Genomic DNA, 121,202 nt, shown 5'->3' with positions numbered 1-121,202 from the left:
AAGACGTTCAACTGAGAGAGTGGTTAATGTAAGTAATGTCAGTAGTATGTCGAAAGCAAATAAGGAAGAGTAATCACAACATGTTAATGAGCTTGTGTATTCCAGTGTCTTACAGCGTGGATGACAAATGTAAGAGGGGAATCTGTACTTAGGCTACATTTTGAAAGTCACTGTCCCAATTCTGTCTACCTGTCTGGCAGAAGGAAATTCACCACGGCTGATGATTGTATTCACGCTCATTCTAAGGTTTAAGGCAACACTCCTCTGCATGTGGCCGCTATCTTGTCTCAGACATGACAGTCATGCTTTGAGGACGGAGGCTTTTGGAGAAGATGATGCAAGCAAAGACCTCTCCAAGGAAATCAAATCTCAAGAGAAACGTCAAGCACTGTTTTCTTTTGGGGGGGGGGGGTAAAAATATAATTTCCCTATGGGGATCAATAAAGTGTCACAATAATTACATTATTACTTGGAAGCAGATGGCGTGGTGGAGTCTGGGAGTCTGGAAGCGTATCGTAGATTCAAGGCAGCATTCTAGATAAATGTTGACTAATAGAGCTGTCAGAAATAAATATGAGTTGAACAGTCCAACAGATTAATAAATATGACAGGCTAAGAACATTTTCTCTGACACCAGAATAAGATGTTAAGCTCAGAGAGGCAGAGAGCATGGAAGACACAATTGATTGATATGTTATTTCGTTGGTATGTTATTGGGTATTTTGTGTATATAATTAGTATTGTTCTGTGTTCCTGTTTTCACTTAACTTTTAGTTGGTATGAGCTTTTGCTTTTATTAATCCATTAAATATAAATTACATGCCTGATGCAAATTTTCTCTTCATTGTAATTTCAATATATTTCTCTGCAGCTCTGTGCCACTTGGTTTCTAAAATAAAACAACAGCTACCAAAACACCAACAGGGGCCATTTTGTTGAGATCACACTAGCTAAATCTGTGTGGTCTTTTTTTTATTTATTTTTTATAAAATTGTTTTCAGTAGGTTATTAATTATTTGTTCTTTTTCATTATCAACTGATTTATTGTTGACTATTCTTTATGTAATCTGCTGTTTGATGTATTGTCCTAAAGCGCTTTGTAATCTGTTTTTACAAGATCCTATAAAAAACCAAAACACTTGAATGCGCGACAAGTTACGACTTCCGAACTTGGCAATAGGACTTTACGAGGAACACTTGAAGGCAGCACTGAAACCAGTGTCATCGAGCTATCGAGCTTCTTGAGCCATGCACCCCATTCCTGCCCTGTCACTTCATTCATTAGTGCTGCTGAATGAGGCGTGCCGACGGGTAAGCACGAGATGTCGCCTAGCATCTACCTTAGTTATCCATTTTTGTGCATTATTTTTAGCATTATAACGCGTTTTTCCTCAGTTGTATGCGTATGCTGCATATTGTTACCGCATCGATTGTTTTTTTTCCATTGTGGAAAATACAAGAACTGTCAACAGCCGCCACGATGATTAGCTGTCAATCATGATCACATTTAGCTAGCTATCAGAAGCTAGCAGGTAGCAGGTAGCAGTGTTACAGTTACAGCAATGAACTAACAGAGAAAGTCTTTGGCTTGTGTGATGATAGCAAGCAAGCTAACATTGGTTGAGTGGAAAGAGTAGTGAAATATCCTGCTCAAGTTAAAGTACTGTTACTTTTCTGGAATTTTACTCAAGTAGAAGTACTGGTGTGAAAATCTACTGAAGTAAAAGTAAAAAGACATCATGTAACGTAACGTTACCTAGAGTACAAGTTACCGAGTTACTTTTTATTTTGTTTTACAAAGCAGAACGCCTGATTACCTGATGACCTTTATCATGTAACGTCAATGTAAAAAGGAAGAGAGTGCAGAGTAAAAAGTAGGTTCTTTACAAAATAAAGTGCATCAACAAAGTAAAGTCACTCTTCTTTTATCTGCTGATTGACCTATTGATGGCTCTGCATTTGCATTTCTGACCCAGTACTTAGGGAGAGCCTACAAAATGTGTACTTAATAACGGCTGCGATATGAAATGTCGCGAAATACAATGCAGTCAAAACGTACTAAAAGTAAAATGACTCATCCACAGGCCTACAGTAATTGTGCAGTAGTTGTCACGCCAGCCCCCTCGGTCAAAAAGCTAAAGATGACATGTGGATACCTTACAGTTATAACAAGTCAGTTTATCACTAACTTTAACACTTTCCGCAAAGCATGGCAAGCTGTCACCTAACCCACACTGCAAATAAATACATTTCACCCAGACTTGAGAATATGTTTAGAGAGAAGTTCCAAAACATACAAAAAATGTATTTGTACATGTCGATGACAATCATTCATTTTGGACAATGGAAAAACACTGTTGACAACCTCTCCGAAATATATCTTGGCCACTCATAATGTATTTTGAATGAATGCCATCTACAGTACATTACAGTACAGTGATACATTATAAAGTCTCACTGCAGTTTAAACAAACGTTATATGTTAATTGAGGAATTGTCACTCAACATCACTGGTGTCAGGAGTCTTGGCTCTCTGTCTTATAGCAGTAGGAAACCCATATGAAAAAGAACTATATTAATCCTGTAACACATTTTAGAATACTATACAAATATCACAGCGAAACTATTAAGTCCCTATAGGAATACTATAGTTTTACCATAGGAGATTAAAAAAATACCATTAAGTACAATAACTACATTATAATCTCACTTTGTAGTACCACAGACACTCTAAGACCCTGTAGGAATTTTATAGTAATACTATAGGAAAAGAAAGTACAATAAGGTTGCTATAAACTCACTATTGAGTCCCTAAAGGAATATTATTATGATATTTTTATTCATGAAGAATTCTTTATGTTCACAAATATCAATTGATCTCTTCAAGATCAGAGGAATAACACATTTGAATTCTACTATCTACTTAAGAGCCTTTAGTAAGAAACTTTGTTTATTTCACTCAGTGCACTTACATCAAATCCTCCAAATGTATTTATATTACAGGGAACACAATGCCTCAGACTGCCATGAACCCCCTGGGCAGAAGAAGAAGAAGAATACCGCAGCATAACAGCAGCAGCCAGGTGAACGGTCTGGTGGACGGTCATGCCCTGGGCGCAGGTCTGGTTAATGGAGCCGTTGACTACAAAGACTGTCCAGTTGCTGTCAGTGGAGCTAGTGACAGCTCACCAGTCGGCACAGTGAACGGTACCAAACCCTGTAGCACGGTCAATGGTGCCATGCCAGCGTTGATCAAGAGAAAAAGTGCAGTGCCGTCAAAGACTCTCAGGAAACAAGGGGGCACCATTCCAGGTGGCACTGATGCCTCGGTGAATGGTTCCACCAGTCCAGACACAGTGGGTTTGCCCAATAGTTCTGACCAGGTGGCACCGGCGAAGAACTGGAGGCAAAGGAACAACTTCAGGCGTAAGAAGAGGTGTGCCACCTACCTTACATCTACTTTAAAGGAATAGTTCACCCCAAAATGAAAATTCAGTTATTATCTACTCACCCCTATGTCAGTCAAAACTGCTTTAAAGTTGGTAGGACCAGCAAACACACAGCGAGTTAACCCCCATAGTTCCATATCCGTCTCCCAAACTATTGAAGTAAACAGCCATCTTTTTTATATTTTCCTATATTATCCTCACTGACAATGCTCTGGTCGCCTTTGAATTCACCACTTGCATCTACAGCTCTGCTTGCTACTGTAGGACGCACGCCCGACTATTTTTGCTGTCCGGAGTGAAGCATTGTCAGTGAGGAAATGTAGGGAAAAATTGGACTTTTGGACGCACAGTGTAATCGTTTGGCTACAAAACACTTGGATTATGCTGCACAAGCTGTTTGGAGAACTTGGATGGACATTTCATGCTTTTATGGAGCTGTGTAGCTTGGGAGAAGGCTGAGATGGAGCTACGGGGGTTAACTCGCTGTGTGTTTGCTGGTCCCGCAAACTTCAATAGAGCTTCAGAGATGAGTAGATAATGACTGAATTTTCATTCTGCGGTGAGCCATTCCTTTGAGTTGTGCAATTCAAATCACTGTGGTCTCAGTAGTTCCCGCTGCTTCCTGACTGAATATTCAATAAGCAAATATTGCCAGGAAACATTGGCTAGCCGATTCTTGCTTAGCAACAAAGTGTCACTCTAGAAGGTAGAAACTTTACACATCACTGGATGGTTAAATGAGTTCCAGACGCCTCAATCTCACAGCTTTTATAGAGGCAAGAGTTTATCCCCCGCGCTGCCCCCCATGGCCCCACTGCTGCCCCCTCTACAGGAGGAGGACTGGGAGGACGAGATCCAGGAGGTCACGGTCGCTGACTGGGGACAGATGACTTTTGGGATCCAACCCTATGGTAAAGAAAAATATGTATACAGTGTAATATCACAACTTCTTCCTACGCAATATTGTATCGATACGCTGATGTCAAGAACGTTTCAAAGGCCCTGGAATTCATATAGTAATTGTTTTTTGTTCAGTATAAACTGTATAATTTAAGATTGGTATTTAATTTGTAATATGGATAATAATTGAGCTTTCTACTGCAGTCAAATGAAGAAAATTGTAAGAATATATGCAATACATAAGAATAATTCCCTCATCACATGTCCAGAGGATGCTCTTTGTCTACTGGAGGTTGACGTTTGTGCCTCAACCTGATGGAACCCAACCGGACCTACCAGAGTGGGCCAAATTTCTCACATAACGGCTTGAATTTGGGCTCAAAAATACCATCAATATTAGACAATCTCAACCTTTTGTTAAGTTGTAGCTGTCAAAATGCCATTTCCCCGTTGGCTCAGGTTGGGTTTGGACGCTGGTTCCAGGGTTGGGGTCAGGTCAAACACAAAGCTTTGCTCTGCGCCTCCCCCAGGTCCAGAAGACGTGCTGGCTTTTGCCTTTCGGGATTTGGCACTTAAGCGAACGGACACCGCCATCCCGCCGTTGACAGCCAATTACAGCCCAGCCGTACACCACCCACGCCCTGTCAAGTGGTCCTGCTACAGCATTCCCACTGAGGCGGACCAGTTCACAGACGCAGAGTAAGGGGAGTAAGCTAGACACATGAAGTTGCCTTTGAGAAAGGGTATAAATTGATGTTCGTATAGCAAAATGATCGGAGTGGTTTGCCCTTTAAGGCATTGTGATTTTCTGCTTGTGTGACCTAATCACGGATCCTAGATCAGTACTCTTATGCTTAGAAAATTTCCTTAATATGAGATGAGGTCCTAGCTTTTTACCTAAGTTAAAGCATTAGTGGGGGAAATCAGAATCTATGGATAGTCTCACTTAAATCCAAATGGGTTCACATCATCATAGGTAGGTCAAAGGTCATAGGGCATAGTCTAGGTTGTAATCAGGTTTTGTGTTTTTTTATGAGGTTATATTTTATACTTTATATTAAGATTTTATATTTGTTGTTTGCTGTAAAAAGTGCTATGTAAATAAGTTATGCTTTTGAGAGCTCAAAGAATGATTTTAGTTGGCTACTTTCCATCCTTTACTCTTCTACCGCTTCAGTGCCTGTTGCTACTGATAATGGTCATGCATTTGCTGTTGCAGTTCATAACTTCATAATTTCATCAATATGATTTCAATTCTAATAGTCCAAGAAGAACTGAAATAATTGCTTTTATCTGAAGGCTTTTTGTTTTTAAAATGACTGAAACAGGATCAGTGCCTTCATATTAAGTTGCTCTCTTGATCTATAAGGTCAATTTTATTTTTTAAAAATACGTAGAGGTTTACAATAAGGACATGAAGTGATTATGTTGTTGATATGATTGGATACTCACTGGACAGCCAACCCTATCCAACAAATGACAGTTGGTCATATAGCAATAACAAATTGTTACTTTGCTGTCCAAAGTTTGGTTTTCATATTCACAACTACAATAAATCAACATTTCAACAAACTTTGCCGATCAAACTTTGTATGATTATCCATCAGTCACAATCCCAATGAAAACGAGGTTCACCTGTGCAGCAGGTCGATCCAGGAAGAGGAGGCCCACCTCTGCCTGAGTCATCTGTCACTCCCATTTTTCCCCGTCAACCAATGATCTGCTTATAAAACCTGGCTGAAATGCTTTTGACTGTTGTCACTGGAGAGGAATCTGAAGAGGTGATGACAGCTTTAGGCCACTAGGTGGGGGAGTTGGTGTAACATTTTATTCTCCACCTCTAAGTTGAGTTCTTTCCACACACCTTTGGGAGTTCAATGGGTTCATTCCCAAGGACTCGGGAGATGCATGCACTCACTTGCACGCCGTTAAACCCCGTTTCTCCCCAGAGTTTCATTTAGAGGGCCACTAAAGACGAAGCCGCAGCCAACTTTTACCGCGCTGATTAATGTCGTCTAATAATACTAAATCATTCATGTCCGCAGACACCTTGTCAATAATAGATTGAGGTCATAATCTCTGGTAAAATTCACAGCCGTGGGCTCTGATGAGACTTTGTAGTCGAATTTTAAGTAGAGCGCTGAGTTTTTTAGAGCGAAATTATTTACCATCAGATCAATCACTATCAAAGAGATGCAGTGGCTTTTGATGTTCCTCTGCCTTCTGTGACAATTCCAGTTTTGATGCAAGGGCAAATGCGAGTGGAAGAGTGGCGATGGTAGAGAAAGATGATAATATTATCATACTTCTGAGTGTTGAGAGACACTTCAGATGGGGACGGAGCGGTCAGCATTCCCACTGAAAGCCTTCATAGAGAATATCTTTGGGATTGGGCAGTTATGAATAAGACTAGACATGACATGAAGTTGCCTAAGACCGTAGGGATCGTTCCGTCTGAGTCTATGTGTTAATTTTAACCATTGTTTGTCTTTGTCTTTTTTTAAACATTAGTTTCCAGGAAACTGACCCATACTGACCGCCAATGTTAATTTACTCTAGAGATGATCGTCCCTTGGGAACTTGGTTTTGCTCGAAAGTAAAAAAAAATCTGCCCTCGAGCAGAATTCACATATGTTATTGGTTTGATCTTAGACAGTTTAATAAATATTTGTGAACATGAACAACTGTCTCCCCAAATCCAGAAACCAGAACACCCAGGCTCAAATCTGTGCTGTCATCAGGAGACAAATTGTGTAGCTGCTCCGTTGAATGTGAGTGTTGCATAGCCATGACTTTTTATGCTTTTACATCCAATTGAGCTCTATTTTATTCTAGTGCTAATTTTTATGAGATATTAAAAAAAAAATTGCCTATTTCCTCATTTAAAGTCCAACTCAACACTGTCCACAGTCTGTTCACAAAGCCCATCTGTTATTCATTGTCAATGGAGCAGCTCTCGTCACATATTTGTCCCGTGCTTGACTCTGTTGTGTAGCTCCGGGAGAGACTGCTTCATGTCGACAAATCTTAAATAAACTAGCATTCAAAATCATAAGAATAATCTGTTTTGCGGTGGATTTCCCCTCGAATGCTGCAGTAGGTCTAATAGTCTTGCATTAGCATTTTGCGTGGGTGGTATCAACATGACATTGTTAAGAAATGATGTGTCTTTTAGCTGTTGAAATCCTGGTGAGTGATTAATGCCCCTATGGTCCAGTGGACCCTTCCACCACATCCTGTGTTTGGACAAATGTGTAGACATGCTGTAGGTTTCGTACTGACAAGCCCTACTGCACTCCTCCATACTGTATCTGTGGTATAGGTCACATTCATCTCAGGACTTGACAAACATTGATTGGATACACATTTTTGCAGAAGTGAGGCCAGTCACAATGACATTGCAAGCAAATATTATTGCCAGTCCACTGATCCATGATGTATCATCTAAATCGGCGAAGTATCCAGAGCCGGATACGGTTTGCTTATAACAGAACTTGGATCTTCCCAGCGCTGAGGCGGCTTTGTGGAGTCGGCACCGGGCCTTTAGTGCCGCGTTCCTCCATCGTGAATCACCGCCGGTCATTTCATCTCTGCCCAGTGCGTCCGGTCATTTAGCACTCAGCCTCTTTATTGATCTGGTAAAATAATGGTTTGTTAGCCCGGCACAGGAAGAGACCCGGGAGGAGACAGGAAGAGGAGTGCGGTCAGCTCCAGCCCGGCCGCAGCTAACCAGAACAGAGGAAGCAGAGTGCGGGAGCGGAGAGACCTTTGTCAACAGATTCACCATTAATCTAACTGGGCATTTGTGCATCCTAAACTGGCAACCCTTCCTGTTGACCGCACGGAAGCTGTACCCAGTACCCAGCTGAGTTGGTGATGCAAGTGGTAAATTCAGGCTTGTCTAATGATTTCCAACATTATGAGTTTACACATGGCTAAAATATGCTTCTTTTAACATCATGTGCTTGAAACGCTCCCCTTGTATTCATTAGTAGGGGGATAAATTAGCGCAGTTAAGTTTAACATGAGCACCTGAATGCACCAACAGTCTACTCAAAATTATGAGCATTTCAGAAAATGGCCAGTAATCCTCTGGTCAGCGATCCTGGATCAGCACTCCTAATCCAAAAGGCTTTTACTGACACACAGAAGGCAGCAGAGTGCGATTTGTTCAAATTTAGGGCAAGCGAAATTCTTCTATTCCCCGACGCTCTCCCATATAAGCAGCATGTAATAATTAGTGCAGTATCAATAGGCCCGCGTCCGCTTTCATCCCCCTTCAAACGACCCCCCGCAGAGCCTGATAAATTCTACACCCAGCTCGCTCAGCTCGCTCCACATTTCTCCTCTGTGACTCACCTCCAGTCACGGCCTTTTCATCCCTTCTTCAGCGTGTCCGGTCATTTGCTGTGGATTCTCTTGATTGATCTGGCAATGGTACGCTGGCGAGTACAGGAAGACGCCTGCGGTTAGCTAACCATAGCCAGTACAAAAAAATAAATTGGCCGTTTGGGGAGTCGAGATTCCGGTAAATTTAATGACAGGACGATTATCTGCAGTCCACTGTCGAAAATTGGTAAAAGATGGTTAACGTGGCTACAAGGCCTTTGGAAAATTTGCCTCAGTCAGGTCAGATCCATGCCAGTGTTGTTATTTAATTTTGATTTTTGGCAGCATTAAACTTAACGACTCCTTGGCACTTTGAATTCTCTAAAACTTTCTAAAAATGGCGGGTAGTCTGTAATAGCTTGTTTTAGCCTGTTAATGTCTGCACACGTTGGTTTCTCTATGGATCCGTTAAGCCAATTGTATCGCTCCCAAAGAAGAAGATTTGTGGTTTCCTCTCACTGTGACTTGACCCAATAGGAAGACAGCCAGAGTGTAGAGTTCTGGGTGACAGGCTACTGACAGAAAATACAGCTAGCCTGTGGTAATAGCTGGCAGTACAGGCCAACAACAGCCTGATGACCAAACACACTGTTTCTTAACTCGGTCATGAAACAAAGAGGCCTTACTGCTGCAGATTGCAGTCCAACCAGCTTACCTTGGTTCCTATTTGAATCATCTTTAGGCCTCAACCCTGAGCCACATAATAGTGTCTTTGGGCGGATGTCCTGAAAGAAAAGGTTGTCACATCTGGCGAACAGAGGAAGTGGAACAGATTTTGCTGAGTCAGTGTGATTGGAATCAGAAGGCGTTCGCCTCGAGTCAAATCTTCACCATATGGTGAAACTAGAGCACTGTATTTGTGCTACAAGCCTGGCTCTGGTAAATTCACTTCCTGAGTGTCTGACATACTGTAATGCTATTCTAGGTACTGGGACATTCAAACAGGATGCTTTTATTACGGCTTGACGCATCACAGTAGAGGAAATGCATTTGTTTTAAAAGGAATTGCCTTTGAATTGAATTTGAGCAATTAAATATATTACTGCTGTTCCCAATGCATTAGAAAACATTCACATCTGTCTCCCATAGCCGGACATGATAGAAGAGATTGTGTTGCCCTTTAGTGTTTGACATAACACTGATGTATTAATTTCTACAGAGAATGAATAGGAAAGATGGACAAGATGACTGACAGTACACAGAATGTTTTTCATGCGTTACAAGTACATTTTATGAGTGGCAGTTTATAGCTATTATATTGGGAAATCATGTGGATACAAAATTGAAAACAAACATCCGTTATGTCCACAAAGTCTCCCATTACCAACAAAGCAGCTTTGGGCTGTAGAGCCTGAGATTGGAGTGCTTGCTGTGTGGTTTCCAGATTTTAGTCGTTCATGTTCACAAACATTGATTGGACTGCTCTACAACAAAGGAATACCAAGTACTTCTTAAATTGATTGCTCTTCCTCTTAAAGTTCCTATTAGATGATTCATTACGTTTGAAAGCTCATTTAGCCACTGCGGCTGGGGTCAATTCACATTCCATTCAGTCTGTTCAGGGAGAGATTTCCTTCAGAATTCAAAAACTGGAATCTATCAAGTGGTTATTGAGAATTAAGGCTATGTCATCCTTATGTAAGTGAAAGTTTCAATTTATACCCTTTCAGTTTACAACCCCGAATTGACACCTATGTTTGATATATCTGTCCCTTTTCTTGCAATATCTTTATCCCAAAAGCCTTACTCAGAATCTGTCTGGCTTTCATCCTGGCTCCCAGAATGGGAAAACTCAGTCCCTCATTCGAGTGTTGAGCTGAAACAGAGGGGGGTTGAGGTCATTGCGTGCCTGCGGTACCCGGCCAGGCCCAGAAGGAGGCAGTGTTTGTCAGCCGTGCGGCTACCGGCTGCCCTCTGGCCTGTTGGGATGCAGGGCTCGTAGCTCGGCTGGCTGCTGCGCACTGGCCTGTGACGACCCGCTTGTCTGGCTGCTCTACCTGCCTGTCTGCCTCCTGCCTGCCTGCCTGGCCGCTTGTCCCCGTCCCTGTCTCCGTCTGCGTCTGTCTCTGCCTACCTGTGTGGCGGTCTCTCACCGACCGCCCCTCTTCCCGCCTTGTCTGGCTGTCTCGCTATCTGCCTGCCGTCCGGCTGTCTTTTTGCCTTTTCGTGTTTCCCTTTCTCTCCCCTCCCCGCCCGGCTGTCGCTCTGCCTCTCCCTCTCCGGCCGCCTTTCGGATGCCTGTCCGTCTCGTCCGCCCGGTCGCCCGTCTGCTTCGTCTGGCTCCCCAGCCGTGGGATGTCTGGGTAGGCGCTGGATAACAAGCACCCTGCAGACCCACCACTCACACATTCGAACAGAAGGAGGGAGGGTGAGGGAGGAAGGGAGGGAGGAGGTGGAGGAGGCAGTGACGGATGAAAGGAGAGATAAATGGAGAGAAAGGAGGAAGAGGAATAGGGAAGGAGCACATAAGAGAGGAGGTGGAGATAAAGAGAAAGGGTGGTGGGGAAGTGGGGAAGGAGCGAGCGCGGGGAGATACAGACGCGCATTAAAGAGGAACAGAGGGAGGCAGACAGCGAGGGAGGATGAAGCTGATGGATAGGCGGGGGGAGAGGGAGAGGAAGGTAGAGCGGAATGAGTGAAGGAGGTAGAGGGAAAGAGAGAGAGAGAGAGAGAGAGAGAGGTTGATGGGGAGACGGAGAGATGAGGCACACTGCTTATTAAGAGGCTTACACTCCGCCGTTGTTGCTTTATTGAATTAACACACAGACGTACTGTTAGTCTGAGGAGCAGAGCTGTGACTCTACAGGGACTATACACACACACACACACACACACAAAAAAACACATGCACAATGGCAGACACACGCGCGCGCTCACACACACCTCTCTGTCTCTCTCATACACACACACACACACACGCGCGCCCAGGCAATCATCTAGTGTCTGACTCCTGGGTGTCTGCACACAGTCATCGTGATGAGACCCGCATTTGAATTACAGATGAGACCGTCGAGTGTAAAGCGCCGTAGTCGGAGTTCCAAATTTACAATTCATTTGTATAATCCATAACTTCTGACTAGTTAATCACGCCAGGCAACGTGGGCCGACATCCTCTGCTTCTGTGGCCACACACTGCGCTCTGACCCCATTTGAAATAAACAGGGAATTAAGTTATGAATTGATCCTGTGCAGTCCCGTGTGTGAGATGCGGCTCATTGACTATTAGTATACTATTGACATTGACACTCCTTAGAGGCTCATGCGCAAAAACAGGTGGTACTCTTCATGAAAAAAATAAGATAGCCAACTCGCATATTTAGCCGTCACTCCCTAAGCTTCCCCATTCATTGTCGAGTGACTGCTCATAGCATTAGCCTACATGCTATTTGCTGAGCTTGTAATTCAGTGTGTGTGTGTGTGTGTGTGTGTGCATCCGCGTGTGTGTGTGTGTGAAAGAGATTGAGAGGGAGGTTGTATCTGCCTCCCCGTGTCTTTGATCAGCAGGGCTGAACCCAGAATCCTCATTCTCCACATTGCTCTGTGGAGCGATAAGAGGAGTTGTAGCTAGCTAGCTTTCACCTCCCACGCCCAGTGCTACAACACACACACACACACACACTCACACACACACACACACTGCGCACATACATCACCCTGGAATGTGCCCTTTCAAAGATGAATTACATTCACTTTTCTCTCTCTTTCGGTCTCTCTCACTCTGTCTTACACACACGCTCAGTCTACAAACCGAACACGCGCTAATACACGTCCAAGTCCAAGGTTCCTCGCTCCTGTCATCCATTCAGAGAAACCTAACCTCCCTCCTTCCCTCCCTCCTTCCTCCCTCGTCTGCCTCAGCCCCATGTGTTGTCTTTCCATGCCTTTTGTAGCTGTGGTCAGTGGAGCCATCTTTGCAGCTGTATCCACAGTCCTCGCTAACTTTCCATAGGGGGAAGGCCCGTCCGACAGCACATAACAATGGAATGTGACCTGGCTGTCACAGCTGATAGAGATATCTGCGGCCTCGTGTGTTAATCTGCAGCCTGGCGGTAGCTGCTGGGGATTTCAGCTGTTTCCTCCTTCATTACGGCGACGGGTAATCGTCCCGCAACACGAGACGGACTTAGTATTAAGTCAGTTGTCAACAGTGTCAGCAGAAACCCTTTATCTCCGGTGTTGCCGCGGTAATTGTCGGCCGACATCGTCTTCCCACGAGCACAGTGGAAAACACTCCGTGACCCCCGGGGACCAAAGAAAGCAATCGACAAGGTGGTTCTGTTCCTGAAAAGCCGACTTTTTTTCTGAGGCGCGAAGCCGCAGCTCTCCATTTAGCAATGTCACGCTGAATCCTTACATCCCAATATGCATGAGGCCATCTGCTTTCCTGGGCTCCTGCCAAGATTGGGTAGTGACACTCTCTCCTAAAGGAAAGCTGTCATCTTCTCCACATAAATTGGAATCGGGCGGCAGTTGGCGCAGCGTGCGTGTCAGTGACGGCGAGTCTGACTCCCTTTTAGGAGTCGCTTCTTTCAAACTGGCTCAGTGTTAAGAACGATTCGCTAATTGGATTCATTTCGTTGGATTTATCTTGTTCACTTTTGTTTCAGGACCATCATTCCCAGATGGTTCACAGCAGATTTTTAGTCATGGGTGAACACTAATCAAATGAGTACTTGGTTCTACTTGGTCATCATTCATTGCAAGTGACTCGGTGTAAGTAATTTGAAGCTAATGATTTCCTGTATGGCGGCCTCAAGTGATGCTTAATATACATGACGTCATGCGCAACTCTCTTAAGGACTGGCTCTATCCCCATTTGCTCTCCCGAGTCACTTTGGCAAACGCCCAATTCACTCAAAACACCCATTCATAATGAATAAATCTCTTTCTAGGAGTACATCACTAATGCATAGGAAGAGGAAACAGATCCCCCCCCCTCCCCGCGCACGCTAATTAACCTTTTGCGTTTTCTCGTCGCCGTCCCCGTCGACGACCCCTCTCTGAAGACAATACATCGACGTAGCCGGTGAATTTTCTCTGGCGCAGTACGGGCATCTGGTGGCACGGCACCTCTGCGTTCGCGGCGGTGCAACTTGGCACGGGCTGCGGAGGGGGGCGCGGCGGCGTGGCAGACGAGCGGCGGGAGCGGGGCGCCGTATCCAGGACGAGCAAGGTCGCCGGCAGGTTGATTGAGTGCTCGTAGGTGTGGGTGACCTCCTTCGCTTTCTCCTCGGCAGCAACAGAGAGAGACGAGGGGAGGATGGAGGGAGAGGGGAGAGGAGAGGAGAGGAGGGAGGGCAGAGCTCGTATCACTGCTATCTGTCCCACTTTCTCCCTCCCCTCTCTCTCTCTCTCTCTCTCTCTCTTTCTCTCTCCATCTCTGTCCCTGTGGTATAGTCGCACACTCGTTCTCCATTCCCATACACTCGCAGTACTGAATAGACTTTTTAGACACACACACACGCATAGTATGACACTGCACAGTTGAATTCACCCTCCTCCTATTAAACTACACTCTCACTGTACTTGTCGAGTGTACTTTGGTGTGCCTAGACACCACATATAAACACACTGGACCTTGGCCATGTACATTACGCAGCAGCAAAGCAACGCCCTACAACGCAGGGCCTACATTATGTTAATCTGCGACTTTCTTTTTTATCTCAGCCACCCATTCAGCCCTGCCAGCCCCTTTTGTCTAGGCCCTATTATGTACATTAGCACAACCACGGTGTGCCGCGCAGCATTGATCACACTAAAGCGCCGTGACAGACCCGGACCAGACCGGCGAGGCGGTGGGCGTGCGTGTCCGCGCGTGTCAGCGGGGCCGCCGGTGAAAATGTAACAGGCAGGCTCGAAAAACCCCCGGCCGTCGTGCGCGAGTGTGAGAAGGACAGCAGGGCTTATCAGTGGAGGACAGAGAGGAGGAGGAGGAGGAGGAGGAGGAGGAGGAGGAGGAGGAGGAGGGAGGTGCAGACTTGCACTGCTGCCAAAGGTGGGCATGTGTGTTTTTCTTTCCTCCTTACCTTGAGTTTTGTTAGTCTCTCTCTCTCTCTCTCTCTCTCTCTCTCTCTCTCTGACCCAAAACCTTTGATTGCCTCTTCTTCCTCTCTCCTTGTTCTTCAAGCATTCGCTCTTGTTGCTCCGTCGTCTGTCTTTTTCTCTCAATCTCACCAATCTCTCTCTCTCTCTCTCTCTCTCTCTCTCTCGTTTCTCTACCTTTAGGCCTTGGAACCAGTGCAAAACTCCCACACTCACACTCCTGCTGGCCTCTATTACTGTGGGGTTTTTTTTTTGTTTTGTTTTTCTGTTTTATCTTCACATATATACGCAGACACCGTTGCAAAATGGTGTGCAGAAATCCATCATCTGCTCATAATGGAGTTGAGGAACATTCCTGCTCCTTCCTCCTCCCTCACACACACACACCAACACCTATCTCCAGGCTGTGTATTTAGTGCTACAATAGGGATACATGCTTTTGTCTGGTATCTGGCCTTCCGGATGCTTCCAACAGGTGCCCTTTGACACCCTGTATCTATGTCTGCGGAGATATGTGTCCCGGATAGTGTGTGTATGTGTGTGTGTGTGTGTGTGTGTGTGCTGGCAGTGACTCCTCTACATCCTCTGTGGGGTCAGTGGGGGCACTCACTGTAAACAGATCTTCGTGGGCATCAGCAAATCCCCTGGCTGGAGCTTGTGCTCTTTACCATTCTATCATTTTCTCCCTCTCACACACACACACACAGGCACACAAACAAACACTCTCCCACTCATGCACTCACTTATTAGTCTGTATGCCTTATCCACTGAGCAGAAGTTTCAGTCTGTCTCTGTCTGTGTGTGTGTGTGTGTGTGTGTGTGTGTTTCTCTCCGCACTCGGTCACACAGTCTCTCTGCGCCCCCTCTCCCTGACCAAGGGGCCTCCCGCTTGCTTTACTGTTTCCAGGAAGCGGGTAAAACCAGTCTTGAGTTTCCCTCCCCTCCGCTCCGAGCTTCCAGGTGGAGAAAATAGACTCTGCTGTCGCCCTTGTCCAAATCTGTCCCCACGCTGGACTGGAAAACAAACAGTGGAGCTGCCCGGCTGACAGGCCCGGGGGGGACGTGCGGACCTGCCGAGTGTTTGAACGGCGCCCAAGATGAGAAACGGAGCGCCGTGCTTCGAAGCGTCCCGCTGCTCCTGCTGCTGCCGTCCCCCCCCCCCCCACCTCCTCCCCCCCCCCCCCCCCCCCCGTTCCCTTTTTCTCCTGTCATGTCATTCATTTGTCATTTTGTTCCATCTTCTACTGATTGCCAGACAAGCAGGGCAATAAGTCTGTCACCGCGACTGCAGCTCTCTCTTACATCACAGCCCGCTATTATACATCATTTGGGGCTCGGCTTTCATAAATCGTCACCGGCTCTCCCGGCTGGAACGTGGATGCAGTCAAATCCTTTACGGTTGCTCTCAAGGAAGGTAAAAGTCCTTTTTTTTTTTTTTATTTACTTGCGCAAGTCAATCTTACTTTTCATGTCGAAACTATTCTAAATTAAGCGTCGATTCCTAGAAGGAGGCCGATGCTCAGGCGCTTCTTGGAAACCACCGTCAATCATCTGACATCATTGTCTATTTCCCCTTCGGAGTAGCACCTAGCGCCACCAGGTCCCGCCTCTTTCCACATCAGGCCACCACCATGTCAGCACAGCATGATACAAACTGGGATGCTGCCAGGAATTGCCGGCTGCATGTAAATTACATATTTTAGTGACACATTATGCATCGTAAGTGTCGTGTTATTACCCCCAGAGCCCTTAAAGGGTGTAATTCGTCTTCGTGGGACTATTTATGTTTGAGAATTGGTCATCGCTTTTGGGTTACTCCTAAATTGAAGGTACAACTGGATGCACAGGAGACTTTACACTAGTCTTTGTCACTGTGCTGCCTCCTCATGCACTTCTTTTTTTGTTTCTTTCTGGCAAAAGTCGTTTTTGTCAAGCGGCCAGATCGCGAAATCTCTTCAGCAAAGATTTTACTACCCAGAGATTCCGTGTCCCTCGAAACTTCTCACAGGACGGCCCCGTATCGCTTCGACAGGTCTCTCAGTGAAGCTATGAAAAGCGCTGTTTTGGCATGTCTCCCCTTATGCGTCTGATCGCTGTTTGCTGAGTTTCAGGAAGGCGGACTTTGCCAGCGGGCCTGAAACAATAGAGCACGGTTTGCTCAGCTTGTTGCCTGTTGCTGCTCGGCGTAAAGCCTTTCGCCTGCGAGAGAGAGAGCGAGAGAGGGGAACTCCGGTCTTGCCTCCTCCCGCTTCTCCTCCTCCTCCTCCCCCTCACCCTTTACTCCTCCTATTCCTCCTCCTCCTCCTCCTCCTCCTCCTCCTCCTCCCCCCTCTCTTTCTCTCTCTGATGACTCAGAGAAATGTGCTTGGCTCGGCTCCCCCCCCTCTGCCAGAGCGCAAAAAAAAAATTTAAAAAAAGACGACGACGAGGCCCGATGAAAACGGAGCGAAATTGACAGAAGATTCCTTTAGAAGAGTCTGGCTGGATTAAGGCCTTAAGCTTTTTCAGATGCACCGAGTTCAATAAGTACAACAAAAGGGAAAGATGTGTAGCCGAGACGGGCCTTGTGGGTTCATTTCTTTTAACTTATGCATACAAGTTTATGTGCTGTGCAGTCTCGCTGGACAGGTGCCAGTCGAGCTGCTGTCCAAAACATCACAGCACTGTTTTAAGGCTACATGCTGTTGATAATTCTTGGGGGTTTTTTTTCGCTGCGTGCTTCTCTCTGAGCCGCTGAACTGCATGGCAGAGATTCTACAGACTTGGCCTGCTGAGGTTTAACTCATAATAGGCACGGTTAACACTTTTCTTTACCATTGTTTCAGCCCGGCCGCTTGGCATTTTCACGCAGGTCTTGTGTATCACCATGGCTAATCCTAAAATGCCCGCCTTGGCATTTCTGCCCAGCTGGCCGTCCAACTTGGCTTTTCCCTCGCGAAGGAGCTCCAAGGAGCCCAGCGGCAGCATTCGGGACTGTGCGCCATCGGTGGTGTGTAGGTGTGCGTGTGTACACGTGAGGGTGTGTGCTTGTTTGTCTGCAGTTGTGTGTGTGTGTGTGTGTGTGTGTGTGCGCACATGTGAGGCCTTGACTCATGTCACCAATCCCTGTCCCACCCATCCCCACTGTCGCCCAATTACTCTGCTGCTCCGTCCACTGCACACCTCCACCTCTGGCTCCTCTCATTGTCCATCATTGTATCTCTCTCTCTCTCTCTCTCTCTCTCTCTCTCTCTCTCTCTCTCTCTCTCTCTCTCTCTCTCTCTCTTTCTTTCTTTCTCTCTCTCTCTCTCTCTCTCTCCCCTTCTCCCTCCCAACTGTCGATCGTCTGTAAAGTCAGCCCGCACTCTATCTCTCCCTATCTCTGAACTAATAGTACTTTGTAATAGATCTACTATGATCTTAGACTCTTCCTCTATTTATTTTTTAATTCCGCTTCATAATTCCCTTTCTTTACTTCTCCCTCGCCCACCTCTATATACTAGGGATTCCACCCAACTTAACCAAAAGCTCATGATAGTTCCTTCTGTCAAAAAAAAAAGAAAAGAAAAGCAGCTTCTTGTCACATTCTGTCCCCTCGGGAGGGCATAAGATTTTTCAACTTTGTGAATAAGAAATTTGGACTAATCCCCAAATCCCTTAGATAAAATATCAGAACACGCTGCACGCAGATGGTCTAAATGTGCCGATAATGGTGCAGCAGACTTTCTTGGCAGCGCCTCGTAATGTATTAGGTTTAACTGTTGGCTGTAATATAGTTTGGCCAACCACCACAGCTCCTCCAAAGCTAGCATTGTGGAGGGGTCCCCCAGGGCTCGTATCTTGGCCCCGCGCAGTTTCTTCACTGGAATAGCATCTGCTTTGTTCTCCGCTGCGACGTATCATCCTTCAGATCACGTCTCCAACCACTATGCTGATCTCAATAGGCTGAGCCTACAGGCCCACTCACACACACGCACATACACACACGTACATACGCAGAGGCAAACACCAACAGAGACACAAGCGCACAGTCGCTCGCTCTCTTTCTCCCATATACACACACACACACACACACACACAGTCACGCACACAGCTCATCGAATGGCTTGTGCAACACTGGTGATAAATCTGCATAAGGAAACGACCTACTCTCTGTAAAGGAAAGAGCAAGATCAGGCCAAGACATCCCCCTGCTACCCCGGGTGTTGTGAGTGTGTGTACGTGAGAGACAGAATGTACTTGTTCCGTTATCTATTTATCCTTTGACTTAGTAGCCTACTGTTGCGTGTCTGTGTATGTGATTCCACGCAATTGTTGCATGCATACTGTAAGTGTGTGTGTGTGTGTGTGTGTAAGCACTTGTCAATGTTTGCATCTATGTTTGTTCCACAGGAAACTCCCTCCACATTGACTGATTTGACGTCTAGGTGCTTTTGTTGACATCCAGTATGCCAAATGCAACTCCTATGTATACATGTGTGCACGTATGTGTGTGTGTGAGTGTGTGTGTGTGTGTCATGCAGCACTGCAGGCTCGGAGGTGTTTAATATGGGCGGCCCTGTCGCTGCTAGAACTCCCCGTGTGAACCAGAGAGGCAGAGCAAGAGAGCTACAGCCTGTGTATGTGTGTGCGCGTGCATCTGTGTGTGTGTGTGTGTGTGTGTGTATGTGTGTATGCATGCCTTAGACAGAGGCAGAGCGACAGCTTGTTTGAAGCCTGCCACTGAGACTAGCATCAAACACCACCTCAACTGTCTATGCCCTTCAGCCTATCATCACATGCACACACACACACACACACACACACACACACACACACACACACTAGCATATCCCCGATAGATCTCAGACTCTCTCTTCCTCTCTGATGCACACAAAAACACACGCTACTTTTTTTGATCTTCTTTTATTTCACAAGCAAGGGATAGAAACAACATCAAACACTCCCAGGCTGCAGCTATTTTACTTTCTCCTCTCCCTCAATTCCTGTCTGAGTGTCTGTCTGTGTGTTTGCCAAACCAGACGCAGACAAACAGGAACACACACACACGCACACACACACACACACTCACTTTGTTGTATTGTCAATCAGAATGGGAATTGGCAGGTTGAGAATCATGCTGGATCCCTTTGGACTGGTCTGAGGTTAGTATATTTTAGGATCATTATTGTGCAGAGGTTTAAAAGGAGCAAAAGAACATTCAGTTGGAATCACAAGTACCATTCAAGAAATCTGCTATAATAATATCAATCATATTAATTCCAAAGTGTTGGTTTAGGTGTCATGTGTCTCGTTTAGCTCGAACATATACTGTAGGCCTTGGTGCACATGACCTAGATTATTTGATGCACGCATCTCCAATAGGAAGTTGAGAGGAGTACAAATGACTGTCTTTGGTTAAAAATGTGTCAGGGAAATTCCTTTGTGACTCACACCAAGTTAGTGTAGGCTTGACCGAGTTGGGGTTGGACCGGGTTTGGTAAAGTCCACCACGCTTTGGTCTCCTCCTCACCCCTTCCCTGTGTGTGTGTGTGTATGAGAGACGGAGAGAGACAGGTTTCCACCCCCACCCTGCATGGTGAGATGCAGTCTGGGTCATGACACTGAGTCATCCTCGCTCTCTGAGCTCTCCTCCTTCTCATTAGTATTCTCCATCATGGCTCCTGTTCTCACCACACCCTATCCTGCCGGTGTTACCATCGCGCTCGCTGTAGGTCTACGCAGGCCCCTACAGGGTTTTTTCAAAATCTGGGTCAGGACCCAAATGAGAGTTAAGGGAAGATTAAAATGTGCCTCTCAAATATTCTGGAGAAAATTGGTATGGAAAGCTATTGCCTTTTGCTTTTTCAGTTGAGATCCAAAGCCCTTCCCGAGCCCCTGCTATGTCAGGTAGTGTGAATAAAACACTCTGTAGCCTGTAGATATGTCATTTTTCATGCTAAGGAGAGAGAGTTGCGTCATTCAGATGGTACAGTACTCCGGATGATGCAACTCCTGCTGCAGATAAGCAAACACAATAGCCTGCAAAATCTGTCTTGGTTCACAAGGAACAATATTTTGAAAATGTGTTCAGCACACATCCACCATCCATTGTGTGTTATTCACCAGCTTTGTTCATACGGTGCTGTAGTACCACTGTGGTGGCTGTAGATCTGCACTGACACTGTGGTGCCTATAGGGCTACACTACCATTTCACATACAGTCATACCAGTCAAAAGTTTGGACCCTACATTTGTCTTTATTTTTACTATTTTCCACATTTTAGATATAATAGTAAAGACATCAAAACTATGAAATAACACAAAAAAGTGTTAAACAAAAAACTATCTTATATTTTTAGATTCTTTAAAGTAGCCGCCCTTTGCCTTGATGGGAAAGCAAAGGCTTTTGGAAAGAAATTCATACATAGGCATCAACTTCACTATTTATATTTGTCTAAGAAACAAATTTCAAGCGGTTAAGCATAAGCCTTTAGATCAAAATGGCTTTAAGAGAATGAAAAACATAATGCATTCAATCAGGTGTGTCCAGACTTTAGACTGGTAGGCTTACACTACATCATTCCCGTCATTCATTCATCCAGTACGCAGACACATCTGAACCTGTGTTGTCTGCTTTTTTGGCACGGAAAACCTCGCGGGTCAGTCTAGTTGAATGTAGTAGCACCTGGACTTTATTACACACGAACACACACTCTTGGCACGTCCATTTTCGTTCCAACCGCAGCATTAAGCCAACATTTTCCTAAGCCGGTCTCCTGAGATTCAACATCTCAGTCTGAAGGGAGAGCAGCAAACAGCGAGAGTTTTAGAGTCGCTCCGGGCCAGAAACACCGCCAGGTAAAAATGTACAGGCATGCTATTCGTGTCAATCACCTTCTGACCTAGATAGTGATTGTAAGGCTGTGCATACTCTGGGAGTTTGCCAGTGTAAACAAATGTTTGGCTGTACCCTAACCCGCAGCCCATTGCGCTGACTCAAATAACTCTGAGTCACAGCTGCATCACAAATGTATGTAATGGGAATTTGATCTGCGGTATGTTTCAACTTTTATGACTTTTTTTTGTACATGCATGCAAATCTGGCATAGGGAAATATTGACACTTAACATGCAGATTGTATTGGAATTGGTAGTCAAACTATGTAAAGTTTTTAGTGTTGAGTATTTGCTTTGAGGGTTTTTTTTTTGGGTATGTATCTTTTGTAGACAGCAGGTAGCGGCGGACATGCAGAGACGTTTACCCCGCTGGAGTGGATGTCAGAGGTGGAAGCTTTGTCTGCGTGAGTAATTGCCTAATATCTCACAGGTAGACAGGGGGATCCCTTCTGCCCCACCCCCCCACCCCCCCCCCCCCCCCCACCCCCCCCCACCCCTCACCTCCAGCCTCCAGCCTTCGCAGTATCAAAGCAAATGTGTTGAATAATCAAGGTGCTTTTTTTGACTGGGAACTTGACCCCCCCATGCCCCGAGAGAACATCCGCACACTGAAGGCAGCTCTTTCAGGCAAATTACCTGAACTGTTAGATGAAACGGGAGGTGCTTCTCTTCCTTTCCTCGACTCCTCGCCTCGTCTCATTCGGTTCGGGGGGCTGCCAGTCTTTGGCATGGGCTCTTATTTGTAAGGCAGCGAAAGGATACATTTAACTCTGTATTCTAAAGGCAAGATGGCAAAAAAAAATTGTTAAGGGTATCTTTTAACGTGACTCAAAATTTCACCAACTCACTAGACCATGGTTGGGTCGTCTTTTTGAGAATTTGAATGCGTGGTAATGGAGAATTTATTCAAATATCTGCCAGGCTATAGCGCTCTTAGGTTCCATCCCTGCTTTTAATCTGCTTCTTAGGTGAAGGCAGCTTGGTCAGAAAGCGGTGGCCCCTAGAAAGGGGAAGGGCAGAGCAGATCATGAGACCAAAAGGCCACGAAGGCTGGAGCTAACTGTCTTTTTATGGACTTACTATCGCAGTGCGTACATGGCATCCACACTAGTGTACGACTCGGAGGCCCCGACCCGCAGAGGGCTTCCTTCTATGTAGTGCGCTGGTGTGAATACTGGCACAGAGTCTAGAGAAAACATCTCTTTATACCGTCATCAGGGTAAATGAGTTCAGGCGACAGAGAGGGCATCATGGAAATCCCTTCCAGGCACGCACTTAAAGGATATAGTATCAGTGAGTGCCGACGTGCATCGCGCATTTTATGACATCTTCAAAAGACCGACTGGTCTTGTTAGTTATACAAGTTCCTCGACTTCTGCAACAACAACATACAGCGCTGTAAAGAAATGTTAACTGGTAGGTGGTCACAACCTCGCACCATGGACTTTCTGCCCATAGAAATGCTATAGCTAGATCTTTAGTTATACTTTTAGATGCCTGCATTGAACTAACCTGGGATGAAGCTCAGATATACATACATTTTGTAACATTGGAGAAGGTAAACTGATCTTGCCTGAAGCAGTTTACTCTTCAGTCAGATGAACACAGAGGTCAGTTTAGGAGAACACAGCACTATAAAGAGTAAACTGACATGTCGGGCCAGAGTCCAGTAGAGGAAACAAGCCCAGTCATCACAAAATCATCCAGGGACTGCAGATTGAAAATCGCCCAAAAAAAAAAAATGTAGGCTAGCCGGCCCCTTTTTTTGGTCTAACTCTGACACAGTTGCAGCTACATTGATTAAATATTCCTCACCCTTGTGAAATAAGCTAATGAAATGAATAAATCATCTTAGACCAGAGCACATAGACCAGTGAAAAGGCCAGCGAGGCGCAGTGACGGTGCGTCATGTGGGACAAAAAGGAACCGAGGCCTCGTTTGAGGAAGGAAGTAATAGTACTTGGAAATAGATCTGCTTTGCTCTTACGGTCTTTATCTTCTAATCCTGCTCTCTCGCCTGTGTGTCTCTCCCTGTCTCTTACACACACGCACACACGCACACACACACACACACACACACACACTCTCATGTGCCTCAGCAGCATGCTGTGTGATGTGGTGGGAAGACCTCAGGAGGTTTGGCTCCTGGTGGTTTCTGGGAGCAGCACCAGAATGGCGACGCGATCCGCGCCCCGGCAACTGGATTGGCTCGATCCGGTCTCACCGCAGCCACGGCAGTCTGGTTCTGCCTGGAGATTGGGAGGGGAGGGGGGGTGGGGTGTGGATGGGGGGGGGGGGGGGGTTGTTGAAGTAGGGAAAGCGTTTTTATTAAGAGGCAAGCTGGCTAGAGTTGATCAGGAGTTTTGTGTGTGCGTGTGTGTGTGTGTGTGTGTGTGTTTTGAATGGGGCTTTTTGTTCCAACGTGACTCACTGTGTTCTAGCCACGGTTGGTGCCTGAAGGGAGAGATGGAGGGAGGGGAGCGCGGCAGCGAAGAGAAAGAGTTGATGTGGTTAAGTCATTAGGAGGCTGCATGTTCTGTTGCTATGTCAAGGCATCGGCCTACTTCTCTGATGAATCAATAAGCCGACTGCCTGCCTGAGAAAGAGAGTGAGAGGCTCTGGATGGATTGAGAGTGTAGATCTATCTGGTTTGCCTGGCTCCGCATCGCTTTAACTTTTAGCCAACTCTTCCTCGGTCTACATGCCTCGCCGGCTCCAAGTGCCCTCGCATACGACATCAGTCAAACCAGATGGCGCATGTGATTTCTCACTGCTGCCTATAAATTTGTCTGCGAATTTTTTATTGAGTTGACATTCATAATCGCGTTTGCGATGGTTCTCATTATTCTGTGAAAACACAATTGAATTCAACAAGGATCGGTCCTTCAGTTATGTTTCTTAGGAACCAGTTGTTTGCCCGTGTTTGTTTACAGGAATTGGAGCAATAAACAGAAAGAATCTTGGGGTGCTGCCTGCGTTATTTTTCCCACCATTTTCCCTAGCATTTTTTTAAAAAAAAATGGCCATGAGTTGTGATGTTATGAATCGAATGGCCGCCACCTGTCGCACGCACGCGTACACGCACACACATAAACACACACCACCGGTTTTTTCCACTGCCGGGGCATATATTTAGTCCGGTCGAGGACCCTGGAGTGTTCTCCTCGTGTATCCGGCTGGAGCTGAGAGCACAGGTGTTTTCTTGCCACCCTGAGCAAACGAGGACCTCTCGTCTTGGTTTGCTTAGACCCCCCCCCCCCCCCCCCCCCCCCCCTCTCTCCCCCCTCGTTCCCCGACCCTCATTGTCACCCGAGTGTGAAAGAAACCTCTCCTTGGAGGCCCACTTCACAGCCGGGCCACCTCACCGAGGCTCTCGGAGAGGTGGTCACGCACATGCGCCCCCCTCCGCCCCTCTCCACTCCAGCTCCGTTTGCCATGGATGTTTCAAAACCATCTGACCTGGCTGTGCTAACGGGTGGCTATTTTGAGAGAGGGATGGCAAAACCGTCTGCTCCTCGCAACAGCCATTGGAAAAAAAAAGGGGCATTGCTAAGGGGGAGTGCTTGCTGGGTGAGTTGGTCGCAAGGGAGTGGTGGGGTCCTCCTGTTTGTGTGTGTGTGTGTGTGTGTGTGTGTGTGTGTGTGTGTGTGTGTGTGTATGTGTGTGCATAGCCTACCAGACGAATGACCAAGTGTAGTGTCGGGGTCATGTGTCACTGTAGGCCATAGGGATTGCTGTTGAAATTGGAGATTTCACACTCTTGCAAAACTCAGACAGACGCTAAAGTCCTCTTTATTGCTGTTTGTCCTCTGGCAACTGCTAGTTGTCAGTTTAGCCTTTCACCTACATCTTTATCAACATCGTGCTCCTATAAAGGCCAAAACAGGCCGCAGTATGAGACCCTGCATACTTTGTGTGTTGACATGAACGTGCATGCTGATTAAAACATGCCCACTTTATGGAAAATCTAAATAAAGAGAAAAGATAAATTCTCAACCAATTAGCTTGGGGCAATTGGCACACAAACCTCTTTAACCGCTTGCGCTTTGTGCCTCTTTTAACCGAGGGAAACAGCCCACAGTGAAATACGCACTCGGGCCCTTTGGGAAGGAGCCTGATCAACAGGTTGAGCAATGGAACATGCCAGCGACCGAACGCAGCATCGCTCTCTTCGCATCTGAAACATCATCTGCCTCTGTGGGATTTGACAAATGGAAGTAAGAAAATGTGTGACAGTCAAAGTCAGGCAGGCATGATTGATGACACTTGGAAACTCGTAGTGAACTTAACAAGTCGAGATTCTGGGCCCATGTGCTTCTGAAGGTTTTAGAATTGCTCCAAAGTGGCCATTTTCTGAGAAAAGTGTGAAAACTCAAACTCCTTGCAAAGAACGTGAAGCAGCATTTATGAGTATCGTATCGTTTTCTGAGAAGCTTTATGCATTCAGCGTTTGATTCTTGTGCTTCTGAGGTAATACTGACCAAATGTTCCCAAAGCCACAGCGTTGAACAATGTTCCATTATATGTTCCATTTATTGATTTCTGATGGAATTCGTTCCATCCGTTCGCTTGTTCGTCCCTCTGCGATACGTTTATCAGACTTTGCAGACATTTTGCGATCCTTAGTGACTTGCATGAAGATTTGCATGTTACTGTATGGATGATGACATTTTACATTACACACACACACACACACACACAGGGGACCGGCCTGTAGAGTGAGTGGGCCAGTTCCTCCTACTATTTTTCTTAATGTGTCCCCTGTGCTGGCGGTGTGGAGCTGCCAGCATTGTTCACTAGCTACGCTGGACGCTAACAGCTGTGTGTACTTACCGAGGATAAACACACAACTCGCTGCAGACATTTTAGCCTGGTGCCTGCCTCCATGAGTAGGTTATTGTAAACGGTGCGTGTTTTAAACGTAAGGATACGAGGAACCGTATTTGAAGTCGGTTAGGTGCCGGTTCATCTGGCTCCCTGCCTTTGCTGTTTTTTTTTCCTGTGTGTCTGCTCAGTATCTGGCAGAAACGCAGAGGCAGCACAGATAAGGCGTGTCTGCATGTTTGCAAATCCTCGGCTGGTCCCGCTAGGCTGCGAGAGCGGTTCCTCCGACGCAGCTCCGGGGTGGGGACCGGCGGCTGTACGGCCGGGGCCTCCTGATGCAGCTCCTGGGTCGAGCTCGTATAGGCATTATGGGTAGGCCTCGTGATGCGGCTGCAGGGTGGGGCTCGGAGGCTTTATGAATGGACCACATGATGCGGCTCTCGGGCGGGGCGTACCTCCGGCCTCCCACAGCTCAACTGCTTTTCAGGCTCTTTGGCCGAACCTCAAGTCCATTTATTAAAAATTAACAAGTTGCATGGTTGGCAGGTCACGTTTCCTCTGAAATGTTTAGTTACCCATGGGGATAACGTGTTGAGATTTCATAAGAACATTTTATAACAAGTTGTTATGAGAAACAGTGTTAAAAATGCTAACTACGTATTACCATAACGGTACAGGTTAATTTATTACAGAAACAGGTTTTATTCAAATGCGGCAAGCTCATGATCACATTATTTCCCTCCAAGTCAAATGAAATTTGGGCCGTTTCCAGCAGCACATTGTATTTTCTCCAAGGCTCCATGTGACATTCCCCAGCAATCACCATTTGCATTGTTCAGAGCAGTTCATAATTTGGTAGGGGAGGGGGGCTGGAGGAATTTTGCGGCTTGCCAAACTGTGCCTTGGGAACAAAACTTAACCACGGATTCTTCAGACATGACTAACAGCAATATCAATACACACTAGATAAGGTACTGAATACCGCTGTGCTTTAAAACAAGTCAGCATAGCTGCCATGCTTCTCTCATTCCTCTTTCCCAGTCGAAACAGTTCAACTCTTTTTATAGTGGAAGCATTTCGCCGACAAACGGCAGCATGTAACATGCCATGGCATCCCCAGCCTAATGATCCAGCTTATCAAACATGATTTGTGTGAGAGAATAGTGAATTTGATATGCGTGGAATGTCTGACTCATTATTCTGTGTGTGTGTGTGTGTGTGTGAGTGTGTGTGTGTGTGTGTCAGTCACATCGTCAGGGAGGCTGAGCTAAACAGGGTTAGTTAGATCATTTGCACATTTATTCTCCCCACTGAGTTCAGGGGCCTGTCTCTTTAGCAGCCACTTTGCATAGGGAATGGAGGCCTAACTACTCAGCTTTACATAGCAGTTGGAGCCTGGGAACATGTGCGGCGACGCTTTCAAAAGCTGCATCCTAGATCTACCTCAAAAAACTGTGTGTGCTTGTGTGTGTGTGTGTGTGTGTGTGTGTGTGTGTGTGTGTGTTTTAAAGCTGCAAGATTATGGTTTTTGGCTTCAGCATTTTGACTATTTTCAGCCATAGCAGATGTTCTAAATGAAGTGAAATATTGCATTATTGTTTATAAGCCAGCATTTTGTGATTATTTATTGTGGAAACTGAAATCACAATATACAATTACACTGTTAATTACACATGCACCAGTGTGCATTTGTGACTATGCTGTCATCCATCTTCACATGAATCCTCTCCTTCTTGGAAAGAATGCTTCTCCCACTTGCATGACAGTCATAATTTGCGTGTGTGTGTGTGTGTGTGTGTGCGCGTGCGCACTTTTGCATGCATATACTTTGTGTCCACGTGTGGGTGGGTGTGTCTGCACGCATACAATGCAGAATATGTTCTTAAAAATAACAGGCAATTCAGACATTTTCCATCTTGTCTTTTCCATTTCCCTTTATTTAGACTCAAGGAGTTTGTACTGCAGTTTACATGTTGCATGAAAAGCTCAAAGACATAACACACTAAGGTTTGTACACACGACTCCAACACAGTTCATATTATCTTCAGAGGAATCTTTATTCATCAATGCCATTATACAGAAATACTATATCTAACTCAGGAATTAAACATTGTGCAAAACTCAATTCACTCCAGCGATCCATTCTTCTACCCATACATCCATTAATCTATTTATCATTGCATACATACATGAAATCATTCGGTCATCCAGGCATCCATCATTCAAACAACTAGCCATCTTTCCAACCATCTATCTTTGCATCTGTCCATCCATCCCTCTGTCCATCCCTCGCTTCCCTCCACAATTAGCCAGGGTCACATATAGGCCTGCGAATCCAAGGCCTTTTAATCAGATTTCATACAGCCACCACAGCAGACAATTGGGGCTTTTCATATCTTGACTGTGAGTGAACCCAATAACCTTGTGTCAGTGAACACTACTCTAATTTAAAGGGCTCTGGGTGGATGGTTGCCAGCTGCCTGGGGGCATTGCCTCTCAACGACGCTACCTTGTGATGGGACAGCCAGCCAGCCTCTACACACACACACACACACACACACACACATTTCTACTCAATTTGATTTCACCCTTTTTGGTTACCAGCCTGTTCCAGCGATTAACCAAATCAAAGAGAGATCATGTGGGTTCTGACAGGATGTTCAGTGGTAAACTTTTACAAGCCTCGTCTCTTCTTCTCCTCTCTCTGGCCTCGTTTTCACAGAATCTTTAAAACCTGTTTCGCCATGGTGGTGGAACAAGTTGGTTTATTAACCCATTTTAACACTTGCAGTACCATATGAACTACCCGACTATGAAACTTAACCCACAGAAGAATATAAGGTATTTTCCTAAACATTAGCCTTAAGTGGGCTCCAGTGGGTTTCAGTGAAAACATCAGTAGCCTACTGCTGGGGAGTTAAATAGAGATATAGCGAGATATAGCTACTGTTGTCAGTGAGGCGGTGTGACTGGTGTCGAGAAATGATCTCAGCAAGACATTATGATGCACTGACACAGAGGCATCATCATTAAGACAGTTCAACAGTATGATTTCATCAGCGAGAAACTGAAACCAGATCTGCCTTTGAGATAAAAGCAACTCCTGTCACTGAAATATATGCCTGACCGCAGAAGTTTGTACGTTTAAGAGACTTTAGGGTAAATGCATGTAATATATAGACTTAAGCATTCTCATTCCGACACATTAAGCCCTCTAGGTGCTACACTGAAAAGGGGCGTGACGGCATTTCAAAGGCTTAATTCTTGAAAACACGACTTCGGAAAAAAAAAAAAAGAACTTCTTCTTCTTTGCGCTTCCTTCCCCCTCGGTTAGCGGCGCTCTCCTCAGGCTACGGCGAGCCAATGTTTTAAAGGCAGGGGGATTTTTTTTTTTTTTTTTTTTTTTTTTTTTGGGTTCAGACATTTTATGGTCTTTGAACCACGAGACACGGCGTGGCGAATGGGATGGAGACCTCATGACTGCCGACAGACGGGACGAGCGGGGAGGCACAACACACACACACACACACACATAACACGCACACACACACACCCCCGGCTCTCTCTGTGGGACGCTTTTGTCCGATAAGAGGTCGCGCTCCACGCCCGATTCGTGTCATGTGCTCCTCATTGCATGGCGAGCAACACAGGACAACAGGGGTGCGTTTGTTTGTGTGTGTGTGTGTGTGTGTGTATGTGTGTGTGTGCGAGCCAGGGAGAATGCGTCTACATCTGTGTGTGTGTGTGTGTGTGTCTCGCGCTCATCATCGCCTTAAGAAATCTACGCACGTCGCTTAAGCTCCACTTCTTAGCGTCTGTTCAGTGTGTTTGTGTGTCCGCGTTTGCGTGTGTGTTTGTCCGAGTGTGCGTCTTTTTTGCTGCACAGCCTAAGTATTAACGCATGTGCTGGACTGGAGGAGAGGTGCTGTGCGCCTGCGAGTGGGTGTGTAAGGTCTGGGTCAAGGCTTTTTAGTACTGCAGGACCTTCACTCGACTCCGAGGGACTCTTTACTCCACACCCACGCCTCTATTCTATTAGACTCTGGACCGCATCAGCATTCCTGTGATTAATGTAGACACACGCCCAATAGCGATGCACACACACACACACACACACACACACATACCAGCACACACATTGTATCGGTTGAAAACCTTGTACCTCCATAATGTCAACTTTTCAGGAAGAGAAGCAGCTTTGTTTTTAGCTCGATGACGATGCGTTTTTGATGTTATCCAATGGGGTTATGAAACGGTTTCATAAGCCCGAGATTTCCACCAAAATTGGAGATACGAGGTTTTCACACACACACACACACACACACACACACACACATCTCCCTCTCTCACACATACCTACACAACCAATCATTAAAGGCATTTCCTCTCATCATTAAGAGCAGACGGCAGCACAATTCACTGGCTTACTTGTAGAAGCATATTTTTCACCTCTTTTTTTTTTTTTTTTTTTACGTGATTTGGGCTGGGCGCTGAACCAGAGGGTTGTGGGATCAGCTCCCCCTTCTGTGAACTCAGACCGTCGGCTTCACCTCATCATCGTGGGACGGGGACGTGGGCGATCCTGTCTGAACCATGATGACAAAAAGACTGGATTAGGAAACGCGCGGCGCACATATCGACGCACCCATGCAGCTGGATGGATCGCTCTCTCTCTCTCTTTACACACATGATGCACACAGTCACATACTCACTCTCTCTCTCTCTCTCTCTCTCTTTCTCTCTCTCTCTCTCACACACACACACACACACACACACTTCCCACTAAGCCCTTAATCACAACGCACGCTCATTTCCACCATACATGTTTACCCAGACCGATCAATCCAGCGGATCCAGCAGCTGCCGGACCTTGACCTTAAACTCACCCTGAGAGATGGAGCTCCTGTTGGGGGGGAATGGGGGAGCGTCTGTGTGTGTATGTGTGTGTGTGTGTGTGTGTGTGTTTTGTTTGCATATCATGTTGGTGTGTGTACCGTGGTGCTAACTTGCAGAAAGAGGTCAGGAACACAGTACATGAGCTCAGTGTTTGATGTGTATACGGTGGCCTCCCACATGGTATCATTCCAGTGGGACAACACTCGCCCGGAGAGATGGAGCGCCTGTTAGAGGGCTATTATTATGTGTGTGTGTGTGTGTGTGTGTGTGTGCATTTGCATGTGTCTGCATGCCCACACACAGTATGTCTATATTCTCTCTTATCCATCTGCGTGTGTGTATTTGTTCATGCTTGCACACGTATGCATGTTCCATTCGTGTTGTGCGCCTGCATGATACATGCATATGCTATGTGTGTGTGTGTGTGTGTGTGTGTGTGTGTGGTGAGCATGGGCTGTAACTCACTGAGTGTGCGCCGAAGGCCCCTGGCAGGGAAGGCTGTGGGTCTGGCAGGTCTCAGCAGGGCTCTAAAGCAGGCGGATCCGCTCGGCTCCGCTGGTGGTTGCGAGTCCTCCTCCGTGTCACACTGCAGAGGCGTTCGAGAGCAAAGAACTCGCAACTGGGAGGCCTCCAGCGTGGAAACGGGACGGTGTCGTCACGTGGAAGGCAACGTTTTTCAACGCAGCGGTTAAGGCTCTTGCGGCGGCAAAGTCCTCTAAACAGTTTTTCCTTTTAGGTCTTGGAGATAGAACATTTCCCACCGCTGAGTCGTCTTGAATCAACCACGACCGAGCGTAGAATGACTTTAGATAGTTCACTTTTCATTGGCGGACAGTTTTTTACAGTGTTGGGTATTTGCCCGTGATGAATGCTAGCGAGGGCGCTGTTATCTATTTGCAGGCAATTCTTCTCCTCCGTCCTAAAGAGGCGGCAGCAGTGCGGCACCCTTTGGAGACGCTGGGTGAACTGGATCACTGGCTCTCTAACAGACCCAGGCACCGGCACATTGGATTTCCCAAAAGCATATGCAGAGAGTGTCCGAGTGACTCGGCTGGCTAACTCGCGATTTCACGGCTTTCCATCCAGCTCATGACCTTTGTAGCAATTCATCCCCTTATGCTCCCAATTTCTCTGTCCATCTTGACTATATGCAATATAATAAAGCAGAAACACCTGACACGTATCCTTAATCTTCTGTCCTGTGTTAGCAGCAACAGCTGCAGCCTGTTTTTTTCTTAAGTGTTATAAAGTAGAAGTGAATGGGCACATTGTAACACTCGACTTACACCTCTCAGTCATATGGCTGCCTCTGGACCTGCATATGAATCATAAGGTTAAGACTTCTGACAACTGAAAAGAGAACCGTAATTTGAATTTTCCAAACAATTCCTCATGGGAAAAGAGCATTGCTTTAACAAGAATTCACCATTGTGCTCCACGGCGCTCCGAGTTTTAAGTCCCGACTTTTACAAGAGCTAATATATCTTTACTGCGTTTGTAAATACAAAGTTAATCCTTACCTCATTCATTTACAATGGAAGTAATATAATCGCACTTTTTGAGGTGCTTCTGTGAAAGCCGCTGTGAGAGCGGCTGCTCTGTCAGGCACAACATATGGAGAGAGAGACAGACAGGGGGAGAGGAAGGGAAGAAGAAGAAGAAGAAGAAGAAGAAGAAGAAGAAGGACATATGGACATGCAAGGGGAGGGGTGAGGAGTAGAATGTGTGAGAGGAGAAGAAGAAGAGACGGGGAGAGGGGGTTGATGGAGGAATGGGGTGCAGAGGAGGGAGAGGAGAGCGATGGTGAGAGAGAGAGAGAGGGAGAGAGGGAGGTTACGGCCTGGACTCTGACCCAGATTTTAAATATGGTCTCTGACAACCTGATCTGGCCGTGCCGCTGTGTGGTCTTCCTCTCTTTCCACTCGTTATGGATGCGTGACGACCGCACGCCTCTCCTCTCAGCTCGCTGCGCAGCCAGCGGACGAGTCGGAGCACGTTCATTTAAATGCAACGTTAATATAAGATTCACTTATAGAACTCACACACACATTTCTGCTCTCAGTGTTCATCTAACACGCGTGACACATCGGGATTAGACGGGACTAGGGAATGTAAATTCATGTCATTAAATTATAACGCATATAGCTGCTTGTCCAGGGAGTTTTGCGAGTACAAATAATTTTCCATACAGAATGAAAAATTGTGTAATTCAAGGAAGTAGGCAGAAAATGTGTGTATGTACCAGCAAGAGAAACACTGGGCACAAGCTGAAGTTTTTGGCAGCGAGCGTTGGCATTCTTTTTCTCAGTTTGCTGGCACTGTCTGAGCCTATTTGGTTATTTTGTGGCCAAGCAGAGCCAATAAGCACGCCAATTTCTGGAGGAGAAGAAGAAATGGAGATTTTGGGTGTTTGGCTAGGTTAATGGGATTTTTTATTGGCCTATATTAATAATTCATAATAAAAGTATGGTATTACAGAGACGCCGTATCATAATACCCTTTATTGTACAGAATTTAGAAACTTAAACTTATTAGTAGTAGTAGTATTATGATTATTATTACAACTGGACACCCATTGAGAGCCATTGAAAGTGATTATAATGTCAGAAACTGCACTTTAGGATGGACAGGTTCCTTCAGTATGGGAGGCATTCAAGTCTAGTCTTTTTGAGACGTCAAGGTGTTGGTGTACATTTCTGGAATCCATAAACTGCCTGCCTGGGTAAACATGGAAACACACACACACATACACACACACAGACACACACACACACACTTCCTGCGCTGTGTGTTGGAGATCTTTGGGAGTTAGGTGACAGATACTGAGAATGCCTGGGCCTAAATTAAGCCCTCTGCTTCACCAAAAACATCCTGCCTCCCTGCTTGGACCAAGGATGTGCTGACTTCTCATGGAGCGAGCAGGTAAACCGGTGGGAACAAACAAACACACACACTCACACACACACTCACACACACCCACACACACACACACACACACACTTACTTGTACAAACAGGATTCAGACTTTTTTGCAAGACTACTGCAACCAAATATGTTTTGTTGCAGGTTCTCTAAAAAAAAAAAAGCAAAGGCAACCTGTGTTATTTTCTCTATTTTTTACAACTAAAAGTGGGGGTATTGGTGATTTTGATTGTTAGCTAGTTTTCTGATTGAATTATTCACTGTGATTGTTGTGGTAAATTAATACTTAATTTAAAGTTTAAAGTTTTTTTTTCAGTAATATTCCAATATTTCTGTAACCACTAGTTTTATCAAAAGCTTCATTCTTCAAAACTGTAAATTCCTGGAGGGGCTGCACCACATGTGCACATTCCACAAATATATTATACTATATGCATTCTGTAAAGGATTGCAATAGAGATTAGGCTATTTCTGCAAACACACACACACACACACACACACACAGAGAGAGAGAGAGAGAGAGAGACGGGCGAACAGAACGCAGATTCACCTGCACATACACACAACCACAGTATGACCCATATACAGTAAGAGAAAGCAAAAGGCGGGTGGGAGGAGGAGAAGGAGGCCAGGAGAGAGGAGGAGAGACTCTGCACCACTCTGCTCCAGCTCCACTTCCACCGGTGACCCCACGGCTGTAAATCTCAGAGTGGAAGACCATTCCGTGCTTCTCTTTTTTTTCCTCCCCCCTTCTCTCTCACTCCGCATAGCGAAAGAGTGAACGTCAGTGCTTTACTTAATATGGATTCATTTTATCCATTTGGCAAATCACAGTTTGATACTAATCTCTTTGACAAGGCAGTTCAGAAGGTGAAATCTGAATGTTTGGTTGCAGATGTTTTGGACTGCGGCTGTGAGTAAGCACTGTGCGCGTTTCCATAGAAAGTCTGAAATGAAACAGATATGATAGGGAGCTAGTAGGCCGACATGATAACAGACGTCCCTGCCAAGTTATTACATGCTGCTTTCTCCTCCTTATGTTAACAGACAACTTAATTAAGCAACTCTGCTGCCTCCAGATTCACTGCTGCACACAGAGAGAGTCAGTAAGCACAGTCAGATGGTTAAAAAACAAGGAAGGATAAAGCCATTTTTGCTCCTCTTGCTAATTAAGCACGCATCACATCCTCTTATTTACACCCACTCCGGAGCGCTCTGGATGACGGGCGCCAGTGAGAAAAAAAAAACAAGAAAAGGTAAAACGAAAAGAAAAGAGGTGAGAATAGCAGAGATTCTCGCTAATACAGTCGACTTCCAGGAAAACTAGACTGTGACCGCTTAATTATCTTGATGCCTGCAACCCAGCACATCCCTCTGAGCCGGAGCCAGACACATCTCACAAAGAGGCAGACTGTTAACTTGGTGGTTACCAGTTAAAGAGAGCAAAACACGGCCGGGGCCAGCCAGGGCTTTTCATAAAGCCCCCTCTGGTTTGGAAAACCAAAGGTGGACCAAGTTAAGGTTGAAATGAGTCCCGAGAAATGAGCATCCAAAGCTGTGTTATGTTTCCAAGTCTTCCAAATAAGTCCCTTCAATCTTTATTAGTACTACTAATAAAAATACTTCTAGATTTGCAGCCTAAAAAGACCATATTACCTGATTTGCCCGTCTAATTGCCTGCAGCATCAGCTGGGGATTCAGAGAAAAATTATTAAAAATCTTTTTTTTTTAAATGCCATAAAAAGTGCCCTTATTACCAGAGCTTTTCTGAGCTGCTGTGTTGCTTTAGGGTCAGAGACCTGGACCACCTGTCTAAATGAACTTTGATTTATACCAGTGTTTCTTTAACTGCGTCCCAGGACCCGGTTTGAGTCACAGGCCTGTTTCTGTCGGGTCCCTATATGGCCAAAGTATTACTATACTGAGCTAGGATCCCAGGGCAACAATATATTTACTCAATGTGGGTCTGATGCTGAAAAAGAAGAAGAAGAAGAAAAAAAAAGCCCTGGTTTTGATTATCTTATTTATTCTGACATCTATGATCTTAGATCTTTGCCCCCCGCTTTAAGATGCGGCGCGAACACAGACACGGCGGATGCTACTATTTATGCAAATGTTCTTGTTTCGCTAACAAAGAAGGTGTCCAAGGCTACATCACAAATCTGTCTATATGCTAATCGCTGGACGCAGCCAGGCTCACAGCGACACCCCGGCAGACAGCGGAGTGCAGCACCTGGCGGGGGAAGACGCTTCATCAGATCGGGAATAAGAGTGATCGAAACGCTGATTCTCCTCGGCGTTCGCCATATTGTGTCAGCGAGCGGTTATCCGAGCTTTTGATGTCTTAAATAATTAAACGAGGGAGCCCAGGTTCTTTTCTCCAGGAGCTATTCTGTCATCTTAGCTTTACACATTGGATCCGGTTAATGGGTGGAGAAAGGCAAGACAAGGCAAAGTTGAGCCGAGTTTATCCTCTAAACTCCATCACCCCCCGCTCACCCCTCTCCCCCCTGCCCCGGTCCTCCGGCTCCCATACAGCCTTGGGAACAGGGGAGTGTTTATTCTATTATGTACATGTTCCTTTATAACCAGTTGATTTATGAAATGGCTGTAGCTGTTGCTAAGGCTCCACCGGCAGGATAAGTGCTGGATGCCTGTTGCATAAATTTTAGCCTCTATATCTCTCCAGCGGAGGTTTGCCTTAAGACATCTTTATCCTCACCTTGCCGGATACAGCCGCGGGCAATTTGACAATTAAGCTCACGGAGAGTTTGAAATGTCACCAGACGCGAGTAAACTGAGAGAACGTGAGATTAGACTACGATGTGGGCAGTAATTCAAGGCCGTATTAATACTTCATGACAAAATCTGAACGGATGAGCATTAGAATAACGCGCATGGTTCTATGGAAGAATAAACGAGGCACACTTCAGCACTGAAAGACACTTTTAGGAGAGGAGGTGACATCAGAGACATGACGAGGAAGGATGCCAGCATCAATCTGACACACTGAGCTTGTGTATATGTGCACTCATACTGTACGTGCACATACAATGCCCCCAAAATCCCCTTGCTGTACACGCAGGAGATGAGCCAAGACAAAGACCCAGAGCCCTAACAAGATAACAAAAGAGGCATCGAAAGAGCGCTGTCAACCCGAGTACGAGTGTCATGAAAAGCCCATGTGGATATTTGGGTTACAGATGTAAAAGATATTTCCAAAGCTGTTGGTTTTGGAGGCGGAGGGGGCGCTGCGCCACTGTTCTTATGCCCAAGGAATGAGAAGGAAGTTCCAAGGAGGCACATTGCGAGGCTTAAGGTCGCCTCAGGCCCGCCTGTCACGTTGTGGCTCCCATCATTCTGGTGCCAACATAAAACAGCTCTTTGTTCAGCCCTTTAAGAGACGTGCTCCACACACACACACACACACACACAAATACACACACACACTCTCTCTCTCACATGCATACACATACTGTATCTGAACAATTTATTCGAGTCCACATCAGTTGCAAAGGTCAGAGGAATATGAGCAATGAAGATGCTGATATTTCACAGACCTGTCAGTTGCACATGTGCTCTGCAGACCGACATTACTTGCATACAACAGCAAAGAGGTTGGACAAGGGTACAAAACACACACACATACACACACACACACACACACACTCTTTCTTCTCGAAAACCACTCGTGGAAGGATCATGCTCTCCCCAAGACTGATGGTTTTGCCAACATAAAGAGCGAAAAAAGCAGCAATTGATGTTTTCCCAGTGGCTTGAATGACTTCCATTGACAGTTTCGATAGAAGCGGAAAACCTCTCGTCTGTAATGGAAGAAGGTTTCGGGGGAAGATGGGTTTTCCCTTTTTGTAATATCCTCAGAGCCGGGCTTGGCAGAGAGGGCCCTCTGGACTGGAGGATGCTGGTCTGGACCAGACAATGGCTCCTCGTGCTTCACGTTGGCCACAGCCAGCCTTCTGAAGGAGGGTTTGAGAAGCGGTGAGGTTCTAATGAAAGTATCTAATTCGCCGCTTTGTTGGCTATAAATTTTACAGAGAAAAGTAGGGGAACGTTAGGGAAAACAACAGCTTACCAGCCCCTTCTGTGTCAATTTATATTTCTGAACAAATGGCACACTGAGGAATAAGCGCAAGCCCACCACAGCTCACCATTAGCCCACTTCGCTTGTGAGAGAGCTGTGAAGAGCTGGTGTGGGGAGGGAAATGGCCACCGCTCCATTCTGATTACTGAAGAGGTTTTGACAGATAAAACACGCTCAGCTGAAGGTCGGTTTGGCGAGTTTTGGCAGCGGAACAGCGCATTTCTGGGCAAATGATCCGTCCGCCAAAATAAACAGCCCTCGTTTCCTCACCCCTTCACACACATACACACATCCACTTGCTGACTCCACACAATGGCATGACTGTATCTGCAGCATCAAACAGGCAACTGCCAATCGCCCCGCGGAGCTCATTGTTACACAACGCGCACGCTGGGCCGAGTTCAGCCTCCAACAGGTTTTGCAATGCAAAGAGAAAGTGCCGGTGAGCTTTGCCAGCATGCATCATTCACCCCAAACAGCCAGAAAACAACTGCGAATCGGCGTGCCCCTGTACACGCTTGGCAAGAGGGAGAGGAGAAGAGAGCGAGAATGACTTTCCAAAATATTTGTGCTGAATAGAGGCAGCTCTTTCTGTCCCAGGCAGCGGACCACCTCTCGACTATACGAGGGCGCCGCTTCTCCCCATAATGTGAGCGAGTGCTTTCGTACGATGCAAACGTCAACATTGTAAATATGAAAACGCCACTCTGCATATGTATAGGCAAACATAATCACTAAGGCAAACAGAGGGAGACGAGGGCCGGGCCGCCGACCGGACTGAATTCACTGGTGCAGAAAAGTTCAATGCCAGCGAGCAGCTTGACATTCCATATGAAAAGCAAACAGTGAGTAAAGGAGAGGTTGAGAGGTGGAGAGTTTATGTGTCTGTGTGTGTGTGTGTGTGTGTGTGTGTGTGTGACTGTGTGTTGTACATTTGTGTACAAAGACCCCAACCCTTAAGTCTCATTTCGATGTGTGTGTGTGTGTGTGTGTGTGTGTGTGTGGCAGAGAAAGACACCCCGAGACACTCCTGCAACACCTATAGCTGAAGCCTGGGAGTCATATTTAGTGTTTATTTTGACCTTTCAGCCACCTAAACTTAGCGCATTGCGCAGCACAGCTCTGCTGTTTTATTTGTTTACAATGGCCACATAATGCTGACAGATCTTTTCAGAAGATTGGACTGAAAATTGTTGCCTGCTGTTAAAACAGAGTTGATTTATTGATGCTAGTCAAACCAGTAAAGCGAAGTATCTCTCAAATCAAATAGGCAGTACACACAAAAAAAAGCATCACATTAATTAGGGGTGAGGTATTACTGAAGGAGGAAATGACCATTGTGCAGATGCGACACTTGATTACACCCTTCTCTGTTTACTCTAGTCATACCTAAGCCAGGTTTCACGAGCCCATTGGCTGAAAGCAGGTCAGGAGGGTTCATTCTCATTTTTTAAAGAGGGGTGCTGGAGGGATCCACGCAGGGAAGGTCTGCTCCAGTTTTTCTCGCCCTCTCGCCTTTGTCTGCAGTGTTTGCTCTGGATTTGAGTGGTTCTTCTAGTGCTGGAGCTTTGTCAGCCCACACCCTAATGGCAGCCTCACTTAGAGAGAGATCTGGGACTGTGCCGCCACTGTTAAGGGGGGGCCCGGACTAGTCTCATGGGCGTGCCCCTTTCTCCTGTTGAGTCATGCCACCATGGCGTACTCATCACCATCTTTATTTGCTGCACACGCACATATAAAATAGACCTGGGCACATGCGTGTGCGCTCACACAAACACGTACACACACACACACACACACACACACACACAAAGCTTTTTGCTGATTCCTTCCCTCTCGTTTGGCTACCTTTCAGCGCCTGAATCACCACCACTCACATCCAAGGCTGTCTGCAGGCTTAGCTAGCGAGTCTGAAGCTGATAAAGAGAAGCCATGGTGCATGTCATGCTGGTAGCTCTTTCACCAGTTTCTATTCTCTGTCTTGTCATCACTCAGTGCAAGTTTGTCATCCAGAGGCTCGCCGTAGTGACACACACACACAGAGACAGATTCATCACTCTAAGGATGGCTTTACACGGGCATAAAAGAGCTGATTTGTAACCCGAGCCTCAGAAAAAAAACCCAGAAGAAACTAGACTTAAAATGTCACCCTTTGTTTACCATTTAGATACATATCGATGAAGCCATTTTTAATACTTCCACCCTTTGAAAAGTTCCTCTGATTAAATATTTTGACAGCGTTGCTTAATTCAGAGCAAGAGCAGAGGAGACCTGCACCGACTTGCTGTAATTTAAAACCCAAATGTATGCAGACAGGGGCCAGGGTGCAACTCCTGTTTCAAAGCACCGCAATATTTACCCTCAATAATGCTCTTTTCATCCTTGATTAAAACCAGGACACTAACCCGTCTAGCCACCCACACTCAGGTATTTCTGGAAACCGGGTGGCTAATCGACCCACCGCCCACTCCTCCTGGTTAAAGCCAAACTCCAGCTCCAGGAGTGGACATTATTCTCTCTCAACCAGAATGACACTCGCTCTGCTGTGAAACGTGAAGCCGAATCGCGCTTAACAGGAGGGCCATTATGGCTCCTGTCGAAATTCAAATGGCGTTGGCACACAGCGAGAGCTGACGCGGTGTTTTTAAAACGCGGGCGGGATTTCGACATCCACTTGCCAGGTGAGCGGGAGGGGAGATGGGGCGGGACAGAGCGCTGCGAGTGACTCAGCGGCTCCGTCCCCTACAGCGGTGCCTCTCGGGGTCGCCGATCACAGCGGATTCGGCTTTGATAAGGGAGTTTAAAAAGCTAATCTACCCGTCGTTTTTTTTCCCCCGGTGACGCCCCGAGGTACTGGAAGAGGAGGCTTTGATAAAAAAGGAATTCAAGAACTCCTCTCGAGTCGGTTTGGCCCCCTCGCTCACCCCCGTTCCCCGTGCCCTCATTCTCCTCTCGGTCGGGGAGGCGAGGCTGATCTGTGGTCAGCCGGTGCCTGGGGGAGCGGTGATAGCGGGTGGATGGCGGGTGAGCAGCAGCCATGGGGGGAAGCACACTGTCAGTCCTGTGATAGCCGTATGAGATTCCACATGCTCTGATGAGTAATTCCTCCCCTCTCCTCTCCCTCCCCTGCTCCATCGCCATGTGGTTCGTGGCCCTGAGTCATCGTCCACACTTTCCCTCACTCCTTCTCTCCTTGTCTCTCTCTCTCTCTCTCTCTCCCTCTCCCGTGGTGAAGAGGATTCTTCCTCCCTTCGGCAGCGGCCGTCCCAAGAGGGAAACTCAACAGAATAGCCTCCCTCCGATGACTCATTCACCAACATCGAGAGCTCCACTCCACACCACCCGCTCTCCAACCCCAACAGCCCACCACACCACACCCAGGCCTGGATCCCAGTCCTCCGCGGCCTGCTTGCCTGCATGTCTGTCTCTCTTTCTACCTGTCTGTCTGTCTGCCTGTGTCTCTGTACGTACGCATGTTCCGCTTGCCTGTCTTTGCCTGTTCCTGCTTCTTTGTCTCCCTGGCTTTCCTTCTGCCTGGCTACCATTTTGTATGTTTGTCTGTCTGTCTGCCTCCTTCGCTGTTAGTTTAGTTTTTTGTCTGTCTCTCTGCCCGCATGCCTGTCTGTCTTCTTGTCTCACTGTCTCACTGTCTCAGCCTTTATACTCACTGCTTCTGCCTTCCTGCATGTCTTACTGTCTGACTTTCTTTTGGTCTGCCTGTCAATCCGCCTGCCTGTGTACCTGCCTGTCTGTACTTCCGTCTCTCTCGCCCCGCGTGCTCGTCTTTCGGTCCGTCCCTTGGCACAAGATTGCAAAGTCAAAATACCGAAGGACACGGAGCGTCGACTCCCCCGTCTGCATGTTAAACTATGAAGACTCGGGCAGAAATATAATGACGGTGTAACTCATAAGCCTGCCAAAAGGAAACATTGCCTAGATCGACAGCATTCCCACCTTCTTCGTATTAGCACACATGCTAAGCGGCGCCTTGAAATGTCTTGTGAAACTTCTGACGAAAGAAAGCTCCTAGAGCACTGCTGTTACTGCTGAGCCACCATGAGAATGTTTACTGCATGGAGTTGAACAGTTCAGCAAGCGCTGTGATTTCTACGGTGGGTTTTGGTGGAAGTGAGGAGCCGCTTCTGAATGCAGCCGATACATTTGAGTGGCTTGCTCACAACGCCGACTCGTGCCTCGGCCCTGCAGTGCGACAGGTTGCTGCCGCGAAGGCCTGCACGCCGCCTCGAGATCCTCAGCATGTTGCAACAGGAGATTTGTTGACCATTGCAAGAGCAATAAGGATTTTTAGGGGCATTATGACTGGGTTAATAAAACACAGCTGCCCCTAAAAGTCCCTCACTTTTCTTGCTGCCTTTTCTCTCCCTCTCCCTCCCTCCCTAGCTTAATCTTTTCTTACGTCTCCTTCCAAAGTTTGGAGATCGGACTGCGGCGTTTACTGGCTCGCGGAGCCAGGTTCGGGTTCATGACTTTTGGTACCGGTACAAGCGTGGCTGAAAGGAAGGCGGCGACCTGGAGCGACCGAGGCTTCAGAAGTTTGAACTTTCAGCGGGGCCTGGGTCACACGTTTCACACAAAACAAGCATGCTTGCCAGTATTTATGAATTGTATATTTATAATGGCAGAGTTTTATTGGGATTTGCACTGACGTTTTTAAAGGGGGTCGAACGAGTTCAGAGCAGAATTTCCGAGAAGGAGGGCTGCGTGTGTTCATTAGTAGTTCAGCTTTCACAGAAAAGGTAAACACAATGTGAGGCTTTTACATTAGCGGACTTTCCTATATTATGCGCCCATACCATTACGACCCGTACTTGTGCGTTCACTGTTATGTTTGAGAACTGTGCGAACCCAGTGACCCACAACAGAAAACAAACTGGGAAATGGAGGAAAAATCTATTTAAAGTAAGCCTACAACCCTGCTAACAAATGGTGTGAGGAGAGAGAATATGAGACAGCCGTGGTGGAAAAAAAAAAAAAAAAAAAAAGATGTAAGCAACGCTGTGCAGCAAGTGGCGAGATGAGTCCGATTGGGCCTTTTAAACAATGTGAAATGCCACTGAGAGAGGCTTGGCAGGCAGTAGCAGCCAGCACTGTTTAATATCACAACTTTAATCAGCACACTTGGTGACTATCCCAGAGCTCCCCGTAGCCATGCTGCTTATTCAAACCAGGCCCGGTCGACCAAGCCTCCCTTACTAGGCCCTCGGCTCTCATACTCTCACTGGCTCTCGCTCTCCTGCAGCATTACATGGAGGGGTTTTGGCTGGAGGGTTTCTATCTGCTTTCTGTGATGTGTCATTGCGCCTAAGTGGGCTACGCTGCAGTGAAATGTGCGATGATAGCTGAGTGTTTCTCTCCTAATCTGAGGTGTACTAGAAAAACTTTTCAGAGCGTCTATTTATACATTTGATTTCAAATCTATTTTATGGTGATCAGCTAGTCTTTAGATTAACGGAGGACCATTAAAAAAGTGTGAAATATTTTTCACACATAATGTGTAAAAATGTTAATTTGCTGTCTCCCGTTCGCATTACAATATCATCTACAATTAAAGGGAATTTAATTAGGGCTGTTGGTATAAAGGGTTGACAATGTGTGAAGTTTCCCTGCAACCTCGGCCCATAGCAACTTATTGCAACAGCAGCAAGGAATAGCAGGCTTTGCAAAAACAAATGGCCTGCCACTGATTTGTTAAACACGGCCTAGGAGCGAGAACATAAATAACTTCTTAAAAAGCCAACACTTGTTCATAAGTAAAACAAACTGAAAGATAAATGTAATGATTTAGCACGCACTCTGACGGGCAAGAGCGAATATGTCATTTGCATGAGCGAGAGTGTGTTCTAATAATCCCAGAGGTCTTGTGTTTTTAAAATAAAAATCCCATGCTTCAGCGAATGTCTTACCTATGTGTCACTTGCAGCATGGAGATACCACCATAGCCATCCGTTCTATTAATTACATAAAGCATCTAGTGTCAGGATGCTAAATTCATTAGTGAGGTATGTACGGCATGCTAGGGTCAGGACAGATATAGAAACAGGCCTTCAAAACAACTTCTTCGCCACTGGACACACTTGTTCAATATAATAGAGGATGGGATTTCTTATTTACTTAAAACTCTACCTGTTCAAACTTTTTTATTAGTTATGTTCAGGGCTAGAGGAATATCTAAAGACCTGACTGAATTTAGGGTTAAATTGTTCAACTAAATAGAAGGTGGGTATAACTTATTTGCTTATAAGTCTACCTAATACAAGTTTTCATAATGTTTCGTCATTGATTAGAGTGGAGTCCAATAAGTGAATTGATCTTGGAACTAGAGTTTATTCTTGTCTAGAACTCCAACTTTTTTTTTTTTTTTTCCTTTTTTGTAATTTGGCCTGTTTGTGGTCTATGAGCTGGAAAAGCCTCCAAAAAGCTCACGAAAACAATTATTAGAATTATCCTGTAAAAGAATTAGCTTTACAACAGAGTGAGGCCTAGCCGAGAAACGCAGAGCCAACTTTCTAGAAAAATGACATGTCAAAGCTGTACATCAATCAGGGAGAAACATGTTGCTCTTACACAAGGCTGCATATTTAAAAAGTTCAAGTTTGACCAATCAAAGTCTTTTGTAACCTATCCATTATGAATTATCAAGCAATGACATTGATGGTTTGACCCTCTAAGTTATAAGGTGACTTTTTACATAGCTTTGCATTTCTTTTTTTTTAAAGTTAAAGCACCTGCAGCTGTTTGCAAATGCGGAGTCCCCATTTGCACTATTACTTCCCAAAGTTTCTCGAGTAGTTTATTACTTTAAGTGTAGGCCATACAATCCAGCCCGAACGGAAAATCACTATAATATTCCTATAATATTGCTATATACATTTATAGTGTGTTTCGGTATAATTTATAGTGACCTTATCGTAGCCTACTTTATGTCCTTTTTAGTCTCCGATAGTATCGCCACGATATTCTTTTTATATTCCTATAGGAAGTTATAGTGTGTCTGTGGTGGGTTTATAATGACCTTACTTTATCACCATAAAGTAAGGTCTATTAAAGTAAGGTTTTTATCGCCTATGGTATCCGTATAATATTCCTATTAAAAATAGATGACGACGTAAAATTTTGCCGTGATATTTGTATAATATCTTTCTAAAATTTACAATCGGATTACTATAGCCTAGTTCTTTTTCGTCACTGAGTTCATATACAGTAGATGTGGATTCATTAACTTGGTGGTCACATGAGCCAGAAACTGGGACTTTGTAGGCCAGTTGAATGAATTGAGGACTCACCTTGCCCGCAAAGACCCAGCCTCTGACACACAACATCATCATCATCATCATCATCATCATCATCATCACGGTGCAAATGATACCTATGGATTTTGGAATTTTACTTCCAAACGGTATTGGAAAGCAGCGCGCTGAGCGAACCTATACAGACCTACTGATCCGCTGCTGTCTGGAGAAATAAGGTGATGCTGGCGGGGTGTCGTTACCTGATTTCCTTCCCCACACCCACACCCACACCCACACCCACACACACACACACACACACACAGAGAGAAAGACGCGTACCGGGGGCCGGTGTCCGCATCCCGTGGGCAGCTGGGGACTTCGCGTAAAGCACCGACTGAAGGACCGGTCCGTCTGCCGCTGGTCTGTCTCTTGTCTGCCTGTCTGCCTCTCTGTCTGTCTGCGTGTCTGTCGGGAGCAGATCGCGGCTGCCTGCGAAGTTGAAGTTCGCCGTCCATCCAGCACCAGCCCAGCCACCGCCGCCCCTGTAAATATCTGATCACTTGGTGTTGCACGCATCCCAAATTGAGCAAGCTTATCCTTTTGGGAGGGCGGAGGGGTGGAGAGGGGGGGGGGGAGGGGGGCGAATTGTCTTTTGAAATAAGTCGGACAGTCCCTCTGGCCTTTCGTTTCCCCCCCGGTCCAAGGAGAAAAAAACAAGCAGACGCAACAGTGTCGCGCCTTGTGCCCGTCCCCCCCTCCTCTCCTCCTCCCCTCCCTTCAAAAAAAAAAAAAAAAAAAAAAAAGCTTCTGCGTTTCCCACCGAGAGACCCCCCGGTGCGCGCCCAGCACCCAGCCAGTCACCCAAATATCCATTCTGGAAAGAGACAGAAAGGGAGAGAGAACGAGAGAGAGAGAGAGAGGAGCCGCTGGTCTCACTGCCATGTTGCAGCCTCGATATTATGAGCAGGATATTCCCAAACAGCTGGAACGAGCTGATATATGGTGTTGCGCCCTGGTGTTGGGCCCTCCCCAAAATGGACTGGTGCTAACCTGGTTATGTTTTTTTTTTTTTTTTCTTTCAGCGCGTCACGTCTCCAATTATAGGTCTCCGTCGCTACGATTTGGGGGCGCGCGGCAATGTGGCCCCGTATTTCCACTGATTTGGAAAGACGATTTTTTTTTCTTTTCTAAATGGCCAAGCGCACTACTGACTGAGTAATGTCCAACAGTCCAAGCATGTGTGCTGTGCCTGGAACTGCACACATTCCTGCGGTGTGTTGGCTCGCCCGTCCACATGCACGAGAGAGGCAGCTGCAGTGTTGCGCGCAGTTGTGTCTCCGGCGGGTCTCGGCTGAATCATCTGCGCGTCTCTCAAGGTGTTCCCCGTTTTTATGCAAGATCGATTCTGTGGATTACGAGGCTCCAGCCTCCAGGTTATCATCACACCTCTCGTTTTACCTCCCCGACCAGCAACATGTTAGTGCGCCGCGACCCCTGGCGGCGACCACGTGCCATGCCGCTGTGGTTCATTAGAACTTCATCACATAGCGTTTGTCAAACCCACCCAGCCTTTATTGTTTTAGTCAAATCCCTGGGTGTGATCACGTGTGATGTGCTGGGGGGGGGGGGGGGGGGGGGGGGGGGTAATTAAAGTTGGATTGTGGGATTCATTTGGACAGTGTCTTGTTTTGATAAGTGGCTGCCATTTTGGATTTGCCCTGAAGTCAGCAATGATATGATATGGGGCCATGTTTTCTATTACATATTCTATTCTATTATGTTCTGTTCTGTTCTATTCCATTCCATTCCATTCTATTCTATTTTATTCTGCTCTGCATTGTTCTGCTGTTATGTTAGGCAAGGCAAGGCAAACTTTATTTATAGGCTATAGCACATTTCATAGACAAGGCAAATTAAATGTACTTCACAAAAATACATACATGTTACATTCGATTCTGTTCTATTGTGCTATTCTATTCTATTCTATTCTATTCTATTGAGATCACGCCCTACTTTCAGTCTGTGTGTGGTGACGCTCTCTCGCATGACAGCAATGTCAGCTGCGTCAAGCTAGACAAACTTCGATAGAGTAATAAAGGAAACAAGCGTGTTTTGCCTTCAAAATAAAAGGCTGGCCTAACACTTGGTCCTAGAGGCCCCATACTAGGAACAATTGTGCCACTGCTATGGGTTAAAAGAGATCATTACATGTTATATGGTTTTGTGTTTGAGTCTTTGTGTTGTTGTTTTTATTTTTTTGTTGTTTTTTTTTTAGAAAATCTAGCCTATAAGGCATCTTGTTTAGGCCTACATGACTATCGATATATGTGGTGAAAAGTACATTTACAAAAAAACAGCAATTGTGTTTTGATTTATTAGGGTACAAATTACTCTTGTTTTTCAACTTCTGTTGTAGGCTATTACACAAAACGTTGCAATTTATGTTCGTCAATAAGGGTTTTATTTTGAAAGTTTTGACCGAAAGTCTTGTTTTTTTATTCTGGCTGGCTTGACACTGTTAGCAATGTCCGACTTGGTACCCGACACAGGAGCAGCAGCTTCTCCAAAACAAGATCAGCATAATTTATTACTCCTGTAACAGCAGTAGGCCTACGGATGTTGATCATCAGTTTCACAATTACATTAACATTGGAAACCAGTCGGTGAGTATTTGCGTCTGTTCAAAAACGTCTCGAGCATATAGTGCGCATTAACTTCTAGCAGGCGCGTGTTGTTCACTATGTAGGCGACAACACAAAATTAAATCCGTATTGTTTCTCAATCTCTCGTTTAAATTTATAGGATCTTGTTTCACTGCAAATTCAAAGATTTCTAATCTTACACGAACCGCTTGAGAACGACCGTTTTCTACATTAATTGCCGGCGGGGATCAACTACTAATCAAATGCTAAATCACATGAACCCAATGTTCAATAGTAGATCAAGTTCATTATTACTGATATGACGTCAGCAGGTGTTGAGGGACTAAGTATCGACCGGTCTGGATGAGAGTGGAATATAAAGGCCTTGTCTGTAAAGGACAAAATGATATCATAAATCATAAACGATGGTTTAAAACTGTAACCTACAGCAGTGGTTCCCAAAGTGGGGTCCAGGGCCCCCTAGGGGTCACTGAGTGGGGTTTCATTGGGTCCCCAGCAACATGAGGAATAATAACCGTGTCATTTTCACGTGCTTCATGACCAAGAAAAGTAAAAATGAGCAAATGACATAGAAACAGAGAGAACAATGAAGTAAAACAGCAAAAAGTCTTAGCCATGGGTATAAAACAAATGTCCTCAAATGTCAAGGCAATGCAAAATGAATAAAATCCAAAGATTATAAAAAGGCCTTATAATAAAAGTAAGTTTTGAGAAGATAATCCAGACTCTGACTGAGCTCCTCAGGCAAGTCATTTTATTTCCCTCCTTCCATCAGGATTTTTCACTCTTTCCACTGTTATCTTCTCACCTAGAGTAATAGACAGTTGTGCAACTGTACACTAAATTGTAATGAACAAAAATCTTCTCAGACGGGGTTCATTTTCATGCCAAGGGCCACTCTGGATCACCTCCTCTTCTCTCCTCTCCTCCCTCCCTCTCTCTCTCTCCAGTGCAGTGGGGCCCGTAGGCAGCGGATGCGGCTGGTACCCGGCTGCAGGTGGCCCTCCTCGCAATGGTCTCTCCCACCATGAAAGCGTTGGTGGACGCCGTGTGGGCGGTGTGGAGCATCGGGGCCTCCATCTATGACTACATCCACACCAGCGCCATGGAGGAGCGCATCCACGCCCTGGAGAACATCATCACCATCCACCAGTGTGTGATCGGGCTGCTGTCCGCCGGCGTGGTGATGCTCTTCACCTACATCCTCTTCAAGAAGCTCTGAAGGACTGGGTGGGTGGGTGTGGGGTGGCATGGTTTGGTAGAACAAACATCAACCAGTCAGACAAGGGGAATCCATTGTGGCAGAGGACGACTGTCAGGCTTACAAGGTCTAGAACTCTTTATGTACGTACGTTCCTTTACGTACGTTCCATTACGTACGTTCCATTACGTACGTTCTATTATGTACGTTCCATGGGGGAAGACAGTAAGGACGAGGTGGGGAGGCACCTAAGATGTCCACAAGTATTCTCTCTATATTCAGACAGGGTGATGGGAGGGCGTATTAAAGACAGAGATGGCCCATGGTTGAGAATGTGCCACAGTCAAGAACTGAACCCTTGTCCACACAATGGGATTCATGTATGAAAGGCAGCCACCCTATTACCTTCCCCCTGGAAACACTCTGGATCAGTGTGGTCGGATGCTATGGTAAACCTGGTGTACAGCTGTCTTGGTTATAAGGCTGAAGCGGGGTTGCCATGTCCAACATAATCAGTCCTCATGTGGGACTAGGGTTCGACCGATATGGGTTTTTGAAGGCAGATACTGGTATTTCTTTGTATTGCAGCTGCAGATAGGCGATATTTTGTGCCATTATTCAATATCTTTAGATTTGACCATTTTCATGCCAAAAGGATTCAGTGTTCCCCCAACAGGGTGGAAAAGCAAAACAGTATTTAGACCACAGGTGAAGCAAGTTTCATTGCAGGTTTTACAGACTGACTGTATGGTGTGAAGCTGTTGTGTAACACATCACACCGGAATGATTTCTCTGGTCAGCCATTTGATATAAAGAAAATAAAAATAGAAACATATTCACTAGCTGTGATCATTGAGGACCCATCATATCGGCAGTGGGCAACACTGAATGACCGATATCAGATTTTTAATAAAACGCAGATATCGGTAAACCAATAGGTTATATCGCCCTATGTGGGAACCCTACACCTAACATGGTAGCAGTGTGTGTCAGTGGTATTTTGAGTCCATTTACCCAGAGAAAGCATCAGTTGATGGTATACATCTGTGTCCATAGCCTCAACGGCGCACTTCTCTAACATTCTCTAAAGGGATCATAAAAAAATATCAGACTCCAACACAACTTCTGCCTTAACGCACCTCATGTGTTTTCCTCTCTGTAGAATCAGGTTGGCATATGCTTAATCTGTTGTCATGTTTGCACTAATTTCTCTCAAAGCCGGATTGAGACGTCAGGAGAAGCAAATTCCCCCTTGGAAACATGAGTGTCAATGTGAAACGGTGTGTCTCGCACACCGATGATTGGAGAGTGCCAAGGTGCTTTGATGTCCCGCAGTTCTTTGGTAGATTAGGTTAACAAGAGAAAGAGCGAGATCATGGGACTGAGTATAATTTTCATTAGGGCTTCCATAATGATCTAGAGAACTGGCCTCAAGGATCTCTTATGAACATCTGTTTATCGATGGATAGAGGAGACCTTTAAATCAGTTCATAATGCCATTACACTGTCCATTACTGTAATTCACATGACTGTAATTGCCATGACTGTAATTGCCATTTTGCCTTGAGGCATCATATGAGAGAAAATACAGCTTATGATCCCTCTTGACATAATTCATAGGCCTACGTGTGTATTATCCATATTAAGTCTGATTTTAAGTGCAAATAATGATCCACTTAAATAATGCTTTTTTGTTAACATTTTGTTATACCTCATAGTTGTTAAGTTACTGTAGATGCAAGTGCTGTATAAAACAAAGAACTGGAAAGAGCAACTCAAAGTGTCCTTAAAAATACATTTGAATGTTCATGGACATCAAGTGTTTGTATAGATGGCCATCTAAATGTTTTGTGGATGCGCTACTATCCCATAGTACATTTGCTGCTTAATATTTATGGTATAGTTTCATAAAGGCAAGATTTTGCACCATTCCAAAGGCAGGCATTGAGATAGTATTTAACTGAGTTGATCTGATTACTAAGTGTGGATAAGTGTTGGTGTGAAAAAAGAAGTTTATTATGTCCTTTTAGAGATTATAAAGGTTGTGTCTGTCACTGTAACTGTACCTTTACTAACTTTGTTTAAAGAAGCGGTGGGTCATTGAAATCTACTGCCATATATGGGTTCAATGCTCAGAAAAAGAAATTGTAACAGTGAGAGCTTGTAGTTACTGGATTACAGATGTAGGATGTTTTTTCATATCTGTGTACATTTGTTATGTTACTGTCCCAGAGGGACCACAATGGAAAGCACCCGAGGATGAAAGACTGTTTAATTTCATTATGATAGCATCAAGGTTTGTCATCTCAAAATGCCAAATAAATGTGGAATTCTTGCAATTAAAGTGGAACTTCTTAGAACACGTTTCCAACATCACTCTGGTATCAGACAGCATAATATACTGTATATAAAATGTAAAGTAGGTACAACTGTATATAAAATGTAAAGTAGCTACAACCTTTAAATCACATTGACAAAACAGAACAGCATTGGGCTGCAACTGCCAAAGAAGCTGCTGAATTAAATGTAAGAACATTTCCCTCAACACTGCTGGAACCTTGGGACGAGAATGGAAAAGGGCTAGCATGGAACCAGTCTTCTACAGGACCAGGGAGACCACCTGGTCCAAAACAATACTGGTCCCAGTTCTGGTTCTGGTTCTGGTTCTATTACTGCCAAACTTCTACATAGTTGTCAAACAGTTGTTCTTATCTGCACCCAATATAGACCTTGATCTACAGCAGTTATGTATGTATTCTTTCAGGTGTAGTTCTGCATTTGTAAGGGTCCACTGCTTGGACCTAACAGGCTGACTCATATGTGTCCGGTCTGAAGTAGGGTATATTTGGAAGTGAACCTCTCCACACTCTCCCCCTCCAGGAACTTCATTGCTCTCCAGTGGATCTTGCCACAGTTCTCAGGCTGGCCATTGGGTCCCAGCTCCTGCTGGATGTATTCCAGCCACAGATCTAAAGGAATACAAACATCACCTTAGGCTGAATAGAACCCAAAAAAATACAGCAGAGAATTTTCAGCAAAATGTAAAAGCTGAGGATGCACTGCGGACGCTCCTATGAAATAATATATGACCGAGAACAAGGGTTCTTCAACTTTTTGGGCCCATAACCCAGATGATAAATTTAGCCCTGCAGTGGAACCCAGGAAAGGTTTTTTTTTTTTATGCGGGGGCCCGCCAAAGACAGGCCTTTGATCCATTTTGTGTTTCTACGCATGGCTTCACTTCAAGAAACCAGGATGTAGAAATTTCATTGTATATTGTGTTTATCAGCCATTAGCTGAACTTATCATCTAGAGACTATACTAAAACAGGCTGGACTGATTATGGAACAGTGCCTTGGGTGCTTTGATCAAGCCACCCTTTCTTGGGTACTGGACAACTAATTCTGTCTTATCACAGAATCATATGATCATATGACTGTTGGTTGTTGTTCATTCTTGGTTTTTCCCCTCAGTCTACTGAAGTCGTTTTGTTACGATGGAAACTTGGCATCTAGTCCTCAATATTCCAGATGATGACCTTGATGAGAATATTTTTCACTAATGCTACTTTTATTTTTGGCTATTGTTCCTTTAAGCCCTTAAGCCATCTTATCTCCTCTCACCATCATCTGAGGAGCCAAACTCCTGCAGTGCTCTCTCATAGTAGTCTCTCAGGTTGCTCATCTTTGGCGTCTCCTGCAAGAACAAACAACACTGTTATCCACAGATCTGGATTCTCTTGGCTTTTCTGTTATACAAATAATGCCAGAGTCCACTGTCTTCCCCCAGAGTGTAAAGACTTCTGAAACAGCATTTCAACCATGTGGCACTCAAACTATCAACTGAAACCAATACAAATGGGGCCCGGCCCACTTACTCAGTAGCAGTTGAAACTGTTAAAATCCCACGAGTCGTGCGAGGAGTTCAAACTATTGTAGAAGTAATCCGCTCTCTACCTAAAGCCACTGTATGTGTCAATGTTATTGAACAATGGCTTGGTTTCAGACCAAAGTGTTGCCCCATCTGGCCTTGTGGGTACAGAGTTTTCATATATGTTGTGACATGGCTGGTACACTTACTTGTTCCTTCTCAATCTGGATCATTCTGGTGAAAAACGCCTTGGAGAAAGGACGGGTTTCATGTAAACTACAGGAGGGAAAAACAGGTTTTAGCCTACAATCTACATATCATAAATCACAAGAAAAGCTCTGTTTTTATTCGTGAAAGTATCTCAAGAGTTTTAGAGTTATATACTACATAAAATATGGGACCAATTCAAAATTGTATTCTTTTTCATTTAAGAGAACTTTAGCAGCTGAAATCATCTGTTCTTACCTAGTAAAGGTCTTCCTAGCTTTCTTGTAGCCTCCAGTCGAGTACGACCAATCAAGGTAGCTCTCTTTCATCTCCATGGCAACAGCCGCCACTGCAGACAGCCGACCTCTCTGGGAACAAACAAGGGAACAAACTGTCTGCAAGGCATTCTCATTTAGTTGGCCAAAACAGCGAGCAGACTTTTAAGGCAATTAACCTTCCCTGCTTCAGCTAATGCAATGCCTTCTTTTCCTGTCTTTAGTGTGTGTGTGTGTACACATGTATGTGTGTATACTGTGCTCTGCATTACCGAAGAGAAGAGTATAATGCGTCGTCTACAAATAGTTTTACATTTTCTGGTGCCATTAATTTTTCTGTTCCACTTTTCAAATGTCATGGAAAAACCCAAAGCTCTAAATGTGAAACTTCAATGGGTTTTGAATTTGCTGGGTACAAACTAATTCAGCTGGCTTTCCCAAAACCGTCTTACTGGCAAAATCATGTTGGTTCCATTGTAAGCCAACACACAAAGGCATCCATTGGTGTGTAAAACTTTTTTTTGGGAAACAACCCTTCTTGTCAGTTGTCTTTAATGACATGCAAAACTGCAAAGGCAGTCAAATTGAATGTATGATAATGGAGGCACAGTATGCAAAGGTTCCTGACTGATTTGGTTGATTCAGACGCATACCTGGAAGATGGCTTCTGTCTCCTCGGGACTCTGGTTGGCCACACTCCACTGGACCTGCAGCTGCCACAGTGGCAGACTCTCCTGATGAGACAGAGCACAGAGAGTTCAGCTGAATAACAATCTACCATCTAACCAAGCAGTATTTCGGTTGTTTGCCACTTTAGTGTCAAGCTTGTTAACACCCAGCATAGCATCTAGTTGGTGTCTAACTACCAACTCGCTTCCTCCGGCACAAAGAGTATATATTTCCATCCATATATTTCCAGAGCGAACATATCTGACCATGCTAAGCTTAAACTAGACCTGTACTTGCAGAATCGGCTACTAGGTTTTTCATGCAGAGCTTGAACACAAGTGAGTAATGACTCAAAACCCTGGGCCAGCATCTGGGTGACAAATCACCTTGCCTGTCTCTGAGCTGGGTGTTTGCCAACAGGTCAATGTGCCTTTTAGAAAGTGGATGAGTACACCATATCAAACTGGACTAAAGCCGCAGCTAAAAAATAGAACAGCACCTTACAGGGAGCAGGTACAACTTTTGCTTAGAGCATACGTGCTTTTTACGTTTGCATTCAAATCAATGGCAGGCCGATATGCTTCAGCACCAATATGGAAATATTTGATTTTTTCGGCATACCAGAGGCAATCCCTTGGGTGTTGATTATAGCATTTCCAAACAGTTTCACTCACAAGTGAGCAGGGTGACTGTAATCCCCCTCACACTGCTAATTCTCAGGAGGGCAGCCTTGTGTAACACCCGCCACAACAACGACCAGCTATTCTGTTTGCTGCCACAAAGCCCTGCGGACGAGTCGAGGCGTGTTTTCGTGCCGATACAACACTATAACAAACGTAATGTGCAGGAATGTGATCGGGAGAACGCAAAAGTGAAGAAACTATTTGAGGAGGGTGGAACAATAGGAATCCCCTTCATTCATTCATAGGAGTTGTGCCCAAGAAAGCTGAAATCCTGAGAAAGGGAGAAAATCGTCAATACTAGCTTAACGATGACCAAGGCAAGCATTACGACTTCCACCAGTTGTCTGAGGTGGTGTGGGGGATTTGTAAAAACACTTTTTTCGGATTAACTCACTATCCACCCAAAGCCTGTGAATCTGTTAAGAGTGTGGAGTTAAAAACTAATCCTGCCAATTTATCCCAAGTTAAACCAGGCCGAAATGTGAATCTGATTTGAAACAACTAATGATTATTTAAACAATTGTAAAAAAGCGTGTGTAGACTTAAATCAAGTTTTTGACATGTCTGAAAATACTTCAGATGTGCTTCACTCAGGTCTGGCAGTAACAGAGCTGGGAGCATGGATGGAGCCATTTGAGGAAGTTAATATGCTGGAGTAAAGACTAATTGGGCCAGGGAGTTGGCCCACTTATACAGCAGTGCTGGTGACTGGTGTGTGTGTGTGAGTGTGTGAGTGTGTGTTCACGTGTCTCCATTCTCCAAGGAGGACAATCATGCCAGTGCCGTAAGAGCACAAGTGACATGTGTGTGTGTGCAAGGCGTAACCAGGCAAAATGACCACACTTGTGCTGTGTGAGTGCAAATGATATGGGGTGAGTGTGTGTGTGTGTGTGTGTGTAGTGTGTACCTTGGGATTAACGTGTGTGAGAGCTTCCTGGAATAGCCTGCCCGTGTCTCCGCTCCCCAGCTGCATTAGTGTCTGCAGGCTCAGGCTCCACACTGTCACCGATTGGCTGTAGCGCTGCGTGGCTGCCATGGCAACCCTGGCCCCTCCCTCAGCATCGCCCGACGAGAGCAGGATCTGCAGCTGGACAGATGAACATCAGACACAGAACATCCTGTCGGGTGCTTCCACATAACAGTGTACGAGTTCTGTGTGACACGTTGGCCCTTTTTTTCTTTTTCTTTTTTTTTAATTGTCATTTTTTTGGAAATCACAAAGCAATTACAAATACATAAAGGAAGGGATTTTTTATTATTATTTATAATGCACCCAAATAAATAAATAATTAAATATCAAAAATGAACAAAAATAGAAAAAATTATAAACACCATCAGGGTTTATCAGGCTTTGTTTTTACAGGGCACCAGGTGGAGTGGAATTTACTAGTTCACTAATTTCAAGAACAACATCAAATCAGTTGCCCAATCCAATTGAATTTCCAATCCAATGTGATTCTCCTGCAGGCTAGAAGTGAGTCAAAGGCAATGTTTTCCTTATGGCTGTTTATTATTGGCCGATCTCTACCGGTGACACCAAAAATGGCCACATCAGCACTGGGCTGCAGGTCTGTACCCTATGCCTCCAAAAGAGAGTCACATACAGTTCGTTCTTTGGTCCGAATCATAGTTGAAAAGTTCACTTTGGTGCATTTTTGCATTTGGTTTGTTTAGGTTCACACTGCCCAGTTACAAGCAAACCAGGGCTTGTAAATAAAAGTCACATGGACAGAAGTAGCTTGTTTATTGGACAGAGTTTTGGTAACTCATCATGCTGCCAGGTGAGACATTTTGGCAGCAGGAGTCAAAACTTCCACTGCGCTCTTTGCCATAATTTACCATCTCTGGTCTTCATACCAGGTAAGAACACATGAGGGAAAACCAGAATATGAGCATCAGTGCAGATGGCGGTTTGCCCTCTGTTCATTTCCAAGCATGAGGAACTGCTGGCTATCAGATGTCAACATACATCTCTTTACACCCATAAAACCTAGCGTTTTGGGGTCGTTTCCTGTAGCTGGTTCAGATTATGTTCTCATTCCTAGCAAACCGCACCGCAGTTCTCTTGGAAGGAGACTGAGACTCGCGTTTTCAGGCGGTCTCTGTGCGATTATTTGGTGGCATCTGAGTTCGGTATTGTTCTCACCTGCCCAAACAAGCTGAACTAAAGGAGTAAACGCTCCGGAGTTCTACTATAATAAACCACTTCAAACATGATTAGTGTGAACGCGCCCTTAGAGACAGTTGACCGGTAATCATCCAACTGAAGGCGAGACAAAAACATGTGGGTTAAATTTGCTGGGGCCCTGTGACACCTGTTACACATTTCAACGGCCCATTATCCGTCTTACCCAGTTCTTGTAATAATCCTCCTTCAGCAGCGAGGCGTCGTGAGCCCGCTGAAGCACCACCAGCAGCCTCTCCTGCCTCTGTGAGACACACACACACACACACACATCAGCTTTTGTCCTATAACCCCACCTACAAACACTCGATATTTACTGTACCTTTTTCGATTTGCATGCATTACCAGATCCAATCAAACTGTCATCATGATGCCTGGGGATTGAACAGCTTGATTTCCAACAGTGAAATTACTTAGTTACCTTTTCCTTCAGCTCCTGGACGTTGGTCTTCCTTTTCAGCCTCTCCCAGCAGAAGGCCACATAGCACGTCCACATCGGCTCTAGAACACAGAGCACCCAAGCATGGCAATGCTTCGTTAACCTAACACATGTAACACACATGGATTCATTCCTATTTCGCAATGAGCATCCTGAAGAGTGAGTGTTTATGTCTCATCAACAGCTTAAGTACAACAGCCTGTGAATATGCCAGAGTTGAAGTTAATACAATAATAATATACAGAGTGTCTGCAGGTTTCAGGAAGCCAAATTTAAGACTTTTTAAGAGCTTTTTTAGGGCTACCTGAAATTGAATTTAACCAATTTTATAAACAAAATTAACAAAACAAAGCTGACAAAACCAACCTATTTCTGAATCTATAAATGGGCAGTATGAGAAAAAGGACACCAGGAAAATAATTGTCCAATATAGTAAAGCAATATGATGAGAGAAAAACATGTTATACATATTGTACCACTAATCCTGTTCTGTATTAATGTAAGAGTGCACATGCAGCACAAAGAAACCTGTCATTGCATAGTGAAAAAAATAAATCCAAACAATTGGATTTAAGATATTTTAACACTTTTTAAGGCCTTACATTTGGATAATGTAAGACAATGTCAGACTTTTTAAGTTTATTGTCTCAACTAGTGATCCTGCATTGTGAAATAATAACCCAAATGACTTTGCATGTTGATATCTATGTGTATGTGTGAGCGCCTACCTGTGTCGAGGCTCTTGAGGCCCTCCTCATAGACCTGGCAGCAGCGCTCCTCTCTGCGGCTGATGTCCGAGGCCCGGCCCTTGGCCGTCTGCAGCTCCTCCCCGGCCCCCGGAGCCTCCAGCTCCCTCTTGGCCATGAAATCCCACGTCACGCTGTCCTCTGTGTACTTAGTCTGTAAGCTGGAAACAAGTGGAGGGGGAGGGGGGTAAGTGCGTCCCTGCTTAGCCATGAGTTATGAGTTAAAGAATGTGTGTCAGTCCAAAAGAGTCTTGATGTGTGATGCCTTACTCTTGAAGGATGAAGTCCTGGAGTTCTTTGGTGAAGTCAAAGATGGCTGCGATAGTCAGGAGCGAGAGGACGAACTCAGCTCCTGCATGGGGGAAAAAGACAAGCAACATAATGTAATTAGTATCCCACACACAAAGGTACTGACCAGACCTGGGCAATACCGTTGTTAAATGTATTTTAAATAATGAAAAAACATGAAAAGGGTTAGGGTCTTGCAAGTGATGTTACATTGGTGTCATTTTTGAGGATGTTCAAGTGTCTGGCAAGTTAAATCTAGCATACTTCGAGCTTTTTTTTTTTTTTACCTTTCTACTTTTCACACAGGCCTGACAACAACAAAAAAAGCCTACCTTGGATTTTCCCTGTAGCGTCTCTGTACACAACCTCGGCCAGTTTACCGCTCAGGATCTCTGGAGAGAACTCATATTCACCCTGGAACATATAAAGGGGATGTTATTTAGGCTATGTATGAGTGTGTATGTGCGTGTGTATGTGTGTGTGTGTGTGTGTGTGTGTACACTCACCAGGTCCATCTCAGCCTTCTCCAGCTCTTTCTTCTGCTTCCTCAGTTTCTCGGCGTGCAACAGCTCCATGCGGAAGTACTAACACACAATCATTCAAGACAATTACGGCAGCGTATTTGATAAATGCACAGTCACTCATCTTATGAATACACATCATCGCTCTTCACAAAGTCAAATATCACTGGGTGGCTGTGGAACCAAGTCCCTATCATATCACTGGTTACACTGGAATGCTACATGGGTTCCATTGTTTCAAAATGGGAGAACTGGATGCTCTTTGGAGGAAAAAGTGTTTTCTGATTCATGTAAAAAAAAAAAAAAGGGGGGGATTCAGGGGATTCCCATGTCTGTCTGTTTCTTTTACCTCCTGGTAGACCTTCTTGTTGTTTGGGTGGAAGCGCAGCGCCCTCAGAAACAGATGCCTGGCACTCTCTGAGGAATTCCTATCCTCCAGCTCACTCTTGGCGGCCATGATCCACAGGGCTGAAGGGGGAGAAGTCGAGTAAAAAAAACATCACCATTACTTTTCATTTGTAGGAGACATCCTGTTTCTCTTAAAGCGTGAACTTGTTTTCTTCATCCCAAACATGTATTTAATTGCACATATCCATACATTAAATCAGAGTGGAGTATATGATTGGGAGTGAAGAGCGCTATCTTCCGTACCTGGTTTGTCAGGATGGATAGCGAGCATGGCTGAGAACACCTTACTCATGTGGGACTTGGTGGCCTGATATGCGAGACCCAGAAGAGATCGTTATTGGCATGGGAGAACAATGTTAGGCCTGACTTGGTTGCGTTGAGAGCGAAGAATGTGAACATTACTTACCCATTTCTTACAGAAAGCAACGTGTGAGAGCCACAGCTGCACATCATCCTGTGAGAAAAGAACATTCTCCGTCTGTTCACTCATTTATGCATCACAGCAGGGGGCAAGTTATTAAATGCATCTCATTATAGCTTTAGATTTCAAAGGACAAAGTGAGGGAAAAACAATCTGGATAAAACAAACTGAACATATCACTGAATGTGTATCAGGCAATATGTGTTAGCTTCATCAATGGTTAGTATAGTAACTACCTTCCACTTATTTGTTGCTCTTCTGAAGACACTATTTATTCTGTGGATGATGGGATACTCAATCTCTTCTCTTTTGAACTGGTAGTGTATGTGCTGCAAATGGAAAGTGAACAACATTCAGATGAGTTGACATTATTTCAAAGCACCATTGAAAGGCTGCCAGAGCGTCTGCTCATGCTGCCCTGCACTGTAAACCACACCCTCCATTTGCCATGCATGCTTGGCTAAGAAGCACAATCAGTTTAGCAGTAGAGTATTAAAGAGGAATGCCACCTGACCCTTTAAAAAAAATCACATATGTTATTCCTGTGCCCCAGGACAGTTCAGTGGATACTTGTGAACATGCACCACTCTTTTCTAAAGCTAGAAACCAGAGAACTAAATGTAAAATCTGGCACTGCTCCATAGACAATGAATGGAGAACTGACTTTGTTAACCCCTAAGATCTTCATGTGAGTTCTTACACCCAAATCAGAGTTAAGCTCTGGTTCATACTGGTTAGCTAGAATGAACTTCATTTTGTTGTGACAACTCAACTTAAAGTTCAAACATTGCCTGAACTGTAAATGGGTGACATTCCCCTTTAAAAAGTATTTCCTAAAAATAATTCTAATACAAAGCGATAATTAACATGTGATAAAGTGACAGTATGTATCACTTTATTATTTTCTACGCCAATGCCATGTATACTTTAAACACATGCCACTTACCGCTCTTCTCTTCTTGATCAGCTCTAAAACGTTGATTTCATACTGCAATTAAAGAAATCACGAAGTAAGTATTTTAAACTTGACATTGCTCATAGCCTTCATGTTCTGACATGTAAAATCCAGGGTGAAAATATGACAGTTTGCATGATTATGGCAATCTACCTGAATGTATGCAATGAAATCCTCTTTGCTTATCATCAGCCTGTGGAGCTTGTATTCCAAGGCTGTTGCTCTCTTGATTATGGATCTGCAATGGGGAAAATAAATATTAATTTGATGTAAATATACCTAGCTACAAGCATTCCTGGGATCAGATCTTGTGTTTATCTGCTGACAGAGGCAGAAGCAAAGATGTCTTTCTCAGGTTATCCAGTTGATACTGCAACTGTGTGGATGATTTAATAGAGATGGTTACTGGAAGAGCTAACGTTAAACTAGGCCAGTGGTAATCAGGGTTCACTCTCTCTACTGTCATCTCTCCATCTACAGTATCAACAGTTGCTCAGTTCTCCACCAAATCACATCCACTAACAAAACGCTTCTCGGACAGATTGGGGCTCTTGTGACAAACTCCTATCTACAGGGGGTCCGTGGTCTAATGCATGTGTACCCGAAGGTCCTTGACATGAGCATGTTCGGGACCCCCTGGCCTGGACTGTCTTACTTGACTTCTTTCTTGGTGAACAGTCCCACTCTCTCCAGCTGCTCGAGCTCGGGGATTCGCTCCTCGATCCGCTGCTGAACGACCTCCGCCATCTTGCCGACGCCGCGGTTACTGGTTCAGGTCCGACTGCCCGGTGAGAAGAGTGCTAGTTATATTCACCGAGTAAATAAGTTTGCATGGAAGTACAGGAGACTAACCGGCTAAGCTCAGTTTCTCCACACACATGTGTGGAAGTTGTGATCTGCTGCTCTTCCGGTTCCGTTCCGGCTCCAAACAGTTCCGACAGGAAACATGAGCGAGGAGCTTCATGGTGATGGAAAATAGACAATAATGTGTTTTTATAGTCAACAAACTTTACGAGATGGATAGGAATTATTTACTGCCAGTGTAAATGTATGGAAATGTTAAAATTTTCATTCATAATTAAACTAGCATTTGCCCTTCCCATTACGAAAAAATTGTAATAATCCCGTAATACATTTTAGGAGGATAATAAATGCTACAGCAAAACTATAAACAATATTATAACGTTACTTGTATTGCACGAATATTATGGTAATACAGTAGGCGCTAAAAAAGTACGATCAGGTAATTTTCAACTCACTTTTGAGTACCACAGACGCAATATAAATCCCATATCATAAAGTACGATAAAGTCACTATAAACTCGTTATTGTGCACCCCAAGAACACTATAAGAACACATGAATATTATAGTGATACTACAGGAGATTAAAAAAACAACATAAGGTCACTTTCAACTCACTATTGAGTACTCTATGAGCACTTACAGAAATATTATAGGAATTGTATAGTGATACCATACTTGATAATGAATATCATAAATTACAGGTCACTACAAACTCTACATGCACATTATAATCTCCTATAGAAACATGTTTTTCCTAATGTAGTTTTTTTTTCCTTATACAGTGAGATAAATGCAGCGTGAATCACCAATATTCTTATGACAAACTCGTAACTATCAACATACAATCAATAGAAAAATATAGTAGTCTGTGATGCGCTGTATTGTAGCCTAACTGTAAAATCCCATATAAATGTAGATAGTTCGATTTCCCGCAAAATCGCAGAAAGCGAGAGCGGGTTGTGTGTCATTTCCAGCTGTAAGCAGCCAATCACAGCTCTCGAATCGGTCAGACCGGTTCCTATTGGCTGAGAAGTGGCTAATGCACTGCTGTCCAGTACAAATCGGAGGAAACCAAACAGGCAATAAATTAGAGATAGCTAATCAATAATTTGGTCCAAAAATACTCACATCACTCCCGATATCAGACACTATTTTGTTATAGTTGAACGCGGGAAAACTCAGGCGTATTGGATTTTGTTTTCTAGCCAACTATGCTAGCATTGCTAGCTAACTAGCCAGCATCTCGTCGCCTCTTCATTTTCATGGGCTTCTGCTGGTGAGTCTGCCAGGCAAGGCTTGTGCTCTAGGCAGCTGTGGCTAACAAATGCCATCAGCCAGGTTGGGTTGCTTTTCTTTCCATTGTTTCTATCTAAGATCAGCCACATACAGATTAGCGGTTTTTTGTCATCAAGGGGTTGATGAAATGAACGAATACTATGCTAAAACAACACCCAGCTAGCCAAAGGAAGCTTTAGCTACACTAGCTAACATGTTAGTTAGCATTGTGCTCGACTGCTAACGTTAGCAGCTGCCCACTGCTGGCTAAGCTAACTTGCGGTGGTGCCATCATTTTCCGTTGTTCCTTAATTATTAACTATATCTGTTACTGTTTGTGTTGTTTTCTCATTTGTAGCACTCAGGTCGTATTATGAGTGGGGTGAGTTGCAAAGCTAACGGCGCCGTGTACCCTGCCTCATCAGTAATGATGAACTCGGTGAAGAAGCCGAAGATGGAGCAGATTCAGGCCGACCATGAGCTGTTTCTACAGGCCTTTGAAAGTGAGATTTTACTACTCACCAATTCATAACGGAATGTTTTAGCTTTTGTAACATAAAATTAACTTCTCAATGCGTACAATGAACATTTTATTACACTTGGCTTTTCCCTTTTCTTATTTTGCTTTCCACATCTGGTCATGGCTGACAGGCCTCTCTAGTTGAACTTGGTAAAACTCATAAGGGTTCACCAGACATCATTTTTCATAGTCCAATACCACACATGTTACTCAAGATACACCTAGGCAGCAGTCACCAGACAGTCTTGAATCAGTTTCTCATTGTCAACAAAAAACATACGCTACACTTAATGTATATAATTGATCAGGTTTTCTTTGCTATGTGGGTGTGCTTTTATGATGATTAGTCACAGATTGTTCACATTTGTTGTGGGATGTGCCATTAGTCATTTGGCTTAATTTTTAGATGGATTTTGACACTGAGAAATGTGATAATTGGTATTTATTACAGTAGACTGATGCACCACTTTACTCATTAACCCAATGTAACTTGCATTCAGTTCCTCTTCTGGTTTTCAGTTCTTCTAGAGATGGCATCATTTTGCATACACAGCATCAAAATGTCGATTGTTGGACATGTTTTAAGTTCTAGTCATTCTTTCTGTTTCCAGAGCCAACTCAGATATACAGATTTCTCCGCACAAGGAACTTGATTGCAGTAAGATAATTACTCTACATAATATGATCTCTGAGTCAGTTATTCATTAGCTAACCCAATTATAATGAGTCTGATTTATCTGTTCTTATTTCCATTTTAGCCCATTTTCTTGCACAGGACGCTCACCTTCATGTCTCACAGAAACACTCGAACAAATGCCAAAAGGTACAATATTTGGTGATTTGTTATGCATATGAAGTATGATATATGAACTCTGATTAGTTTTGATACATTTATGTATAATCTCATTCATATCCTGAGATGACCTTCATTTGAATTCTTCCCAGGAAAACATTCAAAGTGGACGATATGTTGCAGAGAGTGGAGAGGATGAAGGGAGAGCAGGAATCTCAAAGGTAACACAGCAAGACAGGCTCCTTTTTTTTGTAGCCCTGGGATTAGAGTTGATGGGCCTCATTTATCACTGTTGCTGTATGTACACAGTATTGAAGGGGACTTGAATACCAGGGGAAACCTTATTCAGCCACAAAACATGAATGCCAATTGTGTATCTATCAACAAATGTCTGAATAACTTTGTTCATGTAACTCTTAATATTACTTGGTAAATGAGGTCCCCATCAGTTGGAGCATTTGAATTTGACCTAACCTACCTGTGTGTTATGTTGTTTCTTTAGCTTGTCTTCACATCTGCAGCTAACCTTCACTGGGTTCTTCCATAAGGATGGTAAGCAGAAGCTACTCTTTACCAAGTACTTGTGTAGCATGTTTGTTTAAAGTTATCCAGGAGTTTGTGATATCTCTGCATGATTTACCAAAGGTATGACACACAACTATTTTTTGTTGCCATTCAGAAAAGCCATCTCAGAATTCAGAAAATGAACAAAGTTCAGTGTCCTTAGAGGTGCTACTTGTCAAAGTCTGCCATAAAAAACGCAAGGTAAAGTAAAATATTTCTCAGCCAAATGTTTTGCATCTGCAACTAATGGCTAGAAGCACTTACCCAAAAAAATGTATTTCATCTACTGTTCAACTTTCAATATAGTAGTGCTTGTTAAAATGTATGTGCTTGCCTGTCTTTCAGGATGTCAGCTGCCCGATAAAGCAAGTGCCTACAGGTAAAAAGCAGGTGCCTTTGAATCCTGACAGTAACCAAACCAAGCCTGGCTCCTACCCTTCCTTGCTGGTCTCCAGCAACGAGTTTGAGCCCAGCAACAGCCACATGGTCAAGTCCTACTCACTCCTGTTCAGGGTGTCACGCACGGGGAGGAGGGACACCAACGGTCTGGTCAACGGAGAGGCCAATGAGAACATTGGTAGGCGCAACCTCAAAATCCACATGGAAGTGGAGTTTTTCTATTTCTTAAATTTGTATTCATATATGCAAACTGGCACTGCACTACATTTTTGACAACGCACAGTTAGTATTAGACTGAAAGATTAACAGTACATTTTCTCATTGACTTTGGCATAGGGAAGTGCCAGGAGAGTGACAGTTTTAGTTCAGAAATGGGCCAAAGAAAGGCGTGAATCCAGGTCAGGCAAGGTGCTAGGTTGCAAGGACCCATCCACACCCAATTTCGGGGCACATGGGCTGGAACATAATGGTAGATGTTGTAGAATTGTTCACGAGAGAACTGAGTTTCAGTTATGTTGGCATTTGGTGAGTGTACCAACTAAATTAGCAAGGGTTCCTCAGATGTTGGGAGATCATAGCAGACGTTGGATTGATGGAAAATTGCTCACTCCTATGTTTTTGTGTGTGTGTGTAGATGTAACCGAGACTCCCAGTAGAAAAAAGAGGAGCTCATCCCATAGAGAGGAGGGGGAGACCATAGAGACCTATGTTGCACAGATGACCGTCTTTGACAAGAACAGGTAAGGGTCACACACGGCCCACTCTATGGGACCTGACTGTGTATTTTGAGCTTCGGTCATATAAAGTCTTGCCTGCTCACTGTTTCTTTGCCTGTACCTCTAAACCGTTGTCCTCTGCGACTCCTCCTCTGCAGGAGATTGCAGCTGCTGGACGGGGAGTATGAGGTGTCAATGCAAGGCATGGAGGACAACCCTGTCAGCAAGAAGCGAGCCACATGGGAGACCATTCTGGATGGGAAGGTAGGGGTGTGGGCGTGCGTGCGGGTGGAACGGGTGACTTCAGATGTCATGGGGCCCCATGAAGAACCGTGAGCTGACTGAACATGGAGATGAGGCGCAACTCTGGCTCAGAATAGAAATAGTATAGCTTTATTAAATTTCCATTAAAAGCAAGACGTTTCTGACATCAAAGGCCTTCATCAGAATAAAATCAGAAAGGCAGGAAATGGGTAAATATAGGAATAGGGGAGGGATGTCATTTGGGAACAGCTAGTGACTATTTTCTTATTGCGCCCTAGGGACGGCTGGAAAGAGTCCTTGGACATGGGGGACTGTAGGAGGGAAAAGTCACAGCAATCGATGGGGAGAAAGAAAAGAGTGAAACAAGGACACAATAGGAGAACCATATACTGTACTAGTTGTACACAGTTAATGTCTAGGGCTATTGTGCAAGACAGGATAAATGCCCAGTGATACAAACCCACTTAATAGAAAAATTAAAGTAAAACATACATTGCTTGTAGCCTGATTTGGTGCATTGCGCTTACAAAGAGAATGAGGCGCATCCATTATAGAAACGTACTGTAATCTTTTTCTAGATTCAGGCTCCTGGGGTACATTGTGTCAAAGCAGTGTATCCAAAAAGTGTCTCTTGACTTGCGCACCTTATCAATATCCCCACCTCCTCTCTTGACTGAAATTTGTTACCAAAGCAAAAAAATCACTTATGTTCGCGCATTCTCGTGTGTAATTCTCTGGAGGTCTGTCTGACGTAACATAGACCGCAAGGGCAGCGAATAGCATAAATGACGTTGCATGAATTATAATTGATAATAGTCTTTATGTCAATTGTTTTATGCGTTCTCGGGAGTTAATTTTTTCATGCGCCTTGTGAACTGACACTGCGTACAGTTGACGCATTTGTAGTTACCAGGAGTGATAACTCTTTTGTTAGAGCTGATTTATGTCTGTCTTAACAAGGCTGTCCTTGAGGTTTTTAGCCCTTCGATATGTGATAGAGGGACATTGTCGAAAAAACGGTACCAAGGGATAACGGTGTATAATGACTGAACAAGTGACTAAAAACAATGTTCTGGCGGTTAAAGGCCCTGACACACCAGGCCGACGGTCGGCCGTCGGTAAGCATCGGTGTCCCTAGTTTTTGCGGTGTGTCCCGCACCGTCGGCACTAGTCGGACCCTGTTGGCGGCTTTTCGGCCGATTGAGCATGTTGAATCGGCGTCGGAGCCCGTCGGTGAGAGAGATCACTCTGATTGGTAGTTTGTGTTTTGCCTCTGGATGATTGGACTGATAAATTCCTTCAACATGTGGAACTGAACAGGAAAGAGCCGAGCGGAGGTTTCATTTATCTCCAGCTCTCGACACAGGTTCGGGAAAGCCCCTAGAGCCTGTCGCTGGAGTAACGTTATTCATGATTTCACCCATTTAGTGCGGTTTCTCCTTATTTTTCACCTCCGCCTCTTCCTTTCTTCTTCCACAACCAATAGACCAAGGGCTGACAACGCCAGTGCCATTTGCAACTTCTTATCAGACATATGGTATGGACAGTTATTTCCCCTCACGCAGGCGCAGAACGTACGTGCTAGTTGGCCGTCGGCTGTAGTCTTTGCGGTGTGTTCAAGTGCAACTTTTTGGACCAGGCGACGTGAGGCGACGCAACAGTCGGCCTTCGTCGCCGCTGGTTCTTTGACGTCGGTTTGGTGTGTCAGGGCCTTAACAGTTTAAAAATGTCACCTGTGTCCTTAAGAAAAGAGGGCAGGTCATACACTAGGGGTTTCAAGCGGTGATCCACATAGAGGGACAGGTTTTCAGTGATGTTTCTAGTGCCAGAGACGACAGGCCTCCCAGGAGGGTTGTCCAGACTCTTGTGGATCTTTGGTAATGTGTAGAAGAGGGGCAGTTGTGGATGTTGCACATAGAGAAAAGTTTTGGTGGGTTCATCAATCATATGGGAATCCATGGCTTCCATAAGAACCTCCCAGATCAGTTTATTATAAGTGGCTGTAGGGTCACCAGGGAGTTATGCGTAAAACTGGGTGTCAGCCAGTTGCCTCTCACACTCAGCAATATATTTGTCAGTGTCTAAAATGACGATAGCACCCACTTTTTTTCCACATTGCGGAAGGTAATAGTAGGGTCATTTTGTAACTGCTGAAGGGCTTTCAATTTAGGTTAGGCTTCTTAACTCGTCGGTTATTCCCACACACATTTTCAACGAGGTGGCAAAAAGTTTCAGTTGAATGGTTTCTGTTTGGGTGGAAGAAACTTGCGTTTTGTTCTGAAACGGGGTGCCCCTGTATTGTCACTTGGTCGCCGTTTGAAAAAATGTCCCCAAATCTAATGGCACCAAAAAGCATTGTAGGTCCACTGAGGTATCATAAGCAGTAATGGCAGCTGTAGGGACAAATGATAAGCCGCAGTTCAAAAGAGATCTGGCATGTATCTGGCATTTATCAGCCTGGTGTTGTACCTGCGTTGTGTGGTGGATTTGTGGTCTCCTGCTTTTTGTTCTTTTTTTTCTTTTTTTCCGTGTGTCCCTGCAGTTGTAACTCGAGTGTTTGCTGTCCACACTGGTGTCTACAAAATGGGCTTCCGTGTGTTTTTTAGGCCATTGTCCATTTTGGTGAGGTCTCTTTATATGGTGATTTGCTCACCGATAAGAGCCGTTTGAGTTACGGGAATCCTGAGAGGCATCTTGGCCTTTACGCGCGCCTTGGCGAGGGTGGGGGGGGCGCTCTCCACTCGCTCTGTGTGTGTTTGGCTCTCGGGATTTGATATCCAGTTGTAAACGTATCCAAAAGTGTAATCACGTTGGTCCCGATGGAATTTATCTTTTCTTTTTTTTTCTTTTTTGTTCTGGGTAGGTCTTTGAGGGTAGTAGCGTTATTGTTTTTGCTCAGCGCCAGTGGCATAACACAGCTTTTCCTTATGTGTTTTAATGCATTTTCTCTTTTTTGTAAAAAGTTAAACCAAGCTGGATGCCAGATTTCGAAGTAGCCTAAAGATCATGTACATTGTAGATCTCTATCAGATGTAATTTCTCAGGGTTTTTTCTCACAGGTTTTTTTTTTTTTTCCGTAGTGATGGTTAATGTTTCCCTCCCACCTATTTCTTGCTATTTGTCATCCTCTTCACATCCCCACATCATTGCCCAATCATTGTCTCTCCCACAGAGGCTGCCACCATTTGAGACCTTCTCTCAGGGACCCACGTTGCAGTTCACGCTGCGTTGGACGGGGGATGCCAGCGACAAGTCCACCGCCCCCGTGGCCAAACCCCTTGCCACCCGCAACTCGGACAGCTACAGCCCCATGGAGACCAGGACCAGCCACCACCGAGCTGCCCCAGTGGGTAAGGCTGAAAAAACACTCTTGCATGGGATTACCAGCAACATTCTTCACGTGTGGAATCCTCAATCTGGTCAAAATCTTTTAATATGCATTTACACTCTGACACTCTGATTTGAAGATGGCAAGGAGGGGAATAGGATCCCCTCTTTGAACACAAATGATTAAATGGATCCTTATGATTGATTATACATGTTGGTAAAGATGGGAGGGGGAAGTAACAGTTTACATGCCCATCTTCTGCTTCATTACAAGCAAACTGTTCATGGTGAACACCAACCAAAGAGCCTAAGACGCTTTATTTATGGCCAAATTCTCTGAGCAAAGCTGTGAGGGTTATGGTGTGGGATTTTCTCCCACATTCTTTGACATTTGTGTGGGACGGTCTATTTGGAACTGAATCTGGCAATAACCACTCAAACACTCTTGACTTATGACTGATAGAAACGCAGTCATATCTGTGCTTTTTTTTTTTTTTTTCCAAAAGATGTCTGATGTGAATCCACAGAATTCAGGATTTTGTGATTCTCCACAGAAATAATTTCTCCCATCTTCCATCTGTTCCAGCAGTGAAAGACTCGGTCAGCACAGACATTCAGATGAGGAGAGAGCAGGTCCTGTGTGAGCCGCGACAGAAGCTACGTATATTTTATCAGGTACAACACCACTCACCAGTAAGGAATGCGTTTGTGCCTGTACCACTGCCTCTTTGTTGGGTCCCAAAAGACACTTCTAAATATGGACAAAAGCGTCCTTGTTCAGATTGTGGTCCTTTTTTTCCAGGCATTTTAGAAATGTTTCAATTCGCTGTCACCTTTTGAGCAGTATTTCATTGGTTTGCCATTGCCAATTGTGATTCTGGCTCATAATCATAGCCTTAAATGGAGTGTTTGTGTGTTTTTGTTTTTTTGTTTTTTTGGTCAGTCAGAATATTGGGTCCCTAAGGGTTTTTCATAGCCTTAAATGGAGTGTTTGTGTGTTTTGTTTTGTTTTGTTTTTTTTTTTTTTTTTTGGTCAGTCAGAATATTGGGTCCTAAGGGTTTTGGTATCATACTGATGATAACACTGAAGCATGGTGCAGCCCTGCTACTATCACCAACAAAGAGACACCTGAAATAGGATGACCTTCTCCGGTAGACCTTGCAGTAACTGATATAATTTGTCTCCACTCAGTTCCTGTACAACAATAACACGCGGCAGCAGACGGAGGCGAGGGATGACCTCCACTGTCCCTGGTGCACCCTCAACTGTAGGAAGCTCTACAGCCTGCTCAAACACCTCAAGCTCTCCCACTCCCGCTTCATCTTCAACTACGTGGTAAGGGACCCACTCTTTGTGTGTGTGTGTGGACTAGTCAGCCATGGTTTGTAGGTTGGATCCCATCAGATTTCAAGTAACCATGAATTATACAAATGTAATATAATAACAAAAGTGTAATGCTGCGTGTGGGTTCTGGTCTACATTAATTGCATGCTTGCGTTCATAGCCATATTGCATTCACCACAAATCGGTAATAGTAACGCATGCTATTTGGTGGACACTAGGTTTGGAAATGGTGTACGTCCTCCTGTCAGCCCATCATATCATATGTATTACTGATCCCGATGTATTTGTCCGTGCCTGAGGGGCAGAAGGCAGACACACACACACACGGTGTGCATGGCGTAGGCATTAGGACTTTAATTGAAACCGCTTGTAACTGCGCAAGCAAGGGGCATTTTTACATTTTAAATTGTAGTACGTAATAAGTAGTACGTAGTAAGTCGTCGCAGTCAAGGGGGAAAAAAAACTGACAAGACACTGGGAAAATGGAAGCACAAGCAGGAACAAAACCAGCACACCCTGAGGAACGCTCTGTGAAATGTCAGCTGTGTTTAAGCAACCCTCTGTGTAAGCTCTAAATAAATTTTAAATCAACTTGAGTGTAATTTTTGTCCCTGCATGCTGTGTGCTTCCCCATTTTGAGTCTTGTTTTGTGCTTGGTAGTCAGACTTACAGGAAGATGGCTGTTGGGATAAGGCCTCGGCCAGTTTTGGACGTAATGCTGCTCCTCTTCCACTTCCTCTGTGCTGCTCTTTTCATTCCTGTCTGTTTCTACAAAAACCTTGGCCACTTTAGTGAGTCGGGGTTGCACACGGTTTAATTCTGGCAGCTGCATGCTCCAGTGACATGGACTTGACCGACGTACCGATCTTCTCCACTTCGATCTTGCTTTTGTGATATCGGGTTAACAATCTTCTGCCATTCATTTCATTATAGTGTGAAAATCAACTTGCAGAGACTTTAAACTTGCTTGAGATGGGTAATCCATCAGGCGGCAGTGGAGTCAGTCCATTGCTGATCCACGATGTATTCGTCCAATCTCCTAACCGTAGTGTACGCTTTAACCCAAAGCACCTTACAGTACCATCACTGTGTGTATACTTTTTTAGCATAGGTGGCCCCAGTAGGAATTGAACCGTTAACCCTGGCTGGCACGGTTGGTGCCATGCTCCCATTGTGCTACAGAACCACTAGTCCCTCTGTGTTTTTGCCCAATAGCATTTGTCCTATATAAGCTCACTAGTGTTTTTTTTTTAATATCTGCAGCCTCACCCCAAAGGAGCGAGGATAGATGTGTCCATCAACGAGTGCTATGACGGCTCCTACGTTGGCAACCCTCAGGACATCCACAGCCAACCCGGCTTCGCTTTCAGCCGCAACGGCCCGGTCAAGAGGACTGCCGTCACTCACATACTGGTGTGCAGGTAACCATGTGACCTCTGCTCAAAAGCCTAGTTCATGCTCAAAGTCAACCCATGTCAGATATTGTAATGAACTGTTTTTTAAATGAACATTTTAATTGGCTTTTCATTAACTCTGGTTTAGTGATGAATTGTCAATTAACTGAATTAACTTTAATGAAGTGTTCGTTAACTTTTAATTAGCTGGGTTGAAATAGATCGCGAACGAGACCAATATTGGGTAATTGTCAAGAAGGTGACCCTAAATAGATCAGCTGTCCCAGTCAGCTGGCTTCTTATGCAGGTCTGCAAAGTTGGGAAGAGCATTAAAAATTCATCTGGTAATTGCAAGACCTGGGAAAGTATGGGGGGAAAATATAGCTTTTAAGTTCCGATAAACTTGTAGACACCATAATTTACATTTTACATATTTGAGTATTTGTTTTTGTAAGAATAATCATGATTTATAGAGTGATACAGCATTGTTGATCGAGTTATATTACCCACTATCAGCATACATCATTATGAACACCCCAGAAAATCTTAAAATCCAGTCAAGAAATGAAGGTTTGGGAAAAGTATAGAATTTTTAAATTGATAATATGTTGAAACCGTGAGTCAGCCTCTTGGGTCTCCTGGCCAGACTGTTCTGTAACTCAGAGATGATTGTTCAGGGTTTTTTTCCAGCCTTTTTTGGACACAATACTTCCATTGATCTCTACTGAAAAGTTCCCATTCCTCTGCTTTATATTCACAATTGAAACAATTGTGAAATTGAAAATGACACTGCATAACTGGGCTAATCTCTAACTGGGGAAAATAGGCAGAGGAAGGAACCACAATATTTTTAAAACCTCTGAAACTGAAGTTAAGAGGTTGAATTTATAATTATATATTTAAAGACGAGATGAAATGAAAAATGCCCTTTTAACCCTTTTAGATCACATCCCCGGTCATACTGTGCACCTATTTAACAATATATGCCAAAAAAAATACCAAAAATCAATTTCATTGTATTCTTATATCAAAATTCAATCATGTTTTCTTCCTGTAAAACAAAATATGCCGTGTGCTTACGTAAGCATGCCCGTAACTAATTTCAACCAATAATATCATGACATCCACCCATCAATCAATCTTCAACTTTTAGCGCACAGAGCTAAGAGGCTAAGATTCATTAGTTAGCTAGCTAGCAACAGCACGGTGCTTCGGTGTGTCTTCGGGTGTTATGACACACCCACTTTTCAACGTTCAAATCAAATTCCTCCCAACGTTATGTCCCGCCTGTCTTTCCTGTTTCACTCGGAAATACGTCACGATACGGAAGTTAGATACTCTCGAAATGCCGTTTCATCTCGACTTTAACTCTATTCAAGACCTTAAGGCCTTGATTTTAGATAATATAATTCAAAAAGGTTTAAGTTTTTAATTGCAAATCATGTTATGCTATGAGATTAAACTTTAATGATCCCTGTTGGGAAATTGGGCTGTTGCAGCATTAACAGGATAGTAAGAGGATACTCTGAAGAAAAACAGAATAGAATGCAGCAAGAGATCATATCCTCAACATCCAACTATCTCAATACTTGAGCATGTTAAATAGAAATGTGTGAATGAATGTGCGTAAGAGGTTGTGCAAAATAGCAGAACTAATTGAGACCAAAAAAATACACGGAAATTTGTGATTGGAGAATATACCAAAAAAAATGAAATATGTGCAGTATTAAATGGATGATAAAATATACACCTCTAACAAATGAGAACATGAAGAAAAGCAAGCGTTTTACAGCATATATACAGGACCTGTTCTCCCTCCCCCTTCCTCTCCAGGCCCAAGAGGACCAAGCCGAGCCTGTCGGAGTTCCTGGAGTCTGAGGACGGAGAGCTGGAGCAGCAGAGGACGTACGTCAGCGGACACAACCGCCTCTACTTCCACAGCGACAGCTGCATGCCCCTCCGGCCCCAGGAGATGGAGGAAGACAGCGAGGACGAGAGAGACCCCGAGTGGCTCAGAGAGAAGACTGCCACGGTGAGAGGCCGCTCCGCACGCTGTGGTGTTGAGTTAAAATGTCACGCCGCTTTGGGAGACAGGAAGGTACCAGAGGGACCATTCCTCATGTTAACCCCACCTACGGAGGCAGTTTGGAAAAAATGAGTCTTGGATGCATTTCTACACTTGCGTTTTAATGTACCTCAGAGCCGTTCCGAGACAAAATGTTAATTGTACGCATATATATTTCCAATGGGGTTTTAGTGTTGCAAATGAAGCCCTGGTGTTGTAAACAGCCTCTGCTCTTCTTGATTTGTCCTTCCCATAGATAATTAGATGGCACTCAGAGTGCAAACCGCTGCCAACACTTAACAATTTTTCAACTTGCTGTTAGACCCAAAGACATAATTTCTGTCACTTCAGTGTTAGGTTAAATTGATTTTTTGACTCTGCAAACATACCCTTAGGATTTGGAATCATGTCTCTATCTCTGTTAGTTTCACAGTTATGGCTAAAAAACAATCAGGTATATCCCAGATTGAGATCACCACCAAAATTGTTCCTTGGCCCAAAGCCTATCTGTCCACCAAATGTAATGGAAATCTGTAGTTTTTGAGAGATGCTGCTGACAGAAAGACAAGCAAACTAATGGGTGAAAACATAAGCTCCTTGGCCGAGGTAATTATCTTGTTTGTAATTTAATTTTCATATTACAGAGGCAGGCTAAACTGCATGGTTTGACTGTTCCAGATAAAGCCACAAACAGCTGGTTAGCAGCTCTTTTGTGTTTTTATTTGCGTAGCTTTGTTTGATTCAGTTGGGTTTGAAAGTGTAGCTATACCTATACCTTTTTTTTCTTTTTTACTTTACTTGACCGGGACTCTTCTTCCTCACAGCAACTGGAGGAGTTCACAGACGTCAACGAGGGAGAGAAGGAGGTGATGAAGCTGTGGAACCTGCACGTCATGAAGCACGGGTCAGTACTGGGGAACAAACATTACCACTGGATCCTCTTCACACTTTCCACACTAGTCTTTCAGTTTACACCGCCCTCATGCTGGTTAAAGGTAATCTGTGGAGGATTTCTTGTAAATGGACTATTGTCAAAAAAATGGGTGCTTCTACATTGATGCCTAAATCCTTAACACATACAACTTCACTACTAATCTCTCCCTTTGTTTTGACCTTTTTTCCTGTTAAATTGAATGAACGAACTGTTGGAATTACTATGAATTTCTCATTACTCCAGTAGTTGAGTAGTACTACTGAAGTTGTAACTCCAGAAACTAAGCGCCACTCTGTCCTCTGCTCTCGGTGCAGCTTCATAGCAGACAACCAGATGAACCAGGCCAGCATGCTGTTTGTGGAGAACTGCGGCCCTTACATCGCCCGCCGCAACCTGTGCCGCAACTTCCTGCTGCACCTGGTCAGCATGCACGACTTCAACCTGGTGAGCGTGGCCACCATCGACCGCGCCATGGTGCGTCTCCGGCAAATCCAGGAGGAGCTGCCGGAAGGCGAGGACGAGCAGCAGGACCAGATTCTGGCGATGGGAGGAGCCTGCAACGGCACCGCCGTCACCTCCAGTGGAGGGAAGCAGGGCAAGAGGACAAAAAGCGCCGTAACAGACTGATGTGGGCTGGACGGACGGGACGGTGATCGTCGTCTTTTCCGTTGGTTTTTTGTTGTGGGTTTTTTTTTTTTTTTTTTTTTTTAATGACCATTACCAACCCTTTGGTGCTTAGATAGGTGGGAGGACTTATCAGCAGAGGATCTGACTCGAGGCAGACCAGTATACACGGTAAACAAGTTTTTAGGAACTTGAGAACTGAACCAAATACGAACAATACACAATGAATCACCCACATCCACACAAATCAGGCATTTGAGGACTGGATAATGTAAGTTGAACCAACTTAATATGCATTTTGTAGGAGCCACTGAAGTAATCTGTTGTTGGGTGAGAGAGTGAACAAACTGAGAATCTTCTGATGTGGCACGACTGCCATCGGTATGTCCTTGTAATAGACAACTATGAAGACTACAGTAAAAACTGTAATGGTAACATTGTCACCCTTGATTATTTGTACACGTACACAATAACCTTGTTGGCTCTTGTTATCCTTTTAGCTTATTATTTTAGCACTTGGTATTTGTATTTAGAGAATTGTTACCTTGAAAATGAAATTTTTTGTTTCATCCATGCTGCGCCAAATGTCAGATGCAGCTTCTCAAATGTCTCATCAGTGGGGAATCTTTGGGGGTTTTGATGTATAACTGTCATGAATGACATTTAATGTGGAGGGTGATACTGTTGAAAAGAGAGGATCCTCACAGTAGAAATCTACACTCGGCATCCATATGAAGTCTGTAAGGCATGTTTTCCTAAACTGTGTTGGGACCCCAAAAAAAGGGTTGTGGGCTTTGCTGGTAGGTCGCCATATGACAATAGCAGTATGTTGTTATGAGCCTTGGATCCAGGACAAGAGAATAAACTTCTGATTCGGGTCCCGGGCTAAAACGCCTGCTACAGGGCTTAACTCCAACTGGCAGTGCTCCTCATCCCCCGGGCCTTTTGGCCCGCATCAATAATATCTCATGGAAAGCCAGGAAAATCAAGAACTTTTCTGAAGACGTTCTGTTTCCTAAGATTTACTAAAACAACCAGCAGCACATCACCTCACGTATCATGTAGACTGCATAGCATTAAAAATGTACAAATCTACCGAGGTTTTCTGATTAATGCTGGAGCCTGTGGTGTGTTTTCATTTTGAGGTTTGAACACGTTGAGAATACAAAAGGCCTAATATTATGTTTTAAAAAGGGTTCTAAGTGTTAGTAGCTGATACTTTACAGAAATTTGTATACATTGTAATAATGTCAAATATCTAGCTGTACCCCATTCTGAATCCAATTATTAACAGATTGCAAATCATATTGGGTTTTTTTTTGTTTTTTTTCTCAAAGCAATATGCTGTTTATTGGATGGTTGGTTTTGAGGTCCAACTTGGTTGTCTATCCTATTAGGTGCAGTCTATGCCAAAGGGGGTGATCTTCATCGAAGTCTTTGTTAGTTCTGTATTTTTTTTTTTTTTAGCGTCTTGTATCTTTTGTTCATTCCATAACATCAAGTTTTAAAAGCTGTAGTTGTGTTTTGTAGTGCGCACATAAACTGATGATCAATACCATTCATTAATTCATCCGACTTCCCTTGTGGACAACCAAATTAACTATTTTTTTTTTTTCTCTCCCTCAACTATTCTTTAGTCTTCTGGAAAAAGGAGACTCAATCGTTTCACCATTATTGTCAAAAACACCCTGTTAAAAATTGTGAACTGTAAACTTTGGATATGGGGATTTTTATATTTAAAAAAATAAAATACATTTGACCTTGTACATGGATGCACTTGTGTTAGCTGTTCAACATTGTGTTGTGATGCATATAAACAGGAAGGGAACGTAGAGATTTTACTCATTACACCCTGTCCATCATGCTCTCTGGCTAGTGAGTCCAGTTTTATACTAGCCCAGTTCCAACAATACTGGCCACTAAAACCTCCATTGGTAAATAAACACAGGCAATAAATCCAACAAGGAGTTATAAACATACTGCTGTAGAGAGGAATATATTTTTTGCAGCAACAAAATAACTGAATTCCCAGATACACCAAATTATTCTTTGGTTGACAATGTGAAACAAGAAGACCAGCAAAAGATGAACTGCTGTACTTGGCACAAACTGAATTAGACAGCGTTCCCACACTCAAAGAACAAGTCATGGAATTATAAAATTGTATTTTCCAGGCCTGGTGAATTTATGAAAAATGATGAGTTTTGGAAAAGTCATGAAATCTCATTTGTGAAGTTAATGATTTTTTTTTCTTGATTACTGTCAAATGTCACAAAAGCAGTAGCTGGCTAGACCTGTTGGGGGGAAAATACTGTTGGTTGCTTACTGTTTTTTGACAGAATGAAAAGAATATAATTCTTGGTTTTAAATGAAAAACAAAGTAATGCTTAAAGTTAGTGTAGTTGACGGTTACTTTTTAAATTCAATCTCATTACAACTTGGCCATGGACACTTGAAAAATCCAAAAATAAACAGATAGGAAGTACCTTGAATGCAAAAAAGTGGTTCAAGCACAAAGCTTGCCTGAAGAGCATTGTTGTGGAGAAGTCATGGAAACGTTTTGGATTTTCATCAGTGAAAAAGGTGTGGGAACCCTGATTAGATAGAAAATGCTTAGATGTAAACTGAATTCTAATGAAGCTTAAGTAAATGTGATCATTTTGTTTGACATTCATGTCAATATGTGAGCAAACTGAAGGTGCATCGCTGTGCCTTGCCACAGTGATTGAGATCCGGTCTTCCTAATGTACACTCCTGTACATTAGATCTGTCTGCTTTTTCAAATAAATGTCCACATAAAAAAAAGGCACCACTGAATATGACCAAGACGCCAATTGAAATGTTAGTTAATATTCTTATGTTGTTCTCTGGAGACACACGCCGTCCGCGCAAACTTCCCAGACACATCGAGCGTCTTCAGAAAGAAGTCTTTGCACACTCTAATCTGTCTTCCCTCTAAAGACAAGAAATACTCTAAACTGTTCTGCCTCCTCGAATCTCCGTCAGTCGTCTGTCTCCTTTTGTCTCTTTTCAGAACATGGTCGATGATGAAGCTTTTCTGCTTGGCGGAGTCTCCCATTCCCCAAAAGTGTGCGAAGATCTTTTCTCTCTCGGACTCGGGGATGTTCACGCTGCACTTGAAGCGACAGGACAGGCAGTTTTTCTCCTTCAGTCTTCTTCCTGGCACCAAGACGTTTTTAGAATTGACGTAGCTCTGGCCCAAACTCCTCAGTCTTTTGCGCTTATTCGATTTCCAGTTGTCGGCGTTGCACGCTCTCTTCTCTCCTGTTTGGACGCTGGTGTCTCCCGCACCGCTCTCTTCAGTGAACGGCTCTCGGAGAGGAGCTGTGGTTTGGTTGAGGACTTCGCTACATCCCCTGCAGCTGTATGGTTTCTCCCTCTCGTCCGTACGCTGCTCGATCTCTTTGCCGCACGTGCCGCAAAGGTAGACTTCCACCTCCGTGCACAGAGGCAACGTTTGTGTCATAAAACTTGACTGGGCTCCTGCACTCTCTTGAAAACAGACACTCCTGCTGTTCTCTTCATTTTCAGCTATAGAACAGCATGGAGAGAAGGCCTGATGGTCACTGGTTGCTTCTGATGCTCCACTGCCATCGCCGTCAGACTCCCTCTGGTCACTTGATGCTGTGTAGTCCATGGTTTGGGTACGATGAAGAAGTGATGTTTGAGGTGGATGGCATTCACTTTTTACACAGGCAGAAGCTGGTACTGTAGGAGGCACCGAACACTTGACGCCTTCAGCCTCCTCCTGCTGTGTTTGAAGCTGCTTGTAGCTCACATTTGGTTGACAGGTAGGATCTGGACGTACAGTCAAGAAGAGAACATGTTAACCAGCTACAATCTTGATCGAAGATTCAAAACAAACAGGTAGCAGGGTTGGGGTCAATTCATATTAACTTCAACTGAACTGGAATTTCAAAAAACCTACAGAAAACAGAATTGGAATTTCAGGAAGTTCAAGTTCAATGCAATTCTGTGAAATTCCATGTTTTTTGTTTTTTTCTTACCACATATCTGAGATTACACATAGAGTTATATATTATCAATACTGAATATCCTAAAATGTTAAAGGTTCCTTTCAGGTGCATGACATGTAATCGTAATACATACATTATGAGTGAATGTATTTGATTTGTTTAACTGTCTTTTGTGTTTGATTTATGTTTAGCAAGTCAATACAACCTGTCTTAGAAGTGGAATTTCATGGAATTCAATTCTGTTTCTTGTCATTCCAATTCAATTCCAATTCTGTTTCCTTAGTGCTGGGCAATTCCAATTCCAATTCCAACTCCAGGAATTGAACTGGAATTTACCATGCATTCTCAATTCAATTCATGAATGGCCCCAACCCTGACAGGTAGACATGCACCTTCACTAGTTTCAATTATTTTTTAATTGCCTTATGACTACCCAATGTATCTATCATATCAACTGAATGACTTAACTTAAACCAGTCATTAAGCTAGTTAGGAACACAATATAATATTCACCAACCTGCACCATGTAACCTCTCCTTCAGTATGATGTCCAGCACTTTCCGCTGGTGGTCGATCTCCTGTTTGGAGCGGGTCGCCTCTTCCTCATATTCTGCGATAGTTCTTTCAAAGACTCCACATATCTCCTCTGCAGCAGCTACGAGCCGCCTGCTGACAAACTCTCTCAGCATCTCTATTTTAGACATTTTCGCAACTTAGCTAGCTTGTAGCTCGGTAGCTAAAATGCAATGGCTGCGGCTACATTTAGAGAGTGCGAAGAACGAAGAGCTCTCAATCTGCCCTTATTTCCGGGTACCACATACGCCCAGAGTCTGCGGCCTACTGTTTTCAGATATCTTCCGTTTTAAACATGTAAAATTCACTTGAACCGAATTTAAAGTATCGTTAACATGCAGATACACAACTCACGTTTTTGTGATGTGTAGTTTTTGAGGAAAAACAACGTTGTTTCAGGTATGTATGCTTATGTCGTCTATGCCGGCAAAATTGCAGGAGAGCACTTGCTGTCTCTAAATACACAATCTTTGGCTACACCGGCGCACGTTGTATACGTCACTAGAAAGACGCCGGACTGTTTACGACGTAACACCGAAATGTTAGGAATTTGTGTGAATGACGTTAATCTGTTGACTTTGTGTATATATTTGTTTGTTTTGTTTTACTATTAACTGACTTTAAAACTCATGGGACCACGCACAGGGAAGGCGAAGGCACTGACACTTGCCTCCAAAGATGAATACCTGACTAAATTTCACGTCGCACAACTACAACGCACGTAAGGAACCCATGCATGACAAGCGAGCGGCAAATTCAAAATGCCAGCGGAGTGTCTTCGAATATGGAGTCGTTTGCAGTGCGAAACAAACTCAAACGGAGCAAAACATGTAAGGTTAGAGCTTGCCCAAGCAAAGACCGCGCACTAACTGATGTAATAGTCTTATCAGAGCCAAGCTGCTCTGATTTTTCAGCCCTGCTGGTGGTGGAAGAAGACACAGAAGAGGACACAGATGGATCAGATGCTGCTGCATTCATCACCACCCGAAAAGATCAACCACTGTGGGAGGAGAGGAGTTGTTACACACCAGACATCAAAATTGCTCCCATTTTCTTGCGTACAACCCAGCACAGCAGGGGTAAAGGAGAGCTTGGTCAGTCCTTAAAGAAGCAGACACTGCTGCAAAAATCAGCCACCACTCTTCAGAGCAATGATTTGCAATTGGGGGAAAGTCAGCAGCGGTTACCGCCACCCACATGTTCAGTTTCTCACCTGGCGGAGAGAAAGGAGTCCGTTCTGTCCAGCTGGAGAGGCCAGTTGTCGGCCTCAGCTCGACTCAGCTGCCTACAGGAAATCAGAGCGTCTCACCCAGCATTTCCAGTCAGAAGAGTGTTCCGCACTCTGCAGAAGAAAGGTGGTGGAAGCCTAGAAGAGTCTGAATCATCAGGTGAGATGGAGCATCCTTCTGTTATTAACCCCCCTACTCATTTATTCTAATGACAGCTACATATTTACCACTGGATCACTGCTGTGCTGCAGGTTCAGTTTTATATTCACTCACACATATTCACACATACAGCGGGGTCCAGGTCATAATATCAATATCATATTTCACCTTCAGTATCCAATGAAAGTGTGTTGCCATAGCCATTAAACAGTAACTAAACACCAAACCCAAACCTGCATCGGCATCTGCTATTGGCTGATCTTTGGTGCCAACTGCCAATTGATGTCACCGCCTTGAGTACAACAGGTGGTGACATCACCTGGCACCAAAGACCAGCCAATAGCAGATGGACAGATCAGTAGCATGTTTTCTACCTTTTAGATGTCAGGCTTTACACAGATTTGAGTTTGGTGTATAGTTACTCTCTTTAATGTCTCTTTCTTTTCCAAAGGAGAGAAACCGTCATGTCCGAACGCCCCACAACTCCCACATAACCACTTAAGAGAAAAAAGGAAACGAGGAAGTGAAAGAGACGCCTCTGACAAGGTATCCAAGCGTCAGAGGTCCAGCCTCGCTGCTGCGGAGGAGAAGGCCGGTCTTTCAGGTCATTGTCCCCCGTCAGCACAAGATGTGCAGGGAAATACAGTTCCCCCGGCTAAGAGGCAGCCCAGAGGAAGCAGGCTGAGCCGCACTCACAGACTGAAGCAGCAAAGGGAGAGCGACCATGAGCTGAAATCTGAACCGACAAGTTGTACAGAATCAGACAGCCGGTCGCTCCTATCCTCCCACAGTGTCCAGAGAGGTGAGGATTCTGTTGTTTTATTCCTATCACAGGTTTTTATGTCCCTTTTAATAACAGGAAATTAACAATGTGCCTTTCTCTGGTCCAGATTCCAGTATTGAGGATGAGCTCTGGACAGAAAAGTACAGCCCCCAGCATTCAAGTGAGGTCATTGGCAACACCGCCTCAGTGAATAAACTCCACAGGTGATTTTATACGAATAGCGTTCTCACCTCTTCACTGATATCATTGGGCTTGAAATCAGTATGAGCTTAGCTGCTAGTTTGTTGATTTGATTTGTCTTTGGAATGCAGTTGGTTAAAGAAATGGAAACTGCGAGCCGACTGTGATGAGAGAAGAAAAGAGGAGGAAAGGAAACATGAAGAAAACAGCAACAGTATGGACTAATTTGTCTCCTTTTCCCATACTAACTGCTAAGGGGGTCAACATTTTATTAAAGTTTCTTATGAGCCATGACCAAAAATGTGTCACACTGTCTCTTCTGGGTAACCACATGACAAGAGTTTTATTTTAATGAGCCTTAGGGCCCGGGGTTTGCAGTGTGTGGGTCTGGAGTTGAAAAGGTTTCAAAAGCCCTGCTAATTGACTGTCGTCCCGTGCAGACTCATGGGACTGCGGGGACTTCCAGGGTGAGGCCGGGTCGGAGGAGGAGAGAGAGGAGCCGCCGCGTAACACCATGCTGATCACAGGACCCACAGGAGCTGGCAAGACCGCCTCGGTGTACGCCTGCGCTCAGGAGCTGGGCTTCAAGGTTGGGGTTTTGATTGTCGATACCGAGATCTTCTTAATCGAAGCTGCTGAAGGCTGATATTTTCTGCCTATATTCAATATCTTTAAGTTGACTATTTTCATGCCAGAAAGTGTTCATTGTTTCCCACAGAATGTTATTCTTGACAGGGTGGAAAAGCCTCTTCAGCAGCATTTAGACCAGTGATTCTCAACCTTTTTCATATCAACGACTCTAATGTAGTCCACATTAGAGCCACGGACCCCCATTTGATGAGATTTTGCCTCTCAAACCCAAATCTGAGAATATTTTTATTGTTAGATATGATTTTGTCAAGAATCTCATGACTATCTGTATTGTAGGCAGAGAGATAACAGTGAAACTATGATCAAAACAGTCATTCTTCTACATTCTCTAACTGTGTTAACTTCTTGTCAATTAAATAATGAAGGTTAACAATTGATCAATTTGCTGGGGACCCTCTGGAACCCCCTCAAGGACCCCTGGTGGTCCCCGGACCCCATGTTGAGAACCACTAATTTAGACCACGGGACACTAAAACTCTCCATTGAAAACCAGAATAATAATAAATGTTATATTAGAATTAGAAATGTGGCATTAGGTTAAGGGCTATGCAGTAAATTTGTAATCAGAACAAACTGCATCACATATGAGGTGGACGACACTGACTGGCTGATATCTGATTTTAATAAAATATATGATATATTGATATTGATATATGATATACTTATATATTTGCAAACCAATATAATTCAGTATTATATTAATTATTATATTAATTAATGATACATGATCCTAGCTCAATAACTAATTATAAAATGAAAACCATTTAAAGCTGTACACCATGTAGTATAAAGCTGTTGGGTGAGCAGCATGGCTCTACATGCAGTATAAAGTGATTCACTCATCAGCCTGTGTTGGCGTCAGTGTGTTCACCACTGACAGTATGACTAAGCGCGTTTCGTCAAGTAAATTAGCAGATGTGCCCTACAGCTACATGCTGTTGTTTGTCATATGATTCACAGACATATGATGTAACCATAGACTGTAAAAAGTAACATGTCAGATGTTTTTTCTGCCCTGACACAACATGCAGTGTTTATTTTCCATTAGATCCCATTCAGATTCTGACATGTGAGATACATTTGCTCTAGCCTACTCAGAAATACACAATTCACTGACTGCATTTCCATCTCTGCTCTTATATAATATATAGATCTGTTATTATATAGATCTGTTCTCTAAAAGGATCAATTCTGATCTTCAGGTGACTCTTTAGCCTCAAAGGTAATTTGGCTCTGTGTCAGTAGTAACAAAAAACAGTAATTACCCCCAGCAAATTCTAAATGAATGCAAGCCATAGGGTCAACTTTGACATTTATGTAATTTTTCATCAGAAGTAACAGTGGCTAATATTTGCTGATGTTTGTGTGGCTTCTACCAGAGGAACAGTTCATGCATTTTCCAGTTTCACCGGGTTCTTAGACTACTCTCAGGCCAAAGAACCATCTGAACATCACACCAAAACGACAGGAATAATCCTTTAAGTCCTGTTTTCCTTCCCCCTCAAACCCTGCATCCACTCTGAAAGGTGTTTGAGGTGAACTGCTCCTCCCAGCGCAGCGGCCGCCACCTCCTGTCCCAGCTGAAGGAGGCTACCCAGTCCCACCTAGTGGAGACGTCGGGGAAAGACCCCCTCAAACCGGCTTACTTCAACAACTACAACACCAGCAGCTGCTCACCCAAACCTGACACTTTACCTGGTAAGTGAGGCTTCATTGAAATTCACATAATCATACAAGTTCTCTTCTAGTTCTGCGTTGACGAGGTTTTACGAGAAGGCTGAATAAGAAATGGTAGAATTTACAAGGTTAGACAGGACGAGAGGCTTCTTTTAATGTTCCGTGTAATATGAACATATATTGGAAGGAACTGTATTATTTCAACCTTTCCTTCAACAGGAAAAACTGCGTCTCCCGTAAATGTCATCTCCACCTCAAAAAAGAGACCGGGGCAGAAACTTGGCCCCAAAGGAAAGCCTAATCCTGCCACAGTTACTTTGGCCAGCTTCTTCAAGATGAAGGCCAAAGCAGACAACTTACTCTCCGGTGGCCTGTCATCATCCGAGAAGCCAGACAGCGAGAAATTATCCAACCCGTCATCACCAGGCTGCGGTGGAACAGTGTCGCAGAGCAAGAAGACGGCCACATCGCTCATCCTGTTTGAGGAGGTGAACCATTTGGCAGCTGTATACTGTGAGCTGTGTTTTACTGGCTGTTAAGGGGCGGTAACTGTCCATCAACCATGTCAGGTGTGGGTTGATCTATTTGTCATTTCCCACAGGTTGATGTCATATTTGATGATGATGTCGGATTCCTCGCAGCCATCAAGACGTTCATGGCGACCACCAAAAGGCCCGTCATTCTGACCACCAATGGTAAACACACACAGTTTGTAACTGAGAATATATTAGAATTAAGACAAGGTTTGATGCAAAAATGTCTTCCTTAGATCCCTCCTTCAGAGAGAGATTTGACGGCAACTTGGTAGAAATCATTTTCAAAACGCCTTCAGCGGTAAGTCAAGCCACTCTCCATCTTTCCTGTAGGTTTGTGCCATGAGTCTAATTGAAACCTGTACGCTCTGGTGCTTATTGGCTCCCCACACAGGCAAGAAGATCTCCTCAGAGTGCAGAAATTGTTTCCCAAACTTCTCTGTTCCCAGGTGAACGTGTGCAGTTACCTGCAGCTGGTGTGTCTGGCTGAGGATGTGAGGCTGGAGCTGGATGATGTCAGCGGTCTCCTCAGGCTGTCCCGAGGAGACGTGAGGCGCTGCCTGCTCCAGCTCCAGCTCTGGGCGCACAGTGGTGGGAGGCGGGCATCTCAGAGGGGAGTCCTGCCTAAGGAACCCAGTAGTGTACATTGTAAGTCACTCTAAATATGTATCAGTTAAAAAGAACTGAATGTGAAGAAAACTCCCACCATAGGATTTAGCTGCGATATTCTTGACACTACCAGAACAGATTTGCATGAATTTGTTCATTTGATTTTATTTCTAGGGTCAAATGTTACTGAAGGGGAAGACGGTTCAGATTCCTACATTCCCTGCACTGCCAGCATGCTGGGTCTCCACACTGTGACCCGACCTAATCTACTGAACCTTCTGAAGGCAAGTAGTGACATTATCATCACCTACTGTATATGAACTTAACCTTTTTCCCTTATTTTTCCAATATCTTCTGTCTTTGATTCTTCAGTGTGAGTCCTGGACTGAACCGGACATGAACAAGCTTGTGAACTTCCTGTCTGAGAGCTGGAGAAGAGCCGTACCTCTGCTGTACTGCAACCTGGAGCTCCTTCTTCCTCTGCCCATCAAGGCCCAGGGAACCCCGTCCCTCTACCCAGATGAGGTGACTTGCTCTGGGCTGCAGAGTGAGCCGACACCCCCTGACATCCATCCTCGCATCCACCAACCGGACGGGGATGTTAACGTAAAGGCAGCAGCAACCAACAGCATCTCGGTTAGGAACGTCTCCAGGCTTAGCAGAAGGAAATATACTACCTCCAGTTTGACGCTCAAACCACACAGAACCTCGTTATCATTGAAGGGGACGAATTTGAGAGCTCCAGGTTCAAATAACAAGACTGAACCAAACGCAGCCAAACTGGCAACCCGCTGTCTGGATGCCTTAACCGAATTCATGGACCTCATGTCGTGCCTCGACGCCACGACGCCAGCTGCAGAGCCACTTGTGTCGGAGCGGTTTGTCTGGACGGGAGCAGAGATCAAGGACGGCTTGTTGGATGAGATGAGAGAAGGGGAAGACGGGAGTTGCGGCCAAGAGAGGCTGCAGGAGATTCAGGCGGCTGCCGAGGGCCTCGGCTTTCACAGGTGCTGCTGGAGGGTGTCTGAGGTGTGGACTGAAGCCCAGAGGTGCAGACAGGACCTGGGGGAACAGAGGTGGGACGGGCTGGTGGAGAGACTCACACTTCCCGTCTCATCCCACAGACAGAGACTCAGCTGTAGTTTCTACCCTCTGTGTGCGCCAAGGTGAGTGTATTCTCTATCTCAACTTTGAAGTACTGAGTGAGATTGTTGACTGTTTGTCTGGCATTTCAGTCTGTTACATGATTGGTGTGGGTATTGTGTTTTGATATAGCAGCCTAGCCAGTTAAGATGCCCAACATTTCAGTTATCTAATCTGGACTGATACCCTAGGTCTTCAAAACTGGATGCAGCGTATTCACAACATGATTACGATTTTCTGGTGCATTCTAGTGGCTAAGCAGACTAAGTAAGATTTCCCTTTGATATACAGGGTACCCACATGCACTTGAACATAAAATTCAAAGAATTTTTCAATGACTTTCAAGGCCTTGTTTGGTGAGATTCAAGGAGTTACTACATTGACTTTGGGGTAAGACATGACATTGGTCAAAATTAGACACCGTAGAGGCCTCATCTTTTACTCATGATCTTGTCAATTCAAGAAATCAAGGTGCAATCATTCATTTTAAAACCGAGCACTGCTGCTCTATCAACACAAATCTCCATCAGTGGGATTTGAAGTGTTGGTCCTCGGATGCAAAGAGGCTCAGAGCTGAGGCATGTCAATGAATGTGGGTGCTATATTTGATTTGTTTTTAAATCAAGTACTTTCAGTGCCTTCAATTCATTTTCAAAAACATTTTTGTTTTATCCACAAACTTTCAAGGATTTTGTAGGCCCATGGGAACCCTGGATATATTAATTTGGCACTGTAACTACCTGATGAAGCAGAAATGTCATAAAACAACCTTTTTGAAAGCCTTGTGTTTTCTAATGGGGCATCACTATATATAACATCCCCACATGTCCCTCCAGTGTGGCCCAGCGGAGGTTTGAGCTGAGCAGGACGGTCCTCAGTAGCCGGTCCTTCAGCCTGCTGGGGAACAGACAGGCTGTCAGTGTTGACTACATGCCGGTCCTCCGCTTCATCTGCCGCTCTGATAGGGCACAGCAGCAGGGAAAGGAGCCAATCAGGTGGGCCGGAGAAGATAAAACAGATTCGAGGAGTTGAGGAAGTTGACTGTCTTCACTTCAAATAGTGAATAATCGAGAATGATTCAACTAATTCAAATGATTTGTCACTCTGTTTTTGTGTACCAGGTTTCTGAACTACTTGAGCAGCGTTCACCTGGGCCTCTCCAAGTCAACTCTTCAACTCCTGGCAGAAGATTTCTCATAGAGAGCAGTATGGACAAGATGGTAGAAACCTAACGATACTCATTACCTTACCTCAGTTACACTTCTCATTGACTGATCAATATTTATTTTACAGTGCATCAAATGCTGTCAATTGCATCAGAAAGAACTGACTACTTATATCACATGAATTCAGAATCGATACGGTTAAGATGTGAAATCCTATTTTATTTACGTACAAGTGCGACCATGAAGAGTAAATAAAAAACTTTATTTTCGTACATTTTCTTGATTCCTGTGTGAAATTCTAAGAGGTATTTCTGGGTTACAGGTATGCAAAATAGCTCACTTGTTCAGGAACAGACATGGATTGCTGGTGAAACCAGCTTGATTTTTTATCATTCTTGTAAAAGACCGAGTTGTCACATAATCCATAGACCTTCTCTACACACAGCAGCACCAGGAGTGGAAATCCTCACTAGACAGACAGAAGAGAGCAGCCAGCTATTACTTTGAGGCTATTGTCCAGGTTCCGTCTCTGAATGACAGCAGAAATAACAAACAGTATAGAAACCCTTCGGCTCAGTAGCCCCAAAGAACAGTTTGAGTGTTTTCTGTCGCAAACCTACAAGAATAGTCATCACTTTAAATGCACAATCAACCATCACCGAGCCTCAAAAAGACAAATAGTTGTTTTTTTTAACCATTACCCACAGTGTCACTAGAATCCATGACTTGTTCGCCACTGCCTTCCAACAGAATATTTGGTGCATTCACTCTGGTGGTGTGGGAGAGGCTTTTTGCCGTGTTCAGGCATGTGGTGAAAATCTTCTTAAACAAAAGGGTTCAAACGCCACCCCTGCTTGTCCATTAAAATCAATCCACCTGCCGACTAACTGGAATCACTGAGCAGCTCGAAGAAGGCCACGGCCTGAAGCAGCGCGTCGCACAGTTCCTCCCCTCCTCTTCCTCGGCCCATCTGGAAGGAGTTCCTGTACTTCACCAGCAGCTCTTGGGGGAAGTTTAGCCGGGGAAGCTTCTGCGTCACCGACTCGGTCATCATCTGCCGCACCGCCTGCGCCCCGCTGGTCCGCGACTCACCCACCATCAGTCCGAAGTGGCGTCCCACGGCGATACGCATCATGTTCAGAACCCTGCAAAGGAAGGAGGGAATTTTAGTTTTGTGTCTGTTCAGGGATTAATATACAAAATAAGATTCCTCTATCAAGCAGGATGCAGAAAAAATGAAGTCCAAACATTTGGTATGCATGTTGTATGTTTTGGCACAGTATTTTGGTGCCTTTTAATGTTGAAAACATACCCAAATGTTGATATGAAACACTTCTTTTTTTCTTTTTTCACCTGGGAGGGATGTTGGACTCCGGCTGGGAGTTCCTGGGCTCCAGCAGGGCAAACAGCATGGCCTCCACTGTCCGCATGTGAGCCATGACAGGGAACAGAGTGGTATTCTGGACCGAGATGGAGGGCTTCTCCACTATGTAGAAGTCAGTTGAGGGAAGGAGTGACACGACTGACGAGACCTGTCGGCGGAACAAAATCAAAAAACACATTACAAGCTATCAGAGCAACTGAATATGGGCTAAAATGACATGCCATGATGCCTGTCTAAACGTTAGGAGAGATGCAGATGTTGCCGCCATACAACGGTTTCAGAGGAGAAACCAGGAGAAAGCAAAGGGTCGTAAAATAAAGTTTATCTACAAAAGCTCAGGATCAGTGTCTAACTTATCAATAATAATAAATGAGGTCTAAATAATATTTATACTCACGTCATTCAAGTAAGCAGAAGCCTGATATGTTCCCCTCAAGAAATTAGGACATTCCAGTTGTTGCCAATCCAGTACTGTCATGCCACGGTCCACATGTGCCCAGGCGATTTTATTAGTCCCACACACTATTGACACTATGGAACTGGCTTCCTGAGTAAACAAAGAATCATGACAAATGGTCGTGGTGCATATCCAGACTGAAATGAGATTAGTGCAAGATGTAACATTGAATCTATAGTGGTAAGGTGATGGTAAATTCAGTCGAGATGTGAACTTACATCTCACATATTGAGATTGGTACTGTACTTAAGGATATTCCACTGATTTAGATTCATACCCTAACCTGAACACTAGTCTAATACTAATGTGCTATTTTTTAATTTGTCTGTGGGGAATGTGCTCTCCCCCTCCACACGGAGGTCAAAGGTCAGGGTCAGCTACAAAACAGCCCCTCTGGAGCTGGTAGGGATTCAATGTCTTGCTCAAGGACACTTCAGCAGGGCTAATGTTTGCTACACAGGCACTTGAAGCTGCATCCTCCGGTCAAAGAACAGTCTCTCCGACCACTAGCCCATCCCACTCTAATTCAAATCCTAGCCTATAATAAGCATTTTCATATGTAAGGATTAGGTAAATTTTGCAATTGGGCTGTAACTGTGTGGAAGGACAGAACACACACACACACACACACACACACACACACACACACACACACACACACACACACAGAGAGAGCTAGGTCCAATAAGTTTTCCTTCATCTCACCTCCAGCCAGGATCTGTCCACCTCTGGCCTGATGAACTTGGCCAGCTGAATCTTCACCTTCTTCTCTTTCTTAGACGGATTGAGAATGGAGTTGAACACTGTGACCGCACTTTTGTGTTTCAGCAGCGGCACATTCACCACGCTCTCCAGAGTTTTAAACGGTCCATTTTTGGTCCTGTACTCCACAATGTTGACACACTTGCGGCCTCGCAGGAGCTTGACGCCCGCGAGCTCCGACTCCGTGGCGTTGTTAAGCAGCTGGAGGATGGCGACTCGTTGCTCCGAGGTGTAGCAGGCGTCCAGGGAGCGGGTGTCCTCCTTACATGGGACAGAAGAGGAGAGGGTGGCGTTCAGGGTCTCAAAGCCCGCCACGGGCACGCGACTCCTCCAGCAGCACGTGCACTGGAGATACCGGAGCTCCAGCTCGGGGAGGCAGCCGTGGTGAGGACGACGGAACAAGCCAGACCGACCCGCATACTGTCCTGCAGAAGGAATACAAGGGGGAACTAACTGGTTAGCGTTTGGTTGGAATAAACCCTTCAAAAGCTCGGTCCTCCATGGCACATGACTGGAAAGCACTCATGAACGTGTGTCATGAAGATTTATGTCAGCCTAGAAAGGTGAATAAACTCTGTAAAGCAAATAAAAAGGTGGGTAAACTGAGTTCAGGTGGGTTTACCCTCCACTACATTTCTGCACATGAGATTATGAAAATAATAATGGGTAAGTTAGCATTCACAGCAAGTTAGATGTCCCAGCCGTAGGTCGCAAAATCATGTCCTGCAAATAGCAGGTAAGAAACAAAACATGTTCAGCACAATACCTCTCTGAGCGACCGATGACACAAACCGCCTGGCGACCCACATCATCATTTACGAAAGGGATTAAAAAATCGCTTTACACCATCATGATTTGCCCTTTAGTTGTTGTCCGACACTTTTCAACCGACCGGCGTTGTACGGAGACTCCTGTGCGATTGGTTCCGGACTGATTTCTCTGTAGTGGGGCTTTGCTCCTTGTCTGTAATTTCCAAAATTTAAATTAAAACAAAAATAAGTTGACTTGTACTCGAAGTTAAATAATACTTCATTTCTGGGCGCCCCGGTGACTCACCGAGCGCGTAAGGCGGTTCGAATCCGGCCCGCGGTCCTTTGCTGCATGTCCTCCCCTCGGTCTCTCTCCCATGCCTTCCTGTCTCTCACTGTGTCTGTCCAATAAAGCATAAAAAATGCCAAAAATAAATCTTTGGAAAAAAAACAAAAATAATACTTCATTTCTGAATCTGTTCTTTTATCGGTTTATATGTGTTTGTAGCTGTGTAAAACCAATGCTTATTTTCTCAAAGACTATTGACCCATGAGTATAGGCTAATGTGAATGAACTTTTTTGTTGTTGTTGTTGTTATTGTTTGGGTTTTTCTTAATAGAAAGTTGAATAAGGCGTCCTATGCCAGCAGGCAACTTTATTCAACTAACAAAATACTTAATTCAAAGTACTCAATTCAAAGTATTCTCTTCTATCACAGTGAAATGAAAATGCTAAAATGTATGTGAGGATATAAAATTCAAATAAAAGAAAAATCTAGTGAATGTACATTAAATATTTGTACAAAATACAGTATCATACCTATATTACTCAGATTTCATATTTAGGTTGTATTGATAATGTTGAGGTTGCAGTAATGGGTGTGAATTTAGAACTTCACATACATTTTGATTTATTTCACTTTGATAGTATAGTTTGTGTAAATCTAAAAAAAATATCTTACGTTTCATATGATAAACTGTCAAGGTGTTCACAGACTTTGGTGCTCAAGTGTACAATGTTTGAATGTATTTTTATGTTGACTTTCTTGCATTTTTTTTAGATACAGACTATGCTTAAATACTCTTATTTCAGTGTGCCTTAAGTGATTTATTCCTTTTTTGACATGATTGCACCATACAAGTTTGTCCTCATCAGGTAAACTTGCAGTTTTTCTGTCAACTACACAGAAGTCTATCCCCCTATTAATTAGGTGTAACATGGTGACGCCTGTTTCACTTCCTTTCTCTGTTATTTCTGGACCAGTGTGTTTGTGTGCAGAACAATAAACTTCATGCTGCTGTGTCGATAAGAGGAAATGCTGGGGCACTGGAGCAGGGAGGAGAAAATGTTTTTCACCTGCTATGGGCTAGAATAGAGCTGCACTGTATACTGTAGAGAATCAGTATGGACTTCATACCTAGCAGCTCTTTTGTTGGGACTCAGCTGCCGCTCTGACAGAAGCAAACCACCTTCACTTATGGCCAGTCTGGAGAGAAATCAGAAAATCCTGCTGGAATTGGTGAAACAGCCAGGCAATAACTTGTGTGCTGACTGTGAAGCTCCTGGTGAGTATGCTGGCAAAGAATAATGATTAAGAATTACATTGAGGAGTGTTCAGCTCATGATTCAACATTGAATTATGCATTATTTCACAATTTGTTTATTTAAATGCAGATTTTGGGCAAATTGGCATTAGACTTATTTGAAGTTGTTTACCAACCAATGCATATTTTATTCAAAGGCCATTAATGTGAATTTTCTGAAAATATAAAGTTTAAAGAATAATGATAAAGTAGCCTGTGCCTCCAGGGCACGTGAGTTTGTTTGTTTGAACAGAACTATCTCCAAAATAATGGTTTCTAGCCAAGTCACATTTTATAATAAACTCTCATAAGGGGAAGTGTTCGCTACTTCTTACATTCTACCCAACAGTTAATCACCACCACTGACAGGAACACTAAATATAGGTGTGTGTGTGTGTGTGTGTGTGAGAGAGAGAGAGAGAGAGAGAGAGAGAGAGAGAGAGAGAGAGAGAGAGAGAGAGTACAACAGGTAACTACAATTAAAAAAGAAACTGCAAAGAGGAAGTTCAGATATTTTACTATGCTTTATGCTGTTATGATTCAGCTGGTATACCCGCAAATTCTGTATTATAGTGTGTAGTTTTGTCCATTGTGGCTCAAACAGAATATGTGTCATGTATTACTTCATCTCCTTCTTGTTCTTGCTGCTTGTTGCTCACAGAGCCTGACTGGGCCTCCTACACCCTCGGTGTCTTTGTGTGCCTGAACTGCTCAGGAATACATCGTGATTTGCCCGCGGTCAGCAGAGTCAAGTCCATACGTCTGGATTTCTGGGATGACTCACTAGTGGAGGTAGAGCTTGTATTCACCTTATACTGATAGTAAATAACCTCATCTGCCTGCTGTGTCCATGTTCTATTAGATTCTAATCAGTCATACACTTGAGTAGATGGATATATGCATAAGGAGTATACTCTTGGTCTAAGTATAATGATATCCTCTATTTGCTTTTCAATTCAATTTGAATCTCTCCTCTCTACCAATATGAAATGAATCAGGATATTTGTTGTTTTGCTAAATCTCATCATTCCAGTTCATGAAGGAGAGGGGCAATTCTGCAGCGAAAGCCATTTATGAGAAGTTTGTCCCTGCTTTTTTCTACCGGCCACGACAAAGAGACTGTGCGTGAGTGCCTGTCACCTTACTAACCTCCATTCACCTCATTAGCTCAGTGGAAGTGAAAACCGATGACTCATCGAATACTCCATTCAGTGGAGAAGTCCTGTTGTACATAAGAGGAACAAACACTCCAGGCTGGATGCCATGGTGGACCCATTCATCAGCATCAGCTCTGCATGTTTACCTTCATTATTAGCAGCGCGCTTGTGTTTTGTCCATAATGAGACATAACCGGGGATTCTGCTTTCCTCTTAGTGTTCTTAGGGATCAATGGATCCGGGCTAAGTATGAGAGAAGAGAATTCACAGGAGAGAGCAACTACTTTCAGAAAGCTTATAGCTCAGGTAATTAAACTACCGATACGCTGACACAAACATATTCTTCCCATCAGCAAAACATTTAGAATTCTGCATACCAAGCAAAGAGGGTTTTTTTCTATACAGCTTATAGGATGGGGGATTGATTTGGGTTCTTCGCTTTATTCATATGTTCTACTGATTTGATCTATCTCATGCAGACCTGTTTGAGTCGACGCTGTGGAAGAAAGGCAAGGACAACAAGCAGTTCCTGAAGAGAACCTTCCTGCTGTCCCAGAAGGACTTCACTCTCAGATACTTTGTTAAAGATGTGGGTAGCTCTTTTCCCCTTATTAATATGACCATTTACAAACAAATACCTTTCCCTCCCAATCTTTTAAAATCCTTCATCAATCCTCTCCCCAAAACAGTCCAAGGTGCCAAAAGCTGTGATCTCCATGAAGGACCTGAATGCAGTTTTCCAGCCGGAGAAGATAGGTCACGCTCACGGTCTGCAGATCTCCTACCTGGAGGAGGAGCGCACCAGGAATCTGTTTGTTTACCATGAGAATGGGCAGGTGAGGCCAATCTCACACAACTAATAATATGTAATTTAATTTCCACTTGTTTTCAGATAAAGGGCCTGACAAATACAGCATGCAACAGCTGTAGAATGGACACCAAGGCCTGTATGTACAGTATAAAGCCTCTTGGAGTAGCAATGCTGATCCACAAGACCTGAAAGGCAAAACTGATCCAAGTTCAGCAAACCTATAATACATACTACCCCAGGATTCAGTGGGTTATCTAAAATGTATTAAACTGTCCAGACAATATTTACTTTTGGATATGTGAAATGATGCCAGCAATATGTATATATATGAGGAGACATGCTAATCAATAAAATACAGTTTCCCTGATGCAGTCTCCTATATCCAATGCCTTATAGGTAATCGTATCCTGGTTCAACGCTCTTCGTGCAACGCGCTTGGCCTACCTCCAGAAGAAAGATCCCAACGACGATAACGTGAGACATTTCCAAGTTTTCAGAAAAAACTATTTTTTTGAGGAACTAACCTATAGCAACTTCTTGTATGATTTATTCAACTCTGCTACTTGTGTGTTTTTCCTTGTGCAGCTCGTACCTCAGATAACCCGAAGTAATCTGAAGGAGGGGTACATGGAGAAAACTGGTCCAATGGTCAGTCAGACATCCAGCTGTCAAAATACTAGTCTTTTATTAATACCTGTGTTGATTCCTGACCTGATTCCTCTCTTTCTCTCTCTCTCTCTCTCTCTCTCTCTCTCTCTCTCTCTCTCTCTGTGTGTATGTGTTTAGCAGTGGGAGCCATTCAAGAAGAGGTGGTTCACACTGAGCTCAATAGACAGAAAGCTTCTCTACTTTAAATCGCCACTGGTAATAAAGAATATGCCACAATATCCCCAATGTGTGTGTGTGTGTGTGTGTATATGTGAGTGCATGTGTGTGTGTCTGTTAGGCTTCCACTGATATGAATTTCTAAAGGCTGATACGATACATTTTTGTAGCCCATATGTTACATATATATGAGATATTCAAGATCTTTAAATTTGACCATGTTCATGCCAAAAGATTCCCCAAATTTCCTGTGGAATTTTCAATTGAATTTCAATTTCAATTCGGGGTGTTTTTTTTGGCCAATATCCAGATTTAAATAAAATGCTAATGTGTACGTGTTTGCTTACACGTGCTCTCTCCTCCAAGCATACATGTGTTTCTCTCTGCCCATAGGATGCGACAGAGGTGGGCGCTGTCTTCATTGGCACAGACAGCCATCACTACTCGGTCAGCGAAGGCTCCCCCAGAGGCATGAGGGGGGGCCGGTGGCGCTGCGGCCTCACCCTGCAGACACCAGGCAGGCAGTTTGTGTTCATGTGTGAGCAGGAGCAGGAGCAGAAGGAGTGGCTGGAGGCCTTCAGGCAGGTCATCTCTCAGCCCATGACCCTGCAGGATTACTCTAGTAAGACGCTACTGACTGTTGGTACAATTGTTAGCAATGTAGTTGGTAGGAATGTACAGCAGATAACTTCATGTATGTTGTTATCAGAGGTAATATTCATGAATTAATGGTGAATTACATTGCAACACAAACAACCACATGGGTGATTGTGAAGAGTTTTGATTTTCTTTCTTTCTTTCTTTCTTTCTTTCTTTCAGATGAAGCCAATTGGCGAAGAGGGAGGTGACTGCAGCAGCTCTACTTAATGGTTTGTAGTAGTTCAAGATGTGATATGAGGAGAAAACATCCTTTATGGGACTGAAAAATTTACTTCAACTGGATGTACCAAACTGTACCTGTACAGCACTGTGCAACACACTGACTGTTATTTTGAATTATGGTAACTTATTAACTACAGCACTTTGCATAGTCTGCACTGTCTGCGACTATAATGGGAGAACATGGACTCACTGGGTCCAGGCTGGGTCCAGGCTGCTTTATAACATTTATGCAGATGACTGTCTTGTATTTGTTACATTTTTGTTGTTGTTACATTGTTGTACATATATTGTCGTCATGACAGTTCATGCCAATAAACAAAAAAGACATTTTTTATTCACTGTCATAGATATTACTACTAATCTTTTTCTCAGTAACATTTTTTCTCAAATACTTGCAATGAGTTTTGTTCAGAATAAATAGGCTAGTTGGTCTAGATGAATACAAGAATCCCATTGACACAGAAGCAAAATTCGCCTTTAAGTCTGCCTTAAGTATCACATTCTTGTTCATGGGGAACTTGTCACTGGTTCAAAATGGAAAAACATGTTGAACAGCTTCTTAAAAGGTTAGAAATATGCTCTATGTTCCATGAAAATGTAACTGATCTGGCAACACTGACCTGTGATGAGAGAAATCCAAAAGGGTTGAGATTAAATAGGCAAATTGTGATGGTAACCACTCAGCGACAGAATCTATAAATATTAGTCCGTGGTGAAACAGGAAATGGCTTCATGCATGTGAAAGTCTAATGTCATAATGAATTAATTGTAAATGGAAATGTTGAATGGAGTACACCAAGCAGTGTGAATTTGATGACACCACAACCTCAACCGCCTGGCATGTGGTCCAGGTGAAAAGTATAAATGTGCTTGCCACTACTGGATATGACTGGACGAGCAAACGTTTGCAATGTTTTGTCCCTTCACGCATGCCGTTGGTGTGCTGTCAGTTGAGGTGGCCCAGGACCTATCAATGCAGAGGACAGGGCGCGTTCACGATGTTGTCACTCACTTTACAAGAATCCTTAATAACTATGAGAAACCAACGGACAGCATAGGCGGTAAAGCTTTTTCAATGCGCTGTAGGCCTAATTAAATGACCCTACGAACACGACATAAAAACTAGACATAATGTCGCGAACGCGCACCATCCTCTGCAATGCATTGATAAGAATGAGCCCCTGATATGGAGAAAAACAAAGAGATCTCACTCTGCCCCTTTTCCACGTTTATCTCAGTATTCTGAATTTAATGTCAGAACTCAAACAAATATTCACGTTTGGCCCTAATCCTCTTCCGTATGAGTCGTTATGGTGACAATGCTTTGTCGCCTCTGCCTGGAAATACATTGGTTAACGGTTACGCTCACATTTGCAGACGAGAAGGTGGACGATTTTTTAAGGATTGAGTGATTCCTCTTACAATATATGATCTTTGCTAGACCCACGCTCTCAGCTGGCTCGAGGGGGCGTGTGTTTGCTACGGAAAGCTGCTTCATGCTTGCTAGCGCCCGCCCGTTAATGCTGTGTTGTAACATTCAAGTTTGTGTGCAGATAAGGTGAACAGCAGCTATCCACTGTGTCCAACTGCACCAGCCAGGTGGAATATCTATCAACACACAGAGACGGCTGTCTTCACACTGCTGCCATCTTCTTATATATCTGACGGTTTGACACAGGTCTCATAAAACGACACGGTGACCGTTTAGTCTGTTTTGGACCAATGTAGCTCGGACCTAAAATGCAAACGTAGCTGCTAGCAAGCGAGCCAGGCCGTGTGAAGCTGGCTGGCTGTCTCATTCATCCGGACAGGAGCATAAATGTTTCTCACAAACCAAATTATCGAGTTGGTTCTCGACGCTGGCGAAGATGCGCAAAGACGTGAGGATATTATTAGTGGGAGAGCGTAAGTAAACCAATTATTTACCAGTCGTTTACAGTGTGTTAGGGATTTCTGGCTGTCAGTCAGGTCAACCTCTGATGTATTTTTTGCACTGCATGGATGCTACTAGCTGGATATGTGATGCTAACACCCACCTCCCCAAGTAGTGCCCTTTAATTGATGGTGTGAGGATGTTGGCTTTGTGTTCATTCACTCATGTATTGTCTATCTGGTAATCAGATATACAGTGATGTAGTGGTAAATATAAAGGTGGCATAAGGCAAACAACGAGTATTATAAACAAAAATCAGTTATGTTTTCATAAATACATTCATTTATGCTTTCCCCCTTTTCCCCATCATATAATTTACCTTGATGCTCCTTACTATGTTGCACAGGCTACTGTGATTTAATGCCATGTAGATTAGTATCAGCCTAAAATGGTGGGGAAACTATTCCACAAATAAAAAGGTGGGTTAACTCAGGTCAGGTGGTTTCACCCTCCATTTCATCCCTGCAGATATTGCAAGCTGTGCCCCACATTTCCCACATCTGAACACAGCATTGCTATCACTGTAGAGTCTGAAATATCACATTGCTTTTAGAGAGCCCAGCTCTGTCAGGTCTATCCAATTTTAATGGAATATCTGGAATACGTTGGAATTTAGTGAGGTGTATTCCAGACAGAGAAAGTCAAGGAATTTGACAAATTCTCTGGTAGTATCAGGGGATTTTACAAATGGGTCACTTTACAGGAATATACCAGAATGTGTTTTACAACTTGTTTCACACACACATTACATGGTAGATTTCAGCTGTTGTTCCACAGTTCCACTACAGCAATCCCAGCAGTCAGTGGGAGCCCTGATCCATACCTGGTACATTCATGTCAAAACTTCAGCCTCTGTTGTTGTCATGGTAATGAAAAATACCATAACATGGTGAAACTGTCTTCATCCTAATCACATGGCCTGAATAGCTTCAGATTGATGGCAATTCCTTCACATTGCTTTGATAAATGATATCCTTATAGCACACTCATCTCAATTGTAATGATTTAGTTAGTTGTCGAGTCTTGCCTGCAGGAATCAGCTTGTGCCAAGGACACACACACACACACGCACACACACACACAGCAGTTTCTGAATCAGTTGGAGAAACAATATATCAGCCACATTTTCAATTATATGGTGGAGTGAGACTAGTTTCACTTTGTCTCATTTTCAAATTCTGCATATCTATTTCTCACTAGGCTGCATAAAAGCTGATGCGCTTCAGATTATATGAATGCACACAATTAATCTTGCTAATAGAGGAGGAAGGTCGAGCAAATAGCAAATGTTGTATAAGCTAAGATCTAACAGAGAATCTCACTTTCACTCTCTCTTACTCCTCTTTTTACTTCTGCCTCCCTCTGCAGCCAAGGTGGGGAAGACTTCCCTCATCATGTCCCTGGTCAGCGAGGAGTTCCCAGACGTGGTATGGATAAATTATTAGAGCTCCTACTCCATCAATGTGCACTACTAGCAGACTCACACTACCAAGGCGTAATGGTGAATCTTGAGGATGTCCTTCCCCTTTCAGCTTCATACATTTCTACCTGTGTGCCGACTGCAGAGTTTACAACACTGACTTGACTGTGCTAATAGCCAGTTGTGAGCATATCCGTCTTTGTGACAAGCAGGTGTATCACTTGTATCCGTCCCAGGTTCCCTACCGCGCTGAGGAGATCACCATACCTGCAGATGTCACACCAGAGAGAGTTCCCACACACATCGTAGACTATTCAGGTACTTTCAGGCCAAGGCTGTTCCTTATTTCTTTTGACTCCTCAGTGATTGGTTTCCATGGGATTTCAATTCAATTGCATTCTAATATGATAAGCTTTAATATTAGGAATCAAAACAGAAAATATTAAAGTTGTGTCTTCAGCTCTTGCCTCGTTAATCCTATTTTATCTGACAAGCTGAAACCGAGAAACACTTTCTTATTAATAGAAATGGCTAAGGGAAAGTTTTTAATACAGTTGTCTTGCATCCACAGAGGCAGAGCAGACAGATGAGCAGCTGTTTCAGGAGATCTCCAAGGTCAGTTGATTATCTATTCATGTGATAACTGGAGAGAAGCGCTGAGTAAAAGTAGAAGCCTGATGGATGATTATGTTTGTCTCTCTTGTCATAGGCAAATGTGATTTGCATTGTCTACTCTGTCAACAACAAGAAGTCTATTGAAAAGGTTTGTCCTTATCACCAGTGATGCTAGCATTTCCATATTTTGTTCTGCAGTAAACGGTTAATAAAGATAACATTGAGCATCCTGTCTGCTAATTGACTCTATTATTTTTGTATCACCTATATGACGCTGGAATATGACTGTATGACGCTTATACAGAATAGGGGTAGCCTGTCAAAATAATGATAGTCTTTTCTTTTCTATCTTTTCTGCCCTTGTTATTATTTGGGCAGGTGACCAGCCACTGGATCCCCCTCATCACTGACAACACAGACAAGGATAGTAGGTACGTAGTTGTATTTGAAAAGCCTGGTGATGGTTTTATGTTGGCTATATTCTGGATTAATGACATATTACATAGGGAGGAAAAGGGTACGTAATACTGTGTGTGTGTGTGTGTGTGTGTGTGTGTGTGTGTGCGTGACAGCATGACCAGCTCCCAATACTGACTCACAACCCCGTGGAGAGTCTACAAAAGAATGATTGCTATAGCGAGAGGGCGTGCATATTCAACTAGGTTTTGAAGAGATGAGCTTAAGTCATAGGGTGGAAAATTTCTCACAATTGCTTTTCTGTGAGCAGCCACACTGGGGATGCTGCTATTCATATGATCAGATTCAGCTTGGTTCACCTCCCCCGCCCCAAGATCCTCACTGTAAAATGACAAGCTCTTTTTTGTGTTGGGGAAAATAGCGTCATGTGTTTGTAGGACCTTATGAAATAGATGATGGCCAGTCTGGGATTATGGTATGGTGTCGGCCTGATGTTAGCCAGGTGGCATTAGTCTGTACGTTGCATAACACAGGGTGAAAGTCAAATGTTATGATGTAATTTATATAGTGTTAATATGATGCCGTATTTGTGTGTTGGTGTGTCCAGGGTTCCTCTGATCCTGGTGGGGAACAAGTCGGACCTGGTGGAGCACAGCAGCATGGAGACCATCCTGCCCATTATGAACCAGTACAGTGAGATAGAGACCTGTGTTGAGGTGAGAGAGTTTTGCTTGTACTACTATCCACCATTACTACTTTTTCCCATCACTGAAACAAAGACAACTGTTGTGATGCTTCTGAATGCTATGCCTGTATTCATGTTTCATGTAGTAGCATTGCTGTGGTTTCAGAGACCAGACAGCCACACATGGGAAATTGTGTTGCCCAGGAAACAACAGGTCAAACGGTACATAAAGACAAAGGGAAATCAATATCTCTGTGGCCTAGTCATTCGTACACAGAACCTAGAGAAGGGAAGAATCATGACAGTAGTTCAACAAATGCTTTTTGTTCCATATCATTGCTGTCGGTTGAAAACCTTGTATCTCTAAAATGTCAACTTTTCAGAAGAAGAAAAGCAGCCTTGTTTTAACTTGATCACCATCTATTTTGGAGTTTAACCAATGGAGTTTGAAAGGGTTTTATAAGCCCAAGGATGGTAAATTTTTCTCAACGCATAGAAGACCATGTAGTCCTTCAGTTGAAGTGAAAACATGAAAATCACCAAAATTGGAGTTACAAGGTTTTCACATGACAACAGCAATATATAGACAGAAAGTGACTACAGCTTACAATTTTTCAGTTTGCTTGGTGTAAAGCTGGCCCAAGATGAGGACATTTTCTCTCTTTATCTTTTCCCTTTATCTCTCAATTACAGTGACATGCCTGGTAATCTGGTGTCCATCAGTAACGGCCTTTACAACCTTTACTCCTATACATTCTTTATGAGCCCGACCTTCACCCGAACTAAGCATGTGTTTCTCTCATGAGTGGAATAACATCCATGTGTGAATCATGTGTTTTTGCATACAGATGTCTGTTTGCAACTGGGTTCACAGTAAATGAAGCCAATTTGTAGGAGTCTGCAGTGTAGTCAATTTTATAGATTGCTTTATTAGCTGGTTTATCTGTTAACTTACTAATCGAGCATTTATTCTTTGTTCCTGGTAATGGTCATACTTCCCTTTTTAAACTTCCTGCCAATCTCTGTCTCTTCTCTGCAGAAATGCCTATGATGAATATTCTTTTCTGCACACCTTTACTATGTAGTATAAATTTATGAAGATTTTTGTTTTTTTCATTAAATGGTATACAGTGGTGAGTGATTGGTGTTTTGCTTCCATGTGTGTTTATCTTCTTCACTGTCTCCAGTGCTGAGTTGACTGTCATTAGCCTTCCTCTAGTGTCACTGACCTCTATCTAGTAATGGGGCAGCAGCTATGTTTTGCCAGACCGGTTAATTAGACCAGGCGTGTCCCTCATACAGATCCTGTGTGCTAATACCCTGTCTGGCTGTGACTTGACACGCACACACACACACACACACACACACACACACACACACACACATACAAACAGACAGGTAGGCAGGCAGGCAGGGATGGCCCTACTTTGCCAGGTCACAGAAGCAGTGCTACCATTTCAGTGCACTGTAATATTGAAAAGCAAGCATACGTGTGTATAACTGAATCCCCTTGTTATATTTTCCCCATGTTTCTAGTGTTCAGCGAAGAACCTGAAGAACATCTCAGAGCTGTTCTATTACGCCCAAAAGGCAGTTCTTCACCCCACCGGTCCCCTCTACTGTCCAGAGAAAAAAGATGTAAGAGAAAGGATAAACTATGGAATACTTCTGCACCACTGTTTGAGTTAGCAAAGTGATTCTCACCTGGTTTTACATCAAGACCTATATTTGACCTTCTCTATGAAGTTGCAATGAATTATGTAACGCAGTATTTGAATGTCTATGTTGCTGTCAGCCCACAGTTCTGTCAGAGCATTTCACAGCCCACCGCGTTATAAGGCCATTTTTGTTTTAGTGACTGTTTGAATTGCCTCTTTGATTCCCAGATGAAGTCACTTTGTGTTAAAGCCCTGAGTCGGATCTTCAAAGTGTCCGACCTAGACAACGATGGGATTCTCAATGATAACGAGCTTAACTTCTTCCAGGTAAGTCAACTGACGACTACTGTAGCTGACAATCAACAGTGGATTTAGTATGCAGTAGAATTTGCAAATGTGTTTTATGTTTTTTGCTTTTTGGATGATCATGATGTTTTTGTGTGTGTGTGTGTGTGTGTGTGTGTGTGTGTGTGTGTGTGTGTGTGTGTGTGTGTGTGTGTGTGTGTGTGTGTGTTTACAGAGGACGTGCTTCAACACCCCGCTAGCGCCTCAGGCCCTAGAGGATGTCAAAAACGTGGTGAGGAAGAATGTGAGCGACGGAGTGTGTGACAACGGCCTCACTTTGAAAGGTAGGGAGGGGTGAACTGACTGACTTTGGCAGGGTGGCTGTCTGACTTGCAGATTGTAGTGTTAGAAACAAAAGTTCAGTTGACAATGGCAAATTTGAGAAATGTTCCTCATGTTGTGTAGTACAGACAAAAACACCGTTACACTACTCCTAACTATGTTGTTCTGTGTTTCTGTTTCCCCCTCCAGGTTTCCTGTTCCTCCACACTCTGTTCATTCAGCGAGGTCGCCACGAAACCACCTGGACGGTGCTGAGGAGGTTTGGGTACGACGACGACCTGGAGCTGCACCAGGACTACCTCTTCCCCGCGTGAGTCTAGCTCTGACCCTTCAGATAGCCGGTTTCTCTATTGGTACACTGTTATTTCTCCAACAAACACTTCCCGTGTGTGTCTAGCTTTGCTTCCTTAAAAAAAATATTTTTTTTTTTGCACCTCAATATATTTCCGTTCAAATGTACTGTGAAACTTTGTTCTTCGACCTTAAACGACTGATTCCCCTCATAGTGTACTCATGACACACATGCTTTCCCTCACACACTATTCATCTTTTGAAGGTAACGCAGTGTTTGCCCTGACACATAATGTTATCTCTGTCGGTATAGCTTTAATATCCTTGATTTTATCCCACTGTCACCACTTGCCAATGTCCTCAATCAAACTGTTTTTTATCTTTACAGCCAGTATTGTTTACTCTGTTTATCTTTTTGTCCTCCCCAGGCTCTTTGAATCCAACTGTGTCAATTTACATTTCAACATTTCACCCTCTCCAGGTTGAAAATTCCTCCAGATTGCACCACGGAGCTCAACCACAACGCCTACCTCTTCCTCCAGAGCGTCTTTGACAAACATGACAAGGTACCGTACGTCTGCTCCTGTGTTTACTTCAGTCTCTGCCCAGGAAAGGCACTTACAGGAAGCTGTTCAGTACTGAAATACACTCCTAAGGCCAGCGCTGGCCGCCCGCTGAGGCTTGATTTAACTTCTTGCCACTGACGGGGGATTGGCAGGACAGAGAATAGCTGCGGGGCGAGAGTGAGAGTCGAGGAGTGAAAGTGGCCGCTTGTGCCAAGATCTGCTTTCTGTCGTGTGATTAGTGTCCAACTGTGCGTGTGGGCTTCGAGGGTCGTGTTTTTTCTCTTAGTGAGGGTTGATAGGCTGCGAACTGAGTGGCTTTTCGTGCCTTTGCTGCGTACCGAATGGACATGTTGAGTGTTGTTTTTCCCCTTACATTTCTCTTAAAATCTATAGTAAACAAGGGCAGTGCTTTCAGCTTTCAGCAACCCCATTTATCCCTTCTTAATTCAGTTCAGTTCACCTCAGTTCAGGTCTTTATTGTCCCACAAGGGGAAATTCATTTTGCAGCAAGGCATAATAAAAACAATAAGAACACAATGCCATGTAGTACAGTACAAATACAAACGATTCCATATAATAAGAGTCCTTAAAATAAAGTGCTGCAAAAATGCAGAAGTAAAAACTGCAACATTTACATTGTGTGCAAATGAATCATATTTATTGCACGTGCGATAAATTAAATTAATAAATTACTCCTGCCTTCACCACCAATTACCATATTTTGCGGTAGCTCTTCTTCCTTTCCACCGCTAACCAACCAACGAACCGTCTTTGTGTATTCCAGGACCGTGACTGTGCCTTGTCACCAGAGGAGCTGAGGGACCTGTTTGATGTGTTTCCCTACATGCCCTGGGGTCCGGATGTCAACAACACAGTGTGCACCAACGACCAGGGCTGGATCACCTACCAGGGATATCTGTCACAGTGGACGTAAGTGGGCCATTCAAATACATTGAAACTTGTATTCAGGGAAGTACTAGGCTTAATCTGTTTACCTATCTGTGTGGATGTAAAAAACACATCATCACACTTCAATCACACTGACTAGGCGAGGTTGTATATGTCTAGTGAATCCCTTTTGCCTTTTCCTTACTTTCTGTCCAGGCTGACAACGTATCTGGACGTCCAACGATGCCTGGAGTATTTAGGCTACCTTGGTTACTCAATCATCGCCGAGCAGGAGTCCCATGCAGCAGGAATCACAGGTGAAATTTCATACGTGTGATTCATATGTGCCATGAATAATATTCAGCATCATATTGAAGGCTAACCTCATTGTCCCTTTGTGGATTTTATTGTATAATCATGCAGTCAGTGATCACATCAGTCAGTCACCGCTGTCTCATAATGCCGAACAGCTGTCAGAGAGTTGATGCAGCAGTTTAAACTGACTACAGGCATGCGTTGTGTACTGCAGCAGTCTAAAGTGATTCTCTGATGCCCATGTGTGGTCTGCCCCCCCCCCCCCCCCTGCAGTGACCCGGGATAAGAAGATTGACTTGCAGAAGAAGCAGACCCAGCGCAGCGTCTTCCGCTGCAACATCTTTGGAGACGTTGGCAGCGGCAAGAGCGGCTTCCTCCAAGCTTTCCTGGGCAAAAACCTCATGGTGAGCAGAGATAAACACTAGTGATGAAAATGCAGCTTCATAATGCAGACACATAAATTTCACTTTGCCGTATACATAGACTGATATTTCACTATGTAATGTAATCAAAACAATATTACCTTTGCTCCTTCATTAGCTTCTCACCCCACAGACACTGCAAAAAGAAAACATTATGTATTACATCTATGTACTTTATTTCACTCCAGTTTTCCAGGACAGAAACAGAAACCTGATTATGATTTTTTTTTTTTATAATCACAGATAACGAAAATACAGTATCAAAACACACTCCTGTGTCCTATACACTGATATTCCCCATTGCTGCATGAAACCACAGGTTACCTCATATCGAGATCTGTTTTACATGATGTTTCTTTCCTGCTCTTCTCTCAGCGCCAAAAAGTAGTTCGAGAGGAACACCGATCCTACTATGCCATCAGCACCACCTATGTTTACGGCCAGGAGAAATACCTCCTGGTGAGTATCATACTAATGGTGCTTGAATTGGTAGCAATATTTTGGATTATTGAATTGCATTGCATTTTACTGTTAGTAGAAAATAATCCTCCTCTCATTGATTTGCCTCATTTCTCATACTTTTCACTCATACTTTCTGCTTAACATTTATAGAAATTGTTGGATGCATAAGTTTATAGAGCCACCGTTTGCTATATTCCTACTTAGATTGTATTTTTTTCTTTGCTGTGTCCTGTTACTAGACACAGGGATGTTGGGTCTAAGATTTCCTGCCAGTGTCCACACCAACACCAGAATTTAATTAGGGCAAATCAGGCAAATCTACGGATGAGACGCTCTTCTCTGTTACAGCCCTGATTTGTGATTTAGGCGGATCAAAATCTTGCCTAGTGCAGCTTTATGTCTTATCTGATGTTAAAGGAGGGCTCTTCCTCTACGATATGGCATACTGTATATTCTGCTTGCTTATTGGATAGTACTCTGGATTTGCCTCTGAACATCCTCTCCTCTCCTCTCCTCTCTTCAGCTCCACGAAGTCTTCCCCGACTTCGACTACCTGTCTGATGCCGACCTGGCCTGTGACATTGTCTGCCTGGTCTATGATGTCAGCAACCCTCACTCCTTTGAATACTGCGCCAAAGTCTTCAAGGTAAAAACGGATAAACTTGTGTGCGCTGCTCACTTTCTATTAAAAGAAAAATGCTCGTTTGCCCATGGAATTTGGACAACATTTTAATCATGATCATCAATTACTCTGTCTTTTCCCACAGCAATACTTCATGGACAGCAAGATCCCCTGCATGATGATAGCGGCCAAGTCGGACTTGCCGGAGATCAAGCAGCTGTACGCCTGCAGCCCCCTGGACTTCTGCAGGAAGCACAAGATGCCGCCTCCTCAGTCTTTCACCTGCAACACCGCAGCAGCGCCCAGCAAAGACATCTACATCAAACTCACCACTATGGCCATGCACCCGTACGTATACATGCACTTCATAAACCAGCTTTACCCAAATGTGTTAAAGCAATTTCGCTCGTTCGCCGCCCCAATATGGCAGCCGAGGTAGCAGTTTTGAAATTTGAGGACTTCATTACCCAGAAATCGGGTAGCGTGATGTCAGTAAAATGCTCCTGCTGCTGTTTAAGAGACAGTTTTGTATTTCACTCTTACTGTAAGTTTGATTTGTCATTTTCTGTGAGCCGAGATTTCCTGCCGGTGTTCATACTTGATACCAGAAATTAATTTGTCTCAGTTAGTGGGGATGGGACGCTCTTCTTTATTGCAGCCCCACTTCATGATTCAGTGTGATAAGACATTTTACATTTTTACATAAAAGTCTTCCCTAGTGCTGCTTTCATGGTTCTGTTAAGCAAAAACCGGTCAGGTCTGTCTTCACCCGGTTAGGATTTGCCTATATAAGAACAAAGCCTGTGCTCAAAATCCCAAAAAAGCCTTGGTAATTTCCGTCGCTCTGCCTCCTCCCGCAGGATAAACTCGCTCCCCGCGGGGTTGTGTTCCTGCTCTTTGCGAGTGTCAGTGTCTCACATCATGTACTACAAATCTCCACGCATCAATGCACTTCGCTGCCCTTTGGACACGTCGCTTTCAATCTGGTGCGACAGTGTTTTCACAGCGTAGGTAAACGGGACTCCCCGCTGAGCTGTAATGTTGATCCCTCCCTGAGGTCCGCGCTCCTGCAGTCAGTTAGACTGCGGTTCACTGTCAACACACACACACACAGCACCTCTCAGCCCGTCACCCAGTTACATAATCACACACACACTACACCAGTCCTTCTTAGGTAAGCCGTAATCCACAGCCTAGTCAACTACATACACACAGTCATGCATCCACAAAAACAGACACGCACAAATGTGATCTAAATATATTTTGGTTTTATTCATCCGTGAATTGGTGAGAGGAATGTAATGAAATAGAAGTGCATTTTTTTCCAGTCCTTCTGTAGAAGATGTTTTTGTTTGGTAGGAATTTTAATTAGTGTGCCTTTACTGTCTGTTGGATTTACTGTTTAAGAAGGCAAGAGTTTGTTTTGCATCCACACAGGACAAGAGTACATTCTAATGAGTTTGAATTCCAGGATGAGACTAAATTTAGTGAATTTGGGCTGTAAACAATCCTGTTTTGGGTCCCTGAATTTATCTAGTTAAAATGTCCATTCAGAGATTAGAGCGCTTGACTCCAGAGGCGTTAAAGATTAGATCACAGTGTGGCCGGTTTCCCGTCACCTAGATCGTTCTCCAAGTATTCAGATAATCCCATTCGATCTCATTGGATAGACATTTTTATCCTCCTCATCTTTCCTTTTGTCTTTCTCGGATCACGGCTCCTAAGTCATGAGTCACAGATTGGTGATTGTGATGGTGGCGGCAGCAGCACGTCTTTCAACTCTAACTTACTTTTCTTCTTGTGTCTTGCTCCTGTACGTGTATCCCACTGTGTGTTGGTGTGTGCGTATGTTTTTACCTGTGTGTGTGTGTGTGTGCGTGTGTGTGTGTGCGTGTGTGTGTGTGTGCGTGTGCGTGTGTGTTCCCCGCCTCTCTCCTCAGCCACGCCCGGCTGCGCTGCATGTGCACCTGTAACCGGTGCACCTTCTGCTTGTGTCAGAACTTCCTCAACTCTGAGCTGCTGCAGACGGTCAGGGCCAAACTCTACGCTGTCGTACTCAGCAGGTCCTCTTCACCTCCTACTACTACAGCTGCCTTCTCTTCTCTCTTCTCTCTTCTCTCTTCTCTGTTATCAGCATCATCATCACCCCACGCTGTCTTTTCCCTTTCATTTCTCTTCTTTTTTTTTTTTCATTCTGCCATTCTTTGCAGAGTTGTTTTGTTTCATTTAAGGCATATCATTTTCTCAGGATGACGCCTCAAACGGAGCACAGCAGGTTGTTGCAAGTGCTACCTTATGTGACTCTCGCCACCAAACATTTTACAGATTGCGGTGCGCAGGAGGTGGGCAAGCACAGCATTTTCACAATATGATATTATGGCATGGTAAAAGTTCATATTAAAACAGCTTTAGAGACTGTTTTGAACTGATATCAGAAAGATATTTAGGTCCCGAATTCACAAAACGATGCAGGTAGCAGCTACAAACTTTCATTTTGGTGCAATATTTACACAGGTTTCAACATTGATGCAGGCCATTGTATTAACATCTTTTCAATGCATAGACCATAAAAAAATAGGATTCAACATCAAAATGTTTGCTGGGTCTCTTCACCCCTCATTTGCTGTCACTTTCGCCTGGGTATCATCATTTTCCCTTAACCTTTCTTTGTCCTTATTTTTCCATTTGGTTATGCAGTGCAGAAGCGCCTCCTTTTGTACTTCTAAGTTTCTCTCTTTCTCTATCTTCCCGCCGTCTTCCTCCTTTTCCTTTGTTTCACTCTGTCGTCAAAGCTGTTCAGTCCCTTTTTCCTCCCCTATAGCAACTCTTTCACTCTGATATCATCATCTTCTTCCTGTTGTCTTCTTTTTTCTTTTCCAACTTTCTTAATTTTGATATTCTTTGAAAAGTTTCAGAGTTAGAGGCAGCTTTTTCCATTTTCATCCCAGGCCCACGGTCATTCCGTTGCCGTTCACAACAACGGGTTGTTTTCCTCTTTGCTCATGTCAGCATGACTTATCCGTCTCCTCTAGCAGAGATATCATAACTCATAGTCAGTCCTGCTGTCTCATGTCATAACCCTAAGCCTGTGTGTTTCGCTTTCTTTTCCTTCATCATCTCCATGCTCTGAAGTCCCATCCCTGTTGTGTTCTTTCATCATTTCATCCGTGTCTTTCTTCACACGCTCATGTTATCTGATTCCTTTTGTCATCTTCCTCCTTCTTGATGCTAAATAAGACTTTTCAGATTTGTTGTGAAGTTACGAGATATCAGTTTTTAGGGACTTCCCTCATATTGTGCATGATTTGTTTTTATAGGCCATGTTATTAGATGATGTATTATGTATTAGATTATGTTACTAGGTTATGTAAAAGGTATTACATGAGGCGGTTGAGTTGTGTATCTGCCCCAGTTATGAGTACTTTGTGATTTTTCTGACTGGTTTCTCCTTCTGTTTGTCACTCTCTGTTTCTATCTCTTTCTCTTTACTATCCCCCCCTTCACTCTCTCATACTTCTTGTTCCTTTATCTCCCTGTCTGTATCTCCGTCCATCTGTCTCTTTTGGCCTCTCTCTCTCTCTCTCTCTCTCTGTCTCTGTCTCTTTTGGCCTGTCTCTCTCTCTCTGGTTCTCAGACATGTAAGCCAGGCAGACCTGAAGAGCTCTACCTTCTGGCTGAGGGCGAGTGTCGGGGCCACAGTGTTCGCAGTGCTGGGCTTCGCCATGTACAGAGTGCTGCTCAAACCACGGTGATCCTCGGACACACAGACCAACCCCCTTACCCTTACTTTTGACCCAGTGTAGTCACATTAAGCTATCCCACACACGTTCAGAAAATGAAAGATGACATTTTGAATACGGTGAAAGTTAGGGATGGGACAATATATCGAAATTCAATATATCGCAATACAAAAATGTGACAATACGTATTGCGGGGCAGAAAAATGAATTGCGATATTAACTACATTTTATTCTGCTGTAGTAATCACAATTGAAACGGCTTGACCATCACAATTTCACAAGCTCATCGAATTATATTATTTGCACTTTGTAAAGACATTTTTAAATTGTTGTTTACATTCTAGCAAGACAATGCACTAGATAGATTTGTGGCTCAGAAATAAACATAATTCTGCACAGTCATACTTTGTTGTCATTGAACTTTTATTTATTACATCGTATCGTGGTTGTATTGAATCGTGAGCCCCATAACGCATATAAAATCGTATTGTGAGATAAGCGTATCGTCCCATCCCTAATGAAAATCTGTCATGGTTTTGTGGTATAAAGTATCCCAATCTGTAAAAATTGTTTTGATTTTGGGGGGGGGGGGAAATAATCTTGTGCAAGCCCGCACTAGCAAGTTTCTTCTTTACAATTTCATTATATATTTCTCCTCGTAGGGATAAAGGTGAAAAATATTTAATTTTGTACCAATATTGCTCATTTGCTTTCTCCATTTGTCTGCAAGTATTTGCTCAAAGTACAGATAATATATTTATATTTGTATTGAAAATGAGGGTAACTGCTGATGAGCCTTAGTGAGTTGAACATATATAGCTATTTTTTTGGTTGCCTGCTGATTGAAATGGTGAACAACTCGGTGTTAATCACTTTAAATAGGGAGTGTGATCCGTCAAGTATGCAATAGGATTAAAGATCTTAGTAAGACTGAACAAATATGTAAATACTGTATATGTAACATATTAGATGGTACATTTGTTTGTCCTTGTCCAGAAGGGACATGTGTGAAGTGGCTCCAGGATTCACACTCAAAACATGGAATGCAACGCTATTGGGGTAACACTTTAGATTAGGGAACACATATTAACAATTAATAAATTGCTTATTAACATGCATATTAGTAGTGTATTGGTTCATTATTAGTCATTACAAACCACTTATTAGCACCTTAATCTGCACTATCATATTCTACAAGTATAGTCCATTTTCCCTCAACAGCCTCCTAATTAGTGCTTATAGCAGTCAGTGAGGAAGTTGTTCCACATGAATCAGGCTTTTAGTCTGCTTTGCTCAGTTTGGGACTTATAAGGTGCTAGTATCACATATTATTGAGAGAAACTATTCAACTATTGAGGGAAAACCCATAGTTAATAGTTAATATGTGTTCCCTAATCTACAGTGTTACCGCTATTGGTTTAAAAACCAGGTCATGAGCTGCACTGAAAGCACTGCAAACATTAACATTGATCACAGACACTGACTTAACATTACATGCTTTGTTGCACACTTTGTATGTTTGTACATCTGAACAGGTCAGCGCTTTGATCAATGGACGTTAATGTGTGGAAGGGCCTTAGTGCAAATGACCACTTCTGACTGTAAGACAGTAGCTGCTGCTTCCCTTCCATGTCTTCCCACGTTGGTCACTTTACCTTTTGGCTCATGTGCGTGTGTGTTATTGAGTACGGGAATCTCCACTGTACAGTCATTCCGTATGAAGAGCTGTGTTTGCATGCTTCAGAATTCCTGACCACATTCCAGTGTTTGAACTTTGTTGTAAATGATGACCACTTTGCCACATCGCTTACCAGCTCCCAATAATCCAGGAGCATATTCATTAGCGTCTCGAAATAGGAGCGCTGATCAGAGAGCAGTTTGCCTCTTCAGTCGTAGTCAAGCCAGTATGGTCGTTTGACCCTTGTGGTGATCCCAGATCAGCCCTCCTGTTTGCAGAAGATGCATTAACGTGGCCCCAGATGTTCATTTCCATTACCCTCCCACTATCTACCAAGGATCACTTTGGTTTATTCACTCACCCCTGCCTTTCCAGAAGTTTATAATAAACAAATAAACCTATTATATTCGGTGTGATCGCATTTGTTCTTTCAGTTTACCAAAAACCTGAAATGACTCATCTTTGTTTACTTTCCGTTCAGTGTTTTCATGTTCTCATTTTATAAATAGAATTTCCCATTTGAGTCAAGATCTGAAACAGTTTCTGAAGACTTTTTTTTTTTTTTGTATTTTTCTGAACAGAACTGACTTGTTTACCTTCTTTATAGATCCCTCTAGCTCCCTGACTACACTGCAGTGGAGGATAGTGTATTACCCCCTGAAGACAATTATACAAGCAGTATTTTTAAGTAAGTCACCAATAATTATCACCAACAGCATTTCTTTGTTTTTTTTCTGCTTTTCTATCTGGTAATCCACATGGATTTTGTCCTATTTGCATTACTCATCCTGGTTGAAGGCAATGTCATCTATCTACTGTATGTTGCCTCAAAATATTACCTGTGTATCATGGCCTTAAAGGAAACTGTTCTGTCAACATAAGGAGTTTTATCTAAGTTATCATTTGATTGGAGCATGTGGTGATGGGATAACTTGTATACCCACAAGAGGGCAGCATCGCTTAAACAAGGAAAAATCCCCACCAGTAACTAACTAAAACTCTTGATGTCACTAAATTGAAAAGCTGTCATGCAGGTCTAAAAATACAGCGTGAAACTGACTCAAGCTTGCTCTTGTCTTAAGAGGAAGTGCTGCACACCAGCTTCTATAATGAGGGTTGCACTAGTGTGAGATCATGTTGGAGGGGTTAGTGATGATGTTCAAGATAGGTCTTTTCTGTTTCTGTATGGGAAGAGATGGCTCAAACTATCAGGAAACACCTTGAGAAATATGATATAGATGCACGCAAATGTTTGGTACACTGTTTTTTTGCAGCATTTTACACATAAAGTCATAAAATGCTAATTAGCGGCTACAAAAAAATGGACCAGAAAACATTTCAATTTCCAATTTCAACCAGCATATTAGTCCGGAGCAGCTATGGTTGAACCAGCTGGGCAGTGTGAAATGACTTATTCATGAGGAGCGTGGCAGAGAGGATTATGTCTGGTTTGCTCAGAGCCTTGACCTTGAATTTTCATCTCTTCCAGGCCTGTAAAGCTCACACCGACTACTTTGCTTGCTATGTTGATTTCAGTGTTTTTTGTCTGTGCAACAGTTGCATTTCCATACTACTGGATTACAGAGAAATGAAATCACCGGTGGCATGTAACCAGTAATTTCTGGAGTTGTTGTATAGCGCAGAACCAAAACCGTATTAAATTTAGTGGTGGGACACAAGCTAGTTAAAACATACTAGTACATACTAGTTCACATGGAGAACCATTAAAAAGGCCCACAGTCTATTTTGGATGGTAGCCCATAGTTTAAGGCACACTACTTTTGGACATCTGTGGGTGTCTCGTCTGGTGCGGCTGCTTTGTCAGGATATTTAAAGCACCACTGCTTCTCCCACTAATGAGTATCTGTAATTATGTGAGACAGTCAGACGCTGTGCTGCATAAGAACTCCTATTTAATCATGAAGATAAAGTCCACTGCCAGTATACCTTCCACCCTCTGATGATGCTAATTACGCAATCTAAAGGTGTGTGTGTTTGTTTTTTGATGAAGACCTGTCCTCACCTTTTACTGAGAGAACAACAGTCAGTACCTGAAAAACAGCTGTGTGTGTGTGTGTGTGAGCGAGAGTGTGTGCACCTCCCCATAGTTAACACTGAAAAGAAAGCAATACTCCTTAGTAGTTACATGATTTATACATGAGCAAGGTTCTCCCACATAGCAGGTGTTTTCTCTGCTGTGTATCTTCACTTTCTCGTTCTCTCACCCTCTCTTGTTCACGCTCTTCTCTCCTATCACCCGGTTTCTCTCTCTCTCTCTCTCTCTCTCTCTCTCTCTCTCTCTCTCTCTTCTCTCTCTCTCTCTCTCTCTCTCTCTCTCTCTCTCTCTCTCTCTCTCTCTCTCTCTCTCTCTCTCTCTCTCTCTCTCTCTCTCTCTCTCTCTCTCTCTCTCTCTCTCCCCGGTGTTAGCACATGGCTTGTGAAAGCGGAGACTTGTCAAAGCTGCTTTTTGCCCAATTAGCTGCTTTTAATGGGCTCCTCCTAACATCCCCACTGCTGAGCCAATGCTACATTTCCCTCACTGCCTGCCTGTTAATGTGCAGGATGGAGTGTGTTCTGTCCCAGTGAGGACAGAACGACAAGAAGTGTGTGTGTGTGTGAGAGAGAGAGAGAGAAACTATAGCCAAGTCATGTAGTCACAGATCAGTTTATGGACTGATCAACAAGCATAGATGCAAATGGGCTGGACATTATGTTTTTAAACTTTCTGTTAAGTGTGGGACCCTAATAAGAGACTTTGAACACATTTTGCCCCCTAGAAGAAAGCCAGGTCATATAGTCTTATTATTCATCCAATCCATACACAGTTGTTTAATGCAGTTTCATCCTGCAATGGCTTTTGATTGGTTGCATTGGTCATTGATTGATTTTTAATTAGATAATTTTCAAACGTCTGACCTTGTGGAAAGGATTTTGTCTCTGGGTTCAGTTCAACATCAGTACTGTATGAAGGTGAAAGAGTAGATTCTGATAAAAACACAAGTGTCCAAACCTTGAAATTCACATATGCTCTATTACAGCTCAGCACCATTTAGTCTCTAAAGCTCCAACCTGATTGAAATATGGCTCCCTAGTGTTAAAATTAGTTGTGGTGCTGAAGACATTATTTTCACTCTGAATTTATTGTCTGGGCTTTGGATACAAGGATTGACAGTATGTTAGTAAATGCTGAAGATCTGTAGTCTGAAGTTAACAAAATTCCAGCAAAACTTCTTTCTCATCCAGAGGACAAACCCTTGGAGAACGTATGCAAATATACCCCAAAATGCAGATGGTCAAAAGACTGCTGGTTGCATCTTTAATTATCAGACCCATGTGGAGCCAATAAAGATTGGCTCCTGGCTCCATTTGGATTTCAGTGATGAACAACATAACAGGCTTTAACTTCAACCCAACGCTGCTGTGTAGGTGTCAGGAGAAGACCCCCAGGGTTAAAAATATCCGCTGGCCATATTGTTTCCATGGCAATGCAATCGCATAACTGGGGGAGTTTTCACAAGACGGATACTGATCGACCTACACACTGCAAACCACAGCGCCGCCACCCAGTTTCTCCTCAAAGATGACTTCCACCCAACGATTAGGTGCGTTTGATGTCTCTTAAGGTAATAGGTGGGTGGTCGTCTGAAATGGGGCACCCATCATTTGGCTGATTGTTGCAGCAGACCTGGAGGGGGAAAGTTTATAGCCCCTATAATACACACCCTGGAATTTACAAGCTGGGAGACTAGCCTGTTCTGAGCCCTTAAAGGGAAATACCACACAATTTAACAATGCAAGTGTGCTTTTCTTGTGGGATATGAGAAATCAGTATTTAGAAGATAAGATGAAACATGAACAATCCCCATGGGGAAATTGGGTTATTGCAGCAGCAAATAGTAACAGGATACAGCAAGGAAAAACAGAGAGGTATTTAAACAAACTGACAATTACAATGTGAGTATGAAGAAAGCAAATTTGCAGCATACACACTGGATCTGCAAAATGTGCTTATATTCACAGTAACAGATCTACATATAGTATGTACAGAAAGTAACTAGGTATGGAGATGTGCTGTAAAAAAGACAAATAAAAAACAAATATATTCACTTTACAGATGTAAATAGCATGTGTAGAACATGCAGAATTACATGTGCATTATTAGCTGTTCATTTTATGAAAAACACCAGATGGAGGTACCATACAGAAAAGGTGACAATGTGCAAGTTGTCTGTTCTCATTATCACAGCATGTTTACACAATGAGATAGCACTTGTACAGAAATGTGTCTATAAATACTTAACAATTTATATGCAGCGAATGTACGAAAATATGTGCAGGTCAGAAACAAGTGCATGCTGATGTGTAGTTAAGAGAAAGACTGAGGATGAATAACTCATTCCCAAAAGCTAGAAACCAGAGAGCAGATCCTCTACTCTATGATCCAATACTAATGTACAGTCTGGAGCTTCATGATGAGCTTCATATATTATTGTGGTCATATGTTTCGATATAACAATGCACCATTCCCCCCAAAAAATCATCCTGTCTTTTAGCAGGCAAGAGAAACTGCTCTTTCTTTATTTCCCAGATATGGGAGACAATAATGAATGTGCACCTAACCAGTCTGAACCGTCCTGGGTTACATTCATATTTCCAAACTCAAATTCAAAAAAGGGACCTTCCCCTTTAAATCCATGAGCTTGGAGAATAATTGTGACCTCTGGCTAAATCAGTGGGGAACCAACTGATGCCCCATATTATGTAGATGTTAATCAGGTTTGCACAGCGGTGGGTGAGTATTGATCAGTAATTGAAAATATGCAAGGACTGGAAGTTCGTGTAATGATGGACTGAGGCATTGCGATCCTGGAGCAACTCATCTCCAACAGAGCTGTCGCTGTATATCTGGATCAAATAACGGGCCTGTGTCCCATCCCTAATGAAAAATCACTATACTATTCCTGTAAGCCCGTGTAGAGGCTCAATAGTGAGTTTATACTGACCTTAATGTACTTTATGGTATTTGTTTTATCTCCTACAAGACGATAATACAATACTATCCTATCCTAGCCTATACTATACCATACCATACCATACTACACCATAATATACCATACCATATCATACTATACTATACCATACCATACTATACCATACCATGCTATACTATAAAATACTATACTGTACCATACGATACTATTCTATACTATACCATACCATACTATAATAATACCATACCATACCATACCATACTATACCATACCATGCTATACTATAAAATACTATACTGTACCATATGATACTATTCTATACTATACCATACCGTACTATACATACTATACTATAAAATACTACACTATACCATGCTATACTATGCCATACCATACTATGCAATACTATACTATAAAATACTATACTGAACCATACGATACTATTCTATACCATACCATACCATACTATACTGTAAAATACTATACCATATCATACTATAGTGTACTATACCATACTATACTATACCATACCATACCATGCTACACCATACTATACTGTAAAATACTATACCATATCATACTATAGTGTACTATTCCATACTATACTGTACTATACTATACCATACTATACTATAAAATACTATACTATATTATGCCATACTATACTATACCATGCTATACCATACTATACTGTACTAAACCATACTATACTATACCATACCATGCTATCCCATACCATACTATACAATACCATACTATACTATACTATAAAATACTATACCATACTACATAGTATAGTATAGAATATTCCTATTGGCTATAATATGGGCATATAGTTTATAGTTTTGCTGTGATATCTGTATAGCATCCTTCTAAAAAATATCACAGAACGACTATATTTATGTTTCTCTCCACACATGATGATATGATGCATCATTTGTGCTTGATTACCTAAAAGCTGAGGGGCTCAGTACGCTGCCTGTGTGTGTGTGTGTGTGTGTGTGTGTGTGTGTGTGTGTGTGTGTGAAAGAGGGAGAGGGAGACAGAGAGAGAGAGAGAGAGAGTGACAGCCAGCTGGTTTGAAAGGAGAGCCGGAGTTCCTCGAAACCCCTCTATAAACGGGAGTGGGTGGCGTTCCCACCTCACCGCCGGCAAAAACTCTCTCTCTCCCTCCCTCCATCCATCCTCTCTCTCTCTCTCCCTCCATCCTCTCTCTCCCTCTTCCTCTCTCTCTCCCCTCCCTCCCTGCGCCTGGAGGGGACGCATGCGGCTGTGGAGCGGAGCCCTGCATGGTGTCTCTCTTGGAGCTGAACCAACCCACCCGGCGGAGTCAGTCGGTGTGTTCCTCCTCCTCCTCCTCCTCCTCCTCCTTTAGAGGCTTCCTGCCAGAACGCAGCGGAGAAACCAGACGGCTGGCCCCGCGCTGCGCCGCCGAGCGACCGAGCGAGCGACCCGCAGAAAAGCACTTTGCCAGGTACCATGACGCACCAAAAAATTGGGCACTTGCCTGGACTTTTTCCCTCGGAGTCCTGCCATATGAATGTGCCCGCACAGCCTATATAGGGAAAGTCGAGTTTCACCCGGAGTGCACTAATAGCCTATGAGACTTCTGCCTCGTTCGTCCAGTCCGGTTTCATTTCTCTGCCCTGCGTTTCATGTTATTGTCAGTGTTTGATGATGTCATTATTTCTTTCAGATGGATCCGCGCCGTGCTGCTGCTGTGTCGCATCTCTCAAAGTGAGACTCGCGCTGCTAACGTGCGTCCCTCCGCCGGCTCGCAAACTTGGACTGCTGCCTCTGTTCGTGCCGAGGAAAATAGAGTGTAGGCTCCTCTCCCGCTCTGGGAACCTCATTGCTGTCCGCTAACGATGCGGTGGACGGTGGTGTGACAACGCAGAGGGACTTCATAGACTGAAACTGTAACTAAACTATAACTAAATCAACTTTTCAACGAATAGAAGGAACTGCGCGAGGGAATAACCGCAGAGCACGCGCGCCTCTTATTTCTTTCCTTGTGATTTTTCACCTGGGCTGCTGTCCAAAAATCCAAGAGGAACATCTCCGCTGGAGAGATGCCCATGTGAGCGACACACACCCGTCTTTTTTTCTTTTTTCCCCTTACCTCTGGCATTTTGCTGACGCATATTAGGAGCGAAATGGGATTGTAAAAAAGACACAACTATGGGAAGTCGTCGTTGAGGATATAACCGTTGCTCTCCGCGGGTCTATGGAGAAGAGCAGCCCGAGGATGGCGGGCGGAACCCGGGAGGCGCCGGTGAACACCTCACCGGCGGTGGCGGCCAACGCGGAGGGAGAGGAGATCGAAGTGTTGGAGAGTACCGACGTCCTTCCCGTGGCCCCAGAGGACGTAA

The 121,202-nt window shown here is 43.9% G+C and overlaps 8 protein-coding genes and 1 long non-coding RNA gene across 13 annotated transcripts in view; 5 read left to right on the top strand and 4 right to left on the bottom strand.

Annotated features, from left to right (window-relative positions):
* Positions 1-30,937: 30,937 nt before the first annotated feature.
* Positions 30,938-46,074, bottom strand: LOC139922409 (uncharacterized). Its single transcript, XR_011785137.2, has 2 exons — positions 45,971-46,074; positions 30,938-31,047 (listed from the first exon to the last, which is right to left on the bottom strand). It is a non-coding gene; the product is annotated as an uncharacterized LOC139922409 (long non-coding RNA).
* A 5,671-nt stretch (positions 46,075-51,745) lies between these two features.
* Positions 51,746-62,053, bottom strand: utp6 (UTP6 small subunit processome component). Its single transcript, XM_071912917.2, has 19 exons — positions 61,818-62,053; positions 61,316-61,400; positions 61,154-61,195; positions 60,444-60,536; positions 60,193-60,240; positions 60,030-60,093; positions 59,728-59,846; positions 59,364-59,441; positions 59,190-59,271; positions 58,840-58,921; positions 58,552-58,730; positions 57,806-57,885; positions 57,551-57,628; positions 56,107-56,286; positions 54,501-54,581; positions 53,831-53,940; positions 53,575-53,641; positions 53,119-53,191; positions 51,746-52,464 (listed from the first exon to the last, which is right to left on the bottom strand). Exons 1-19 carry the CDS (start codon positions 61,907-61,909, stop codon positions 52,310-52,312), a joined length of 1,788 nt encoding a protein of 595 aa, XP_071769018.2. The 5' UTR covers positions 61,910-62,053; the 3' UTR covers positions 51,746-52,309.
* A 977-nt stretch (positions 62,054-63,030) lies between these two features.
* suz12b (SUZ12 polycomb repressive complex 2 subunit b) lies at positions 63,031-77,953 on the top strand. 3 transcript variants are annotated; one of them, XM_071912914.2, is made up of 17 exons: positions 63,031-63,243; positions 63,601-63,745; positions 64,374-64,420; positions 64,521-64,585; positions 64,708-64,776; positions 65,058-65,107; positions 65,235-65,320; positions 65,465-65,696; positions 66,153-66,258; positions 66,393-66,498; positions 69,671-69,848; positions 70,412-70,500; positions 71,018-71,161; positions 72,434-72,591; positions 74,398-74,596; positions 75,454-75,533; positions 75,878-77,953. In XM_071912914.2, the coding sequence occupies exons 2-17, from the start codon at positions 63,616-63,618 to the stop codon at positions 76,188-76,190; spliced, it is 2,052 nt and encodes a 683-aa protein (XP_071769015.1). In that variant the 5' UTR covers positions 63,031-63,243; positions 63,601-63,615; the 3' UTR covers positions 76,191-77,953. The 3 variants fall into 3 exon arrangements, with proteins under 3 accessions (XP_071769015.1, XP_071769016.1, XP_071769014.1); XM_071912915.2 differs by having other exon boundaries at positions 63,031-63,305; positions 70,415-70,500; XM_071912913.2 differs by having other exon boundaries at positions 63,031-63,305.
* A 718-nt stretch (positions 77,954-78,671) lies between these two features.
* On the bottom strand, positions 78,672-80,920 carry LOC139922408 (uncharacterized). Its single transcript, XM_071912926.2, has 2 exons — positions 80,703-80,920; positions 78,672-80,006 (listed from the first exon to the last, which is right to left on the bottom strand). The coding sequence occupies exons 1-2, from the start codon at positions 80,887-80,889 to the stop codon at positions 79,030-79,032; spliced, it is 1,164 nt and encodes a 387-aa protein (XP_071769027.2). The 5' UTR covers positions 80,890-80,920; the 3' UTR covers positions 78,672-79,029.
* A 622-nt stretch (positions 80,921-81,542) lies between these two features.
* Positions 81,543-88,983, top strand: atad5b (ATPase family AAA domain containing 5b). Its single transcript, XM_078282656.1, has 15 exons — positions 81,543-81,588; positions 81,673-82,116; positions 82,598-82,948; positions 83,037-83,133; positions 83,242-83,324; positions 83,551-83,699; positions 85,288-85,459; positions 85,658-85,926; positions 86,040-86,133; positions 86,208-86,272; positions 86,421-86,619; positions 86,755-86,876; positions 86,908-87,746; positions 88,560-88,718; positions 88,845-88,983. The coding sequence occupies exons 1-15, from the start codon at positions 81,543-81,545 to the stop codon at positions 88,921-88,923; spliced, it is 3,168 nt and encodes a 1,055-aa protein (XP_078138782.1). The 3' UTR covers positions 88,924-88,983.
* Positions 88,984-88,985: 2 nt separating this feature from the next.
* On the bottom strand, positions 88,986-92,381 carry tefm (transcription elongation factor, mitochondrial). The gene is made up of 5 exons (XM_071912925.2): positions 92,259-92,381; positions 91,436-91,917; positions 90,671-90,820; positions 90,243-90,421; positions 88,986-90,034 (listed from the first exon to the last, which is right to left on the bottom strand). The coding sequence occupies exons 1-5, from the start codon at positions 92,305-92,307 to the stop codon at positions 89,773-89,775; spliced, it is 1,122 nt and encodes a 373-aa protein (XP_071769026.1). The 5' UTR covers positions 92,308-92,381; the 3' UTR covers positions 88,986-89,772.
* Positions 92,382-93,579: 1,198 nt separating this feature from the next.
* LOC139922399 (arf-GAP with dual PH domain-containing protein 2-like) lies at positions 93,580-97,818 on the top strand. The gene is made up of 11 exons (XM_071912916.2): positions 93,580-93,807; positions 94,487-94,617; positions 94,859-94,950; positions 95,200-95,288; positions 95,462-95,571; positions 95,672-95,818; positions 96,190-96,267; positions 96,379-96,441; positions 96,580-96,657; positions 97,012-97,240; positions 97,438-97,818. Exons 1-11 carry the CDS (start codon positions 93,720-93,722, stop codon positions 97,464-97,466), a joined length of 1,134 nt encoding a protein of 377 aa, XP_071769017.1. The 5' UTR covers positions 93,580-93,719; the 3' UTR covers positions 97,467-97,818.
* Positions 97,819-99,066: 1,248 nt separating this feature from the next.
* rhot1b (ras homolog family member T1) lies at positions 99,067-112,720 on the top strand. Of its 2 annotated transcripts, XM_071912898.2 has the most exons (20): positions 99,067-99,405; positions 100,802-100,860; positions 101,090-101,171; positions 101,425-101,468; positions 101,563-101,616; positions 101,847-101,899; positions 102,493-102,601; positions 104,107-104,208; positions 104,457-104,555; positions 104,749-104,857; positions 105,045-105,165; positions 105,628-105,712; positions 106,497-106,642; positions 106,817-106,917; positions 107,189-107,319; positions 107,713-107,796; positions 108,323-108,445; positions 108,567-108,769; positions 110,362-110,484; positions 112,056-112,720. In XM_071912898.2, exons 1-20 carry the CDS (start codon positions 99,369-99,371, stop codon positions 112,171-112,173), a joined length of 1,983 nt encoding a protein of 660 aa, XP_071768999.1. In that variant the 5' UTR covers positions 99,067-99,368; the 3' UTR covers positions 112,174-112,720. The 2 variants fall into 2 exon arrangements, with proteins under 2 accessions (XP_071768999.1, XP_071769000.1); XM_071912899.2 differs by lacking the exon at positions 110,362-110,484.
* An 8,337-nt stretch (positions 112,721-121,057) lies between these two features.
* The window catches only part of rhbdl3 (rhomboid, veinlet-like 3 (Drosophila)), a 49,574-nt gene continuing 49,429 nt past the window's right edge, over positions 121,058-121,202 (top strand). For both annotated transcript variants that reach the window (XM_071912923.2, XM_071912922.2), the window contains exon 1: positions 121,058-121,198. In XM_071912923.2, coding sequence (XP_071769024.1) covers positions 121,058-121,198 — 141 coding nt within the window. The remainder of the gene's footprint in view (positions 121,199-121,202) is intronic.

Source organism: Centroberyx gerrardi, chromosome 3 (assembly GCF_048128805.1).
Source record: "Centroberyx gerrardi isolate f3 chromosome 3, fCenGer3.hap1.cur.20231027, whole genome shotgun sequence".
NCBI lineage: Eukaryota > Metazoa > Chordata > Actinopteri > Beryciformes > Berycidae > Centroberyx > Centroberyx gerrardi.
This window is presented reverse-complemented; position numbering and strand designations above follow the sequence as displayed.

Coding starts and splice junctions, on each gene's coding strand:
- utp6 (XM_071912917.2), bottom strand. CDS start 61,909: ATGGCGGAGGTCGTTCAGCAGCGGATCGAGGAGCGAATCCCCGAGCTC. Junction 58,922..59,189: donor CGCTACAGGGAAAATCCAAG/GTAGGCTTTTTT, acceptor TCCCCCATGCAG/GAGCTGAGTTCGTCCTCTCG. Junction 53,941..54,500: donor AGACAGAAGCCATCTTCCAG/GTATGCGTCTGA, acceptor GTTTGTTCCCAG/AGAGGTCGGCTGTCTGCAGT.
- suz12b (XM_071912914.2), top strand. CDS start 63,616: ATGAGTGGGGTGAGTTGCAAAGCTAACGGCGCCGTGTACCCTGCCTCA. Junction 65,321..65,464: donor TCTGCCATAAAAAACGCAAG/GTAAAGTAAAAT, acceptor CCTGTCTTTCAG/GATGTCAGCTGCCCGATAAA. Junction 75,534..75,877: donor CTGCACGTCATGAAGCACGG/GTCAGTACTGGG, acceptor CTCTCGGTGCAG/CTTCATAGCAGACAACCAGA.
- LOC139922408 (XM_071912926.2), bottom strand. CDS start 80,889: ATGTCTAAAATAGAGATGCTGAGAGAGTTTGTCAGCAGGCGGCTCGTA. Junction 80,007..80,702: donor GGAGAGGTTACATGGTGCAG/GTTGGTGAATAT, acceptor CTGTACGTCCAG/ATCCTACCTGTCAACCAAAT.
- atad5b (XM_078282656.1), top strand. CDS start 81,543: ATGGAGTCGTTTGCAGTGCGAAACAAACTCAAACGGAGCAAAACAT. Junction 83,134..83,241: donor TCAGTGAATAAACTCCACAG/GTGATTTTATAC, acceptor TTTGGAATGCAG/TTGGTTAAAGAAATGGAAAC. Junction 85,460..85,657: donor CAAACCTGACACTTTACCTG/GTAAGTGAGGCT, acceptor TTCCTTCAACAG/GAAAAACTGCGTCTCCCGTA.
- tefm (XM_071912925.2), bottom strand. CDS start 92,307: ATGATGATGTGGGTCGCCAGGCGGTTTGTGTCATCGGTCGCTCAGAGA. Junction 90,821..91,435: donor TGGACAGATCCTGGCTGGAG/GTGAGATGAAGG, acceptor TTGTTTACTCAG/GAAGCCAGTTCCATAGTGTC. Junction 90,035..90,242: donor GAGTCCAACATCCCTCCCAG/GTGAAAAAAGAA, acceptor CTTCCTTTGCAG/GGTTCTGAACATGATGCGTA.
- LOC139922399 (XM_071912916.2), top strand. CDS start 93,720: ATGGCCAGTCTGGAGAGAAATCAGAAAATCCTGCTGGAATTGGTGAAA. Junction 94,618..94,858: donor GGGATGACTCACTAGTGGAG/GTAGAGCTTGTA, acceptor TCATCATTCCAG/TTCATGAAGGAGAGGGGCAA. Junction 94,951..95,199: donor CCACGACAAAGAGACTGTGC/GTGAGTGCCTGT, acceptor CTTTCCTCTTAG/TGTTCTTAGGGATCAATGGA.
- rhot1b (XM_071912898.2), top strand. CDS start 99,369: ATGCGCAAAGACGTGAGGATATTATTAGTGGGAGAGC. Junction 101,900..102,492: donor AACACAGACAAGGATAGTAG/GTACGTAGTTGT, acceptor TGGTGTGTCCAG/GGTTCCTCTGATCCTGGTGG. Junction 108,770..110,361: donor ACCACTATGGCCATGCACCC/GTACGTATACAT, acceptor CTCTCTCCTCAG/CCACGCCCGGCTGCGCTGCA.